The sequence below is a fragment of the Symphalangus syndactylus genome, chromosome 17 (genome assembly GCF_028878055.3).
Source record: "Symphalangus syndactylus isolate Jambi chromosome 17, NHGRI_mSymSyn1-v2.1_pri, whole genome shotgun sequence".
NCBI lineage: Eukaryota > Metazoa > Chordata > Mammalia > Primates > Hylobatidae > Symphalangus > Symphalangus syndactylus.
The window spans coordinates 10,873,575-11,007,096 of record NC_072439.2 but is presented as its reverse complement, the minus strand read 5'-3'; the positions used below and the strand labels follow the sequence as shown (position 1 = coordinate 11,007,096).

At 61.8% G+C, this 133,522-nt stretch overlaps 8 protein-coding genes, 1 long non-coding RNA gene and 1 pseudogene across 24 annotated transcripts; 2 read left to right on the top strand and 8 right to left on the bottom strand.

The window, feature by feature from the left end:
* Nucleotides 1-23,450: 23,450 nt before the first annotated feature.
* On the bottom strand, nt 23,451-39,784 carry EFNA2 (ephrin A2). Of its 2 annotated transcripts, XM_055248157.2 has the most exons (4): nt 39,165-39,765; nt 29,517-29,830; nt 26,120-26,185; nt 23,451-24,909 (listed from the first exon to the last, which is right to left on the bottom strand). In XM_055248157.2, the coding sequence occupies exons 1-4, from the start codon at nt 39,722-39,724 to the stop codon at nt 24,788-24,790; spliced, it is 1,062 nt and encodes a 353-aa protein (XP_055104132.1). In that variant the 5' UTR covers nt 39,725-39,765; the 3' UTR covers nt 23,451-24,787. The 2 variants fall into 2 exon arrangements, with proteins under 2 accessions (XP_055104132.1, XP_063476097.1); XM_063620027.1 differs by lacking the exons at nt 23,451-24,909; nt 26,120-26,185 and adding an exon at nt 27,462-27,771 and having other exon boundaries at nt 39,165-39,784.
* A 648-nt stretch (nt 39,785-40,432) lies between these two features.
* Nucleotides 40,433-43,872, top strand: LOC134733280 (uncharacterized). The gene is made up of 5 exons (XM_063622292.1): nt 40,433-41,515; nt 41,645-41,736; nt 42,216-42,504; nt 43,222-43,351; nt 43,745-43,872. Exons 1-5 carry the CDS (start codon nt 41,324-41,326, stop codon nt 43,870-43,872), a joined length of 831 nt encoding a protein of 276 aa, XP_063478362.1. The 5' UTR covers nt 40,433-41,323.
* Nucleotides 43,873-45,965: 2,093 nt separating this feature from the next.
* On the bottom strand, nt 45,966-49,916 carry FAM174C (family with sequence similarity 174 member C). The gene is made up of 3 exons (XM_055248174.2): nt 49,582-49,916; nt 48,168-48,284; nt 45,966-46,416 (listed from the first exon to the last, which is right to left on the bottom strand). Coding segments are annotated over exons 1-3 (408 nt in total). The 5' UTR covers nt 49,872-49,916; the 3' UTR covers nt 45,966-46,415.
* Nucleotides 49,917-50,587: 671 nt separating this feature from the next.
* CIRBP (cold inducible RNA binding protein) lies at nt 50,588-64,112 on the bottom strand. 6 transcript variants are annotated; one of them, XR_010116392.1, is made up of 8 exons: nt 63,773-64,030; nt 54,360-54,468; nt 54,149-54,255; nt 53,917-54,055; nt 53,752-53,833; nt 53,357-53,427; nt 50,956-51,089; nt 50,588-50,748 (listed from the first exon to the last, which is right to left on the bottom strand). XR_010116392.1 is itself a non-coding variant. In XM_063620025.1 (7 exons), the coding sequence occupies exons 1-7, from the start codon at nt 63,800-63,802 to the stop codon at nt 52,971-52,973; spliced, it is 555 nt and encodes a 184-aa protein (XP_063476095.1). In that variant the 5' UTR covers nt 63,803-64,112; the 3' UTR covers nt 52,239-52,970. The 6 variants fall into 6 exon arrangements, 4 of the variants coding, with proteins under 4 accessions (XP_063476095.1, XP_063476096.1, XP_055104141.1 ...); XR_010116393.1 differs by lacking the exon at nt 63,773-64,030 and adding an exon at nt 55,979-56,059 and having other exon boundaries at nt 54,360-54,529; XM_063620025.1 differs by lacking the exons at nt 50,588-50,748; nt 50,956-51,089 and adding an exon at nt 52,239-52,987 and having other exon boundaries at nt 63,773-64,112.
* Nucleotides 60,979-63,765, bottom strand: LOC134732870 (uncharacterized). The gene is made up of 2 exons (XR_010116395.1): nt 63,266-63,765; nt 60,979-61,144 (listed from the first exon to the last, which is right to left on the bottom strand). It is a non-coding gene; the product is annotated as an uncharacterized lncRNA (long non-coding RNA).
* Nucleotides 64,113-66,250: 2,138 nt separating the features above from the next.
* Nucleotides 66,251-79,299, bottom strand: MIDN (midnolin). 5 transcript variants are annotated; one of them, XM_055248275.2, is made up of 9 exons: nt 76,743-79,299; nt 74,873-75,512; nt 73,764-73,851; nt 73,512-73,574; nt 71,341-71,469; nt 70,942-71,256; nt 70,257-70,413; nt 69,632-69,904; nt 66,251-68,394 (listed from the first exon to the last, which is right to left on the bottom strand). In XM_055248275.2, the coding sequence occupies exons 2-9, from the start codon at nt 75,103-75,105 to the stop codon at nt 68,117-68,119; spliced, it is 1,536 nt and encodes a 511-aa protein (XP_055104250.1). In that variant the 5' UTR covers nt 75,106-75,512; nt 76,743-79,299; the 3' UTR covers nt 66,251-68,116. The 5 variants fall into 5 exon arrangements, with proteins under 5 accessions (XP_055104250.1, XP_055104249.1, XP_055104252.1 ...); XM_055248274.2 differs by having other exon boundaries at nt 70,257-70,416; nt 76,743-79,296; XM_055248277.2 differs by lacking the exon at nt 71,341-71,469 and having other exon boundaries at nt 76,743-79,291.
* Nucleotides 79,300-80,687: 1,388 nt separating this feature from the next.
* Nucleotides 80,688-87,287, bottom strand: ATP5F1D (ATP synthase F1 subunit delta). Of its 2 annotated transcripts, none has more exons than XM_063620032.1 (6): nt 87,176-87,287; nt 83,372-83,781; nt 82,754-82,907; nt 81,328-81,416; nt 81,073-81,198; nt 80,688-80,822 (listed from the first exon to the last, which is right to left on the bottom strand). In XM_063620032.1, exons 2-5 carry the CDS (start codon nt 83,510-83,512, stop codon nt 81,076-81,078), a joined length of 507 nt encoding a protein of 168 aa, XP_063476102.1. In that variant the 5' UTR covers nt 83,513-83,781; nt 87,176-87,287; the 3' UTR covers nt 80,688-80,822; nt 81,073-81,075. The 2 variants fall into 2 exon arrangements, with proteins under 2 accessions (XP_063476102.1, XP_063476101.1); XM_063620031.1 differs by lacking the exon at nt 87,176-87,287 and adding an exon at nt 86,046-86,162.
* Nucleotides 87,288-87,380: 93 nt separating this feature from the next.
* On the top strand, nt 87,381-97,714 carry CBARP (CACN subunit beta associated regulatory protein). 3 transcript variants are annotated; one of them, XM_063620029.1, is made up of 10 exons: nt 87,381-87,640; nt 89,275-89,400; nt 89,475-89,617; nt 89,830-89,894; nt 90,250-90,394; nt 90,653-90,824; nt 91,064-91,204; nt 91,758-91,968; nt 95,482-95,656; nt 96,619-97,714. In XM_063620029.1, exons 2-10 carry the CDS (start codon nt 89,296-89,298, stop codon nt 97,580-97,582), a joined length of 2,121 nt encoding a protein of 706 aa, XP_063476099.1. In that variant the 5' UTR covers nt 87,381-87,640; nt 89,275-89,295; the 3' UTR covers nt 97,583-97,714. The 3 variants fall into 3 exon arrangements, with proteins under 3 accessions (XP_063476099.1, XP_063476098.1, XP_055104248.2); XM_063620028.1 differs by lacking the exon at nt 87,381-87,640 and adding an exon at nt 88,561-88,808; XM_055248273.2 differs by lacking the exon at nt 87,381-87,640 and adding an exon at nt 88,562-88,808 and having other exon boundaries at nt 89,478-89,617.
* A 619-nt stretch (nt 97,715-98,333) lies between these two features.
* On the bottom strand, nt 98,334-121,195 carry STK11 (serine/threonine kinase 11). Of its 3 annotated transcripts, XM_055248143.2 has the most exons (10): nt 119,893-120,865; nt 108,211-108,294; nt 107,298-107,387; nt 106,203-106,335; nt 105,991-106,127; nt 105,370-105,497; nt 104,707-104,764; nt 103,517-103,704; nt 100,064-100,268; nt 98,334-99,161 (listed from the first exon to the last, which is right to left on the bottom strand). In XM_055248143.2, the coding sequence occupies exons 1-10, from the start codon at nt 120,180-120,182 to the stop codon at nt 98,963-98,965; spliced, it is 1,512 nt and encodes a 503-aa protein (XP_055104118.1). In that variant the 5' UTR covers nt 120,183-120,865; the 3' UTR covers nt 98,334-98,962. The 3 variants fall into 3 exon arrangements, with proteins under 3 accessions (XP_055104118.1, XP_055104119.1, XP_055104120.1); XM_055248144.2 differs by lacking the exon at nt 98,334-99,161 and having other exon boundaries at nt 100,067-100,273; nt 119,893-120,858; XM_055248145.2 differs by lacking the exons at nt 98,334-99,161; nt 100,064-100,268 and adding an exon at nt 102,817-103,054 and having other exon boundaries at nt 119,893-121,195.
* A 2,937-nt stretch (nt 121,196-124,132) lies between these two features.
* LOC129465767 (high mobility group protein B2-like) lies at nt 124,133-124,856 on the bottom strand (annotated as a pseudogene).
* Between the last annotated feature and the right edge of the window lie 8,666 nt (nt 124,857-133,522).

The following is a 133,522-nucleotide window of genomic DNA, read 5'->3' as shown; positions in this document are numbered from 1 at the left end:
CCTCGTCCTAACTAGGTCACATCTGCAAAGGTCCTGTTTTTTTTTTTTTTGAGACGGAGTCTTGCTCTGTCACCCAGGCTGGAGTGCAGTGGCGCAATCTCGGCTCACTGCAAGCTCTGCCTCCCGGGTTCACGCCATTCTCCTGCCTCAGCCTCCCGAGTAGCTGGGACTACAGGCGTCTGCCACCATGCTTGGCTAATTTTTTTTTGTATTTTTAGTAGAGACGGGGTTTCACTGTGTTAGCCAGGATGGTCTCGATCTCCTGACCTCGTGATCCGCCTGCCTCGGCCTCCCAAAGTGCTGGGATTACAGGCGTGAGCCACCGCGCCTGGCCGCAAAGCCTCTATTTCTAAATAAAGTCGCATTCACAGGTTTCGGGGGCCAGGATGTGAACAGATCTTCCAGGAGACACCAAGCAGCCTCAGTGTCCATTGATGGATCCGGGCCCTCTCCTCAAGCCTTTTCCCATCCCCCCTCCACCTCCTGCACCGAGATCCCAGCATGAAGCTTCCTCGGGCCTCACCGACCTCTGCTAGGTCAGGAGACGCTGTGAGCACCCGAGGGCAGGGCCTGAGGCTCCCCGCCCCCACCTGGGCTGGCACCTGGGAGAGGCGGGTTCCCCTCAGCATTTAGCTGTGGGCTGGCTGTGGGCCCCTTGCCAAACTCCTGGAACGCTTGGGCTGAGCAGAGCCCAGGGTACCCCAGCCCCTTCCCGAGTCCCTGCTGGGCACGTGTCGCCCACTGATGGGGAGATGCCTGAGTACTGTGACCCGGGGGGCAGGATGGTGAGGCGGCCCCTGGGAACCCAGAGTCCTGTCCTGCCAGGGCCTCCTGCACCCTCAAACCCAAACCCAGAAAAGTCAGGCGGAACCAGAGGCCACAGCAGGCCAGTCACAGCCGGGAGGCGGGGGGCCTGGGGGCCAGGAAGGCCGGAATGGAGCACTCGGCCCGTCGCCCAGCACAGCCGCCCCGCACAGCCGCCCCTGCGCTGCCTCTGTCTCCCCGTGTCTCTCTGTCTCTCTCCGACTCGCTCTATCTCTGTCTCCCTCTGTCTCTCTGTGTCTGTCTCTGTCTCTCTCCCTCTCTGTCTCTGTTTATCTCTGTCTCTCTCTGTCTCTCTCTCCCTCCTATCTCTGTCTCCCTCTGTCTCTATCTCTCTCTGTCTCTGTCTCTTTCTGTCTCCCTCTGTCTCTCTCTCTATCACTGTCTCTCTCTCCGTCTCTTCCTCCCTCCATCTCTGTCTCTCTCTCTCTGTCTCTTCCTTCCTCCATCTCTGCCTCTGTCTGTCTCTGTCTCTCTCTGTCTCTGTCCCTCTGATGTCTGACCCGGGTGGGCAGTACCTGCGGTGGTTCCGCTGTCCCTGAAGGAACAACATGTTTTCGCTCTGCCTGAGAGACCTCCTTCGCCTCCTCTGGAAGGCCTGAGAAGACAGGAGGGCACTGGGCCCACCGCAGGGGCGGGTGACCTACGTATCACCCTGCCCACCACAGGGCACAGCTGCCACCAAAGGGCTAGGGGGCCGCCGGCCGCCATGCTCTGGCAGGGACAGGTCTTCCCCTGGCACCCCCAGGGAAGAGCAGGCAGCCCCTCCACCCGCCTCCTGCCTCCCACCCCTTCCAGCCAGCGGGCAAGGGGGCTTCCTGTGCTGCTGGGCGAGCTGCAGGCATCCATGGGGGCCACCCAAGCTCAGCCAGATTCCAGGAACCCCCTCCCGCCCCCTACACCCCTCCTTTCCCCAGGGTTTCCCGCAGCGGGGACGGGGCCACACGTCCCTCCACACAGACCACCCCTCTGGATGCCGGAGCCCACAGCGGGAAAGTCGCCTCCCCACGGGTCTGAACAGAAAACTGGGGAGCCCTGGACACAGATTCACCCTCTCCTCATGCCCAACCTGCCCTCCAATGCCAGCGGTACGGGGGTGAGACGGCCGTCTGCAGGAGCATACGAACAGGGGCAGGGACCGCCTGCGGAAAGCCTCCCTCCCGTGGGTGAGCCCCCCTGTGTGCAGCTGCCGTGCTGCCTGACAACAGCCACCACCGTAAAGCCCCCATCACCGCCGCCTTTGCCGACGGAGAAACAGTCACAGGGCGGCCGGGTCACCTCCGGAAGTGGCAGGGCCAGCTGGGAGACACAGGGCCATGCCTGGGAGCTGTTTCCATGTGTCATCCCCCACAACACCAGGCCCTGCTGGGGAACGCGCCCTCTGCTTCTGGCCTTGGTGGGATCTGCCCGGCCTCTGCTTGGCCTGCTGTGAGGGTCAAAGGCCTAAATCCAGGGCCATTGGAAGAGTTTGCAAGAGCAGCATTTCCTGCACACTCAGAAACGTCTGCAACAGCCCAAACGTCCATCAACACAAGAATGGGCAAATACGGCATGGCCCTCCGCCCAGCGGAACCCGACTGAGCCGTGAAAAGGAGCGAGGCTCTGACCCAGGCCACAGCGCAGATGCACCTTGAGGACGCCACGCTCAGTGAGAGATGCCAGACACAGAAGGCCACAGGTGTGCAATCCCATTTCTATGATATGTCCAGGGCAGGCAGATCCACAGAGACAGGGAGGGGAAGCCTGGGTGCTGGGGCTGGGGAGGGAACGGGGTTTCCTTTTGGGGTGATGGAACTGTTTTAAAGTTGATTGGGTTGATGGACACACAGCTCTGCGAAGACAATAAGAGAAATCAAGGCAGGGCGCGGTGGCTCACGCCTGTAATCCTAGCACTTTGGGAGGCTGAGGCGGACGGATCACGAGGTCAGGAGATGGAGACCATCCTGGCTAACACAGTGAAACTCTGTCTCTACTAAAAATACAACAACAAAAAAAAAATTAGCCCAGGCGTGGTGGTGGGCACCTGTAGTCCCAGCTACTCGGGAGGCTGAGGCAGGAGAATGGTGTGAACCCAGGAGGCGGAGCTTGCAGTGAGCCGAGATCGTGCCATTGCACTCCCGCCTGGGAGACAGAGCAAGACTTCGTCTCAAAAAAAAAAAAAAAAAAAAAAAAAAAGAAGCCTTGTCTAGGAGCCTTGCTAGGTGGTGAGCCTGCCGTCTCTGGAGGTGTGTAAGTAGAGAAGACCGAGCCTTGGGTGGGGCTGTCTGCCCTGAGCGATGAATGGCCTCTCTCAGGCCCATCATCCAAAACCCCAAACTCAGCTGGGTGCCGTGGCTCCAGCCTATAATCCCAGCATTTTGGGAGGCCAAGGTGGGTGGATCACTTGAGGTCAGGAGTTTGGGACCAGCCTGGCCCACATGGCAAAACCCTGTCTCTACTAAAACACACACACACACACAAAATTAGCTGGGCATGGTGGCAGGTGCCTGTAATCCCAGCTACTCTACTCAGGAGGCTGAGGCAGGAGAATCGCCTGAACCTGGGAGGCAGAGGTGGCAGTGAGCAGGGATCGTGCCACTACATTCCAGCCTGGGTGACAGAGCAAGACTCCATCTCAAAAAAAACAGGCCGGGCGCAGTGGCTCACGCCTGTAATCCCAGCTCTTTGGGAGGCCGAGGCAGGCGGATCATCTGAGGTCGGGAGTTCAAGACCAGCCTAACTAACATGGAGAAACCCCATCTCTGCTAAAAATACAAAATTAGCCGGGCATGGTGGTGCATGCCTATAATCCCAGCTACTCAGGAAGGCTGAGGCAGGAGAATAGCTTGAACCTGGGAGGCGGAGGTTGCGGTGAGCCGAGATTGTGCCACTGCACTCCAGCCTGGGCAACAAGAGCAAAACTCTGTCTCAAAAAAAAAAAACAAAACCCAAACTGCTGGCTGCTGGAATGATCCCCAACCCTCCTCGCTGAGCCAGGCCCCGCGTGGGCGCTGTGCAGACAGTGTCCCAGCGGCCGGCCAGGCCAGAGCGCTGCATACACACACATGTGTGTTCATATGGACATGTACAACTGCTGGGGGATTTTCCCCCCTTCTTTTCTAAGAGGCCTGTCATGGTCAAGGGGCGTCCTGCCACTGTATATTTCACGGTGCTTTCATCATGGCCGGCCAGCGGGGGAAGCCGCCCGGCTGGGCCCACAAAGGGCCCTCTAAGCCCTCCGCGTCCGCATTCTCTACGTGGGAGCCTGCCTCATTTCCTATTAACTTCAAAAGTCTCAATCCTATTACGGCGGGGGGCGGAGAAACAGCGGAATGGAAGAGGAGGCCTTTATTCCCCGGCCTGAACTGGGCAGCGGCCCCAGGGACCCTCATTAGGCAGGCAGTGTTCCCGAGGGTCTCAGGGGGTCTCTGACAACGGCCCTCCCCACCCCACCAAGAGCCCGGAAACAGCGGTGGGGGCCCTGAGCCGCCCACAGCGGCCCTTCCCTCCCCGGCAGGAATGGCAGGCGGGAGGCGGGTCTGGGGGGCGCAGCTTCACACTGCCATGAGCCTCACTCACCGGAGCGTCTGGGCAGCGAAACCCCTGGCCCTGACTTGGGTGTTAGCCCCGAGCCCCAGCCTTGGTTTCCTGCCCTGGAAAATCAGGGCAACCCCACTTCCCACTCTCCCAGGCTCCTGTCTGGGTAGAAGGAAGCACCTCCCATTCCTCGCTGAGCCAGGACCCTCTGGCCTTTTCAGGTTCTTCTGGCCTCGCCCTGTGCCCAGCAAAGTGTGCCGCCAGGCCTGGGAGCATGCGTTAATCCTGGGGCACACGGAGCCACCGCAGGGCTGAGGCAGGGGAGGGTCATCGTCCCAGTTTGTTTTTTTTTTTTCTTTTTTTGAGATGGAGTCTTGCTCTGTTGCCCATGCTGGACTGCAGCTGCACAATCTTGTCTCACTGAAACCTCTGCCTCCCAGGTTCAAGCAATTCTCCCTGCCTCAGCCTCAGCCTCAGCCTCCTGAGTAGTTGGGATTACAGACGCCCACCACCACACCCGGCTAATTTATTTGTATTTATAGTAGAGACGGGGTTTCACTATGTTGGCCAGGCTGGTCTTGAACTCCTGACCTCAGGTGATCCATCTGCCTCGGCCTGCCGAAGTGCTGGGAGTACAGGCATGTGAGCCACCGCACCCAGTCTGTGATCCCATTTCTATGAAATGTCCAGGACAGGCCAACCCACAGAGGCAGAGAGAGGATGCGTGGGTGCTGGGGCTGGGGTGGGGACGGGAACAACGACTAATGGGGATGGGGTTTCCTTCTGGGGTGATGAGAACGTTCTGGAACTAGATAGAGGTGATGTTTGCACAACTCTGCAAATACGCTAAAAGCCACTGGATTACACCTTTAAGCAGGTGAACCTCATGGTCCACAAATTGTAGCTCAATGCTTTAAGCAGGTGAACCTCATGGTCTGTGAATTATAGCTCAATGATCAAAAGCTGAGAGCCACTCACTGTTGCAGAGCTGGTTCCTTTATCCCATCGCTATGCGCTGCAAGCCTTCTGCCTTCTGTGCGCGACTGTGACTTTCTAGAGGGAAGGGGACGTGTCTTCTTCCCCTTGCTGTATCGTCTCTGACTTACTTGTCACAAATATGGTCAAACTGAACATAAAAATAGGTGTGAAAGCCGGGCGCGGTGGCTCAAGCCTGTAATCCCAGCACTTTGGGAGGCCGAGGTGGGCGGATCACAAGGTCAGGAGATCGAGACCATCCTGGCTAACACGGTGAAACCCCATCTCTACTAAAAATACAAAAAAAAATTAGCCGGGCGTGTTGGCAGGCGCCTGTAGTCCCAGTTACTTGGGAGGCTGAGGCAGGAGAATGGCGTGAACCCGGGAGGTGGAGCTTGCAGTGAGCCGAGATCGCGCCACTGCACTCCAGCCAGGGGGACAGAGAAAGACTCCGTCTCAAAAAAAAAAAAAAAAAAAAAAAAAAAAAAAAAAAAAAAAAAAAAAATAGGTGTGAAGGCCAGGCGAGGTGGCTCATGCCTGTGATCCCAGCACTTTGGGAGGCCGAGGTGGGAGGATCACTTGAGCTCAGGAGTTGGAGACCACCCCCACCAGCTCAAAAAAAATAAAACAGAAAAGAAAAATAAAACAAAAATGGATGTCTGAAGATTGGAGGGATGCGGCCGGCCAGAGGTGGGCAGCGAGGGAGCTGCTGGGCTGGCCACATGCAGGGATGGAGCAACCTGTGCAAAGGCCCTGGGGCAGAGACAAAAGCAGCTTGTTCTAAAGACAGAACTGGGAGGTTGGGTCGGAGTAAGCCGGAAGGGGATGAAAGAGGGCTGGGCTGATCCCTCCCACTTTATCCCCCACGCTAAAGTGCAGTGGCACGATATCTCGGCTCAATGCAACCTCCATCTCTCAGGTTCAAGCAATTCTCCTACCTCAGCCTCCTGAGTAGCTGAGATTACAGGCCCATACCACCACACCTGGCTAATTTTTGCATTTTCAGTAGAGATGAGGTTTCATTACGTTGGCCAGGCTGGTCTTGAACTCCTAACCTCAGGTGATCCACCCTCCTCGGCCTCCCAAAGTGCTGGGATTACAGGCGTGAGCCACCGTGTCTGCATCCAGCCCAGAGGACTGGATTCTTTTTTTTTTTTTTTTTTTTTGAGACGGAGTCTTGCTCTGTCACCCAGGCTGGAGTGCAGTGGCACAATCTCGGCTCACTACAAACTCCGCCTCCCGGGTTCATGCCATTCTCCTGCCTCAGCCTCTCCGAGTAGCTGGGACTACAGGCGCCCGCCACCACGCCCGGCTAATTTTTTGTATTTTTAGTAGAGACGGGGTTTCACCGTGGTCTCGATCTCCTGACCTCGTGATCCGCCCGCCTCGGCCTCCCAAAGTGCTGGGATTACAAGCGTGAGCCACCGCGCCCGGCCAAGGACTGGATTCTTGATTCTTGGTGCCTTGAACCCATATGGGGCAAGTGGACAGAGTCGTGGGTCAGGCGTAGAGCAGCAGAGCTCACGGGCGCGGGTCCAGATGGAGCAGCAGGGTGTCCCCTCACCTCCCAAAGCCTTGGGGTTGTATCTGGCACCCCTCCCCCACCTGGAAACCCAAGCCTGCCCGCTCCCAGGTGTTCAAGCTCATTTCTCGAAGGATTTGCACGTTCCAGAGGAGGCAACTGAGGCACGGAAGTTTCCGTGACCCCAGAGAGCTACCCAAGAGCACCACACCCAGCGGGAATGACAGTGGCGAGGCCAGGAGTACCAGAAATCAAGCAGGACCCCGTGGCAGGGGACGGCTGAACCCACCAGGGGCACCTGTGGGTAGGATCCTCTCCTCAGCCGCGGTGTGGGAAGGTGCAGCCACACATGAAACGGCCCCTAGGGTGCAAACGGATCACTAGCCCTGCCTTGCAGGGGCAGTAGGGGGGGGAAACCCAGACGGTATCCCTACCTGAGTAGAAAGGACCGTCTCATGGCCAAGGAAACCACCCACAGCACCCAAGAGAGGGTATTTGGGGCGGTGATGCTCTGCAGCCCAGGACCCAGAAAGTGGACACGGGTGTGGTCACGACACAGGAGGACCCAGAGGTGCTCATCACACAGGAGGGATCCAGCTGTTCTGTGACCGACAAAACGCTCTGTGCCTCAGTTTCCTCCTATGAAAAAGGGGTCTCCCAAGAGCGTTATGGCAGAAGCCACTGGTCGGGGCAGTGGAAGGGCAGCAGAGGTGAGGAAGGGTGGTGGGCAGGGCTTGGGGTTCCCGTTGGGGCATCAGACCGAGACCTGAGGCTCCAGGAGGTGAACGTGAAGCTGGGACCCTAGGTCCAGCCAGGGGGGGCTCCCCAGCACCTGAGACCGCCCTGACCGTGCAGACCTCAGCCTGCCTGCTCCGGGATCCAGGTCCCGACGACCCAAACCACGCGCCGGGGACACCGCCCCGCCTGCGCCCGGAGCGCGCCCCTCGCAAACTGTCCGGCTGGGCCTCCTAGGGACGCTGTCTGCGGGGCGGGAGCTCCAAGCGCCGAGGGGCCGCGGGCGTCCACGCAGCCCCGCCCGCGCGCCACGCCGGCTCCCCGGCCTCTGCAGCTCCCGAGCGCGCGTCTGCCCGCACCGCGTCTCCACTGGCCTCCTCGCTCCACCTAGCGGCGGCCTGAGCCCAGAGCCGCGGGGGGCCCAGAGAGGGCGCGGGGCTGCGGGGGGTCGGGGGCTCACAGTCCGGTAGGTGCGGCTGGGGAAACTGAGGCACGGGAGGGCCAGGCACGCCCCCAAGGTCACGCGGAATGAGCGGGAAGGTTCAGATCGAACTCCCGCACCCAGGAGCCGATGTAGGATCCTCCACCAGCACCCCAGAAAAGGAGGGAAGCCTGGGGGCCTGCAATGAAGCGGCAGGGAAATGGAGGGCGCAGAGGAAGGGGCCAGCCGCACCACAGTCCTGCTGGGGACCCGGACAGGTCTGAGCTAGACCAGCGCTGCCAACGCCAGCATGGCCGTGGCCTCCTTCCCTCACCTCCCAGCGGCCTCTGTCTGTACAGGCCTCAGTCTCCTCATTTGTAAAACAGGTATTAGAGGATTCTTGGGAGGCTGCAGGGAGATGAGGTAGGGAAAGCCTGTCGGCTGACGTGTGGTACACAGTAAGCACTCAATGTTGGCTATTGGCCGGGTGATGGTGGCTCATACCCGTAATCCCAGCACTTTGGGAGGCCGAGGTGGGTGGATCACTTGAGCTCAGGAGTTCCAGACCAGTCTGGGCAATATGGTGAAACCCCGTCTCTACTAAAATTACAAAATTTAGCCGGGCGTGGTGACAGGTGCCTGTAATCCCAGCTCCTTGGGAGGCTGAGGCAGGAGAATCGCTTGAACCCAGGAAGTGGAGGTTGCAGTGAGCCGAGATTGCACCACTGCACTCCAGCCTGGGCGACAGAACAAGACTGTGTCTCTAAATAAATAAATTAGCTGGGCATGGTGGTGCACACCTGTGGTCTCAGTTACTTGGGAGGCTGAGATGGGAGGCTCACTTGAGCCAGGGAGGTCGAGGTTGCAGTGAGCTGAGATCACATTACTGCACTGCAGCCCGACTGACAGAGCAAGACTGTCTCAAAAATAAATAAACAAATAAGCCAGGCATGGTGGGGTGCACCTGTAATCCCAGCTACTCAGGAGGCTGAGGCAGGAGAAGCACTTGAACCTGGGAGGTGGAGGTTACAGTGAGCCGAGATTGCACCCCTGCACTCCAGCCTGGGCGACAGAGCGATTCTGTCTCTAAATAAATAAATACATACATTAGCTGGGTGTGGTGGCACACAACTGTGGTCCCAGTTACCTGGGAGGCTGAGATGGGAGGATTGCTTGAGCCAGGGAGATTGAGGCTGCAGTGAGCTGAGATCGCGCCTCAGCTCACTGCACTCCAGCCTGAGTGACAAAGTGAGACTGTCTCAAAAAACAAATACACGAACTTTGGCTGTTGAGGAATATTGTTGCCTGGGCTTGTCCACCCTCCTCTGCGGCCCCACCTTAACTGTTTCCTCCAGGGCTGGAGGCTCCCTCCTGCCTCCCTCCCTCTACCCCTCTGCACACAGCCTCCCCCCTGCAGGAACGCCCTTCCTCTGCCTCCGACTCAAGTTTGCCTGCCATGGCCCCCACGGTGCCCCAGGGTTCAGCCCAGGGTCAGGCCCACGGCGAGCGTTCCGTGACTTCGTGAGGTTAGATGAAAACCAGGCTGGGTCCACACTGCGCTGCCCTGAGCCCTCATTCCAAACCCAGAGAAACAGGCCCGGAAAAAGAGGCGGCCCAGCAGAGCTCTCTCATCACCAGGCGAGGGTCCCAGGGACCTGGGGGGAGGGCTGCGGAAGCCAGCAACTCCTTCCCCACCGCCAGCCCCCAAGGAGGGTCGTGCTGCACAAGCAGAGACCAGGCCGAATTGAAATTGATCGTGGGGAACAGCTCGGCAGGGTGGAACAGACACTCGGCCACTGGGGAGCACAGGGGCGCCCGAGCGTGTGAACGCATCCCAGCCTGCGACGGAGAATCTTTTAATCTGCAGTGGATGCTGCCAGCTGAGGCCTCTAAGTGGCCACAAGGCACGGGGGCTAAATTGCGGCAGCTGGCAGGCATGAGGACACCTCCTTCGACACCTCCCTCCACTTCATTCATTCATTCATTTCATCCTCCGGAAGACACTGGGTAAGCCTAGAGCAGCAGAGGGCGGCCAGAAAAGCCCCTCCCCCTATCCAGACAAGGGGCTCCTGGGGCCTCCCCGGGGAACACACAGGGGCCAGGTACCCAGAGAGGTTCCTGAAGACTAGGGGTTTATAAGCTAGCCGCGCCTTCCAGGGCCAGCCAGACGTCCCGGAATTCCTGTTTGGTGACTCAGAGAGGGGCAGTTGCCGGCCCTGTCTCTCTCCCTGCAGGTGGCTAGGCCTGGCTCCCACCCCAGAGCTGTGGGGCTTAGGAGGGCTCCTCCACGCCTCAGTTTCCCGTGCGGGCCTCCGAGAGGTGATGACCGGGCACGTGGCCAACGGGGCAGCCGCGTCCTCCCGAAGCCCCTCCGACCCTGACCCGGAAGCCCCCCTCGGTGCCCGGGGCGGGGGTCGTGCCCCAGCTCATCTCCCAGGGCCCCTCTCCAATGAGAGCCTCAACCCTGGGATTAGGGGGCCGGGGTCAGGGGTCAACAGCATTTGCTGCGGCTCCATTCAGGCCGAGAGCGGATCTGTTCTCCCTGCCACCTCGAATTTCCTGGACAAAGGCTCAGTGGAGGGACCGGGCAGAGGGACCCCCAAGCACCCTGGGAAAGCCCTGGGAGAGCCTCTGCCCCTCCAGGCGCCTCTGCCCACACAGCCCTCATTCAGCCGCCAATGAGAGGAACCCTGTATGCCCATGCTGCAGACAGGGAAACTGAGGCAGCCGGCGGAGCCGGCCGAGAAGCTGCAGGGCTTTGGTCAGGCGGGGGCCACGCGAGGCAGCCCGGTCCCCAGAGAAACGGGGCTCAGGCACGGGAGGCGGGGTCTGACGGCAGGCGGGTGGGGGGCTGGCGGCGGACAAAGGCGGGCGGGCTGGGTCCGCGGGGGCGCGTTCCGCTCGTCAGCCTTGGTTCCACTTCAGTCCACCCTGGACAGGCTGGAATAATCCCTCCCGTGGCCACTGCTGGGCCGTGACGACTTGAAGGGGGCCCGGCCAGCCTGACTGACTGCCGGGCGGGGTCAGGGGCGCCTGGAGCTCCCCCCAACCCACACCCCTCAGGCCCTCCGCCCCCATCCAGTGCTGGGAACGGCATCTGGCCGTTGCTGATGACACGGACGAGGAAACTGAGTCACGGACAGGCACACACCCCCTCCCAGGTCACAGAGCAGGCCCACCCTGCTGCAGCTTCGCACAACCCCTCGCCTGGGACTTGGAGGCATTTGGAACCTGGGCCTGAAGGAGTCAGAGAAATCCCTCGCCTCCTTTTCATTCCCCAGCACCTGGGAGGAAGGGACAAGCTGGTGGCTGGACCGGGGCCAGGCCAGGGGCCCTGGCCCGAGGCCTGCAGAAACAGCTGTCAGCTCATGCCTCAATTTTTTCTTTTTTGAGACGGAGTTTCACTCTTGTCACCCACACTGGAGTGCAATGGCACAATCTCGGCTCACTGCAACCTCCACCTCCCGGGTTCAAACGATTCTCCTGCCTCAGCCTCCCAAGTAGCTGAGATTACAGGTGCCCCCCCGCCACTACGCCTGGCTAATTTTTGTATTTTTAGTAGAGACGGGGTTCCACCATGTTAGCCAGGCTGGTCTCAAACTCCTGACCTCAGGTGATCCACTAGCCTCGTCCTCCCAAAGTGCTGGGATTACGGGCGTGAGCCACTGCGCCCAGCCTCATGCCTCAGTTTCTCCAGCTGCCAGCCGATCTGCAGAGCTGCCTGTGAACTCCACTAGGTGGGGGGAGGAGGGGCATTGCCCCCCCACTGCATGCACCTGGGCTCCTGAGGACTTCGGCAGGTGGGGACAGTGTGCAGGAGAGGAAACCGCTGGACCAAGGGCCCTGTGGGCAGGAGGGTGAGCAGGCCCTATGCGAGGCGGCTGGGTGAGTCTGGGAGAGTGTGGGGCCACGCTGAGGAAGCTGTGCTCCCGAGGGAGGCGGGCTTGGGGATCCACGGTCCCGCCACAGATGCTGCAGGGGCCACTTAGGTTCAAGCCCTCCAAGGGCTCCCTGCCACCCTCAGGAGCAGCCCAGCCACGGGGCTTCTCAGCTCACACCCCCTTCGGCCACCAGGCCTTCCCTCAGGCCTGCAGTGGCCTCACTGCACTTCTGTGGGGTGACCTCCTCCTCCCCACCTCCCAGCGGAAGCAGGAGTCCTTGGGGAAGGCCTCTTCCAGTCGCCTTCGTCTTCCGCGAGTGCCCTGAGCTGCCAGGGCACTGGGCTCCCCTCTCCTGTTACCTTTGCCGCCTCTGGCTTGGCAAACAGTAGGTGATTAATAAAGACATTTCAAAAGCACCAAAGGATGGGGCAGCTTCAAAGGGCCTGGGACGCCAGCAGAAGATGCGGGCCGGGCCACGGAGCCTTAAGCCGGGTCCAGGGGTCCCACGATCGTAGCCCTGGGGTCCCCAGTTCCCCATCTTTCCAACCCACCAAGGCCATCTTGTGGGAAAATCCCCCTGGGTTTGTGACAAAAGAAGGAGCAGCTGGCAAAAGTGCCCTTGACCCTGAGAGGGGACCCTTGGGGGGGGCCCTTCCCCAGCCTCAGTTTCCCCAGCTATAAAATGGGTGCTGGCTTCTTCAGAGGACCCCTCTCCCTCTGCCCTGGACCTCCAGGGACTGCTCCCCCCAACCCTCCAGGGGCCCCTCTGCGCTAATCCGCCAGGCGGCCTGCGCCTCGGTTTCCCCTCCCGGCGGCCTAATCCCCGGATTGTCGGAGGCCGGTTTTACATACATTTAGAGGCTTTTCATAATAGATTTACTGGGCCCCAGAACGGCCCTCACTGGGAGATTAGCTGCTCTGTAATTGAAAACTGCCCCCCGCCCCCTCCGCCTCTCTCCCCTGGGCTTGGGTCGGAGGGAAGGGCCCAGGGAGGACCCTGCAGCTGTGCGGGCCCCACGGGGGCCTCCCTGTGAGCTAGAACGGGGTCTCCCTGGTACCCGACCCAACGGAGGCTGCTCCCAGCCCTTGAGTGCTCAGCTGGGACTTGAACCAGGTCCGCCCCACGCCCACTGCTAAGGGCGGCCTCTGTGCTGGGAGGGGGGACCACGGTCTCCCGGTTTCAGACGAAGACACTGACTCACCCAGGGCACCCCGTGGGCAGCTAGTCTCTCTCTAAGCCGGGCCAGATCCTGGGTGCCCAAGTTGGGTCTCAGAATTTGGGTCCTTACTCCCTGACCCCCTCAGCACTTCCCAGGGACCTGGCAGGACAGGGGTCTCCGGAATGTTCGTGGGATACAATGTGGGAGAGGATGGGGCTGAGTCACCGCCCTTGGTAATCCGGCCCCATCCCCTTCCACCCCCGGCCTTCGCTGCCCGGTCCCCAACTGGGCAACTTAATTCTGCCTGTCACCAGGATGTGGGCCGAGTTTATTTATCTGGTGTATGTATGTATTTTAATTTAAAGATCTGCCAGCCAGCACGGCTGACTCCCGCAGTTCCCCCGCCGCACCCCTCTCCTGCGAGAGGCCGTTCCCCACCACCACCCCTGCCCCCAGGCCTTCCCAGAGGAGTGAATGACGGAGAATGAGCCCTTTGCCTCCAGTCTTGCCCAGTTGGCAAGAAAGAGCACTTGACTCAGAGTCCACGCACAACACGCTCATTCAGTCATTCAACAAACATCCATGGAGGGCTTGCTGGCATTGCGCCAGACAATGGGATCCCAGGGAAGGCGGGGGGATCAGGCAACAAAGGGCCTGCCTCCATGGGGCTGGCGATTCTGCTCATCAAGAACCCCCAGGATGTGAGACCCCACCCTGTGTCACTGTAGCCTGTTTTCCAGATGAGCAAACTGAGGCTCAGAGAACAGGGGCCTCATCCACAGCAGGTGGTGGAGAGGGCACTGGAACCTGGGCTTATCCGATGTCTGCAGCTGTGCCCTCACGAAGGGGTCAAGGGGAAACTGCTCCGTGCCTCAGTTTCCCCTCCTAGCCACAGAGCTTCTAGAGCCGCAGCCACAAGCGTGATGGACGATGTTAATAACAGCGCCGGGTGCTCGGGGACTTGGATACCACCGTCATTAATGCTCAGGCTGGGAGGGGCACGGGATATTGCAAACCATAACTCTAGTGCCTGGTGGGCAGGCGGAGGGGGCCGACAGCGGTCCCTGTGAGGGGCGGGCCCCCTCCCCATCACAAAATCATAACAAGCTCTGGTTTTCGACGCCTAGGGGGCCACGAGGGCCGCCCAGCGCCGAGACCACCCACTCAGGTACCCCCAGCTCCTCCTCATTTGGGGAATAAACATCCAGATTCGTTGCTTCTCTGGGCACCTGTGCTGCTCTCCCCGGAGGCTGGGGCGGGAGGCCAGGCTGGGGCTACTGGCTGGAGTCGGTAGTGGTCAGGCCGCCTCCCCTCCGCCATCCACTGGACCCTAAAGGGGTCCCGGCTGCAGAGCCCAGGGCCTGGGCACTCCCCTTCTGTGACCTAGTCTTCCTTATCTACAAAATGGGTCTCGGACCGGGCTCACGCCTGTAATCCCGGCACTTTGGGAGGTTGAGGCGGGAGGATCCCTTGAGCTCAGGAGCTGGGAAACCAGTCTGGGCAACATGGGGAAACCCCATCTCTACAAAAATAAATAAATAAATAAACACAAAAATTAGCCACGTGTGGTGGCTCATGCCTGCAGTCTCAGCTACTCAAGAGGCTGAGGTGGAAGGATCACCAGAGGCCAGGAGTTCAAGACCAGTCTGGGCAACACGGTGAGACCTCATCTCTACAAAAGATAAAAATGAGCTAGCATGGAGCCACATGCCTGTGGTCCCAGCCACTCCAGAGAGGCTGACTTGGGAGGATTGCGTGAGCCTAGGAGGTGGAGGCTGCAGTGAGCCACAATCACACCATTGCACTCCAGCCTGGGGGGCAGAAAAACCCTGCCTCAAAAAAAAAAGAATCACAGACGCCCCAGGGGAGGCCAGGTGGGGGCGGAGAAAGCCCATGAGAGATAAACTTGCCCCACGCCTCCCTCCTCTTTCCTGCCATCCACGCTCCCTTCGGAGCTTGAGCTGGGGAGAGGCAGGGATGGGGGATGCTGTTGAAAGATGCTCACGATTGTCTCTAGAAGCTTCTCTCACACCTGGAGACAGGCACTGTGAACCCCAGACCCAGAGGGGATGCTGTTGAAAGATGCTCACAGATTGTCTCTAGAAGCTTCTCTCACACCTGGAGACAGGCACTGTGAACCCCAGACCCAGAAGGGATGCCCCACAGGCCCTGGTGGGAGCCAGGACTTGAGCCCAGGGCAGAACTGTAAGCCCCAAAACCCAGCAGGGCGGTCGGAGCTGGGGAAGAGACCAGCCTGGGTGGACACAGCCTGGTGGGGCGTCCCTAATGACCACCGTAATGAAGGGTCCCCAGCCTCATTCTCCCTGGGCTGCTCCAGACGCAACTCCTGACCCGGCAGGGCTCACACTGCTTCAGGCCAGTGACCCGTGGGGCCTGGGAGTGGCCTCAGTTTCCCCCTCTGCACAGGGAAGGGTGTCGCCTGCGACTCAGCGCCCCTCCGCCCCGGACACATGTCCATTAGGGCGCATTGATCGCTCCAGGGCCGAAGCCCTCCATTTCTGGATCAATGAGGGTGGGGGAGTCAGGAGCTGTCGGGTGGGCAGGCCCCTGGGAGGCCTGGGCAGGGTCTCTCCCTCTCTCAGGCTGTAAAGGGTGGGGTCTGGTCTGAGACGTTCCAGACTCAAGCGCGGAGCAGGTGACTCTGCAGTTCTGGCCTCGGAAGCCACCGTCTGAGCCCAGGAATGTGCACAGACAAATGGACGGGGAGCCGCTGGCTGTGGTTTCTGCTCCACCAGGTGACCATGCAGGAGGGCCCAGAGCTTGGGCCCAGAGCTTCCCGGGCACGGTCGCCCACGCCTGTGATCCCAGCATTTCGGAGGGCCGAGGCAAGAGGATCCCTTGGGCCCAAGAGTTTGAGATCAGCCCGGGCAATGTAGCAAGACCCCATCTCTACAAATAATCAAAAATTAACCAGGTATGGTGGTGTGCACCTGTGGCTCTAGCTACTCAGGAAGCTGAGGCAGGAGGATCGCTTAAGCCCAAGAAGTCAAGACTGCAGTGAGCTATGATCACACCACTGCATTCCAGCCTGGGCAACAAGGGCCTGGAGAGCTATTCTGAGGATGCAGCAAGCTGGCAGACGTACAGCAGCAGAAGAAACAGACCTTCCGCAACTTCACCTACCGCGGCGTGGACCTGGACCAGCTAGCTACTGGACATGTCCTCCCAGCAGCTGATGCAGCTGTACAGCGTGCGCCAGCGACGGCTGAACCCGGGCCTGTGGTGGAAGCCGCACTCGCTGCTGCAGCGCCTGCGCAAGGCCAAGAAGGAGGCACCGCCCACGGAGAAGCCGGAAGTGGTGAAGACACATCTGTGGGACCTGCTTTTCCTGCCCACGGTGGTGGGTAGCACGCTGGGCGTCTACAACGGAAAGACCTTCAACCAGGTGGAGATGGCCGGGCGCGGCGGCTCATGCCTGTAATCACAGCACTTTGGGAGGCCGAGACGGGAGGATCACCTGAGGTCGGGAGTTCAAGACCAGCCTGACCAACATGGAGAAACCTGGTCTCTACTAAAAATACAAAAAAAAAAAAAAAAAAAAAAATAGCAGGGCGTGGTGGTGCATGCCTGTAGTCCCAGCTACTCGGGAGGCTGACGCAGGAGAATCGCTTGAACCCGGGAGGCAGAGGTCGCAGTGAGCTGAGATCACGCCACGGTACTCCTGGGCGACACAGCGAGACTGTGTCTAAAAAAAAAAAACGGCCAGTCATGGTGGCTCACGCCTGTAATCCCAGCACTTTGGGAGGCCAAGGCGGGCAGATCACGAGGTCAGGAGATTGAGACCATCCTGGCTAACATGGTGAAACCCCGTCTCTACTAAAAATACAAAAAAATTAGCCGGGCGTGGTGGTGGGCGCCTGTAGTCCCAGCTACTCGGGAGGCTGTGGCAGGAGAATGGCGTGAACCCCCGAGGTGGAGCTTGCAGTGAGCTGAGATCGCGCCACTGCACTCCAGCCTGGGCAACAGAGTGAGACTCCATCTCAAAAAAATAAATAAAATAAAATAAATAAAGGCACACATGTCTCCAAAAAGAAAAGGGCCTGGAACTCCTGGATGCCTCCCAAGCAGCCTCAGGCTCTGCAGCACCCCCAACCCAGAGTGCACCCCTCATTCCCAGCCTCCAGTCCCCCCCCAAAGCCTCCTGCGGCTACCCCGCACACCTCCTTGGCCCAACCTCGAGGATGCCCCCCACTTAGGCCTCTGACCACCCCCCACCCCACTCTCAATAAAGGCTGGGTGGACAAATGCCTGAATTGCCCACAAGCCCAGCTTCTGAGAGTTTGCCTAGGCTGGTGCTGCCGCCTGGCTTCCCCTTCCTGTTCCCCAACTCAGCTCCCTGCGGGGCCCCACCCTGACCACGGCTCTCCCTCTCCAGGCTCGGCTAGCGTCTCCCAGGGAGCAGCTGTCAGGGCAACAGGGTCCAGGAGGGCTACAATGCCTCCTGCCCAGCCCGTGCACCGAGTCTGTGGCTGCCCCTTCCCTCCTGGTGCACCCCAGCCCCAGCCCCAGTGACCGTCACAAATATTGCTACGATCGTGGTGATCACCTCCAGCCCAGCAGCTCCAGAGGGGAGACTGAGAACGCCAGGGGCTACACCGCCTCCTCTGGGGTGCCTCTCCGCCAGCCACGACAGCCTGCCTGCGGCCACTTAATTTCCAGCTTGGGCGTCATCTCAGTGGTGATGTCCGGCTGTAGGGTCCCCTGAACTGGGAACTTGCTTTTGTCTGTGTCTGGGCCACCTGCAGCCTGGAACAGAGTCCCCGACACCACGGCCTCCTCCCAGAAATCCCCCAGACCTGGGGCCCGGAGGCCACTGGGACAGCCCCACCATCCTGACCCCGAAGCCACAGATGAGGGAGGGCCCAGCCCTGGCTGCACACAGTAGGTGCTCACTAAGTGCTCACTGGGGATGCTGACATTGATGTGCGAGATGCAATTTTTATGTAATTTTCTCTTTTCTGATCGTGTTTCTGCATGCATATATATGTATAACATTTATTCATTCATTCAATCAACAAGCATTTATTGAGCACCTACTGTGTGCCAGGCATGCTCTGGACATTGGGGATCAGGAAGGACCAAGACAAATATCCCTGCCCTCGGGGAGCTGACAGATAAACGAGGAAAATAAAGACAGGGTGCGACTGGAGTGATAGATAAACACTGAAAGGCCAGACGCGGTGGCTCACACCAGTAATCTCAGCAGTTTGGGAGGCCAAGGCGGGCAGATTACTTGAGGTCAGGAGTTTGAGACCAGCTTGGCCAACATGGTGAAACCTCGTCTCTACTAAAAATACAAAAACTAGCCAGGGCGTGGTGGCGCGCATCTGTAATCTCGCTCAGGAGGGATGAGACACAAGAATCGCTTGAACCTGGGGTGTGCAGAGGTTGCAGTGAGCTGAGATCGCACCACTGCACTCCAGCCTGGGTGACAGAGCGAGACTCTGTCTCAAAATAGGTACATACATACATAAAATAAACGCTGAAAAGAAAAGAAGAAAAAGCAAGGAGAAAGGTGTGGGTGCAGCCTTACGTCAGGGAGTCGGGAGGCCTCTCTGAGGAGGCAAGGCTGGAGGAAGGCCCTATAAAGAGGCAGGGAGAGGCCGGGCGCGGTGGCTCATGCCTGTAATCCCAGCACTTTGGGAGGCGAGGCAGGCGGATCACCTGAGGTCGGGAGATGGAGACCATCCTGGCTAACACAGTGAAACCCCGTCTCTACTAAAAATACAAAAAATTAGCCGGGCGTGGTGGCGGGCGCCTGTAGTCCCAGCTAGTCAGGAGACTGAGGCAGGAGAATGGCATGAACCCGGGAGGCGGAGCTTGCAGTGAGCCATGATCGCACCACTGCACTCCAGCCTGGGCAACAAGAGCAAAACTTCATCTCAAAAAAAAAAAAAAAAAGAGGTGGGGAGAGCCCGGAGGAGACTCGGGAAGGGTGTGCCAGCCAGGGCAAAGAGGGAGCCCCCATGATCGAGAGGGGCCCTGGGGAAGAAGCAGGTGTCAGGGCTGGGTTGGGGGACCGGAGGACAGAGTGCTGTGGCCCCTGGGGACGAAGGGGGGAGGGCTTCTTTTTTTTCCTTCTTCTTTTTAATTTTGTTTTTCTTTTTTTTTTTTTAATTTTCTTTTCTGGAGCCTCTTATTCCTGCCATGTGGCTGTTGGATCCCTGCAAGGCGATTCTCCTGCCTCAGCCTCTCCAAGTAGCTGGGACTACAGGCGCCCGCCACCACGCCCGGCTAATTTTTTGTATTTTTAGTAGAGACGGGGTTTCACCGTGGTCTCGATCTCCTGACCTCGTGATCCGCCCGCCTCAGCCTCCCAAAGTGCTGAGATTACAAGCGTGAGCCACCGCGCCCGGCCATCCTGGTTAATTTTTTAGTTTTTATTTTGCCATGATGGTGGGGGGGGTCTCACTGTGTTGCCCAGGCTGGTCTTGAACCCCTGGCCTCCAGCAATCCGCCTGCCTCAGTCTCCAAAAGTACTGGGATTACAGGCAGGAGCCACCGTGCCCAGCCTCTGTTCAGTCTTGAAGGTGAAGAATGAGACACCCTTTCTAAAAAACAACAAAAAAGTGAGCCCCCCTCCACCATGGCTATTTGGACCAGAGGGTGAGGACCAAGGGGTTTTCTCCTCAAACACAGGTGTAGACAGGGACACTGAGGCTCAGTGGTGAGGGCTGGGGGCTGCGCCTCCTCCAAACTGAGATGGCCAAGGTCTGGGGGGAGACAGAGCCCTGCCCTGGGCCACCGGGGCTGTGGGGGGCAGCATGGCTCCACCCCAAGCCGCACTCAAGAGTTTTGGGCGCCTCAGGCCTCCTTTCCCCCAGCAGCCTCCCGCCACCCCCTGCCCGCGGTGGGCACCGAGGCGGCAGTAACTGGCCGGCAGGAGGGAGATGACTTCCCTCAGGATCCTCCGGGTGGAAAAGACTGCGCGGGACCAGCGTACCAATGGCTGTCCAGGGCTGGCAGGAGCCGGCGTTGGGGTCTCCCTGGGGCTGGGGTCGGGGGTCACCAGGTTCCCCAAGGAGCGCCCACACTTGGCGGGGACATCCCAGCACAGCCCCTGGAGTGAGTGGCCACTCGACATGTTGATGCAGCCACTGGGACAGGCACCAGGGTCTCATCAGGGGCTGGCGCGGGAGTGGAGGTCAGTTCCTGAGAGGCTCGGGCCCAAAACTCGTGTCTGGTGACACAGGGGTACACAGGCATGCAGATGCAAGCGCAGGGCTATGCGTGTGTGTGTGTGTACACGTGTCTGCGTGTGGCCAACGACACGGTCCCAGGAGATTCCCTGCTCTGGACCCAGCACTGGTCCCGGTGATAACCAGGACAGACCCAGCCCTGCCCTTAGGGGCTGCAGCCTGGTGAGGAGTCAGGTAAGGAAAGAGTCACAAAGGGCACCACAGCCTCCTGGCCAGGAGCTCAGGTGACATCTGAGCTGAGTTGGAAGGGGCTGAGTTGGGGAGCCTGGCTGCAATCTGCAGCAAAGTTTCATCGGGGCAGTCGGGGGGTGGGGGGCACAGTGCGTGCAAAGGTCCAGAGGCAGGAGCTCAGCCATTCTTTGGGTATTTACCCAAAGTCACCTTTTAGGCTGGGCGCAGTGGCTCACGTCTCTATTCTCGGCACTTTCGGAGGCCAAGGCAGGTGATTACTTCAGGTCAGGAGTTCGAGACCAGCCTGGCAAACATGGTGAAACCCATCTCTACTAAAAATACAAAAATTAGCCGGGCGAGTTGGCACACACCTGTAATCCCAGCTACTCGGGAATCTGAGGCAGGAGAATTGCTTGAACCCGGGAGGCGGAGGTTGCAGTGAGCCGAGTTCGTGCCACTGCACTCCAGCCTGGGTGACAGAGTGAGACTCCGTCTCAAAAAAAAACACAAAAACAAAAACGAAAAAGCAAAGTCACCTTTTGCATTGAAACTTTGTCTCAAAAATAATAAGATTGTCACAATATGCCTGTAGCGCCAGCTACTCAGAGGCTGCGGGAGGCAAATCGCTACAGCCCAGGAGCCAGAGGCTTCGGTGAGCCGTGATCGCACCACTGCACTCCAGCCTGGGAGACAGAGTGAGACCCCATGTCTAATAAATAATACAGAGTTAAATAATAAACCCAACAAAAGTGTCTTGGCTGGGCGTGGTGGATCACTTCTGTAATCACAAGAACTTTGGCTTGTAAGTTTTTGTTCTTTGTTTTTTAGAGACAATCTCCGAAAATGGTGAGATGACGGGGTGAGCAACCATGCCTGGCCCCCCCAGCACTCTGGGAGGCCAGGGCGGGAGGATTGCTTGAGCCCAGGAGTTCGAGAGCAGCCAGGTAATATAGCAAGACCCCACCTCTACAAAACAAAATAGTAATAATAATAAATTGTATTTTTAAAAATGGTCATAATAGCTAAAAGGTGGAAAGTACCCAAGTGTCCGTGGATAGATGATTGGATAAACACAGCGTGGTCCTTCCACACACCGGAACATGCTCAGCTGTGAAAAGCAGTGAGGCTTGGACATAGGCCACAGCGCGGATGCACCTTGAGGATGTCACGCTCGGTGAGAGATGCCAGACACGAAAGGCCACACAGTGTGTGACCCATTTCTATGAAATGTCCAGGACAGGCCCATCCACAGAGACAGGGAAGGAGGGGATACATTGGTGCCGGGGGAGGGGATGAGGAGTGACGGCTGATGGGGACGAGGCTTCCTTTTTGGGTGATGGAATGTTCTGGAATCAGAGCTGACGGCTGCACGAGTCTCTGAATGCACTAAAATCCATGCAATTGTACTTAAAATGGAGGGAAGGACACTATTGTGTTTTTGTAACAGCATGACAGTCAGTGCTGGGATGCCTCCCGTGATCCCTGATCTCATTCTGTCCCTGGTCCCCTCTGTCCCTGTGGTCACGTTGCAGTTTGGGTTGGGGGTCGCGGGGTGAATGGGCTGTGGGGGTCGCCTCCCTCTCTGAGCCTCGGGGTCCTCTGTGGAGTGGGGCATGGTGGGGCCTCCCCTGCGGTGTTCAGCACGGTGGCCGGCCGGCCCTCTGTGCCTCCGTGCGTCCACCCTGCGCTGGGCAGGGGCGGGGCGGGGTACACACAGGGGCCTTTGTGCCTGGGCTGCCTCATTAGGAGGCGGCCCCCGTCACCAGGCCCAGCGCAGCTGAATTAATTAGCTGGGAGCGTTCCCGCTTGGCTAATTGTGCCGGAGACGCCGTCGTCACGGCGGGTGGGATGCAGGCGACCATCGTCCAGCCGTAAAGACCTCAGTCCCCTGGGCCAGGTCACCTGCTGCGTCACCCCCAGCCTCTCTGTGCCTCAGTTTCTTCAATCGGGGCGTGCCTGGCATGAAGGCCCCCGGGACCCCAGAACTTACAGACGTGCCTTTTGCAAGGGGAAGAGGTTAGGAGATGACAGAGCCCCTGCCCTGGCTTGGGGCAGGTGGGGAAACTGAGTCGCCTACACGGAGGCAGAGCTTGCCAGCGGAGGTTTCACAACATTTGATTGGAGCCTGAGGCCCAGGAATTCCACCATGTTCAGGTGTGTGCCGGCCAGCCGTGTCCTGGGGGCCAGCCGTGTCCCGGGGGCCAGCCATGCACAAGCCCCGTCTCCTCCCTCCATCCTCCCAGCCGCCCCCTCCCAGCCCTAGGTGGGCTGTTGCTACTTCCCAGAGAGGGAAACTGAGGCCCATGGATGGCTATGAAGGATACGGGCCCTATGAAATGCTTATCCCAAGGCCTGACCCCAAAACGATGCACGAGAACCAATGAATCAGTCAGGTTCGCAGCTCTGGGGATCCCCAGAGGTTCCTCAAAGCCGCACCCCTCTCCCCAGCAGACTCCAGACCCACCTCTAAATTATTATTATTACTATTACTATTACTTGAGGCAGAGTCTTGCTTTGTTGCCCAAGCTGGAGTGCAGTGGTGTGATCATAGCTCCCTGTAGCCTCCACCTGCTGGGCTCAAGCCATCCTCTTACCTCAGCCTCCCGAGTAGCTGGGTCTACAGTTGCGCACCACCACGCCGAGCTAATTTTTTTTTTTTTCCTTTTTGAGACAGAGTTTCGCTCTGTCGCCCAGGCTGGAGGGCAAAGGCACGATCTCAGCTCACTGCAACCTCCACCTCCCGGGTTCAAGAGGTTCTCCTGCCTCAGCCTCCCGAGTAGCTGGGACGACAGGTGTGCACTACCTCACCTGGCTTTTATTTTATTTTTCGTATTTTTAGTAGAGACGGGGTTTCACCGTGTTGGCCAGACTGGTTTTGAACTCCTGACCTCAAGCGATCTGCCCGCCTCGGCCTCCCAAAGTGCTGGAATCACAGGAGTGAACCACCACGCCCAGCATCCACCACCAAATTAGGAATGCACAACTCTCCTTCAAGTAGGGGAAGGCCCCCACATACAGACACACGCGTTTGAGGCTTATGCTCATTTTATTATAAAAAAATACAGAATCCAAAGTTGATTGTGACGGGAAGAGGGGAGGCCCGGTCGCCAGCTCCAGGCCTGGCAACGCGGCCCGCCCTGCCGACCCCCTACAAAAGCCCTCTGCCCACCCCCCACCACCGGGCGTGCCTCGAGCCGCCGGCCGGCGGCCGTACACAATATATATTTATATATAATATATATAAAACACAGAGTCAGGAAAGGCGGGTAGAAATATGAAATCCGTATAAATGTGTGTGTTTCCTTCATTGAAGTATCTTCGGGGAGGAGTTTATTTTATTTTTTTGGTAGTGGTTCCCTCCCTTTTGTCCTTTTTTCTTTTTCTTAGAAACATTATCAGGTCACAGAGTTGAGAGAGGGGCTCTGACAGACGAAAGGAGCTTATTGCAAAGTGCAGCTTCTACTCTAAAAGTCCACCCCCCCCCCCACCAAAATAAAAGACCCCCATGAAGGGCTGAAAAAACATAAACGGTCCAGTCCGTCCTCAGGAATAGCTGGAAAATGAAATCACAGTTTGCACTTGCTGGCTCTATTTACAGGAATAGAAGGGTCTTCTCGGCCTCGGAGGGGACCGTGTGAGGCGGGTGAGATGGGTAGTGGGCTGTTTGCATCAGCCAAAGCAGTCTCTAAGACACGGGGGGACTGTGATTCCGAAGGGCGCTGGGGCAAAACAGTGTCTGGGAGGAAATAACCAGGAGGACGGGGGTGGGCGATGGGGTATGAGGTCCCCCCAGTCACAATTAGGGGTGCTCACCACGTACCCCTTTCTGGCTCAGACTCACCCAACCTGGAGCACCAGGGGGGTCCGTGGTGGGCTGCAGCCAGAACCCCACAAGTGGGGTGCAGAGCAGAGGGGAGCAGCTGTGATCCCGACCCCATGTAACGCATTCCCCTCTCCCAAGCCAGGGCACAGGGACCCCGCCCCGCTGCAATGGCAGGGAATAAATTAAATTAAAAACTCAAGTCTTTTTGATCCAACCACGAAAAATACACTAAAAAAAAACAAAAAAAAATCGCCAAGAGGTTCCAGGGTTCTCCGACGCCCCAGAGATGGCTTGGCCAGGGGCTGCATCGACACCCCAGCCCCTCGGGCCTCGGGCTGGGGGGCTCTCGGCCGTCCTCTCCCTGAGGGCTGGTCCCGGGGCGGGTGGATGGCCCCTGCCCGGCGTGGGCGGCACCAGGCGAGGGAGAAGCAGCGTCTCTATTTGGTTTCGGAGGCGGGGGCCGCAGCCGGGTCCGGAGGGCCGAGGTCAGGCGGTCCAGGAGGGGCTGTCCAGGCAGGGCCGGCGTCCTGCGGGGCTGGGACTAGGAACCCAGGAGGGTCCAGAGCACGGGGATGGTGCTGAGGAAGAGGCGGCAGTCGCCCGGGCTGCTACCCGAGTTATTGCTGGTGAAGATGGGCTCAGGAGCCTCGTACAGGGTCTCGTCTGCGGGTGGCAGAGACAGAACGCTCAGCGGCGGCCTGAACCCCACTCGGCTCCCCACGTGCCGCCAGCCCTCAGGGTGCACATCTGCCCAACGGGCTCATCACCCCACCGGGCAGGCCCTCAGCTCCCTCTTGGTGCCATCCCCGATGCCCACTCTCCGGGCAAAGTCACTTGGCCTCAAGTGGGGGACCTGGCTGTTGAATTCAACCTTCACTCTTTAATCTTTTTTTTTGCTTTATTTTTCTTTTCTTTTCTTTTCTTTTTTTTTTTTTTTTTTTGAGACGGAGTCTCACTGTCACCAGGATGGAGTGCAGTGGCACAATCTGGGCTCACTGCAACCTCCACCTCCCGGGTTCAAGCGATTCTCCTGCCTCAGCCTCCTGAGTAGCTGCGACTACATGCATGTGCCACCACGCCTGGCTAATTTTGCATTTTTAGTAGAGACGGGGTTTCACCATGTTGGCCAGGATGGTCTCCATCTCTTGACCTTGGGGTCTGCCCGCCTCAGCCTCCCAAAGTGCTGGGATTACAGGTGTGAGCCACCGTTCCCAGCCACTCTGCTTTTATTTTTATTTTTATTTTATTTTTTAGACGCAGTCTTGCTGTATCACCCAGGCTGGAGTGCAGTGGTACAATCTGGGCTCACTGCAACCTCTACTTCCCGGGTTCAAGTGATTCTCCTGCCTCAGTCTCCTGAGTAGGTGGGATTACAGGAGCCCGCCACCAGGCCCAGCTAAATTTTGTATTTTTAGTAGAGACGGGGTTTCGCCATGTTAACCAGGCTGGTCTCAAACTCCTGACCTCAGGTGATCCACGTGCCTCAGGCTCCCAAAGTTGGGATTACAGGCGTGAGCCACCACACCCGGCCTGCTTTGTTTTTTAGAGACAGAGTCTTGCTCTGTCACCCAGGCTGGAGTGCAGTGGTGTGATCTCAGCTCACTGCAGCCTCGGCCTCCTGGGCTCAAACGATTCTCCCACCTCAGCATCCCAGTGTGCTGGGATTATAGGCGTGAGCCACTGCGCTCAGCTAACCTTCACTCTCGAAGGTCTGACATGTTCGTCAGATGGGGAAATTGAGGCTGGGGCAAGGCAGGGCAAGATAGGGAAACCCGAGGCCCCCTGTCCTGGCTCTTCTGAACACTCACTGGTTCTGTGGGTTTAGGACACAGGGGTGGGGGCCTGGATCCTGCCCGTCCCCCTGAGCACTTACTGGTTGGCCGCACATACACCTTCAGTCGTAGGCAGGGCCGGTCCACAGCATTGGGAGGCGTGGCAGCTAGAAGAGAGGGGATGGGGATGAGTGGGGAAGTGGCTCTTGGTGCCTGAGACCTCCTGGGGCTGTACTCCCTTCCCCACCTTGGTGAATCAACCCTGACCCCAATTGGAGAGCCACCCATAAAACTCCTAATCGTACATCAAAGCCCCAGACACAATGCCCCCTATTTCCCAGCAGTCTCCTGCACATTCCCCCCTGCTCCTCCGTCTGTCCAATCCTTACCCCAGAACCTGGGGATGTCTGTGTTTTTGTTCTGCTCTGCCTCACCCCAGGGCAGCACAGGGTGAGCTCGGAAAATGATGTATTTGTTTTCAAGCAATCAGCAAAGAGGTGATATAATAATAGTGAAATGATTGACCTGGGTTCAAATCTCTGCCTCTGAGAGCCTGTGGACAAGCCGCTCCCCCTCTGGGCCCCGCCTGGCAACACAGTAGAGTCTCTGGGAAAGATTCTTTTTTTTTTTTTTGTGATGGAGCTTTGCTCTTGTTGCCCAGGCTGGAGTGCAATGGTACGATCTCGGCTCACTGCAACCTCCGCCTCCCGGGTTCAAGCGATTCTCCTGCCTCAGCCTCCCAAGTAAGCAGGATTACAAATGTATGCCACCATGCCTGGCTAATTTTTCTATTTTTAGTAGAGACGGGGTTTCACCATGTTGGCCTGGCTGGTCTTGAACTCCTGACCTCAGGTGATCCACCCGCCTCGGCCTCCCAAAGTGCTGGGATTACAGGCGTGAGCCACCGCCGCGCCTGGCCAGGAAAGATTATTTCCATCTGGTTCTTACGCCCCAAATTCCAGCATCACTGCCCCTGCTTTTGGGCCCCCAGAAGTGTCCTGGAGTGCAGTGGGGGCATCTGCAAGGGTCAAGAGAGGAGGAAAAGGATGCCTGAAGCCGGGGCCGCTGGGGTGTGCACACGTGTGGACAATTGAACAGGGGTGGGTCCACGTGTACGCACACATGGATGTGGTCTTGCTGTCTCTGCCGGGCCCAGGGCCCCTGATGGCCTGGCTCTCATGGCCACCACCTCTGCCCGCCCCCTAGAAACCCCTCACACTGGAAGATGAAGATAAAAAGCACATAATAAAATAACATTCATCACAGAGATAGGACGAATAATTACAATAATTATCTTTATGAAACTGCCATCTCAGAAAGAAAAATGTAATTTTTCTCATATTATGGGGACCTTAATTTAAACACCTTCCCCCCTCCCCCACCCACTTCTTCCCTGAATTAAAAGAGAAAATACAACTAGAGCAGAGACAGGAGGCAATGGGGCCTTGTAAAGTTTAATTTCACACAGCAAGAGCTGGGTGTCCAGGCACTGGCCCCCCTGCAGCCTGGGGGCACAGACCCCAGATCCTCGACTCCCCATCCCTTGGGCACTGAAATGCTGAGAAGCCGAGGTCCCCACTCCACGAGAATCCCTCAGTCTCAGCGCCACGGTGGAAGCCACGAGTGTGATGCCATCATCCCCATCTCAGGTGGGCAGTGCCTGGACCCCACATTCCCCGCCAAGGTCACAGATATGGCCAAGCAGGACCGGGACTCCGGCCGGCGCTGCTGTGTTCCCCCACCTGCCGTGGGCCTTTCTTTTTTTTTTTTTTTTTTTTTTTTTTTTGAGACGGAGTCTCGCTCTGTCACCCAGGCTGGAGTGCAGTGGCGCAATCTCGGCTCACTGCAAGCTCCGCCTCCCGGGTTCACGCCATTCTCCTGCCTCAGCCTCTCCGAGTAGCTGGGACTACAGGCGCCCGCCACCACGCCCGGCTAATTTTTTGTATTTTTAGTAGAGACGGGGTTTCACCGTGGTCTCGATCTCCTGACCTCGTGATCCGCCCGCCTCGGCCTCCCAAAGTGCTGGGATTACAAGCGTGAGCCACCGCGCCCGGCCCGTGGGCCTTTCATGGGGACAAAAAGGACAGTTTCAGACCTCCCATAAACAGCAGGGACTGGCAGCCTCCCTTAGCCTGGCCCACCCAGCCTGGCCCACCATGGGGTCCTGCAGATGTGAATATCCCCAAGGCTGCCGACACCCAACCTTCAGATGAAGACCCCACGGTCCTCAGGGAGTCTCCGAGCCTGGCATGGGTCCCGGGGAGATGCGGGGGTGGATGTGGGGGTGGGTGCGGGGCAGGGAGGACCTGGAGACCCCTACCCGGTCTGGGTGCAGCTGGTGTGGCAGGGGCCCTGTGGGGTTTTTTCTTCTTTTATTTTTATTTTTTTTTTATTTTTATTTTTATTTATTTTTTTTTTTTTGAGACGGAGTCTTTCTCTGTCGCCCAGGCTGGAGTGCAGTGGCGCGATCTCGGCTCACTGCAAGCTCCGCCTCCCGGGTTCACGCCATTCTCCTGCCTCAGCCTCTCCGAGTAGCTGGGACTACAGGCGCCCGCCACCACGCCCGGCTAATTTTTTGTATTTTTAGTAGAGACGGGGTTTCACCATGGTCTCGATCTCCTGACCTCGTGATCCGCCCGCCTCGGCCTCCCAAAGTGCTGGGATTACAGGCTTGAGCCACCGCGCCCGGCTTTTTCTTCTTTTAAAGACAGGGTCTCGCTCTGCCACCCAGGCTGGAGTGCAGTAGAGCGACCAGAGCTCATGCACTCCAAGCAGCTCTCCCACCTCAGCTCCCGGCACAGCTGAGACCACAGGCCCATGCCACCACACCCGGCTAATTGTTTTTATGTTTTTGTAGAGAGAAGGTCTCCCTACGTTGTCCACGCTGGCCTCAAGTGATCCTCCCACCTCGGCCTCCCAAAGTGCTGGGATTGCAGGACTAAGCCCCAGCACCCAGCCTAGCTGTGGCTTCCACCAAGCTCCCCTCCCCTGCTGGGCTCCGGATGCCTCAGTTTCCCTCCTCGGTGTGCTGGGGCTCGGGCACCCTGGTCTTGCTATTGGGGGGCTGAGCCAGGTCTATTGGCCCAACCGCCAAGTGGTCTGAGCTGGAGGCCCGAGATCACAATAGTGCAGCCTCAGTCCCCCTCCAAGCCTCAGTTTCCCCATATGCAACGAAGGACGAGGAAAGTCCTGGCCCCATATGCAACGAAGGACGAGGAAAGTCCTGGCCCCATATGCAACGAAGGACGAGGAAAGTCCTGGCCTCCGGGGATGGTTGGGAGGATGGCACGTCCATCATGCACTTCACGTCTGGGGGGGTCAGTGACCTGGGTGGGTCAGTGGCCAGCGCCAGCCCTGGCCCCACTCCAAGACCCCGAACCCACTCCGCGGCCCCGCCCACTCCCCCTGGCCCCACCCCGCGGCCCCGCCCACTTCCTGGCCCCGCCCCCGCGCCCCTGCCCACTCGGGCCCCGACAGCCCCGGCCGGACCCCACTCACAGATGTAGTAATACTCGTGGCCGGGCCGGAACTCGAAGCCCAGGGAGAAGGGCGTGAAGAGCTGGAACTTCTCCGAGAACTTGAGCGGCCCCCCGGGCGCGGCGGGCCGGTTGCACTCCCAGCGCTTGAAGCCGCGCTGGCGGTGGTCGCAGGAGGCGTGGCCCTCGCCGTTGACCATGTATAGCACGTAGTGCTCCATGCGCTCGGCCGGCGGCAGCGGCGCCCCATAGTGCGGGCAGTAGATGTCCAGGTAGTCATTGATGCTCACCTCCACCGTGTAGCCCCCGCCGTCGTCCCCCGCGCCTGCGTGGAACCTGCGGGGACAAGGCGGCCAGAGGTCAGCGCCGGGAGCGAGGAACGGGGCACGGGGTCAGGGTGCGCGGGGAGGGCCAGGGTCAGGGGACAGGAGCACGAGGGACGCGTCAGGGTGCGCGGGGAGGGCCGGGGTCAGGAACACGGGGGACGGGTCAGGGTGCGCCAGGGGGGACAGGGTCAGGGGACAGGTGCATGGGGCACGGGTCAGGGTGCGCGGGGAGAGATGGCTCAGGGGACAGGTGCACGGGGAAGTCAGGCCGGGGAATGGGGGAGGGGTCAGTTCGCAAGGTGGACTCCGCCTGGGTCCTGAATGGTGATAGCGGTCAGCAGGTGGGGTTGCACACCCCGATCACCGCGGGCTCCAAGGTTGGGAGCCCACGGTCTCTTGCCTGGCACTGCTCCCCACCTCCTGCCTCAGTGTCCCCAACAGCCCCACGGCAGGGCCAGCAGCGAGGTGGGTGTCCAGGTGGGTGACATCTGGACCCCTGTGTGCAAAAGGCCGGCGGGGGGTTCCTGACTCCAGGCCTCTGCACAAGCTGTCCCTCCACCAAAAATTCCCTCTCCAGAAACTTGGCATCTACCTAACATGCTTTAACATCTGTGCCGCCTCCTCCAGGCAGCCCCCAGCCCTGCTTTCCTTCTGCACTCCCGCCTGTTGAGAAGGACCGAGGCAGCGTGGGGGACACAGGTCGGGCATTCCAGCTCGCTCTCGGGCAAGTTCTGCCCCCACCCTGGCCTCAGTTTCCCCAAAGAGAACGGAGCTTAGCGTGAAGAATCCCTCCACCCTCCTCTCTCTCAGCACCCCCAGAGTTCCACCCACCGCCCCCTCTCTCTCAGCCCCCCCGAGTTCCACCTGCCGCCCAGCTCGGAGGCATCAGCGCCCCCGAGTTCCACCCGCACCCGCCGCCCAGCTCGGAGACATCCTGGGCTCCACTCCCAGCCCCTACTGAGTTTCACCTGCCGCCCCCCCCAGCCCCGCCCACAGAGTTCCACCCACTGCCCAATTTGGAGGCATCCTGGGCTCCACTCCCAGCCCCACCCCTGCCCTCCTGTGTGACCCTGTGAGCCCCACACCACCCTCTCACATCAGGAACCCAGAAACCTCCCGAGCCCTGAGCCCCGGAATCCGGAGGCCTCCTGGTCTCCCTCCTGGGTGCCTGCACTCCTGACACCTCAGCCCCCTAGCCCAGCCTCCAGGCCTTTGCCCTGAGGTTCCCCAGATGCAACCCGCAAGCCCCTTCCTCCAGGGAGCCCCCTGACCCAGCCTCGTCTGTGAGGATAGAGGTCAGCCGAGGGAGGGACCGGCGGCTCCCCTTCCCTCACCGCCTCGGGCGATGGCGGCAGGAGCCCTTAGATCTCCCGGCTGTGGCCCCCGGGGCCCCTGTCACGTAACCGGCGGCCTGGGCCAAGCGGGGCACCAGGGGGGCCCTGAGAGGGGCTTATTAGCACATAAAAGACCTGAACAGGGAGGAATGGGGGGTCCCCCACACCGCTGCTGCCTCCTGCCTCCATGCACAGGCAGGGGAAACTGAGGCCCCACCAGTGTTGGCAGCACGTGGGTGCAGGCTGCTCCGATCCCAGCCCTGGCACTGCCTCTAGGCCCGGCACAGCCACCGCCACCCCGGCCTGCAGGGGTAAGCCCACCGCAGGCCCCACACCGGGGGCACTAATTGGCACAGCAGCTCGAGAGAGAGGGTGGTGGGATTATCAGATGGCATCGGCCCGGTCCCCCGCCACCCCGAGATTCCACGCCAGGTGGGGCCGGGGGTTCCTGGGTCTCCAGGGGTGAGAAGTGGCAGGGAGGCATGCTCACTTGTGCCTCAGTTTCCCACTAGGGATCCGGCATGAAGATCTCCAGAGCAAAGAATTTCAAGGCAGGAGGGCGGAGGCAGTGAAGTCACCCTCCAGCCCCTCCCTACCTGGTTGGATTCGTCCAGGGACGGAGAGCTTCCCAGGCCTCCTTCATCACCCCTGTGAGCCCAGCACAGGGGACAGTGGGAGGGCGTGTTACAGGGAAATCTCCCCCGGGCACCAGGCCTGGGGGGCAGGGGCCTGTCCGGGGCTTCGGAACCTTGCAGTTCTGGGCTTAGGTCTGGTTTGGTCTCGAGGTCCGTCCTCCTCTCAGAGGCTCCCTTTCCCCTCCGTGCAGGGGGATGGTCCTCCTGGCTGTTGGACACTCGGGGTGCGTCCCCACAGACACGGGGGCAGCCCCCATACAGGCTCAGACGGAGACAGGCTCGGCCTCAGCCCACCCCTCAGGCTGCCCCATTGGCCGGCCGGGCACAGGCGTCTCATTGACCCGCTGGCCCCTTGGGCGGGATCGATGCAGAAGCTGCTCCAGCCTTTTTGAAAAGTCATTTTCCTTCCTGCCCAGCCCAAGTGAAAGCCCATTGATCAGGCGGTCGATGGCAGCCAAGGCCCAGCTCCCACCTGGGACTGCCCACACCCAGGTCGCCCTGTAGGGGAGGCCTCCGTGGAGGGACCACAGGGGCATCTGGGCTCCCCACAGCCCTCTGGCCTCAGTTTCCCCTCCTGTCCCGGCAGTGATCCCCAGGGAGCCACATTCAACCCAAAAAAAAGAACCTGGCTCCTAGCAGGACGCTTCTTGAGACAGAGCGGCCTCTGAAGCTGGGCCCACAGCACCAGCCCTATCGGTCCCCCTCTGGCCTCTTGGTCCCCCGGTGGTGCCTCCTTCCCCCACGCCTGACACCACTGTGTTGTCTCCTCCCGTTCTGCCTTCGGTCAAACGTCAGAGACCGAGGCTTCTGTGTGGCTGAGCGGCCAGGTGCCCGGGCCCCTGCAGGCTGCAGCGAGGGTCCGCCAGGGTCCAGCCTCCCCATATCCCAAGCCTCGCTCTTTTGCAAAGCAGACCCTGGAACACGTTGGCAGTGGCTCAGACCCCTCCATCCATTCCTGATCCTCAGAATAAAATCCACACCCCTCCAGGCCTGTGTGGCACATCCACTCCACCCTCCTCATCCTCCTCTCTTCAAGACTCCTCCCTTCCAGCCACACCAGCCTCCCGGCTGTCCCTGTTCCCACCAAGGGCCTCTGCAGGTGCTGTTCCCACTGCCTGCAATGCTGTTCCCTGTGCCCCACCCCATATCACATCTGCTCTTTACAGGGTTTGCTGTCTGAATCCCGGATCCCGAGGTTGGCCTCCTCTGTCCCTTCCCCACGGCCCTACACAGGCCCTGCATACAGTGGTGCTCAATAACGAGTGAATTAAAAAGGTCAAGAGGTGAGGACTTTGCAATGCCAGAGTTGTGGGGAGCAGCCCGCAGGTGTGTGTGTTGGGGGGCAGGTCCCAGAGGAACCCCCACCCCCGGCTCTGCTGCCGGAGTGGAGCCATATTTTTCCCTTTGCGTCTCTAAAATAGCGGCGGCCTTGCTGTGTTGGCATTCCCGGTTCCAAGTTGGCGGGCGAGCCCGAGGAGGGTGCGTTGCCCCTGTTGAGGGTGGCGCCTGCAGGGGGGAGGGGGCCCCCACCCCCACCCCAAAACCGCACCTGGGGAGAGGCAGACAAAGCCTTCGCTTCCTCCATTAATGATGAAGCCTCAATATGCAAATCCTCCCCGGAGCGGCAGAGAGACTGAAATTCTCACTAAGGGGTTAATGACTGATTTGGGATTTTTCCCAGACAGAGCGGCGGTGGCAGCTTTTACTCCTCTGGGTTCCCTCTGCCGGGCCACACCTTCCTCCCAACGCTCACTCAACCTGTGGGTGCCAAAGTCCACGCCTCCAGGCAGCCCTCCAGGCCCCAGGCAGAGCCTCACCCAGCAGGGCTCCCCTCCTGCCCACCCGGGCCTCCCGGCTGTCACCGCCTTCCAGCAAGCGGCCTGGAGCTAATTAGCTCCAATCGGGCAATTGTCAAGTTATTAGACACTAATAGCTAAGCGACTAATTAGGAATCTCACCCAAAACTGGGGTGGGGGTGGGCTGGGCTGCCTTCCAGGACTGGAAACTGAGGCAGCGGTGTGGCCAGCAGCCAGGACCCCGTGGGTGGGCAGGTACGCCTGCGCCCGTGCCCATCTCTCTTCCAGGGTGGAGAAGCTCCCGGGGAGGCCCAGGCTGGCCGGATGAGCAGGCAGCCCAGGTCCTGAAGCCCAGCGTGGGGCTGAGGCCGCCCGTCCCCCTCCTGCCACCCCCAGCAAGACCTGCTGGGAGGACAGCACCCACGCCAGCACCCACATCTGGCTTTTCCAGGGACAGAAGAGATGTCCCCCCTGACTGAGGACTGGAGCTGTTTCTCCTGCTCCGGACCTGGGTGGGACCTGAAGGGAAATCAGTCCCCGGGATGGTGCAGGGTCTGCCCGAGAAAGGACAAGTACGGCCTTGTGGTGCAGGAGGGTAAACTGAGGCAGGGCCCTAGAAATGAAGCAAAATAGGAAAAAGATGGGCCGGGCAGGGTCAGCCCCGCCTAGGCCTCTGTCACCGTGGGCGTGGGTGGCCCTCGTACAGAGTGCAGCAGGCGCAGCTGCCGTCGGCCACCCACCTTCCTGCCCCTCCCAGGGCTGTCCCTGCCTCCCCCCGGGCCGGCCCCAGGTGGGACACCCTGGACTGTGCCCAACTTCCGGGTGGCCTTGGGTGAGTCACTGTCTCTCAGGGCCTCGGCTGCTCTGTCCCTGAAGTGGGGGCCCCCGACCCACAGGGCAGGCGGACAAGGGGTGCACAGAGCTCGGGGGGCACACCGCTGTGTCTCTCAGCCAGACCCCACACCAGCCTGGTCTGGGAGCAGGTGTGGCGTGAGCCCCCCACCAGGACCGGCTCGGCCACAGAGTTCAAACGCCTGCTTGAGGTTAAAGCAAAAACCCCGCCGGCTCGTCTGCTCCTCCGCGGCCTCCAGCCGTGTGTCTGGGGCGACGGGACGGTGGGCACAGGGACGGGAGCGGCTCAGCCCTTCCCCCAGCAAGGTATAAAGCCCAGCTCTCCCTGAGGACCCATCCGCAGAAGAGGCCGGTCCCACACACAGGACCGAGGGGCAAGGCCTGGCTGCATCCCGGTTCCCGAGGAGGAGAGAAGCCGTGTCCCGGGGAACACACGGCCACCGGGGCAGGACCCTCATGGATGACAAGGAAACCACCAGCTCCACAGAAATGCTGCCACCCGGACCCCCATGAACGCACAACCTGCTGCCTCCACTGTGACCCCGAGGGACCCAGGTAGGGCCGGTCCCCTGCAGACCTGCGGAGACGTCAGCCCAGAGACGGGGGAAGGTCAAATCCCACTGCATTCACGGCCCCCCGCCACGGAGCCTCTGTTCCCTTATCTGCAAACTGAGGCCGCCCAGGGAGGCCTGTGGTGGAGGCGGAAGGCCTGGGCCACCCATGGCACCCCAGGAGGCCCAGAGATGGGGAAGACAGAGACCCAAAGAGACCATGGTGCCTCGGCGGAAGCATCCTCCCCACCACAGGAGCTGCCTCGGTTTCCCCTCTGGGGAGGGGACACTAAACCCCTGGGACCACCCTCAGGCCTTTGCCGGTCCACACGAGGCCCCATCGGCCGAGCCGCACCCACTGCAGGGCTCCGTCACCCCCACTTCACGGAGCAGGCCTGGGGGTTCCAGGCTGCTAAGCCACCTGCCCAACGTCACGCCCAGGTCTCCCAGACTCCTGAGTCTGAGCCCAGGTACCCCACGGCCTCCAGGACCCCACCCTCAGGCCCCGAATCCCCCAGGCCCACCGCCAGCTCTCCTAGCCCCCAGGGCCGAGTGGACCAGCTTCTCTCAAACAAAATAAAAAACTCTCATGCAGCAGAACACAGCATCACCCCCTTCAAAGCCGTCTCCCCCGGAGTCCGGGGGACGCTGGCGGAGCCACGGGGAGTGGGACACCCCATTCACCTCTGCCCTCTGCCGGGGGACGGCTCCTCCCTCGGGGACTGAGCCCTTACCCAGGTCACCATTTTCCATCTGGAGTTTGAGGGGAGCCCGGCTGCTGCCCACACCCAAGGGCCACTGGGTCCGTGGGGAACCCCGGGAGGGTGGCTGAAGCCAGAGATGACCAGTGTGGGCAGGCGCCTACCCAATGCCCCCAACCCAGGTCCACATGGCTGCAGATTTCCAATCAGAAGGTGGGGACTCCAGGGGACCGCCCCTGCGTCCACCCTCCTCTGAGGCTCGATGGCCGTCTGCACACGGGCCCTGGTCCCGTCCCCAGGGGAGGAGGAGAGGGAGGGCCAACAGCGGGGTTGCCATTGTGGACCGTGCTGGGGCCACCACTGCCCCCACATTGCAGGCCCTCAGCCAGCCAGCACTGCCCCCAGGCAGACACACTTACATGCACCCCCACGCAGACACGCACACACACCTGCACTCCACACACAGACAAAACGCATGCATGCCACAGGCAGACACGCACAGGGACCTCAGACACTGCAGACATTCTGTGCACGGGCGTGCACATGCAAACGCGGGTGCCACGCACAGGCACACTCATGCAAACACACACGCACCTCATATGCAATCACGCAGACACATGTGCAAACACGCCAGAGCTGTGCCCTGTGGATTCACGCAGCCTCCTGCCACACACAGACACATGTAACCTACAGCCAGATGTGACTCCAGGCACACCTGCATGCCACCCCTCCCCACTGATGCACGCAAACACACATGAGCAGCCGTGGGAATGCACACGCAGTGTCGTGGCCAGGACAGGTGAGGGCAGCCGGCCAGGTCCAACAGGATAGGTGAGGGCAGCCGGCCAGGTCCAAGCCCTGGACGCCCCAGCCCAATGCGGCCCAGCTGGGAACAGGCCCAGAGACTCCTGGCAGCCAGCTCAGGGGTACCCAGCCCAGGTTGGGGGGTGGGTCGGACAGACGCTGTGCAGTCACTGGTAGGGGTGGCGGGGCCAGCCAGCCAGACCACTCAATGGGGCCCCACCTTATAGCGGCCCAAGAAGGTGGGTGCGGGGCCCCCTGGGTGCAGGCAATGCATCTCACAGCAGAGAGGTGTGATGTGGAGACAGACCACACAGTCATCGCGTGGGCACAGGTGCCAGGCCAATGGGCGGAAGGGGCAGCCAGCGATGTTGCGGCACTGCCTGGGCCTGCGGACCCCATCGAGCACACGGTCTCCTGGTGCCCACGCTGCTGTCTGCCCCCCATCGCGGCTGTCCCCATCTCCCAGTGCCTTTCTGTATGCCCCTCTCAAAGACTTGGGGTCCCCGCATCCCCCACACACCTGCCCAACCCCATCATCCCTCCCTAGCCAGCCCAGCCTCACACTTTAGGCCTGCTGGCTGACGCCACTCCTCTCCCCAAGCCAATGTCCCCTCCACAGGGTCCCCTTGGATACGGAGGCCCAGCACCACCCCCTGCCGTGCCTGACACCCCTGCCACCCAGGCACAAGTCCCGGGCAGGTGCCCCTGGACACCAAATCTGAGAACTGCAGAGACTCCCGATGTCGGCGACAAAGCCCTGATTCTGGCTGGATCCCGGCTTCCTGGGAAGGTGCTCACCCAGCCCTGGGCTCAACTGCAGGGTGTCGGCTCCGTCCCCAGCAACCCTGGATACCGCAGGCAGGAGAGGAAGGAGGAGGCAGCCCCGGTGCTGCCCAGGTCGGCTCTGCAGACAGGCAAGGCCATTCCCTCAGGCAGCGGTCTGAGCTGGGCAACCAGGTCAGACCCGGAGCAACAGGAGGTGGCTGGGCCAAGCCAGGCACTGGGGAGGCCACTTCCTTCCCCTGGCCGGGGGTCCGGCCTGCAGCCCTGTGGCAGGTGGGGCAGCAGGGCGGCCCTGGCGACCCCCTTCCTCCCCCGGTTGCCAGGTCCTCCTGTGTTTGGCGTTTGCTAGAACAAAGGACAGGCCACGCTGGGGACGGGAGATTCCGCAGCTGAAACCAAAAACTTGGGCCGGGGAAGCGCTGCCCGCTGGACTCCCCGCACGGCCAGCGACAGCCTTAATCAAACCCACATGTGACCAGCACAGCAGGCCGCTCGGGGACCCACTCTGAGGCGGGCCAGCCATCCCCCAGCAGCCCGGGGTCCCTGCCCTCAGCCCCCAGGGGCCTGACCCAAGGCTGTCCACCAGGGTGGGGGGTAGGCCTGTGCGTGTTCCCCACCCCCACGGTGGAACACGGGCCGCCCTTGTCCCCGAGCCCGCCTCAAAGAGACCCCTTCATGCAACTTTCCTCCCGGGGACCGAGGACAGCAGGAGACAGTGGGGACAAGGAGGGATAGCGGGCTCCGGAGGGCGGCTCGGTCGGCACAGGAAGCGGCTGGAAAACGGAGAGAAAGTGACCAGTGGCAGAAGAGTGTGGGGGGCCGCCTCAGCCCCCGATGAGCAGCTCTGTGTGCCTTGGGAAGACGGTGACACCCTGAGCGCTGGGGCTGACTCCCTCCCGAGCCCCAGGACCCCCAAAGCCCCGGCTCCCACGGGACCCCCAGGGAAGCTGCAGCCTGCTTCGGCCGTGGAGACCCTGGGATGGCTCGGAGGGTTCTGCCGACGTCCAGGCCATGGCCAGGCCCCGGCAAACTTTTCTCGCTCTGACCAACGGGGGCTTCTCCTGTCCCCCACATTGTGCCTGGCCCGGACCTGGTTCAAAACAAGGGGACCTGCGGCAGGCGGGTGCGGCATCTCGGCCGGGCGTGGCAGGCAGGGCACTGGGCCACCTGGGTCCCGCCCCAAGTCCCCCCCTTGCATGACCTTGAGCCAGCCCCTCATCCCCTCTGCACCTCAGTTTCCCGGTCAGCGCCCAGAGGACAGGGGAGGACTCCATCCCACTTCCCCTCCCGGGGCTGACCCCCAGCTCCCCGGCCCCTCAGTCTCCTTTCAAAGCTGGGCCCTTGGCCCCCTGGAGTGAAGCAGATGCTGGGTCGAGAGGGAGGGACACTCCAACTTCCCCAAGTTCATCTGGGGACCTGCGGGCAGGACGCACCCAGAGATCCCTCGAGGGCCACAGTCCCCCACCTCCGGTGCCAAGGTCCCCGGGGATCCCCACCGAATGCGAAACCGAGGGGGCTCCCCAGAGAGGCGGGTGGATCAGGGGTCCCCCAAGTCCAGGCAGGCTACTCAGGGGCTACCCGGCATCGGAGGGTGCCAGAGGGGTTCCCCAAACTCCAGGAGACGTCGGCGCTCTGGGGGATGTGGGGCGCGAGTCCCCACAGTCCGTAGGGCAATGGGGTGCCCCGGGGGAGGCAGGCGCGGAAAGGGAGAGTCCCCCAAACTCTGGGGGGCCAGAACTCCCTGGGGGGCTCCCGCGGGAAACGGGCGCCCGCATCCCGGCGGCGGCGCGCGCGTGGGGGGCGTCCGGAGCTCGGGGGGCGCGAGGCCGGGCGCGGCGTGGGGGGCGTTGGGGGGTCCCCGGGCGCCCCCGCGCGCGGCCGCGCTCACCTGGGGTTGCTGCGGTTCCAGTAGACGGCGTAGCGGTCCGAGTTGGCGCGGGCGGCGTCCTCGGCGCGCGCGAAGGGCGGCGGCGGCAGCGGTAACAGCAGGAGCAGCAGCGGGAGCAGCGGGCGCTGCGCGGGCGCCATGGCCCCGGTCCGGCCGCCGCGCTCGCTCTCCCGGCCGCCGCCTGCCAGCCGTCTCCGCCTCCTCCGCCGCCGCCGAGCGGGCGGGCGGAGGGCGGGCGGGAGGAGGGCGCGGCGGCGCTTGGAGATCCCGGGCCGCCCCCGCCTCCGCGCGCGCGACCTCGGGCGCCGAGAAGTCAGGCGGCGGCGGGGCGGGGCGCCTGGGTCGCCCCGGGCGCGGGACCCGGCCGCGCGGACTGTCGGAGCGCGGGCCGCCGCCGCCGCACCCGCCGGGGAGGGGCCCGGGCTCCGGCCTTTGTCCCGCCCGAGCGCCGGGAGGGCCGCGGGCGCCCCCTCCCGCCGTGCCCCTGCCGCGCGGGGACTGGGCAGGGGTCTCCAGCCTGCGCCCGCCCCCTGCCCCGGATCACCCCGGCGCAGGCTCATCCCCCGGGGCCTGCCCCAGCGACCCAGATTCTACGCGCCCCCCGCGGGCATCCGCGTGGCCCGGCCCGGGGTCTCCGAGGGGCGGGGGCGCACCCTGCCTTCCGCGCCCCCACGCGCTCCACCCGGCCCGGCCCTGGGTCCCCGGCCTGTCACCTGCCCGGTTCCAGCGCTATCCGCAGCCTCACCAACCGCGACGCACGCGTCCCAAATCGGGCTCGGCCAACTCCAGCCTGCCTGCGGGGGCCGGGGCAGAGTTTCAGAGGGGCGCTGGCCAAAGTCCAAAGCTGCTCGGGCTGCGACCTCCCTGGGGCCCTCCTGGGAGTCGCCTCTCCGGACCCGCGCTGTTCCCTGGGGATGGAGTAAGTCTCTACCTCAGCCCTAAGGGTGCCAGGCGCATAGTAGGTGGACCGATGTGGAGTGTGAGCAGCTGGGGATGGGATCCAAGAAGCCCAGAGTGAAGCCCCGGCCGACAGCAAATCAGTCTCCACGCGGGAATCCTGCAGGCAGGGGAGGGTCGCTGCCCGGGGTCACAGCTTGTGCAAAGGCCCGGGGTCTGATCTGTTCCGGGAACGCCGAGTGATTTCTCCTCCCGGTAGGCTGACACAGGCGGGGAACTGGGGGCCTGGTCTCTATTTTGTCTTTTTTCCAATCTATAGAGACAGGGTCTGGCCATGTTGGCCACGCTGGTGTTGAACTCCTGGGCTCAGGCGATCTTCCCACCGGGGCTTCCCAAAGTGCTAGGATTACAGGCATGAGCCACTGCACCTGGCCTGCCCTCTGTTTTTGCCCTTATTCATGCCACAGCCTCCCTCACCAGACTCTGAGCTTGTGGAGGGTAGGCTGTCATCAAGTGCTGGCTGGACTTTGCTGGCGATGCCCAGATCGTGTTGTACCTCTCTGAATTAGTTTCATTCACCAGACCCAGTGCAGGAGAGGGAACTGCAGTGCAAACACCAACAGCCCTTGGACCTGAAGGTCCCTGTGTGAGGCATTACCCAAACTCCTAGCAGGGACCATGAACCCAGAGATGGGCAAGCTAACCTGTGCCCCAGCAAACTGGGGTGGGGACGGGACCCACCACCGCCCCACAGCTCTGAGACGTGGTGAGCTCTGTCCTGTGTCTCCTGCGTGCCCTCCTCCCCCCACTCCCCAGCAGGCCACACCACCCGACCTTTGTTCAGGCTGGGTCCTGCTGGGAAGTCCTTCCACTTTTTCTTCCTGTTAAAATCCTGCTCTTCCAGGAAGGTCTGTCCCACCCAGTGCTCTAGCGTCCCTGCCAGGACAAGGTTCTCAGTTCTCTCCCCTCCAGGGAGCTCAGCCCATCTGTTCTGAGCTCCAGGTCTCATCCCCTGACCCCACTACAGACATCCAGGTTGAAGGCCCAGGGCTGGCCGGGTGTCTCTTCAGTGGAGGGTGGGAACCTGTCCCAGGTGGTGGCTGAGGCAGGCCCTAAGTCATCAGCCAGGCCCTCTAGACAGACTCTCTCAGCGCCCCTTGAGTGAGGGCCTGGGGTTCTAGCCACACAAGGCTCTGCAGCCCAGGCAGGCTGGAGAAGCATCCCGGGCGGCTAGGTCTGGTCGGGCTCTTTTAGGGAGAGGGATGGCCACTCCCGGAGGTGAGCACCTTCAGAGCAGAGGTGCGGCGGCTGCACCCAAGCACAGGACAAGGGGCCGTGATCCTGGGGTCTTGGCGTGCCCAGCCCCAGCATGCCACCTGGAAAAGGTGGGAGTTCTGGAAGCTTCCTTCTGCCCTGGGACCAGAAGCCCCCTCCTGCTTCAAGGGATCTCATGGGTGAGGAGGGGTGGGCCTGGGTCGGGAGGAGGGGGTCTCTTCTCAAACCAGGACTGGGACCTGCACAGGTGGGAGCTGGAAGGGCACCACCTCCGCCCAGGCATGGCAGGGCCACTCATTTGCATGCAGGGGCCACCAAGGCGAGAGCCGCCGCCACCGCCACCGCTGAGCGGATTTGAGCAGAAGCTCCGTTTTCCTTCTGTTCTTGTCTCTCTCTCAAGGTCAGAGCCCAAGCAGGGACGGGAACAAAGGCGGTGCGTCCCCCATTCAACCTCCCCGAGCCCGCTGGCCGCTCCTAGAGGAAGGACCCGGGGAGGGGAGGAGAGGGCAGGGCGTCTCTGAGGCCTGGCCCTGGGCAAGGCTGCCCCGGCAAACCCGTGTCGCAGGGGGACCACTGTGGGGGCCCAAGAAGCCCTGTTCCCTCCTGGGGCTGGGAGCTGTCCCAGCTTTGGGACGCGGCCGCGGCCGGAGGTCAGAGTCAGCTTCTTGTGGAGCCAAGGGTCAGAGATCAGGCTCACTCTGGGAACAGGGGTCAGCCAAGGTCAGGGTTATCCAGGGTCGCCGGCAGCCCCTGGCCATGAGCCAGTAAAGGGCGTCATGGGGTCTGGCCCCGCCCCCTGCTGTGCACTCCTGGGCCTGGGCTCTACCCAGACTCAGGAAGGGGCTTGTCCAGCCTGCGCCCAGCACCCACTGCCCACAGGGCCAGGCCACAGGGCTTGGGATCAGTGCCCCGCAGCCCCTCAGCCTTCAAAGGCCGCGACGCCAGGAGGAAGCTAAAAATATGCGGGGAGAATTTCTCATTACAGAATAAATTGGACCCAATCCGCTGCCTGCCCTGCTGCCAGCAGCCTTCAGAAGCCCCATCTCAGCTAGGCAAGGATCAGGCGGCAGGGGTCACGGGGCGCTGGGGCCTGGGCAGGTCACAGGCTCCACTCTGGGTGGGAGCCCGACCGCTGTCCATCGGCCCACCTGCGAAGCACGGAGCTGGGGTCTGCACTTAGCCCAGGGGTCGGGGCAGTTCCCCTGGGCTGGGTCACTGTCCCTGAAAATAAAAATGTATCCCTTTCTCCAGCGGATAACATGAAAATCCCCACCCCCTGACCCAAGATTCCTGCAATCCCTGCAGCCAGTGGTGGAAAAGAACAGGCACAGCCCCGTTCCCAGCTCACCCTCCTCCCTCCTCCCCAGTTCCCATCCTTCCCACTCTCCTCCCTCCCTCCTCCCCTCCCTCCTCCCTTCACACCCTCCTCCCCTCCCTCCTTCCCTTCACACCTTTCCCCTCCCTCATCCCCTCTCCTTCCTTCACACCTTCCCCTCCCTCTTCTCTCCCTCTCTCCTTCCTCCCCTTCCCACCCTCCTCCCCTCCCTCCTCCTTCCTTCCCCCTTCATACTACCCTCCCCTCCCTCCTCCCCCTTCCCACTCTCTTCCCCCTTAATACCCCCTCCCTTCCTTCCTCTCTCCCTCTCTTCTTTTACACCATCCTCCCCTTCCCAACTCTCCCCTCCCTCCTCCCTCCTTCCCCTTCACACCCTCCTGCCCCCTTCCCCCATCCTCTGCACCCTCCTCTCCCTCCTCCCCTTCCCTCCTTCCTCCCTCTCTCCTCCCATCTTTCCTCTCCATTCACATCCTTCTCCTTCACACTCTGTTCCCTCCCTCCCCCCCCTTCCCTTCCTCCTCCTTCCTCTCTCCCTCATCCCACCTTCAGGTCCGGGGCCTGAACACAGACCCGTTCTCCAGTGTACAGACACCACCAGCGTCCAGAACTTCCCAAGACAAAGGAAATGTCCCTGCCTCCACCAATCGCTGTCCAGAGCAGGAGCCTCTGGCTCCCCACAGTGACTGAGACCCCAGACCTCTCCCCACGGCGACTGAGGACCTGGACCTTCAGTTTGATGTAACTTAATGAAGTAACGTGAACAGCCACGTGTGGTTTTGTGTCCCACAACAAAGCACTGGGTGCTTCTCAGGGGCTGGCCTGGGACGGGGACATCAGTGGCCTTAATGTGGGGGCAGTGGTGGCTCAGGCCCCCCACAGAGGAGATGGGCACCTGGGGGTGAGATCCCTGGAGGTGGGGAATCGAGGGTACAGGGGTCTCAGCACCCCTAGAAGAGGCACAGAGCCCTCCGTCGCCTGCCAACCCGAGTGACTGTGATTTGGCACATGGGGCCGCATCCTTGGGACACCCTGGCACCAGCGCGGCAGAGGAGCTCTGTCTCTATCTCCCCAGGACGAACGTCGTGCCTCAAGCTGCGGACACAAGCCGGCGCTGCAAAGAACCCAACACATCCCGCCTTTGAGGCCACATCCCCAGCGCCCACCCGTCCCTATTTCACAAGCAGAGAAGCCGCGCAGTGAGTCCACTGGACTCCAGCGTGGGCCGGACCCGCTGCTGAAGCAGAGACCCCCCACCCAGAGGCAGGGACCTGATATGCTGCTTGTCCAGTGGGCACACCAAGGGGCAAGGGTGGGGGTTTAGGACCTGAGCAGGTCACACCCATGTGTGTGATTGCGTGTCCCGCGGGGCTGCGGCCGTCCCATCCATGGAACTGTCCGCGTTGCTTAGCATGTGTCTACAAGGCTGTATTTTGTTAGTGCCTGTGCCTGCGTGTCTGCATGGGAGAGGTGGAGGAAGCCACTGCCCGCTCCCCCAGGCTCCCAGGCACCCGCACACACACGCACTCCCACGGGCACACACACGCGCGCACACACACAGGCTGAGCACCAGCCGGGACCTGGGGCCTTTCATTTCTCGCTGACAGGCCCCTCTCCGGCTCTGAGCCCGGGAGCACCCCCAGCTAACAGTGCATTAACCTTGGGGGGCTGCCAATTACTTTGCACCAACGCGGGGCGCAGCGCGGCTGACGGGCCCTCACAGGCAGAGGGGACGGAGGCAGCAGAGCCCCTCTCCCTGCTCGAGGGGGCGGCGGCTGGGCTGGGGGCTGCGGCATGTTCCGACTCCGGATGGCAGAGCGTGGGTCTCTCCTGACCTCATTAGAGTAATTAATGTGCCTTTTGAAGCTGGTGAAAGCGCTCAGAGCTGTGGGACGGGGGGGCGCAGATCACAGGGTGGGGGCCGGGGCCGGTGTCTCCGCGCCTGTTAAAAGCGCATCCCAGAGGGTCAGACATGGAGATAGAGATGGACAGAGACAAAGGAGGCAGATGGAGAGATGCAAACGGGAGAGTTTGGAGACAGACGCAACAGCCAGACAGATGGGGAACAGCAGAGCCCGGGGCATAGGTATGACCTGCTTGTCCCCAGTCCCACACACAGCCAGCTGAGCCAAGCTGCCCTCCCCACCTGCAGTCTCGGGGGCCTCCCTCGGGCTCTGCCCTCACTTTGAGGGTTGCTTCCACAACTTTCCCTGCAGGATTCCCCTAAGAACAGGCTGGGGTGGGCAATCAGGGAGGACTTCCTGGAAGCGGCAGCTGAGGCTGGGGCAGAGAAGGACCCGGGGCACTGGAGGGGGAAGGAGAAATGTGAGCAAGTCTTGGCAGGCCTGGTCAGACGGACACGCCCAAGGGAACAGACAGTACCAGGACAGGGGACCCTGGTCTGAGGGGGGCGATAGCCTGGCCCCCAGTGGAGACAGCCCCTCCCAACCCTGGCGGCAGACAGGGAGGGTCGGCAGGTATGCAAGACGCAAACCTGGGGGACTGCCCATCCCCTGGTGGATGTGAGGACACCGTGGGCTCAGGAAGTGGAGTGACAAATGGGCTGGACTCGCTTTCCCACACGAAGGGTTAGGACCGGGGAGACAGCCAGGGGACTGGGCGGCCCAAGGCTGCCACCTGGTGGCAGCTCCTCCTCATGACAGGGTAGTGGCGGCTCAGACAGGTTGCCTGTGGGAGACCTCAGGCTGTGGGTACCCACGCACCACGGTCTCTCCAAGGCTAACCTCATGGGGGACAGGATGACAGGCCAGAGCTGGACTCCACCCAGACACAGTCCCCTGCAGGAAGAACAAGGCCCCAGGGAAGCTGATTAAGCACCTTGCCCGGGATGGGGTCTCAGGCTCCAAGTTCCACAGGAGGCAGATGCGGAAGGAGTGTCAGGCACGGGGGCCCAGGCCGCAGGGAACTCCAGCCTCCTACAGCAGAGCTCTGGGGCTCCCTGGAATCATTGCCAGAGATCTCCATGAGGGTGATGTGGGGATCCTCTAGGGCAGGGCCCATGAGACCCAGGCTGAAGAGATGGCATAGAGGAGGGGGCCCTGGAGCAGGGGCTTTGATGGATGAATAGGAGTTCTCTCTAGGAAGAGAGATGCTGACAGGCAAGGCCTCATCCCAGGCAGCTGGAGATGGGTTCCTCACTTGGGAGCAAGCTGGAGAACCCAAGCATGGTCGCGGATGGGGAACCGAGGCTGGCTTGAGCCCTGCTCCGTCACCCACCCCCACACTGGCTGCACCGGTACGCACGGGTCTAGAGGTGGCATGGGGTCAGCACCAGCTGCAGAGACATGGCTGCATTTATTGTTCCCAGCCCAGCGAGAAGGTGTTCCCAGAAAGGTTCCTCGGGTCACCTGCCCACCCAGCCTTGGCTCTGGGCTGCCATTCCCCGCGGGGGCAGGAGAGAGGCACAAGTCACAGTCAGGCAAGGGAGCCTCGGCGTCCTGGGCAGTGGCTCTTGGGGCCCCTCCGGTCTTCACCTGGGACCCTCAGCCAGGCTGGGGCAGCATCCAGGAGGCGAGGCTGCATGGTCCGGCGGTGGGCTCAGGTGGCAGCAGGCAGGCGGGTTGCGCAGGTTCCAAAAGGAGCTCTCGGGTTGGCACTGGGTGAGACCAGCCCTGGGGCCAGCAGAGGAATGAGCGGTGGAGCAGGGGGTTGCTGGGCACTGGGGTGGGCCCCATCTCCTGTCCTTCCCTCGTGGCTGCTGGAAAGGCCGCCTCCCTGGCTCAGCATCTGAAAGCAGGGGGTCAAGGGTGAGAGGTGAGGCGTGAAGGGCCCACCCTGCCGGGCAGAGGCTCACCCAGGTCAGGCAGGGACAGGCAGCCTGTCCAGGCCCCTCAGTCCACCAGGGCCTAGCCTCCCTCCCCTGGCCTCCTGGGTCCTGCTCAACTGCCCACCCTGGGTGAAGGGGTCCCCAGCCAGGAGGCAGAAGAAACCTGGGAGGGGTTCCCAGGATGGAGTCAGACCATGGGGAGGGATCCCAATGCCTCCTTCCCTGGGGGCTCAAAAAATCAGCTGTCCCCAGAGGCTGCCCTGTCTCCTGGTCTCCCAGCCTCCATGCCTGCCACCCCCCAACAGGCCAAGGTTCCCCCAGCAGCCACACTGCAGCGCAACATACCCATCATTCCCTGCCCAGAACCCTGCTAACCCCTGACACCTGCCTTGATGCCCAGGCCTACCCCAGTCCCGCCCGGCATCTGCCCAACCCGGTCTCTGTCCCTGCTGTTCCCTCGGCCTGAGACACTCTTCCAGAAGCCAGTCCCATTACACACCAGGAAGAGGCCCTCCCTGACCCTGCCCGCTCAGAAGCATCCTGCAGTCAATTCTCCACCTGACTTACACCTCATCCCTCAGGGAGGGGCCCAGATCGAGCACCCACTACCCTAAGCCCTGCAGCCGCTTTCCTGTCTTAAAGAAGCAAGAAGGCTGACCACGGTGGCTCACGCCTGTAATCCCAGCACTTTGGGAGGCCGAGGCGGGCAGATCACCTGAGGTCAGGAGTTCGAGACCAGCCTGGCCAACATGGTGAAACCCTGTCTCTACTAAAACTACAAAACTTAGCCGGGTGTAGTGGTGAGCACCTGTAATCCCAGCTACTCAGGAGGTTGAGATGGGAGAATTGCTTGAACCTGGGAGGCAGAGGTTGCAGTGAGCAGAGATCGCGCCATTTCACTCCAGCCTGGGCAACAAGAGCGAAACTCCATAACAAAACAAAACAAAACTTAGGTCAGGTGCGGTGGCTCACACCTGTAATCCCAGCTCTTTGGGAGGCCCAGGCAGGCGGATCACCTGAGGTAAGGAGTTGGCAACCAGCCTGGCCAACGTGGTGAAACCCCATCTCTACTAAATACAAAAAGGCAGGCGTGGTGGTGGATGCCTGTAATCCCAGCTACTCGGGAAGCTGTGGCAGGAAAATTGCCTCAACCCCGGAAGCGGAGGTTGCAGTGAGTTGGGATCGCGCCACTCCACCTCAAAAATAAATAAATAAGGCTGGGCGCGGTGGCTCACGCTTGTAATCCCAGCGCTTTGGGAGGCCGAGGCGAGCGGATCACGAGATCAGGAGATCCAGACCACGGTGAAACCCCGTTTCTACTAAAAATACAAAAAAAATTAGCCGGGCGTGGTGGCGGGCGCCTGTAGTCCCAACTACTCAGGCTGAGGCAGGAGAATGGCGTGAACCCGGGAGGCGGAGCTTGCAGTGAGCCGAGATCGCGCCACTGCACTCCGGCCTGGGCGACAGAGCGAGACTCTGTCTCAAAAATAAATAAATAAATAAATAAACAAACAAACATTTAAATAAAAAAAAAAGTTGTAAATGGAGGCTGGGAGAAGGGATGAGCCCTGCCCAGGGGCGCCGGGGCCTGACTACCGCTGTCAGCTGTGATTGCAGGGACCACTCCATCGCTTCGCCAAGTCCCCAGGTCCTGCTGAGTCTCCAGCCCAGCCTGCCCACCCAGGCCCCAGAGCTGGGGAAGGGTGCACACCATCTCAGATTCCGGGACTCAAAGACCGTCTCCTCGTCGCTGTCCAGCGAGGCCATCTCGGTGGGGTCCTCAGTGTTGGCAAGGAGGCCGTATCGCCTCCGCTGAGGCTTCTTCAACCTGGAAGTAGGTCCAGGCATAGTCAATGGCCCTTCCCCGCCAACCCTACCTCCTCCTTCCCTCAGGACCCTCATTGCCGTCCTCTACTGGACCCCCGAGCCCTGCTGCAGACCTCCCTGGTTCTGCTGTGCCTGTTTCTTTCATGTCCTAATCGCCAAGTGATTACCATTCACTCCCATGGCGATGACAGTAAGAAGACACGTGCCCTAGCAGGCCCTCCCATCTCCCCTGCGCCAGGACCCCAGGAGAGGCACGCTGATGTCACTCCCATTACATTGATGAAAAGACTGAGGCTCACACAGAGGTGAGACTTTGCCAAAGACAACAGAATGGAAAGCTGTCTCAGGGCCAAGCCCCTGGTGGCCCCAGCAGCCAGGGAGGCAGAGGAGAGCGCGCAGCAGGTGCTTCCACAGGAAGAGGTGTGGAGCACAGAGGAGACTCTGCACAGGGCCCATAAAAAGCAGCATGGCGGGGCGCAGGTGCTCACATCTATAATGCTAGCACTTTGGGAGGCCGACGACGAAGGATCACTTGAGCCCAGGAGTTCAGACCAGCGCGGGTAACACGGCGAGACCCCATCGCTACAATAAAAACTTATATAAAAAATAAAAAGCGGCTTGACTTTGCCAGGGTGGTGATGGGGAGGGATAAGATCCTCGCTGTGTCGCTCCCACCCGGGACAAGCAGCCACAGTGGGTAGTCAGGAGCCCAGAAGAGATTGGACCCACAGGCCAGGGAAGCCGGGGTGGCCTCAAGAGGCAAGAGCCCCTCCTGCCCAGGGCCTGCCTATAGCTGGAGGCCCCCGCGAGGGTCTGGGGACGCAGCTGTACCTCCCGGGCTGTGGGAGCACCCAAGGCGGCACGCAGCCGACCCTGGCGACGGCCCAGCTTCAGTGGGTAGAAGCACAAGGGACAATAATCGGGACCCCACGGAAAGGCCGTGGCGGCAGGCGGAAAGATGAGAGCGAGGACCGGCATCCGGCGACAAGGAGACAAGGAGGACCCCTCGCCCCGCCAGGGCCTGACCCCTGCCCGGCATGCTCCGGCTTCAGTGGCTCCACCTGGGAAACGGACAGCGTCACCCCCGAGTTAGGAGGCGGCGGCGCTGGACACCTCAAACCCCAGGCGCAGTGAGTCCCGTGGCCCCTGCACCGCCCACACCACGTGACGACCCCGCACAGCGCCGCCCACGCCCACTCCAGCAGTGAGGGGAGGACCCCGCGGCCCGGCACATGACGCACTAGGCGCGCGCTAATTGGCTACGGCTGGGAGACGTCGCCCGCGTGCGCCCGACGCACCTGAACGCCCGGATCAGGAAGTAGAGCGCGGTCAGGCCGCAGAAGCCCAGGATCACGTAGAAGGAGCGCGTCAGCGCCGAGCCCGACGCCCCCGGCGGACGCGCGTGCGTGCTGTTGTGTGGCGCGCCCGGCTGGCTCCCGTTCGTCACGGCCAGCGGCGGCGACAGCGTGACCTGCGCGGGGCGCGGCGGCGAGGCCTCTTCGGCACCGCACGGCAGCGCCGCTAGCAGCAGCGCCAGCAGGAGCAGCAGCAGCAGCAGCGACTGCGGCTGCAGCACGCGCGGCCCCATGGCCCGGCGGAAGCGGTGGCGGCGCCCCGCCCCTATGCGCGCTGTCAGTCAGGCGCGCGGAGGCGATGCTGTCCAATGGGATGCGGAGGCGGAGCTTGATGCCGGGCCCCGCCTCGTGAGCCTCGGCGCTACCCACAGTGCCCCGCGCGCCCGCCGCTGAGCTTGCTTGGCCGACCCGCTCCAAGGGGTCAGGACGGAGCCCCGGGCAAGGCGCAGCAGGGGGAGCCCAGGATTGCCAGCCCGGTGTGTGTGGGGGTGCGGCTTCCGAGGAAATCGGGCTGGCAGCGGGGGGACGGGGCGGACGCCGACCCCAGGACCTCGGGCCGCTCATTCCCACCCGCTTCGGGGCGGCCCCCACCACTCCTGCCCCGGCCTCACGGACACTGAGGACACCTCGGCCGTGTCCAGGGCCCAGGAAGGAGGCGCCCCGGTCCCCAGCCTGCTGCAGGGGACCCGGGGCCCGGCACAAGACGGGGCCTGAAAGTGTCTGCGCGACCGCCGCTCCCCTGAAGCCGAGTGCGCCTCAGATCCCGTGGGACTGGAGTCTCCGCGCTGCGAACCCCTTCAGTGACGAGCCCCCCGCGGTCACTGCTTGGACAATGACCCTTGCAGTTTTCCCTGTCGGGTCCCGCTCGTGCGCTGAACCGAGGTCCGCAGGCTTTTCTCCCGGTGGCCCCGCTCCGCCGACAGACCCCCCCCTAAACCACAGACTCGGCTTTCTGGGTGCACACGTGGCCCTTTATTCGAATCCGACTTTCACAGGGCTCCACATCGTTGTGGGAAGGACTGGCCGCCCCGTAAGCCGCCAGCGCACCGCAGCCCGTGCTCCAGGAGAGACTCGAGGCCCTGAGCCCGCACCTCACTGGCGAAGCGCCTCCTGGAAGGAGGAGGGAGGGAGGGAGAACAGGCCCGGGTTCCAGGTGGGGTACCCGGCGCTTCCGAGAGGCGCTGCCCTACACCCAGCACACACCGAAAGGCGCCCGCCGCGGGGCCACAGGTGCGGGAGAGCAGGACTCACTGGAACGCCCAGGTGCCCCCGGGACAGGGCTCAGCGCCACATGCCACTCTTACCGAAAGCACTTACAGGGGACAAGCCTCCGGGGCAAGCGGCTGCCTCCAGCTCTTGTTCCAGGTGAAGTCCCTCCTGGGACACTGACCCCAGAGGTCATCGCTGCTCTCAGGCCACCCTTCCCCGAGTCCTGGCCGGGCCCCTTCAACCTGCCAAAGCAAAGGAGCGTTACTCCCGACGTTCTCCACGGGGCTCACAGCTGCCCCTCCCGGCCTCCCCGGAAACAGCCACAGCCCCTAGGAAGGTCTCAGGCTAGTCAGGGGGCTGTGACCTCAGGCTCCATCACAGGCCAGTGTGCCCAGGGCGGGTCTGCACCTTGGGGGCGCAGCCGGAGCCAGCTACCCGCATGGGATGGAGCTACGTGGGCCAGTGTGGGCTCTAGAAAAAAACTAATGGCTGTAACAGACATCAGAGAAAGCTAAGTTAAGAGTCTGACTTAAGAGGTCTGGAAAAGACGGTCAATTGATAAGCAAAAAATCCAAAAGGCGGGGGCGTTCACTGGTCTCCAATCCTAAGCTTAAGGGACCTCATCTATGAGCCAGGCATGACTGGGCCCAGGCTGCACCTGGCTGCACGTGGGGAGCATAATGGCCGGGCCTGACTTTAGTTCCAGCTTAATTGAAGAAAAAAAAAAAAAAAAAAAAGTTTAAAAAAAAAAAAAGTTAAAACAAAAAACAGTCACAGGAACATTCCCCGGGCACATGACTCAATGAGCTCTCGACAAGAGGGATGTGGACACGAGCGGAAGGAGTTACCTCGAATTACAGGGCTATTTCCACATATGAGCTAGCCAAGGGAGCAGCTTGCGTCTCAGAGGGTTCTGTTGGGCGCACAACACTTCTGTCCTCCGAGGGCTGCAGCTTCCATAGGCTAGCAGAGAACGCTCAGAACTCGTGAAGCAACAGCAGAACTAGCTAACCGGCTGGCCGTCTGAGGTCGCCCTGGGATGCCACGTGCCTCCGCTCTCTGGCCTGCTTCTAGACTGAGGCAGTCCAGGTCAGCATCGGGTGCACGTCCACTGTCCCTGCTAAGCTGCCCGCACAGTCCAGCCCTCTGGCCACCACTGCCAGAAGCCTCCCAGGGCTGCCCTGAGCCCTGAGCTGCCCGCTCCCATCCCCCGCCTGGCTCCCCTACCCTGACCAGCGCCAGTCTGCTGGGCCTCCCTTTCTAGCTCTCTGCAGGCCCCAGGGAAGGCTTGCAGACCCGCTGCTTCTCCGCCTTCTTTCTGCTCAGGTCTGGCTGCAGGAGCCCGCAACAAGGAGTGTGTGGTGCAATGCAAGGGAATTGTCAGAGCAAGGTTCATTTCACACGGTCTTTTAATCGGCTTCGTAAAGCCAAAGAAAACTGTGTACAAGAATTCCTCAGCCACTGCAAATACAACATCGATGGAGTATGCATACGTCTTCCAGTAAAAAAGGACAATATAAATAAACATCTTCAAGAACCTCTCAGGGACGTCTGCACGTCTACTGTGGGGCGCACAGCACAGATGGGCGCAGGGGCTGGGGCTCCAGGGCAGTTGCTGCCACACCCGCCAGGGTCCTACCACACTAAGGTCAGAAACGCCCCACGGAGTTGGAAAAAAGCCACAGCTTGCTCAGTTTCCGACAAAGAGCGGATTCACAGTCCGTTCGATCTCAGAGAAGTGAATGGGGCACCCACTTCATGGGGCCAACCCCACTAAGAAAAAAAAAAAGGCAACGCAACCAAAAACTAGAACAAAAACCAAAAACCCACACAACCCCCGATTTTTTTGAAAACTCATGGCTCGTGGTCAAAAAAGTAAATGCTTTTCAAAATGTTTTGAAAACCCTTAAAAAAAGACAGCACTTCCTTAAAAAGAAAAGTCTAGTAACGAGGCCATCCTGGCGTCAGAAGCGGTCAGGCTGGGTTTGACAAGCTCAGAACCGAAATGACTACGAAAGTGGGAATACAAGGAGGTGCGTTTACTACACATTAACGTTCAGCGAAGCTCCCACAATCTGTAAACACACAGCCATTGGAAGGACGATCTTGAGCAGGAAGGGTTTTTACTCGTTGTGTGTAGCTGAGGACAAGAAGCAGGCACAGTGTAAAGGCACCGAAGCAACGAGAGGCAGCTTCACCCCAGAGGCCAGACCAGGGTGCGGCCGGGGAGCAACCACCCCCCACAGCCGAGGGAGGCTGGCCTTCGGCCGCACATGCACCTATGCTGACTGCCCAGCGGGCCCTCGCTCTCCCTTGCCTTTTTGGTCAGTCTCATTTGGCTTTTGCGTCCTGCGATAGAAATGGCTCTGAGAGGACAGATGCGCCTCTTATGGGCAAGCACAGTGACAAGGTCTGAGTGTCCAGCCTAAAGTGCTTGGAGAGGGCGCCAAGGTGAACCGAGCTCCCACCGCAGGCCACAGCAGCGTGGCGCCCTCAGAGTGTGACTTACCGTAACTGTCGTAACTGTCTCTATAGGACCCGCCCGAGCTCCGCTCACTGTAGCCACCGCTCTGACTCCGGCTGCAAGACAAACCGAACGTGAGTACGGGAAGGTACCAGTCTACTGCTCTGCCACAGCAGGCTGAGCTGCCAGCCCCCAGGCCAGCAAGGACCCCAGCAGGGCAGAATCTTGGAAATCGTCCAAAACCTCCACCAGCCTGCCCCCCAGGCCCTCCCACTTCTGCGACTGTCCTGAGCAGTCTCCTCTCCTCTTGGCCTGGGCCCCCACCTGCCTCTGCTCCTTGCCCAGCCAGTCTCATCTCAGTTCCCCCAGGGACCTGGGACGCGGGACCGAAGCTGGCCATCCCACAACCACCCCGTTGCTCGGGCTGGCCTCCCCCTCACCTGCTATAGTAGTCTCTGGAGCCTCCGTAGCCCCCACTCCTGGACTCGAACCGGCTCCCCCCATAGCCTCGGTCCCCTCCTCCTGCACATACATGAAGAAGTGAGTACCGGCTCCCACCAGCAGTACCTCACAGCATCCCCAAGGGACCCACTCATGGCACTCACCTCTAGAGAACCCACGGCCCCGTCCTCGGCCCCCGCGGAAGAAGCCCCGGCCCCCGGCGGAGCCACCACGGTACCCACGGGATCGGTTGTCTGACGACTTGCCTGCCTGGTCTACTCGGATCTGCCGTCCATCTACAGACTGGAGACCAGAGGGCGGGACGGGTTAGCGGGTGGGTGTCCCATCCTCGCCCATCCTCGGGACGGGACTCCCGCTCAGCACCCTGATCCTCACCTTCCCATTCATGGCCATCATGGCATCCTTAGCGTCGTCAATGTTCTCAAAGGTGACAAACCCAAATCCCCGAGATCTCTGGGTCTCCCTGTCTTTCACAACCACCACTGTGCAGGGGAGAGAGGTCTGCAGTCAGCACCCAGTTGTACCTACAGGCAGGAGGAGCACAAGCCACCCCCACCAAGGGCCACCGGCCCAGCACCAGCCTCACCTTCAGAGATCTGTCCATATTTTGAGAAGACCTGCTCCAGCGACTGCTCATTGGTGTCAAAACTCAGCCCTCCAACAAAAAGCTTGCCTTCATCTGATGCCATGGCGGCCTGTGGCAGACACCAATGAAATCCTCAACAGGGGTCATCTCTCACCACCTCTCCCTGCTTCCTATTTTATGTAAATGACATGTCCTTTTTAGGGGAAATATTAGAAAATCAGGTTTTTATTTTTCATTGTCCCAAACTCATACCTAGGACTTTTTTTTTTGGGTCAGGGGCAGTGTGTCTAGCTGTCACCCAGGCTAGAGTGCAGGGGTCACTGCAGCCTCCACCTCCTGGGCTCAAGCAATCCTCCTACCTCAGCCTCCCAAGAAACTGGGACTGTAGGTGTACACCACCACGCCCGGCTATTTTTTTTTTTAATTTGTTTTAGTAGAGATGGGGTCTTGCTCTGTTGCCCAGGCTGGTCTGAAACTCCTGGGCTCAAGCAATCCTCCCACCTTGGCCACCCAAAGTTTTGGGATTACGGGCGTGGGCCACGGCACCCAGCCACCTAGGACTTAATTCAAATAATTTACTCCATCCACCCCCAAGCCTGAAGGCAGGCCGCACCCATTTCCACAATGGGTGTCTCCCTTCCCCCACAGCCTTCCAGCTGTGCCCTGGGCAGGATTGCACCCTCAGCCTCTCCCATATCCGAACTGGTGCCAACTCCTACCCTAACCAGCTGACATCTACTTGTTGCTGGACTAGAACGTGCTTCTGTTCACCGTAAAACGCCTCCTGAGACTGGGGGGCTGGCTGTCAGGGAGGCCGCCCCGTCCTGGGGGACACCTCGGGGCAGGTAGTGACTTTCATAGACAGCACCTCGACCGGGAATCGGGAAGGGATGGCCCCGGAAGTGATAAGGCAGGACTTCCAGGCAGGGGAAGTGGCATTTAGGAGAACTGGCTATTTAAGGGGGCGGTCAGTGCTGACACAGACAAAGCATTCATTGGCTGGGAATGGCCGCCACCCAGTGGCTCTGAGAACTAGACTTGGAAGTCTGGCACTGGGAGTTGTGCCAACTTGGACCAAACTTTGGGCGCAAAGCACGACGTGGCAGACGAGGAACCACACTAGAACGGGCCACGCCTACCCAAGATTGCGAGGTCGTCCTTTCCCTCATGCAATCGCAATGGGAAAAGGAGGAAACTAAGGCTCGGGAAGCAAAAGCGTTGGTGTGTGGATACCTCCAGCCCCAAGGTTGGGAAACGGGCCCTGGAGACCGGGCGCGCCACGTGGCCCCGCCCCCGCCGCGTGCGCATGCGCCCCGCGCGCGCCCTGCGCCACTCCATCCGGGCACTCGGCGCTCCCGCCATTTCGCTGGGCACAGCCTCTAGCTCGCGGCCGCCATTTTGCGGCGGCAACCGGGTCGCCGGCGGCCCGGACCGGCGGGGAGAGGCCCTCTGGCCGCTACTCGGCCCAATCTCCCGCTGCCCCTCGCCGCCGGCGGGGCGGACTCCACCCCGGGCCCGCCCCCTCCCAGGGGCGTGCCGCTGCGGCCCCGCCTCGCCTGGACGCCGCAGGCCGCCCGCCGCCCCGAGCTCCTCGGAGCCGGTGCAGCCAGGGCCCTCACCACTGAGTCGGGCAGGTCCCTGACGCAAGCGGGAAGACGGCGCACCACAACGACCCGAGCCTCCTAACGCGCGAGTGAGGGGGGGGCGTCCCGGAGCCCGGCCTTATATACGCCTCCGCCGGGCCCCGCCCCCTGCACCTCCTGGACCAATCAGAGGCCGCGCCTGCGTCTCATATTCATGAGTTGGGGGCCGAGTCTATCTCGGTTCCGCCCCCTCCCGCGCGCTGGTGTCGGGCTCCACTATTGGCCGAGACGTTTGCAGTCCGCAATCCCCCACCCGCGCTCGGGGGGGGCGGGGGGGGCGTGACCAGCGAGCGGCGGGGCGGGGCTGACCCAGTTACGCGTACCCGGTCCCTGGCCTGCGGCGGGGAACAAATGGGCCTCTAGCCCTGGTTCCCAGGCCTCCGGCCTCATGGGGACCTCTGGGTGTCACCGGGACCCCGACTTCGCCTGTGCTCCAGCAGTCCTGACATAACAACCTAGCCCAGATCCCCTACCCAACCAAGCCCCGGCTGCCAGACATCTCAACTTCATCTGAACCCCGACACCTGTCGTGATATTCTTGCCAATACAACCGACGTCCCAGGTTTCCCAGCACCCCAGCACTCCATTCCTGCCATCAACCCCATGCCCACCCAAACCCCAACGGAGACAACCCCGTTCATGCAAACCCCAATATTCGCAACCCCAGTTCTTCCTACATCGCCACACTTTGGTGCACCCCAACTTTACGCAACCCAGTTTGCCTACAAACTCCAACCTGCACCCAAGCCTAACTCCCACTGGAACCGCGATTTCACGGCTAGGTGCGTCGCCCACACCCCCACACTCGCCTGGCCGGGTAGTGTTGTGCGTCCCTGCTGTCGGGTGCAGGCGGACACCCCGAGTCCCCACTGCACCCCAGCACTCAGCCCGGCCCTCGGCCTCCCCTCCCACCGTGCTGCCACCGTGCTGCACACCCACGGCGCACTCGCTCCACACGCGGGGCCAGGCCCACTCTGCTCCTCCACCCAGGCCTTTTCTCTCCTTCCACAGGCCTCCCCTACTGTGCCTCGTTGGCAGAGGGGAGTCTCAAAGCCGCCGCTATCTGGAGAACCAGCTTTGCAAGGACCCTCACTCACTACTTTTCGGCGGCCCCAACGCCTCTGGGGGGCCCTCTGTGGCCACCACTTGCTGCTCGCCCAGGCATCATCTCATGCCGCGCCCTCCCCCGGCCCTGGTGGAAGAAGCCAGCGCAGACCCCTGCCTCTCTGCCCCAGAAAGTCTTCAAAGGGATGACCCTCTGCTGACAAGCTGGGGAAAGTTGCGGTACAGAGACCCCCCCGTTTTGCTGCTCATCCCAGGGAAATCCCGGCCCCACTCCTGACCTCAGACTCACTCCCACCCTCAAGTGGATCGAGGTGGGGGTAGCCAGGGGCGCTGTCTCCAGTGACAAGGTCTCTGGGACCCCTCATGGGCCCAAGACCCCCTCCCCCAGGCAGCAGCTGTGTGACTCATCGCCACCCCCTCTGCACCTCAGGTCCCCCCACTACAGCCGCCCCACTCCCCGTCAGCAGCAGCCGGCTGCTGCGTCAGCCACTCACGCAGGGTGGTTATTAAAGGAGCGGGGAGAGACATCAGCACCGAGCTCCCCTGCGCCCGCCGTCCATGCGGGAGGGGCCACCCACCCACTGGAGCCCCAGACGTGGGCCTTGCATGCCCAGCCTGGGAGCAATTCAGGCCCATTCTTTCTGATCTGCCCCCCAGCCCCCAGCCGCAGCAGTCAGCGCGGGGGACGTTCTCTGCCCCATAGCAGCCCTCGTAGGGGGGGAGTTGGAGGGGGTGCCTGGTAGTCACAGTAGCCCCTGCATAATTGCATAATTCTTGCCGCTCCCACCAACCCATCGTTCTCTGGTTCTGTGAGCCTCTGCCTTTTCCTGGTTTTGTGAAGCGCCGTGTTCATTCATTCATTCATTCATTCTGCAGCGCCTAGTTATTAAGCGCTTACTACGAGCCGGTTCCTGGGTGCGGGCTCCGTGAGTGCCCGCAGCCATCCTGGGTTCCCAGGGTGGCGTTGACACGCACCTCCGCACACCTGCTGCTTTGCATCTGCGCCGAGCACTGCGCACCGGCTTCCAGGTGTGGACCTGTGTCGGTACCTGTGCCTCTGGGGTCACCTGCGTCTGCGAGCACCTGTGACTCCCAGGTGCCTCACCGCGACCCTGTGTTCCCACCGGCAGTCTCAGGAGGCTGGGACCCCGTCATCCACCCTTGCTGGCCACTGACCACGCGGGACCCGACCGGGGCGCGCGGCCCGTTGCGGACACCAGGGGGCGCTGCAGCCTCGCTCCGTCCGCGGCGTTTGGGTCGAGCGCCCAGACTCCCGGTGCCGCCCCTCCGCGCAGACGCCTCGCGTGGGAGAGGGGGCCCCGCCGCCCAGCCCTGCGCGGCCACAGCGCACAGTCCTCGAGGGGCCCAATCTCGCGGGGCGAGGACGCAGCCCGCGTGTCGACCCCGAGCCTCCCGTCGCCCCCGCGCCTCGGCCCCAGCGGAGGAGCTCAAAATAGCCGTGCCGGGCGGGGGCGAGGCTGCTATTCCGGGCCCGACGCGCGGGGCGCGCCCCTGCCCGGCGAGGCGCGGGTATCAGCCAGAGTCCCCGAACCTGCTCCCCGCGCGTCTGTCTTGGGCCCCGTGGGCCCATTCACAAATCCGCCCCCTTTCCAGCCTGCCGTCTCGGAGGGGGCGCGCGCCTCCTGCGCCCTGATACTCCTACCGACCCCGCCCCTGCATGGCGTCGCCATGGAGACGAGGGCGGAGCCCCCTCGCTCCCGCACCGCCCACTCCGCCCTCCCCGCGGGGCCCCGCCCGCCGGACGCCGGGTCCTCCCCCGACCCCGACTAATGACCGGGCGGGAGGCGGTAGAGAGCGTCTAGGCCTGGGACGGGCGTGGCCGAGGATGAAAGGCGCGTGGGGGGGACCCCGGGGCCGCATAATTACCACCCCCTCCTAGCCAGGCGGGGGCCGGGACGGTGCACCTGGCGGCCGCCCCGCGGGGGCGCAGAAATAGGACCGTCCTGGCAGAGGCTGCAGCCGGCCCAGCTGGCCCCAGTACGCAGGGCCCAGAGCCAAGGTGGGGGATGCAGAGACCGGGCGTGCGGGTTGCCAGGTGTGGCGCACATGTGTGCCCGTGGGCAGAGTACAGAGACACAAGCTTGTGTGGACACGAATGTGTAGCTATGTGCGAGTGCACACGGCGTGGTGTGTGCAGGGACCCGAGGCCGGCCTGTGTCGGTGCGCAGGGCATATAGGGGCGTGCACGCAGTCTTGGAGGTGTGTGCACTGAGCCCCGGGCACCCGCGTGTGTGCAGAGACACAGGAACCCGTCTGCGTGGCGCTGTGTGTGCAACACAAGGTGGTGGGCGCTTGGACTCCAAAGTGTGCGCTTATCCGGATGTGGATGTGGGGGCCGCCGGGGACAGGGCTGGGTGTGCGTGACTCGGGTGTGCTGGGACCCACAGAGCATATGTGTCCATGCCTGGTGCTGTGACTCATGTCCCTGGGGTGGGCACGCGTGCTGTGTGTCAGCGGGAGCCGCGCCTCCCAGGGCAGCCCAGAGTTCCAGAAGCCCAGAGGAGGAAGGGTTAAACCTGCCCCTCCCCCTAGCTCCTACCTGAGTCCAGGGGTGGGATCTCAGGTCCCCTGGGAGGCGCCGCCCCACCCCACCCACCCCCGGGCCTGAGATTCAGGGCCTGCTATACAGGAAAGCCGGACTGAGCTGCTCCCCAGCCTCAGTTTCCCTCCTGTTCCTCGGATGCGGTCGCAGGGTGGGTCGGCTTCCCTTCCCTGTGACTCACCCCCTCCCCACAGGCCTGAGTCACAGTTCAGGAATGTGGAGGCTGGGAGGCCCTGTCTACTCCTGCCCCCGCCAGGCCATCCCAGCAGCCCAAAGGCCAAGCCTGGGCCACAGAGGGACATCCCCGGCACACACACCCCGCCACAGGCCACACACAGGTGCACACCCACACCCCTGCTTCCTACCCACTGGACACAAAGTCATACACCATGCACTCGGCATCTGGAGACCCTGCCGGCCACAGGCACACGCAGTAGACAGGCTGAGGACGGGATGGACCGCGACCTGCCCTGGGGTCACACACCTGTTTGCTCTTTCAGTACACCGGATACTGCAGAGACATAGGTGACCCCTTCTGCTGGGGCACAGACCAGCCAGCACATGTGGCGGACCTGCAGTGACGTGCACCCATGCGTGTCTGTGACATGCAGATCAGGTGTCTGTGAAAGGCCCAAGACCCTGCATGGCCCACGGACACCCTAAAGCTGACCGAGGCTTACGCTCGCCTGCGTGGAGGCTGGGGATGCAGCCACCTGGTTTCTGAAACTGGGAAAAGGTCCGGGGGCTCCGGAGCCCCCACCTCCATGCAGCCTCAGATGTTGCTTAGCAACAGGTGCCCCGCCCTGGGGTAGGTGGAGGGATCTCCACCTGGGTCCAGTTCCCTCTCATGGGACTACAGGTCCTGTGCCTAACAGAGGCCAAAGAGTGGGGATTTCCTGCAAAAACAACCGGGCTCAGGGTGGTCCTGCCTGGGGTGGGAGGTATCTCCATGGCCAACAGTGGAGTGGAACAAGTGGAGAGTGTTTCCCCACTCGCCCAGGCGGCTGCAGGGGCTCAGGACCTACGGAGTGCGGGTGACGACACACCTGTGTTGCATGTTGCTGGAGAGGCACCTGGCACCTGCCCGCCCCTGCGTGCCTGGAGGCTTCCCACATCCAGGCGGACAGACGGGCCGGGGGACACCTGTCCAGGCACCCATGGCTGCTCAGCCACAGTCCCTGGAGGGTCAGGGGCCCAGCTGTGAGGCAGGCGGTGCCCAAGACGCTCTCTGGACCTCACTGCTTCATCTGAGAGGTGGGCATGCCAGCAGCACCTCCTGGGGTTAGAGGAGCCCGGGGAGGACCTGGTAGGAAGTCGGTCAAGGGCAGTTAGCAGCAAAAGACAACTCTACGCAGCGCCAGGCTTTCCTTGTTGTTTGCTTCCTTGATGTGGCAGTCCACACGGAATCATCCCGTATGCAGGCCGGGAGCGCTGGCTTATGCCTGGAATCTCAGCACTTTCGTTTGAGTCCAGGAGTTTGATACCAGCCGGGGCAACATAGCTAGACCCTGTCTCTAAAAAAAAAAATAAGCAAAATTAGCTGGGCGTGGTGGTGCTCACCTGTAATCCCAGCTACTCAAGAGGCTGAGGCAGGAGGATTGCTTGAGCCCAGGAGTTCCAGCGAGGCTGCAGTGAGCTGTGATGGAGCCCCTGCGCTCCAGCCTGGAAAGAGTGAGACCCTGTCTCGAAAATACTAATAATTGGGGCCAGGCGTGGTGGCTCACACCTGTAATCCCAGCAATTTGGGAGGCCAATTCGGGTGGATCATTTGAGGGCAGGAGTTTGAAACCAGCCTGACCAACATGGTGAAACCCCTTCTCTACTAAAAATAATTAAAATTGGGCCGGGCGCTGTCGCTCATGCCTGTAATCCCAGCACTTTAAGAGGCCAAGACAGGCAGATCACTTGAGATCAGGAGTTCGAGACCAGCCTGGCCAACATGGGGAAAGCCCGTTTCTACTAAAAAATACAAAAATTAGCCAGGCTTGGTGGCGGGCGCCTGTAATCCCAGCTACTCTGGAGGCTGAGGCAGGAGAATCACTTGAACCCGGGAGGCAGAGGTTGCAGTCAGCCGAGATCGCGCCATTGCACTCCAGCCTGGGTGACAGAGCGAAACTCCGTCTCAAAACAAAAACAAACAAAAATAATAATTGTCCCTTATGCTAACTCTCCTGTTTCATTTGTATTTCCAACATGAACAGAAAGACTTTTGAAAGGCATAGGTTGGGGCTCGCCTGGGAACCCCTCTCCATCCCCCACCCAGACTCCAGCAGCCTGGAGTCACGCTTGCCTGGGCAGTGGAGGACCACTGGTGCATAGAGGGGTGAGTGGGTGAGTGTCTGTGGCTGGAGGCCCTGGGGGTGTTCCTGCCCCCGCCCAGGCGTGTGTTGGTTGTGGGGGAAGGCTGCTGCCCTCTCTGTATCTGGTCAGGGCCCTCTTTGTATCTGGTGACAGCTGCGGGGTGTGGTGTGACTCTGCAGGCTGGAGTTTTGTTCGGGGAGGCCTTGGCCCGGGCTGAGCAAGGAGGTTCCGTTTGTTTTAGGGTCAGACAATGGATTGAGGTTGGGGGCAGGTGTATGGGGTGTGTCGGGCGTGGGGGGGTATTGTGTATCTGGGAGCCTGGCACACCAGCCGCACCCATAAATGCGTGGCCTGTGGAGGGCTGTCCCGGGCGTGCTGGTCGGGGCTGTGGGATGGCTGTGCAGGCCCTGCGTGGGATGGCACCCGTTGGTTTTGCTTGCTCTCCCCCAGGGCTGAGTGTGGGTAGCGTCCTGGGTATGGGGCGTGTGCCCTCCGTGGCAGCCAGCTGTCTCCCTCGCCCTGCTCCGCCCACATTCCAGAGGGGTTGGGGGTGCCCTCCCAGGCTCCGCCCGCTCCTCGACCTCTGACCTCGGCCCAAGCCCACTCCCTCAGCTCTGGCACCCGAGGAGGCAGCTGGCTCCAGGGAGGGACTGCAAGGCGGGGGAGGAGGCTGGAATGTGCCCCGGGGTGGGGGGGGCCACCAGAGAGGGGGCGGAAGCAGGGGAGGGACGGAGGGGCGGAGATGGTGGGGTTGGGGAGAGCGCCAGAGATTGGGACAGAAATAGAGAAAGGCAAAAGAAAGAGAAGCGGAGGGAGTGAGAACCAGACAGAGGGTGGAGGCAAGGCCAGGAGGGCCCCGCGGAGGCAGGGCCCAGGTGACAGCCTCCCCTCCCCCACCCGCTGGGCTGGGCTGCTCACCTGTCCCAAGTGACCCCAGAGGCAGCCAGTTCTCTGCCCTTCCAGGGCTGGGCGGCCCGTGGGTGGGGCTGCACCGGGCTCCTGGGTTGGGCCCCAACGCCCTTGGCCACAGGGTAGTGGCGTCCCCAGCCTCCAGCCCGGTAACTCCCATTCCCATGGTGCTGGGAGAGGAGGGCGGGTGGGGCCAGGCCCTGTGGGGGCGGCTGTGCCCGGGCACCGGCTCAATCCCTCCAACCCAGTGGCTCCAAGCCAAGGGCCTGGCTTCCACTGCTGTCCACCCTAGCCACCTCCCAAGGCAGCTCCAAGGGCCCATTCGGCCACCCCCAGAGGACTCCAGCCTCAAGCCAAAAGCCATGACCTCCACTGACCTTCTACTGCCCGCCCACAGCTGCCGCGTCTCCCCAAGCACCGCTCACCTGTGAGATCACCGCCTGGCAGGGACGCCAGCACGGGCACCCAGCCACAGGGCAGCTCTCACCCTGCGAACTCCAGCTCTCTTCCCAGGCCACGCCAGAGGCCAGGCTGCACAAACACCTTGGCTACTCTCCCCACCTGGCACAGGCCCTGTTCACTCCAACCACTGCCTTCTCTGAGCACACACCAAGTTGGAGCCCACAGCCAAGCAGCGGGCGGCCACGGGGGATTCCTGCCTCCAGAGTCCTCAACTCTCTTGGCGCGGAGCTCACACCGGCATTTCAGATTTCCTCCTCCATCCCCCTGTTACCCCCGGCTTGCCAACCACCTCCCTGTGGACCTAAAGCCACCACCTTCCGGGCACAGCGTAGTTCCTTTTTCGTCTCTACGTCCCCCAGGGTAAGGCCGCCAGGGTCCCCATCGATCATCGATCCAACTCGACCGCCCCCCAAAGTCCAGGCCACGGGTCCAGCCACCTCCCAGATGTCCTGGCCGCCGCTCCCCCTCACCTGCTCTTCCTCCCTGGTCCCCCAAGTCATCCCTCCAGTGGCCGACTTGGGGAATCACCGTTTAGCGTCCTTGCCAGCCTCGCCTTTCCTCCCATCTTTGATTTTTCTCCACCAACTGACTTCCCGGTTGTCCCCGAAAAGCACTCGGTTTCACGTTTCCGGGCCTTGGCACACGCCGTGCCCCCTACCTGGCGCACCCTTCCCGCTTCCTACAACACTTGGCAAACTCCTGCTCCTTTGGCAAGGCCTCAGCCCCAAAGTCCCCTCCTCCTGGCCTCCTGTCTGAGCTCCCCCAGCCTAGGGACCGCGGGGGAGGCTGGGCCGGGGTCTGGGACGTGCAGTGGTGCGGGGGTGGGGGCAGCAGGAAACGCGTTGGCGTGAAAGGACGGGTGCACGTGAGCGTGCCCGTGCCGGGGGTCCACGTGCGGCGCCCCGGGGCTCGCCCCCTCTTCCGTCCAGGCCCCGCCGCAGCCGTCAGACCCTCGGCTGCGCCTCCCGCCCCCAAGTTTGCAGACGCGCGGGGAGAGAGGCGGGGCTGCAGCGCCTCCAGGCTTGCGCCTGCGCACTCGGCCCTGCCGGGCTGAAGTCCCGCCTTCTGGAGGCTGCGTCGCGCTGCTACTGGGGCACGCAGATGAGCGAGCGGTGCGATCACCAATGAGGCTTCCCCGCTGGTGGGCGGGGCCTGGGCCGCCGGACGCGCGGACGGGGGCGGGCAGGGCGCCCTACCCGGGGTGACGTCAGGCTCCTTTCGCGGCGCGTTGCCCTGGAAACCGCGTTTCCATCCCGGCGGGTTTCCGGGGGCCGCCCCCTCCCATTCAGCTTTTTCCTCAATGGTGGGGGGAAGGGAGCGATCCAGGGCCGACCCCGCCCCCCGCGATCCCAGCCGTCCCTGCCCTCTTTGTGCCTCAGTTTACCTCTCCGTGCCTCCCTACGCACACTTGGCCTCCGCCTGCCGCCCCTCCGCCCGCTGCACCCCTGGTTGGGCTGACCCTACCAGGCCAGGGCTCTGAGCCTGGAGCTCCACACCCCACCCTACGCCCCCAGGGCACAGCCTTGACCCCCGGGATCCCCAGGCTGGGGTGGGGGTCAGCATCCCGAGGGGCGGGTCCTAGAGTGCAGGGGACGCGCCCCCCACCCTGCAGGCTACAGACACAGCCCCTGTGATTCAGCAGGTGCTTCCGACAACATCCTCTTTCCTCCTTCCCACCCCGCCCAGCGAGGGGGCGGTGGCGCCCTTGGGCCCTCGCCCTGACCCCAGGCCGGGCGTCGGTGACCCGCACCCCCACCCTGCGCCCCAAGGGGACATCCGCACCAGGGACGGGGGCGGGGGGGGTGCCGCCTGACTGGGCATCCGCCTTCCTGCCGTGGGCGTGGGATGATTTGGGGTTGACTGGGCGTTGGGAGGGGCAGAGGGGTCTCAGGAAGGTGCTCCCAGGACACTCCCTGGACCTGTGCCCCTTCCCCTGGGGGTTCCCGGTGCTGGGGCCCCTAGAGATGGGATAAGGGGTGGAGGTCACATCATTGAACAAACACCCCAAATCCTCTAGGCCAAGTGATGTTCCTCTTTGGGCCTCTGTTCTCCCATCTATAAAATGGGGGACCAATTACTTCTCTTAGGCAACTTTTATTACCTGAGGAAATACAGGTTAAAAAATTTAAAAAAGGACATGAAAGAGTATTATTGCCCCATCTCTGCCCAGCCCGGACATGGATGGAGGTGGGACCCCAGAGAGGACTCAGTCCTGGTGAGGCTCTTGGGAGCTCTAGGCTAGGGGTAGAGAGAGGGAAGGTGGGGGTCTGGGGGACGGGGTGGACAGGGGTGGAAGGCGCAGGCTGGGCAAGTTCCCAGACAGCAAGGGACAGCCGGACGAGGGGTGTTCCTAGACAGGGGCAAAGGCCGGAAGGTTTGGAGCTGAAGGCCAGGTCTGGGAAGGGCTGGAATGTCAGGAGGTGTGGCCAGAGAGGCCCCCCAGGGCTGGGTCAAGCCAGGCCTCTATCACCAGCCAGCCCAAGGTATCCTGCGGAGTCCTGGGTCCTCCCAGTTGGCCTGGTGATCTCCCTGCAGCAAGCCACACAGATGTGAGACTCCAGGAAGGGGAGCGGGTGGGTGTGGCAGAGTGGGAGTCCCCGACTCCTGTGGCTAGGGAGAGCTGGTGGTCGTGTCTCCCCCATACTGTCAGGTCCTGAGAGGGGGCCAGGGTCCTGCCCAGGCCACGAAGCAGGCAGGCAGGCCCTCGCCCCACACCCTAAGGGACTTCCGGCCTTGGGTACCAGGAAGTGGCTGGGCTCCTCCCTCCCACACCCTGGCTGCTTCCTGCCCACCCGGCAGCCAGGGAAGGAGCGTGGGAACTTCTCAGGGCCCTGACCACTGCCCCACCCCCTCCTTGGGCCATTGGACCCAGATCCGCCCTCTTGACTCCCTGAGCTGACATCCCACTCCAACCAAGGCCAAATTCCCCCACTAGGCAGGAGTCAATGTGTTTCATTTTCTGTTTATTACTTGAAATCACGGTGCTCGTGTAGGTTTTTCTTTTTTTTTCAATTTTATGTTTTCATACATGAAACTCACGCCAGGTGCCGGGAGCCCCACAGCCCGACCCCCCGAGGGCGGGTAATGCTTTCTTGGGCAGCCCTTACCGGGCAGAGGGTGGAGAGCCGGTTCCTGCCTGGAGGTTCCACCCTCAACCCGCGGAGGCACAGACGTTATTTAAAAATCGTTAAAAAACAAAACAGAACACACATTTAAATAGGTATCCAAGACAGTTCTTCAAAAAACAAACCCGCCCCTTTTTCTCCTTTTTTTTTCTTTTTTTTTCTTCTTTTTTTTGGAAAAACGAAAACAAAACAAAACCCAAAATCCGTGAGCTCTACCCTCTGGGACCCCTCCCTGCCCACCCTCCCACAAAAAAATTTACAGAGCTACAGTTATAACACGTGATGTTCACATCTGAAACCATTAACTTTTCAACACATGAACGGGGGGAGTTGAGGACCTGGGGTTCACCTACGAGAACAAAGGGGGGAACAGGCAGGGCCAGGACAAGACCGACAGGAGGGGTGAGGAAGGGTCCAGACATCTCCATTATCATTAAAAAATAAAAAGTGAGTGGGGAAAAAAATCCAAAAACTACCCCACTGAAATGGCCCCAGTAGGGGATTTGTCCCTCCCCTCTGGAGCCAGACACCCCCAGGGCAGGGGCACTGAGGGGCGGGGGGTCCAAATTAGACCAGCAGCGGACCCCGCCACGGGGGTTAATGCTACACGGAGTTGTTGCCCCCTGCCCAGGGGATTCACAGCTCAGCACCCCCTCCCATCCTGGCTGCAGGAGGGGCCCCCAGACAGTCCCAAATCCACATCCCTCAGGTTGGGCCGGGAAGGAGGGCTTGGAGGGGGGAACTCCCCAGCACCCAGCCATTCTCTCCCCTTTTTCAAGAGTTCCCCAACCACTATTGGCTCAGTCAGAAAATTAATAGTCTATAAATACCCCAAACTCAGGCAGGAGGTCAGAAAACACGGGGGTGGGGGCGGAGGAAACAGCACAGTCCGCCGGCTGGGGCGGGGCGGAGGGCAGGCTGAGGGGGTAGTTCCCCTCTCCCTTCCGGGCAGGAAAGGGTGCCACGCCCCTGCACCCAAACCCCCGTGTGGACCCCAGCCCCAGCCTCTCTGCTAAAACGGCTTTGCTCTCCTTGTTAAAGAAATGAAGGAAAATGCAAAAAGAGACCAAGAAAAGAGGATAGGAGTGGAAGAGAAACAGTCCCCTCGTGGGCTTCCGTGACCTGTTGGCTTGCTGTAGCCCAGTGGGTGCTGCTGGCCTGGGGCGGAGACCCCGAAATCTGCACTGGGGGGTGGGATGGGTTCTGCGCGCTGCGGCCCCCTCCCCTCATCTGTAAAGTGCATAATGATACATCGACATTTTTGACTTAAAACCTGAATAGGGCCGGGGAGAAAGGAGGTGGCGGAAGGGATGGGGCAGGTTTCTCCGTCTCCTTCACTCTCCACCATCCAGAGAGACTGCTACATATTGGAGCTGGGGAAGGTTGGCAGGGAGGAAGGACCGACCCGGCGCAGAGGTGAAAGGAGAGAGAGGAGGAGGAGGAGGAAGACGAGGGCAGGAGTGAAGGGTGAAGGAGGTAGGAAGCAAAGCCCATGAAGAGTCCAGGAAACCACGGTCAGAACTTTTTTAAAAAAGAAAAAAATAATAAAAAAGAAAAGAAAAAAAGGCTTCTGGCTGGGGGGAGTGGCCACCTGCCCTCCAGGGCTGGCCCACGCTCTCTCCGGGGCTCTCGGAGTCCCCGCCGCCCTGGGCTGGGGTGCGAGGGGCTAGGGTGGCCGATCCGAAGATCCTAAGCCACCACGAACTCTGACTTGATGTCAGGGTTGACTTCTGGCTTCCACACGGAGTCCTCAAAGTCGAGGCCCAGGCCGGAGGCCTCGCTGGGGCTACCGCCACCCCCGCTGCTACTGCTGTCGCTGCGGCCAGCCTTGCGGCTGGGTGACCAGTGGTACGGACCCCGCGCATCCCGCCGGGCCTTTCTACGGAGCCGTTTCTGCTGCAGGAGCAGCTGCAGCCGTTCCACCTTGCAGCGCGTGGCGCGGTTTTCTGTCTGCCGAAGGCGGTCCCCTGCAAAGGAGGTAGTGGCCTGTGACTCCCAAAGCCTCCACCTGCTGAACACAGGGGGACCACCCCAGACCCCAGCAAATGCCCCTGAGGTCAGACACAGTCCTGCCCTCCCTGGAGGGAGGTCAGCAAAGGAAACGGTCAAGGACGCCCACCATGCCGGGCACAGTGGTTCACACCTGTAATCCCAGCACTTTGGGAGGCCAAGACAGGAGAATCGCTTGAGCTCAGGAGTTCGAGACAGGCCTGGGCAACCTCAGGAGTTCGAGACAGGCCTGGGCCACAGAGCGAGACCCCTCCTCTACAAAAATTACAAAATTAGCTGGGCATGGTGGTGTTTGCCTGGAGTCCCACCTTCGCAGCTGGCATCTAATTCTCCGGCTCAACCCCATGAGCTGGAGAGGTCAGGACTGTCCTGCCTCATCCTTCCTGGAGTCCTACATGGAGGGGGCTTGGTCGCTTCTGTGATCCGAGGGGAGATACTTGGGGGTTGTACCCACTCCAGTCTGGCTCTGTCACCCAGGCTGGAGTGCACTGGTGTGACCTCGGCTCACTGCAAGCTCCGCCTCCGGGTTCACGCCATTCTCCTGCCTCAGCCTCCCATGTAGCTGGGACTACAGGCGCCCGCCACCACGCCCGGCTAATTTTTTGTATTTTTAGTAGAGACGGGGTTTCACCGTGTTAGCCAGGATGGTCTCAATCTTCTGACCTCGTGATCCGCCCGCCTTGGCCTCCCAAAGCGCTGGGATTACAAGCGTGAGTCACCGCGCCCGGCCAGTTTCCCACTTTTAAACTGAGCTGGGAGGAGTCCCCCCGGTGAGACTCTGGAGGGAGTAACCCGCCGTTTGGGAGTAGCTGGGGCCAGGTTGGTGGGGGGGTTGTGTTCCTTGCTTTTCCAAGTCACTTAAATGCTTAGGGGTGGGCTCTGGCCCCGCCTCGGCCTGCCAGGCCTGACTTGGCCATTCACAGAGGCTCCAAATGCCATCTGGAGATGGTGCCCCAGCGGGGGGCCAGGAGGAAGTGGGCTTGGGGCCCCCCGGGAGCACACAAGGACACTTTGTGCCCTGACACACATGCTGCCTTCTCTCCGGGCTGGAGCAGAGCAGTGGCCACGGCAGCTGCCATCCCCCCCCAGGCCCCTGGGCAGGTCAGCTGCTCCTGTGCCCACCAGCTCACACAGAGGAGCCTTGACAAGCCCGGGCGGGCGGGGAAGGCAGGACCCCCAAGGGCGGCCACTCACCCGGGGGCTTGCACATGCGGATCTGGCTCTGGCCCTGCAGCAGGGAGGCTGGGGGGGCAGCCGCGAGCTTCTCGCAGGAGGTAGTTCTGGGGGCCAGGTCGGGGGCCGGCGAGGCCGGGGAGCACTGGGCGTGGCAGCGGAGCTGGGCCAGCGAAGGGGGCATGCCCTGGTAGTGCCGGGTGGCGCTCAGGAGGTCGTTCAGGATCTGCAGGATGGTGCCGATGTCACGCCGCGGCCGCCCGCTGCTGTCTTGGCAGTTGGGGTGTAGCGTGCCTGCGGGCAGAGGTCGCCGTGAGTGCCCGGCATGTGTACAGTCCCGCATGTCCAGGATGGGCGTCCACGGGTGTGAGCTCATGACCTCAGACAGCAGGGTGGGCATGTGAGCTGACGTGCACGAGGGAAAACGGCGGGAGCTGTACACGTCCCAGTACATAGGCGCCTGGTGACCCGTGGCCTCCGGGGCAGGGCCAGGCGTGTGTGGGGGGGATTCCAGGGGGACAAGTGAGCAGAAGGACACAGCCTGCGTATGCCCAGAATATGTGGAGTCGCCTGTGGGTGGACGTGGACCCCAAATGCACAGGGTCACGGGACACACGTGAGCTCACGCCTGTGCTGTGACACCTACCAGAGAAGGTCCCTGAGAAGACCCCCGGGGCGTGATTCACAAAGCTCTCAATGACGGCGCCGGGTTTTCGGGAGCGGGGGGCAGGGCTGGCCCCTGGGGTAGACGCGGTGCTGGCACCAGGACTGGCACTGCTGCTGGCCGTGGGGGAGCAGTTCATCTGCTGACGGGAGGAAGGGGCATGTGAGCACAGGGTCCAGGCTCAGGGGATCACCAGCAACCCAGGGTCTAGAGATAGCCCCCCAGTCTAGGCTCAGGGGATCACCAGCAACCCAGGGTCTAGAGATAGCCCCCCAGTCTAGGCTCAGGGGATCACCAGCAACCCAGGGACCAGAGATCACCCACCAGCCCAGGTCAGGAGATGATCTGTCAACACAGGATTTAGAGATAAACTACCCCAGAGTCACAAGGTCACAACCAACCCAGGACACAGAAATGACCCATGAATCAAAGGTCAGGAGACCATCTACTGGTCCAGGTCAGGTCAGGAGATGACCATCAACTCAGGATCTAGAGACACCCCACCAATCTAGGCTGGGGGATCACCCACCAGCCCGAAGTCACAGGATAGCCCTTAATACAAGGGACTCACCTGGGACTAAGAGTCCTTGTCCTCCCCAAGCCCTCCCCAGGACGGCTCACCCTTTGGATTCCAACTGAGGGTCACCCTTCCCTTCCCCAGGCTCACCTCCGGGCAGGTGGTGGAGGCTGCGTGGGACCGGAAGGAGCCGGCTGTGATGGGCGAGGGAGATGCAGGGGACGGGCTGGTGGGCACCGGGGGGACTCGGGCAGCACTGGACACCGGCCGGCAGGGCGAGGACACAGGGGAGGCTATGCTGGGGTCCCCCCGCGCAGCGGCGGCGGCGGCGGCCGCGGCGGCCAGCACATGGCGGTGTTGCAGTGGAGCGTGCTGGGCCGCAAGCTGCAGCTGCACGAACATCATGTGATCGCCCACACGCAAGGCCAGTGTCAGTGGCGAGCGGCCCGACAGGAAGTCACTGACCTGCAAGGAGAGCGGTCCGTCAGCTGGGAGCCCCAGCTTGCGGCGCCCCCAGCCCAGCCCGGCCCAGTCCCCCCGCGCTGTGACCTGGGGCCTCTCGCCGCCCCTCTCTGGGCTCTGGGGTCCCTGTCGGTGCCACGGACGCTTAAATAAAATGAATCTGTATTTCCGGAAGCCTCCTCCGCCAGCCCGGCCCGGCCCGGGCGCCGCTGGGGGCTGTGGGGACAGAGGCGGGTCAGACGGGGGCCTGCCCCTCCCTGGCCAACTTGGTCGGTTCTTACAAGGGGAAACTGAGGCCAGAGGGGACAGGGCCCAGCTGGCAGTCACTGACCTCAAACAACCTTCACTTTGCCTTTCCCCCACCCTCATGGGCCCCTAGATCCTCTCTGCCTGTGGATACGGGAGGGGCTCTATCTCAGGCCCCCTCCCAGCTAAGTCACCAGGGCCAGCAAGTGGGTGGAATTCCTGGACGAGTTCTTCTGTCCTAACCTTTGCTTTCTCAAGATAAATATTTATCTGTCCTGGGCGGGGCCGAGGCCGAGAGGGCTGCGGCAAGGCTGCAGGAAGGGGCCCTGAGCGCCCTGGGGCTGCAGTCCCGGAGGGCACAACCTGCTTCCGGCATAGAAACCCTCAATCGCCCCCCCCCCCCCCCCCCCCGTTCAGGGTGGGTGTGGGTTGGATCTGACCCTGTCCTCGCCAAGCCCCCTGCTCTGGGTCCGGACCAGAGCCCTGCTCTCCCCAGGGGCCGAGATGGGGCGGGGGGCGGAGGTTTCTGAGAAGTGACATAGGCTGGGATGACTCAGAACCGACCGCCTCCCAGCTCTCTCTCCCAGCTCTCCTCTCTGCTGGCAGTGGCTGGCGTAACCTTCTCTGCTTGGGGCCCGTGGGGAGGGAGGCAGGGAAGAGGGCAGGGTGAAGCCCCCACCCTGCGGCCCAGCCTCCCGCCCCCCTGCCCCAAGACAGCCTTTGCAGGAAGGGCCCGGGGTGGCTTCCCGAGGGCAGCTGGAGTCCCCACCACCACCCGCCCTGCAACTTCCTCCCTGGGGAGGGCTAATGGGCGGGCATGACTTGGTGCCAGGCAGGGAAGCAACCCTGGGGAGCCCAGTGTCTCCGCCCAGCACCCCCACCCCAGCTCCTTCCTGACACAGGCGCCCGGGGAGGAGGGTGTGAAGCCAACACGCCCTGGGCCCCCTGCCAACCGCAGCCCCCCAGCGGCGGGGAGCTCTGCTCACACTCGCCCCAGGAAATCACCTGCAACCCCCACCCTGGCTCGGGACCCCGGCTCTGCCCCCACGCCGCTGCCGCTGCTGCTGTGGCCACCCCCATGGCAGACCACCCAGCTCCCGGCCCCCGCCCTGCCCCCGCGACGCAGGGAGAGGGCAGGACTCTACATGCCGCTGGAAAAGAGGAAGGGGGCGCGGGCCTTGGGGCCAGGGAGGCCCGGGAAGCTGGCCACCCATTGCTGGGGCGGGTGGCAGCCTGTGTCCCCCACCCTGGCAGAGGACGGATTGCTGAGGCCTGTGTCACCCTCCTGGGAGGTGGCCAGGGCCGTTGTCTGAGGGAGGCTTGGCCGCAGCCAAGAAAATGAGGAAAGGAGGAGGAAAAAAAAAAAGTCCGCAGCAAAACCGGGAACCGGGTGAGGGCCAGCCCCAGCCTCCCTCCTGGCCGCTTACTAAATATTTTCCTAACATCCTGTCTAGGCCTCCCTGGCCCCAGGGCTGGGCGCCCCCGCCCCCTCCCCTTTCGGGGTAGAGAACAAAGGCCAGAGAGGAGGAGGAGGGGGGGTGACGAGATCCCCACCCTCTCACGACGGGGTCACGGAAGGCGGAAGGAGAGTCACCCAGGCCGCCGCCCCCAGCCCCCAACAGAAATGTAAAAAAGGAGAAACTCGCTCAGGGGAAGCCACAGTGGCTGGGGGGGGCCTCCACGGTGGGGGCCGAGGGGGCTGGGGATGCAGGCCGGGGTGTGAGCGGGGATGAGGCCCCATGTGCCAAGGTCACCCTGCAGGCAGTCTTGTGAAAGCCAGGTCCCCTTCCCCCAGGGCAGCCACCGTGGGAGAGAAAGCCCTCTGGGTCAGGTGGTGAATCTTGGGGGAGAGGAGGTGGGGAGGCCAGGCCAGGCTGGCACCCAGGCGGGGTGGCGCGTCCCCTCCCCTCCCCCGGCCTCCTGGGAGCACAGACAACCCCCAGGCCCCATGGGTGGCCGAGGCACCCTGCCCCTGGGGCTGCCCTGTTAGGAAAGGGCTGGCGAGGTCTTACCTGCGTCTCCGTGAGACTCTCGAGGGCTTGCATCACAGACTGCTCCGGCCTTGAGGCCTGAGACTACAAAAAGAGGCAGGAGAGGGGCCTGAGTGTGGGGTCGGAATCGTGAGCTGGAACATGGGGTGGGGAGGGCCCTGCTGGCTGGCGGGGTGGGGGCCCCAGGTGGTGTGTGTGCGGACAGGTGCCGAGGGATGAGCTACTGCCTGTGTCCGGGGGCCTCGGGGGGCACGCAGCCCCATGGCCATTTACCATGAGGCCCGCTTCCACGGTGGGTACCAAGGTCAGCTTGCTGCCATCACCCACGCCGAACTCCTGCAGCTTCCCCGAACTGAGCCGGCTGGGGGGAGGAAGGAAGAGCATGAGACTCCGCGGAGACGACACAGGGACGCGGAAGCAGAGGCCGCGGGGGAGGGCTGTGCTCGTGTGGGGAGAGACGGATAAGTTCCCACCCCCACCCCTTCCCGGCTTCCAGATCCAGGACCCTAAGCGCGTGCAGAGAGATCTCCGTCTGGTGCTGGGAGCCCCATCCTGGTGATTCAGCCCCCTTTCCTCCAGTGGAAACCCCGCCCTGGACTCTGGCACCCCAACCAGGCACTTTCTCCTCGTCTGGGCCCCCAGTGTGCTCTATGCCACCTTCCTCCGCGCCCCCCGGGCAGCCCCTGCCTCCAATTCCCTAATTCTAGTCCTGGCTCGTCTTTGTGGGCACCACGGGCTTCGGCCCGAAGAGAGGCCCTGGGGGTTGCGCCGGGCCAGGCTTCCCCTCCTCCTCCCTCCCCGGCGCAGGCGGCCGCCGCCGCGCAGACAAAGGAGACCCTCCCCCTCCGCCCCTCCCCCGATGGGCCCCTCCGCTGGGATGGACACTGCGTGTCCCCGGAGGCCCGCGGGGGGAGGGCTCCGGGCCTGCAGGCGATTTAAATACCAGGGGGGAGGGGAGGCTGCGGGGAGCGCTCGGAGGCGAGAACAAAGGGGGGAGAGAGACGCAAGTGGGGGGAGACAGCCAGACGCAGACGAAGCCGCCGAGCAGATGCGGAAGCCAGCGCGGACGCAGGCGGGAGGGGGCGGCGGCGGCCCCCACACCCGCAGCCGGGACCTCCGCAACGCCCTGGGATTCCTGCCCGCCCCCAAGGGGGGCCGCCGAAGCCCGGCCCGGGACGCCCTCGCAGCCGCCTTTGTGCGGCGACCCCGGACGGGGGAGGGGGCCGAGGCAGGCGAGGCCGAGCAGAGGGCGCCCGAGAGCGCGCGGCGCGCCCCCGCCCCCCGTCTGGCCGCCCCCTGCCTTCCCCGCGCGGCGCGCTCTTTGTTCCCGCCCGGGGGCCGGGGCCCGAGGGGGCGGCCGGCCGGGGGCGCGCGGTACCTACGTGTCTTTGTGGAGAAGCGCCAGGCGCTCCTTGGGCACTTTGAGGCGCTGAGACAACCGCTTGCGCAGCCCCTCCACCGTCTCGTCGGGCGGCACAGCCAGGTCGTAGCGGGTGCCGGTGGTGCTGTGGATGGCCAGGCTCATGGGCGCCGCCTCGGCCGCCGGGCCCAGCTCGCAGGCGCCGCCGGGGGCCCCGCGCCGGCAGCTCCGGGCGCCGCCGGGCTGCGGCTCCATCCCCGGCGCGCGCTGGGGGGCTGGGGGCGGCGGGCGCCGCCAATCCTCGCCGCGCCTCCGGGACAGGGGCGAGGGGCTCCCCGGTTGCCGGGTCCTCCGGGCACTCGGGGGCGCGGAGCAGCGCGCGTCCTCCTCGAGAAAGTCCTGGCCGCGGAATGCGAGACCGAAATCCAAAATCCGAGTGGCGCTCCGAGGTCGCTACGGCTCCTGGGGGCGCCTTCCGGGAGTGGGGACGGCACTTGCTTCTCCTTTAAAGGGCGGCGGGCGCGACCGAGGCGCGGCGCGGGGAAGGGTCCTGGGGAGGGGGCGCCGTTCGGCCGGTGGCGCTGGGTGCCGTCTGCCGCCCGGGTCGCGCTTCCTCGCGCGTCCCCTCCCTTAGCAACAGCCGCCGCCGCCGCTCGGAGGATCTGGGGGTGAAAGTAACAAGAAAAAAAAGTTATAATGTATCAACGTTCCAGGGGGCGGGGCGGCCGCCCCCTCCCATTCACTACTTACTCCGCCGGCCCCGCGCCGGCCAATCGCCGCGCGCCGAGCGCCCAGTCGGCCGCGAGCCCGGGCCTATGAGAGCCGCCCCGGCACCGCCCCACGTGGCAGCCGGGCCCGCCCCCCTCGCCCCGCCCCCAGCGCCAAGGCGACCAAGGGGAGCGCGGCGGGGGCGGGGCTGGCGCCTCTCCGCGCCCGCCCCCGCCCCGCCCGCGCCCGCAGCCATTCATAAGCGCCCGGAGCCCGCAACAAAGGGCGGGCGCGCCCTGGGGGTCGCGGGACCCCGATCTGGAGACGGGTTTTGTACCCCTTGCGATCCCCGGGGAACGGCCTAGGACCGGGAGGGGGCGCGGGCCATTGTTCCCGGCGCCGGGAGGGGCAGGAAGTCGTGGGGCCACCCCGCCGCGTCCGTCCGGGAAGAGCCGCGAGCGGAAGCGGGAGCGCGAAGTCCGCGCCTCGTGGCCGGGGTCCCGGGGCGGGCGGGCGACGATGAGGCTAGGGCCGCGGCCCCGGGGAGGGCGTGGTGCGTGGGGGCGGAGTTGGGCCCGGGCGGGGCGCCCGCACCTCGGTGACGTGGCCGAGTGGCTGCTGCCGGGGGCCCCGCGCGCCCACCCGCCGGCCCCGGGCACAACCCGTTTCCCCGAGGCGCGCCCGCTCGAGCCGTGACGTGACGCGGCGTCCCCGGCTGCGCCCGCGCGCGCTCGGGGGATGCGGTGAGTCAGCAGCTCGGGCGCGCCCTCTGCCGGGCCCGACTGGGAGCGCCGCCCGGAGTCCCGGGGAGGGGGCGCCGCCGCGTTGCCCCTGGCAGGGGAGGAAGACGACGGGGCTGCGCGCGGGGGAGGAACGCCGATCGGGGACGAAAGACTCTAGTCGGGAGACTGGGACCGTGTGGCTGGGAAACGGAGGGCGGAACGGCAACCAGTTCAAGGTCACTCGCGGTGAAGGGGGAGTGCCCCGGGGGGCGGGGCGGGGGCTGAGGTCCGGCCAGGGCGGCGCTGGCTGCGCGGAGCCCCTCCCACCCCGCACCCCGGGGGGCTTCCCAGGACCGGAGGCACCAGGATCCGTCTTGTCCCAAGAACAAAGAAAAGTGAGGGCATCCTGAGCCATCTAGAGTGGGGACCCTTCCTCGGCCGGCAGGTCCCCCCAACACTCACCGGGCGCGACAGGTTCTGCGCTCCAAGTGCTGCGAGTACCCTCGTCCGGGGCTGAATGCGCGCTGGCCGGGCCGGTCTGGGCCAAGCGGGCGGCCCCCAGCCTTTATCCGCGCCGCCTTCCCTCGGGGTGGAGTTTGGGCGGGCAGGGGGGCGGGGGGCCGGGCGGGCGGTGACGCAGACTGGCCCCCGCCCCTGCCTGCCGGCCCGGGCCCTGGGGCGCCTTGACGGCTGGGCCACCCCGTACCCAGGCTTGGCGCAGTTCATGGGGGGATTCTCCTTGAATGCCACGAGCCAAGGGTCTCGGCCTGCCTCGCCGCCGGCTGGGATGCACCCCGAATCGTCACCGGGACAGGGTTTCGGGGTGTACAGCGCGACTCGCTGCCCCGCCCCCTTCCTGCCGCCCCAGGCCCGGTGCTTCCGCCTGGGGGCGCCCGCGTGGTGGGGACGGGAAGAGGGGCCTGAGTCAGCGGCCGTCGTCCAGGAAAACAGGCTGGAGTCACCTGCCGTAGAGTGGGGGTGCCCTGGCCAGCCCCGGTCTCCTGCATCTGTCAGTGGTGACCTCAGAGGGCATTTATGGAGCGATTAGCCAGTGCCAGGCCTGCCTTGTGCCCAGCCAGTCACCAGCCAGCTATGCTGTGACCCTGGGAGGTAACTGGCCTCTCCCAGCCTGTTTCTCCAGGGTGGGTGGGAGTGTGGTGAGGGGACGCAGCAGGATCACTCTGGGACCATCGCCCCCCATTAATGCAGGACACGCACTGGTTCCCAGCCTTTGGGGTGGGAATTACCCCATTTTATAGATGAAACTGAGGCCACAGCCAATGAGACACGAATGTGGTGTGCATCTTACCTTTCCCAGTCGACTTTTTGAGGACAGTCCTGGTTGAGGTGGGCCCCGTCCTGCTCCTCTATCCAGAGAAGGGGACCCCATCCCTACTGGAGCACCTCCTGTCCACTTATCTGGCTCCTCCCTTTATCTGGCCTGACCACCTCCACCCCCACCCTGGCCATGGGCACCCCTCCCAGGGCTGCGCTCCTCCCCAGCTCTCCTTCCGGCTGCCACCCATGCTCCCAGCAGCTGTGGCCCCCACCTTGACAGGCACACCCAGCCCCGAAGGGTCAGGGCTAGGCCAGAGAGGGAGAGGCTGGGATAACCCGTGGAAGGGGGTCACGGGGGCTGCGGTTTGAGGAATGACTAGGAGTTTGTCATATAAAAAAGATGATGCGGCCGGGCGCGGTGGCTCACGCCTGTAATCCCAGCACTTTGGGAGGCCGAGGCAGATCACAAGGTCAAGAGATTGAGACCAGCCTGGCCAACATGGTGAAACCCTGTCTCTACTAAAAATACAAAAATTAGCTGGGCATGGTGGCACGTGTCTGTAGTCACAGCTACTCAGGAGGCCAAGGCAGGAGACTCGCTTGAACCTGGGAGGCGGAGGTGGCAATAAACCCAGATCGTGCCACTGCACTCCAGCCTAAGTGACAAAACGAGATTCCATCTCAAAAAAAAAAAAAAGAGAAAAAAAAAAAAAGGCCGGGCGCGGTGGCTCACGCCTGTAATCCTAGCACTCTGGGAGGCTGAGGCGCGCGGATCATGAGGTCAGGAGTTCAAGACCAGCCTGACCAACATGGTGAAACCCTGTCTCTACTAAAAATACAAAAATTAGCCAGGCATGGTGGTGTGCGCCTGTAATCTCAGCTACTTGGGAGGCTGAGGGGGGAGCATTGCTTGAACCCAGGAGGCGGAGGTTGTGGTGAGCTGAGATTGTGCCACTGCCCTCCAGCCTGGGCAATAAGAGTGAAACTCCGTCTCAAAAAAAAAAAAAAAAGATGATGGTCCAGGAAGTGGGAATGGCTCGAGCAGTTCTGGGAGCTTAGTGAACTGGACCCAGTTGGAGGGAGGAGGGGCAGGGTCGATGAATGGGGCCTGGGTGACAGGCTGGGGCCCCAGGTGGGACCTACAGGGCCAGGCTCATTCTGCTTCCAGTGAGAACAAAGGTGGCGGAGGGAGCTGTGGGCTGGTGCCAAATGGGCAGCCCGGGCAGGATATTGGGGTCCCCTGTGAGTGGCCAGCAGCTGCCACCTCCCTCCTTGCCTTTTGCTTCTCGTGTGGCTTTGCCACCTGGACACCATCACCTCAGTCCCTCAGTCTGATTAGGAGTGGAATGGGAGACAGGTTGTGGGAGAGCCCCGAACACCGTCACCTCGGTCTGGTCGGGAGTGGAATGGACACCGTCACCTCGGTCTGGTCGGGAGTGGGATGGACACGGTCACCTCGGTCTGGTCGGGAGTGGGATGGACACCGTCACCTCGGTCTGGTCGGGAGTGGGATGGGACACGGTCACCTCGGTCTGATCGGGAGTGGGATGGGACACGAGTTGTAGGGACATGCTGGGCTTCACAGGAGCCACTGTGTGGCCCTTTGGGGACCAGATGCCCAGAGCCAGAGTCTAAATGAATAAACGTGCTACAGCGCTTCCTCACCATTTCCCATACTCAGCGTCCCCATGGTTGAGCGGGTTGTTCCTGGGTGTGATGGGGACAAATGCTGTGCTCTGTCCTGCCCCACTGAACCCGGGGCTGCCCTCACGGAAGGGCCTTGACCGCCTGGTTCCCGGCCCCACCCTGGCTGCCTCCTGCTCCAGGACGCATCCAGCCAGCACGGGCTGTGCCCTCCGGGTGTCAGGTGTCTCGGGTGTCCTGAGGCCTGGCTCCAAGGCTCACACCCTCCCTGGTGGTGGGGGCAGGGGGGTCCCCGAAGTGAGCAGCTCCTCCCACTGGGCCCCTGCTAAGTCCCAGCTGTGCCCTTGGTCTTATTTATAGGGTCCTGGTGACCTGGCAGGAACTTGAAGACCTGGGGCTGGAGCTGGGGGTGCGGGGGGGGGAGGGTGGGGCCTGGGCAGAGGCTGCTCCTGTGACCTGGTGGCTGGCACAACCTTCCCTGGGCTGCAGATTCCTGGAGAAGTGGGGGCCTGGTCACTCGTGCCCCGAGGCCCAAGCAGAGGGGGAGCCAGGCAGGGGACCCTGGGCTGTTCCAGAATACCTGACCTGCTGACTGGCGGCCTCAGAGTCGCAAGGCCCCCAACGGCACCTCACCAAGTGCAGCCGTGGCAAGTCACCCGCATGGGGCCATGACGTAGGAGTGAGCTGCCCGTCGTGCTGACAGGCCTGGGGCGGCCTCTCTGTCACCATCCCAGCTCCAGTGACACAGGCAGGCCCACCCTCCCCACTCACCCCCCTGGAATTCCTTGCCTACCCCACTCCACAGGTCCCTGTTCCAAGGAGGGGAGGAGGTCAGGAGACCCCAGCCCCCGCTGTCCGCACACCACCTGGAGCCAGTGTTGCCCGCCCCCAGGGTTACGGAAAGGAGAAGAGGCAGGCCCAGCAGGGCAGTGCCAGGGAGCCGCCCTCTCCTGGGCCCACCCCACTCCATCTGGGGCCAACCCAGAAGCCTAGGTGCCCACGGAGGTGCCAAAAACACTGCAGATTCGGCACCCGGCCAGGCAGGGCCACCCACAGGACGGGCTGGCACAGGGCGGGGCCAGTGTGGGAGTGGGTGGGGCCCGCCTCTTCCCAGAGGCTGGTGGGTGGGGCCAAGGGCCGGCAGGGCTCAGAGTCAAGGCCTGGAGACCAGGAACTCGGCAGAGGCGCCAGGAGCGGCGGGGACACCCCTCCCTGGGGACACCCCTCCCTGACGGATGTCCCCATCACTGGCGACCTTCACCCTCCCCACCGTCGTAGGGTGAAGGTCAGCAGCCTGCCCTCCTGGCTGCACCCCACCCACCCCCTTGAGCCTGCTTCCCACGGACCTCCAGGTGCCCTAAGGGACATTTAGTCCAGGGGAGCTCAAAGGCCCTGTTCGCAGGGGGACACGGACGACGTGAGCAGAGGCCCAGGATGCTCCCGGCTTCACCGGGCCAGGTGGAGTAACAAGAGCTGAGCACACAGTCAGGCTTCCCGGTCTTTAATGGGGCGGGTGCTGGGGCCAGTTCATCCAGAGGTGGCTCCGAAGCTGAGGTCAACCTTGGCGGCTGGCTCCGCAGGGCAGAGGGGATGGTATGTGGCCCGGCAGGCTGGGGGGATCTTGAGAGGCAGAAGGAGAGCCCCATGGGTGGCAGCCACAGCTCAAAGCTGAGGAGGAGGGTCCCTGTCCCAGTCCCCAGGGCTTTCAACACAGGCAGGGCCTGGGGCCCAAGCAGAAGCCTGCACTGCCCTCTGGTGGCCTCCTTGGCAGGCGCGGCTTCCCCAGGTAGCCGGGACCCCAGGAGCTGGCTGGGCCCACCTAGCACCCCTGCCCAGCCCCTAGCCGGGCTTCGGGACACCGGGTACGCACCGCCTACTCCAGGGCCTTCACCAGGGCCTCGTTGGCCTCGATTCGGATCTGGATCTCTGCTCGTGTGGCCTCATCAGCTGCCCCCAACAGCTCCGCCTGGGCCTTCTCCAAGTTCGCCTTGGCTGCCTGCAAGGGGTTGAGGGGTGGTGAGGGGCCAGCAGGGACCCCAGCTCGGCTCCTGGTCCCGCAGTGCTCCCTCCCCCGCAGCCTGGACAGCTCCCACCTGCTGAGCCTCAGGTCCCCTCTGACACTCACCCCCAGGTCCAACATGTCCAGTGTCACGGCCTCTTCAGCCAACAACTGCACTGAAGAGTCGGCGTTCACTGCGATGGAACCGCTGCTCACTGGGGGAATGGGGCGGGGGGAAGGCGTGAGACCCCAAAGGGCCGGACAGCCTCAGGGACTCCCCTGATCAAGTCCACAGCCCCCTGTGAACCAGGAGCTCCACAAACATCCAAGTCTGTGTCCTGAGTGTGCGAACAGACCCACAGGACTGGCCCTGGGCCCAACATGGCGGGCAACTGCTAGAGAACAAAACAGAGACCCCAAGAAAGGACTAAAGCTGGAGGGACCCCCAAAAGCACTGCCTGGGGACAGAGGCCCTCACTCTGACCCACCACCCATGGGCTGAGCTGGGGTCAGGGCCAAAGACAAGCCAAGTTCAAATCTGGCCACCACTGGAAACCAGTGAGGCTTAGAACTGCTTTTTTTCTGCACAAATGACCTTCCTCCCCTAATCTGATCAGCCCTCCCAACATGGTTTTTTGAGGGGTTTTTCTGGCACAGGGTCTCACTCTTGTTGCCCAGGCTGAAGTGCAGTGGCATGATCTTGGCTCACTGCAGCCTTGACTTCCCCGGCTGAAGCGGTCCTCTTGGTTCAGCCTCCCAAGTAGCTGGGACTACAGGTGTGCACCACTACAACCAGCTAATTTTTTGTAGATATGGGATTTCACTATGTTGCCCAGGCTGGTCTCAAACTCCTGGGCTCAAGAGACCCTCCCAGCCCGGGCTTCCAAAGTGCTAGGATTACAGGTGTGAGCCACCACACCCAGCCTCGCCTGGTTAGTCTCTTTTTATTTTTTGTAGAGACGGGTCTCACTACGTTGCCAAGGCTAGTCTCAAACTCCTGGGCTTAAGCGATTCTCCCACTTCAGTCTCCCAAAGTGCTGAGATTACAGGCATGAGCCACTGGGCCTGGGTGGTTTTACATCTCTTGCTTCGACCATCACACGTTGGTTGGTCCAGAGCCAGTCATAAACCGGCTGAGAGCAGAGTCCCCTCTGGTTCGCTTTCATCACCACCCAGCCCAGGCTCCTCAGTGGACAAACCTGCTAAAATTGTATTTTTCTTTTTTGAGATGGAGTTTCACTCTTGTTGCCCAGGCTGGAGTGCAGTGGTGCGATCTCCTCAGCCTCCCGAGTAGCTGGGACTACAGGCGCCCACCACCATGCCTGGCTAATTTTTTGTATTTTTAGTAGAGACGGGGTTTCACTGTGTTAGCCAGGATGGTCTCGATCTCCTGACCTCGTGATCCCCCCGCCTCGGCCTCCCAAAGTGCTGGGATTACAGGCGTGAGCCACCGTGCCCGGCCTAAAACTATTTTTTTCTCGCAGCCTCAACTGAGAGGGAGACATGTGGAGCCCCAGCCTGGCCTGGCCCTGCAGCCCTCCACCGGACTCACCAAAGTATTTGGAGGTGGTGCCGTCCTCTGCGTGCACCACGACCAGCCCCGGCCGCAAGACCTGCAGCGTGGGCACGTGGGCCGCCAGGATGCCGAAGGCTCCGGTCAGCGTGGGCACATCCACCTGCCGGACGTTGGCACCGTTGAAGAACACCTGCAGACAACAGCGTGGGGAATGATGGCGGGGCAGGCTGGCCCCACGTCCACCGGGGACTCGGCCTGTCCTGCTAAGAAATGGGGCAGGGCAGGACCTGGCGCTGATGTCAGGCACTGAGACAACCCAGCGCAGGGATCCGAGGTTGCAGCTTTGGTCCTCAACAGTTGCGCCTCATTCTACTGATCCGCGAAATGGGAATGCAACGATCCGGCGACACCCAGGATTTGGCCAGGGAGATCGGGGAGGGCACCCAGGAGACGCTTATCTCGGGAAGGTGCCCGGGACGAGGGTAGCGCAGGGGTGGGGCAGCAGAGGCAGGGCCGAGGATCCAGGGCTGAGTGGCCTCGGCTTCCGGGGCGCGCGGGTCCGGGGGCCCGGAAGCGGGGGTCACGCCCTGGGGGTGGGGACCCTGGACTCCGGGGGCGGCGGCCACGGAGAGTCCCAACCCGCAGCGCCCGAACCTGCGTGGGAGAGGCGAAGGTGAAGGACATCTGGTTGGGGCCAGAGGCGGCAGCCGGGGCGGCGGCGGCCTCGGCATAGGCACGGACGTGGCGGACGAGGCGGCTAAGTCCCGGGCGGCGGAGCAGCGCGGCGGGCAGCATGGCAGCGGCGGGCGGCAGGAAGCGGGTAGCTGGCGGACAGCGGACTCCGGGGCGGCGCGGGCGGCCTGGAGGGCGAGGAGGACAACGCGCAGGGACGTCTGGGAGGCGGAGTCCGGCGAGAGCGCAAGCGCGAACTACGACTCCCGGCAGGGCGCACGCGACGTTGACGACACAACGCCCCGTCGTGAAGTATTCTGGGGGTTGCAGTTTTGTTCCGGCCCAGGCTGCGGCAGAACCAGCGGGAGTCAGATAAGGGCAGTGAAACGGTCCTGGGAGGTGGAGGGAGTAAAACGAGCTTCAGTGAAATTCAAGATTCGGCTGCGTGGTGGCTCATGCCTGTAATACCAGCGCTTTGGGAGGCTGAGGCCAGAGGATCACTTGAGGCCAGGAGCTGGAAACCAGCTTGGGCAACAGTGTAGATCGCTCCCAACCCCGACCCGTCTGTACAAAAAAAAAAAAAAAAGATTTTTGGGGCGCTCGTTGGATGCAGGGCCCTGGATAGACATCAAGAAAACATCAAGTTTCCTGCTCTGGGCCAGGTGTGGTGGCTCCAACCTGTAATCCCAGCACCTTGGGAGGCCGAGGCAGGAGAATCACTTGACCCCAGGAGATCGAGACCAGCCTGGGCAACAGAGGGAGACCCCGTCTCTACAAATAATCAAAAAATTAGCCGGGCGTGGTGATGCACGCCTGTGGTCCCAGCTACTGGGGAGGCTGAGGCGGGAGCATCGCTTGGGCCTAAGGAGGTTGAGGCTGCAGTGAGCTATGATTGCACCACTGCACTCCAGCCTGGGCAACAGAGTGAGAATCCTGCTCTGGGGCCGGGGGTTGTTTAGCAGACATTTGAGATCATTAATAAGCAGGTCAGGCTGAGCGCGGTGGCTCACGCCTGTAATCCCAGCACCTTATCCGATCCGGAGGGCGAGGCGGGCATATCATCTGGGGTCAGGGGTTTGAAACCAGGCTGGTCAACATGGCGAAACCTCGTCTCTACTAAATATACAAAAATTAGCCGAGCATGGTGGTGGGCGCCTGTAATCCCAGCTACTCAGGAGGCTGAGGCAGGAGAGTAGCTCGAACCCGGGGGGCGGAGGTTGCAGTGAGCCGCTGCACTCCAGCCTGGGCAACTGAGCAAGACTCTGTCTCAAAAAAAAAATTTTTTTTTAATTAAAAAATAAGCAGGTCGTAGTGTTAGGTGGTGGCAAGTGCCAAAAATAAATAATAGTAAAAGCCGAGACAGAGTGCAGGACGGGACAGGGTGGAAGGCTGCAGGTGCAGCTGTTCTAGGAAACGGCGACCACCGCGAGGGGCACAGCGCGGGTGACGTGGGAGGGCTCGCTGGGGACCCCGAACCCCTTCGCGCTGCTCCCCGCCGCCGGCAGAGGGCGCTCCGCGCCCAGAGATGCGCTCACCGCCCCCCACCTCCTGCCTGGCCCTCGCCCCCGTGCGCCTCTGACGCAGGAGCGCGTGCGCGGGCGGCTCGGGGCTCCGCTGCCGTCAGCCAGCGGCCCGCGCAGCCTCGCTCGCGGCTATGACGTCACTGCCCCGCCCCCGCGCTCACGCAGGTCCGCGGCACCCGGCCGGGCCCCCAGCCCCGCTCCCTAGGCTCCGGGAAAATGCGGAATCGGGGATGGCGGGGGTTCGGGCTCGGGCTCCCTGGAAAGGGCCTTGAACCTGGCGCGATGGGCTGGACCCCAGGGGTGCAGGGAGCAGGGGAGGGCCTGGGGCTGTGGCTTTACAAGGCTGCAGCCAGGGAGATCCAGTGCTTCCTGCTGTGGGCGAATCCCACACCATCCGTGGCTCCCTACACCCGGAGGCTGCACCCTCGCCCCCTGCCCGTGTTCAGGCCAGTGCAATGGCGGGCGCCACTGTCCCCTGGAACCCGGGCACCTGAAGAAGGCCCTGCTGGTCCGACTCAGGATGAAGGCGTGGGCCTGGCTCCTCCCCCTGGGCCAGCGCTGTGACGGTCACTTGGAGCCTGGTCATTCTGGCCCTGGCTCGGGGGGTGCAGAGGGGGAGGCCTGCTCACTTTTCCAGGCGTGACCTGTGCACCACATCCTCTCCTGGCTCTCAGGACCCCATATCCAGCTGCCACTCCAGGAACCCGGGAGGCCTAATAGACTCAGTCTCACTCGTGGAACCACTTCACTCCAGTCCCCACTCCAGGGTCGCCCACGGGTGAGGGCGCCATTACTCCAGCCCCAAACCTGGGGTTCCTCTGGAATTCCGCCCTGTCCTGGCCTGTGCACCCAGCATGGCCACCGCGGCTACCATCTCTTGCCTAACAGGCCCCAGCCTCCGCCCGTTTAGTACAGGTACCTTTTCTTCACACAGCCATAGGGAGTCTTTATTAAAAATCGGAAACCTGGCGGGGTGTGGGGGCTCACACCTCTAGTCCCAACACTTTAGGAGACTGAGACAGAAGGATCTCTTGAGCCCAGGAGTTCGAGACCAGCCTGGACAACATAGCAAGATTCCATCTCTACAAAAAAAGAATACGAAAATTAGCTGGGCATACATACATGGCGCGCACCTGTAGTCCCAAATACCTTCCGGGCTGAGGCTGGAAAATTGCTTGAATCCGGGAGGTGGAGGTTGCAGTGAGCCGTGATCACACCACTGCACTCCAGCCTGGGCGACGGTGCGAAACTCTGTCTCTCCAAAAAGGAAAAACAAAATACAAAAAAAACTCTGAAGCCTGCCCATGTCATAGCCCTGCTGTGAACAAGGCGATTTCTCTGCTTCCTCCACAGGCATTGACTTGCAAACTTTTTTGCCTCAAAACCTTTGCCCATGCAATTCCCATTTGCCTGGCACCAGGTTCCCTGGGGCTGCCCCTCTGCCTGGAGGGCCAGCCATAAGAGAGGGGCTGCCCTTGGAGTTCACAGCTAGCGGAGTGGTGGCCCCATAGCACACAGGAACAGGCAAGGAGCAAGGCATAGGGCCTCAGAGAGACATAGCAGAGGAGGGGATCCAGGCATGAGCTGGGAGCCAAGAGCAGAAGCGCCGAGACTGTGAAGCTGGGGAAGGAGTTGAAGGAAACCGGGGTGAATCTCTGGCTGAATGGACAGAGGCCTGGGTACGGGGCACCTGCAAGGGCAGAGGCAAGGGAGGCTGAGCTGGGCCAGCCACGTCCCGGAGAGCGGTGTCAGCCTTTTTTTGGGATGAGAAAGAGGAGGCGCTGTGGGGTGTTGGGCGTGGGCTCAGAGGGGTTCGGGTGGCGCTCGGGCCAGGCTGGTGGTAGGTGTGTGGCCTGAGTATCTGAAGGGTGAGGTTCGATGGCCTAAGAGGGAGAAGCGGGGGCAGCTTTGGGCTTTGGGTTTCTGCGGGTGTCGTTCTGATGTCACCCCACGAGGAGCAGGCCTCTGTGAGAGCACGTTTGGGCCCCGATGGGCTCTGCTCAGCTTTGTGCCGGTCTGTGATCTCTGTCACACAGGGGAGGGGCCAGGAGAGGCATGGCGAGCCCTCCACAGTGCCAGAGGGGACCTGCGTGGGGAAGCAGGCGGGGCGCCTGTGTCCAGAGACCCTGGGCTGTGCAGCTTAAAGGGGAATTGTGCTCGAGGGGCCCTGGCTGTGCCGCCCCAGAACCCCCACGGACCAAGCAACGTGAGAGGGGAGTCCGTGCCCCCCCAGACCCCACCCCCTCCTGCGCACGCGGCGCACCTCGGGCTGCAGAGTCGTGAATTCCAGGACACCCCGAGCTGCGTCCCTGGGACCTCAGGACCGGGCGAGGTGAATCGTGCCGATGGGCCGGGGGCGGCGCTCGGCCGCCGCGGCGGGTGCGGGGGGCGGCTCCGCGTGCGGAGTGGGCGCCCGGGAGCGCAGGCTCCGCCCCCCGCCCCCGCCGGAAGGGAAGGGGAGGCGGCGGCCGGCGCGGAGCCAGCCAGACCCAGCCGAGAGCGCAGCGGGGGCGGCGGGCCGCGGACCGGGCAGCACCGGGCGCTCGGAGCGGGCGCGCCGCCAACGCGGTCACGTGCGCGGCCCCTCCTCTCGCGCCGGCCTCCCCCGCGCCGCACTCTCCATTCATAAATTCTCCGCCTGTTCCGCGGCCACCGGGCGCCGGAGCCAGCCGGGAGCACCACGCAGCCGCCCGCCCGCCGCCCATGGGCCGCGCGTCCCGGCGCTGAGGTAGGCGCGGCGGGCTCGGGGCTGCGGGGGGCGGACGGGGGGCAGGCGGGGGATCGCAGCCGGCTGTGGGCTGAGCGGCCGGAGGGAGGGCGCGGAGGAGTCCGGCGGGCGTGGAGACCGAGATCCCGGCCTTGCGCCCCCCACCCGGCTGCCTGGAGAGGGACCCCCGCCCAGGCCCCGCCCCAGCCTCAGTTTCTCCCTGTGAGGTCGGGCGAGGACGATGGCGTCTCGGCTCAGCCCTGGCGTCGGGTCCCTGCCTCCCCTCGCTCGCCATCCCCACCGTTGGCCGGCTCGAGGGCGCGGTGCTGCCCCGTGGGGAACCTCCGCCCTCGGCTCCCGCAGCCGCCTCCCCCAGGAGCCCCCCTTTTCCCCTCGGCCTCCTGCCATCTTCCCCGGTCTCCGGTCACCATCCTGCGCCTGTGCCCCACCCCCTCCAGCCTGAACTCATTTCCCGACCTACATATGCGGCCCCTTCCCCCAGTACCAGGGCCCGGGCAGCCTGTGACCGGGAGCAGTGAGAATACCAGTCCCCGCTGGGACCCTGCCAGGCTTTAGGCCTCAGTTTCCCGCTGTCGCGTGTGGGCGGAAGTCCGGGAGGGGCAGGAGCGGCTGCCGCCTGTGCGCTCCTCTCGCTCCGGGAGAGGCCTCGCGCGTGCGGTGCTGACCTGGGGCCGCCGAGCACCCCGGCGCCAGCCCCGACCCCCTGCGATTCCCGGGTCTCCCCGCCCGGCTGCGCTGCGCAATGTCCAGGCGGCTCCTTTCCCTGGTGCTGCGCCCCGCCTCAGTTTCCCCCGAGCGTAAGGCGGCCGGGGATGCTCCGGGCGCCCGGGCTGGGCACGGCGGGGAGGCGGCCGCGGCCATCTTGCGGCTCCGCGCCCGCCCCCCCGAGGCCGCTGCCCCCCCCCAGGCCGACGCCCCCGCGCCCCCTCCCCGCCGCTCCCTGGCAACCCGCCCCCCCAGCCGCGGCCTGCTCCGCGGTCGCCATGGGAACCAGCTTCTCCGGGGCTGGGAACAGATGCGCCTCCTTTGTCCCTTGCACTCCCACCAGCGCTCAGCACCGGAGAGACCTCCACCTCCCGGAGTCGTGACCCGGGGGCACACGCCCAGCCCCTGCGCCCTCCCCCGCGCGCAGGCAGTGGGAGGTCTCCCTCTACCCAACCATGGCCGGGTGGGCCCTGCCAGGGTGTAGCTGAACTTCTTGGGGTGGGGATAGCCCCCCACCCCTGTGATGGGGCGGACAGGGCGTCTGGAGTCCCTCTCGAGCCGGCTGCACGTCTTGGCGTCCCCATTCCTCCGAGTGCTTGCCCTGCCTGGCGCCGAGCTCCAGGGCCTGGCGCTACCTTGCAGGACAGGCCGCACCGGCTGTGTGCAGTTGTGATTGGCACAGGCGCACCCTCAGAGGGCCAGGCCTCCTACCCCGCCATGGGGATGGGAGATGGAGGTCCAGAGAGAGCCCCCAGGGCCTGCTGGGCAGAGCCAAGCCTGGTGGAGGCTGCCTCCGGCTCTGCTGCCTCTCCATGAGTCACTGCCCCCTGTGTGGGCTGCTGCTCCCGCAGGGAAGACCCAGCTTGTCTGCAGTGGCTCCTGGAGGAGAAATAGGTCTAGCTGGAGCTGACCAGGTCTCCTCCCCACAGGGCCCTCCTCCCCAGTTCAGAATGCAGCCCACAGCCACCATGGCCACAGCTGCCACCACCACCACCACCACCACTGCCACAGTAGCCCTGACGACGTCGTGGGACAATGCCACTGGACGCCCCACGGTGGGTGCAGGGGACAGGTGGGAGGGGCAGGAGGTCGTCCAGGCCAGCAACACCTGACCCCCTCTGCACGCCAGCAGGCAGAGCCAGACCCCATCCTGGACAACTACGTGCTGCTGGTGGTGGTGATGTCGCTGTTCGTGGGCGGCACGCTGGTGGTGTTGTCCGGCGTCCTGCTCCTCTGCAAGCGCTGCTGGGACGTCCACCAGCGCCTCAACAGGTGCGAGGCCCCCACCTCGGCTGGGCAGGTGCATGGTGGTTGTGGGTGCCGTCGGGTGGTGGGGGGTCACCTCACTGGCTTCTGAGTCACAGGGTGGGCTGTGCCTCTGGAGACTGGGTGATGCGCAGGGCTTGGCTTGGGGCAGAGAGCGGAGACCCACTGTGGCTATCTGGGCCTTCTGTGCCACTGGGCTGTCCCGATGTCTCTCCTAGGGCCATGGAGGAAACGGAGAAGACCACCACCACCTACCTGGACAACGGCACCCACCCGGCCCAAGGTGAGGTGCTGGCCAGCCTGGCTGCGCGCTCGCCTGTCCATCTGCCCCTTGGCCACCCGCCGCCCCCTCGGGCTGCCTGACCGTCTGTGTCTGTCTGTCTCCCCCACCAGACTGGGCGCAGCTCGATTCCGACACATCTCTGTTTCCTTAACGCCCAGGCGTAGGTGGGCCCAGGCGCGTGCTGAGCGAGTGAGTGTGTGAGCGGATGGACGAGTGTCCCTCGCCCCGCCCACCCGGCCGCCCGCGCCGCGGCCCCAGCCCTCCCCTCCCCGGCCGCCCTGAGGAGCAGCCCTCCTGGGACCAGGCGCCTGGCGTGGCCCGCCCGGGGCCCACCCTCTCCTGCCTCTCCACGCAGACCCCGACTTCCGGGGGGAGGACCCCGAGTGCCAGGATGCGGAGACCGAACGCTTCCTGTCCACCAGCTCCACGGGCCGCCGGGTCTCCTTCAACGAGGCGGCGCTGTTCGAGCAGAGCCGCAAGACGCAGGACCAGGGCCGCCGGTAAGCGGGGCGGCGTCGGGAGGCACCCCCGGGCCTGTCTGAGGTCCTGGCCGCCGCGACGGGGGAGGAGCTGGGTGCGGAGGCTGCAGGGACCAAGGTAGAGGCCCTTGGACTGGGACCGTGGGGTGGGGTGGCCTTGGCCAGTTGACCCCCTTTCGTCTGCCCCTGCCCAGGCCGGCAGGGTGGATCGCAGAGCACGGCAGCTGGGGCATCAGGCATGGGAGGTGGGCGGGCTCTGATGGCCAGATGCTGTCGCAGATACACACTGACGGAGGGGGACTTCCACCACCTGAAGAATGCCCGGCTCACGCACCTGCACCTGCCGCCCCTCAAGATCGTCACCATCCACGAGTGTGACTCAGGCGAGGCCAGCTCAGCCGCCACACCCCACCCGGCCACCTCTCCCAAGGCCACTCTGGCCATCTTCCAGGTGAGCCTATGGGCAGCAGCCCCGGTTCCTTGGGGGACAGGGGGCAGCCCCGGGGACTCCCGGACCCCCACGCCCTCACCCACTCTCTTTCTGGGTGGCCCTCGTCTTGGGATGGGCGGGGTGGGGTGGAGCAGGGCAGGGGGCCGAGCCCAGCATGCTCTTCACTCGCCCGTGCCCCTCACCCACCCATGCTCTTTGACCTGTCACTGCTTCCTCCCCCACCTGGCTCTGTCCCACAGCCCCCGGGGAAGGCCCTCACGGGCCGCTCCGTGGGCCCCAGCTCCGCCCTGCCAGGTGACCCCTACAACCCAGCCGCGGGTGCCACTGACTTCGCGGAGATCAGCCCCTCGGCATCTAGCGACTCTGGGGAAGGCACCTCGGTGAGAGCCCCTGCGTGTCCCCCATGGTGTCCACAGCCAAGGAGGCTCCTTCCCTCCCTGTCCCCAATCCAGGACCAAGGTCAACCTGTGACCTGCCACCCACCAGAGCCCTCCTTGGCCCGCCGGGTCATTGCACACGGGAGAAAGAGGGAGCCGGCCGCACACCGGACACAGGCGTGTGCTCACACATGCAGGGGGCACCCCGGGCTCCCACCTCATTTGACATTCCCTAGGGGCTGGAGAGGGTGCACCACCCCTGCCCTCCCTCACCTGCAGCCCACGCCATGGGTGAGAGAGCTCCTGGACATGCACCTCCTCTTCTCTCCAAACCCCATATCCAGAGACCTTCCCCAGAGGGCAGAGCACCCTAGTGTAGCCCACACAGCCACCGAGCGCCCCTCCTCCCGCCTCTGCCCCTCTCCGAGCAGGTACCCCTCTCTGTGCCAGTGACGGGGGGCCCTTTGGACTGTCTCCCAGGCCTAGGGCCATCTGGGGCCGGCACGCGGGCCCAGGAAGAGGTCTCAGCCTGAGTGCCATCTCTGTTTCCTGCCAGCTGGATGCCGGTACCAGGAGCACCAAGGCTGGAGTGCCCGGGGCTGCAGCAGGGCCTGGGGAGGTGGGCCCGGGATCTGGGGCAGGTACCGTTCTGCAGTTCCTCACCCGCCTGCGCCGCCATGCCAGCCTGGACGGGGCCAGCCCCTATTTCAAGGTCAAGAAGTGGAAGCTGGAGCCCAGCCAGCGGGCAGCCAGTCTGGACACGAGAGGTGAGCTGTAGCACCTGGTGGAGAGTGGTCCCTGTGGGCTTGGTGGTGGCTGCCAGGGGCTGCCCTGGACATCCAGGAGCAGGAGGTTGTGGGCTGGGTGAGGAGGCAATGCTCTGGGGCCTGGCCCTGCCCGGTCTGCCAGCAGGCGTGATGCCTGAGGTTCTGCAGGCAGCTGGGAGGGCTGAGTGTGCAGGCGGCCTGAGCCAGACCCACCCAGCTCTAGGCAGGAAGGCTTTGCGTGCCCTGACTGCCCTCGGGCCATTGGGGCATCCAGGATGAGGTGGTAAAGGAGGGTGTCGGGGGCCACCGGTCACTGTGGAGCGCAGAGGGTGGGGCCTGTGGCCTGCATCCTCTCCCAGCCATGCTCGGCTGTCATCCCTGGGAATGTGAGTGGAAGGCGGGTTCCCCAGGGGCCCCTCCCTCGCCCGCTGGCCAGAGCATCCGCTGCTGTGTGACCTTGGCCAAGGCCCTCTGCCTGTCTGAGCTCTGGATTCCTCTAACATGAAGTAAGTGTTGGACTGGGCCAGGGGTCAGCAAACATTTCCCGTCAGGCCCCAGATGGTAGTATTCGTGGGGTTATGGTCAGAGAAGCTGTCTCTCCACGACTCTGCTGCTGTTGAGGCGAGGAAGCAGCCAGAGGCACTGCATGACGAATGCACGTGGCTGTGTGCCAGTAAAACTTACAGAAGCTGGGGGGTGGGGGGTGCTTTTGCCCTCTGGGCTGTAGCACATAGATCCCCCGACCATTCAACAGTAGCCCTTCAATTCTGCAGGCCTTGGGTCAGGCAAGATCCTGGAGACAGGACTGCCTTATCTGGGCTCGAGGCAGGAGTTTGTGTGGGGTCCCATCTGTAGCACTGGCAGCAGGCACCAGCCCTGCTCAGCCAGCTCAGTGGGGCTAGGGCCCGCTCTGCCTTGTGGAGGGGATGGCAGGTCCTGTCGTCAGGTGAGGCCGGGACAGGGAACAAGTGCAGAGAGAAGGTGCTGTCAGCATGACAGAGGACACGTCATCAGACTGTGGGAGATCCCGTGTTGGGGCCTGGCTCCAGCCAGCGGGGTGGGGTGAGTTCTCCCAGCCCCCACCCCCAAGGTAGCTAGGGGCCAGGGAGGGGAAGGCCTCCTCTGGCTGCCCCAGTCCAGCTGAGAGAATCCAGATCTTGAGATGAATGGGGCCCGGTGGCAACTAGAGACATTGAGAGTCCAGTGTGGTTTGCAGCGCAGCCCAGAACCTGTTTGCTGGGTACCTGCCTCCCTGCCCCTGGGGCCTGCCCACTCAAGCTTTGCTGGGGAGGCTGCTGGGAGAAGGGGGCTGAGGCAGGGGTGGGGCAGTCCCCCAGTGCTCTCCAGACCAGGGTGGAACTGGCAGGAGAGGGCACCTCTCTCCCTCTCCTCGTTGGCCCCCACCAACCAGCTTGTATGTGACTCTTTTGTGCCTTCCGTAGTTTCAGCCAGGCTGTGCAGGCCACCAGGTGTCCAGGACACATCTTTATGAGTGGCCACATGTTGGCCAGGGCTGCCCCAAGGCACTACCAGTGCCTGAGGCCCTTCTACTCACTCGCTTCCTGGCCCTGCCCCGTTCAGGCTTTCTGGTCCTAGCACCTCTGCCCTCAGTGCCTCAGTTTCCTCACCTGTACTCCAGGGTGTACATACAGCCACTGTCCCCACCCACCTGACCTGGGGAGATGCCAGGCAGGGTCTTGCCCAAGCCAGGGCCCACTCCTCTGTGTGTGTGAGATAGGGCACACGCGTTCTGTGTCTGGGGGGCCCACAGGCATGTGTGACACACGCATTCTGTGTGTGTGGGGGGCCACAGGTGTTCTGTGTGTAGGAGGGTGCAGGCGTTCTGTGGGGGGGCCCACAGGTGTTCTGTGTGGGGGGGGTACAGGCATTCTGTATGGGGGGGCACAGGCATTCTGTGGGGGGGGCACAGGTGTTCTGTGTGGGGGTCCACAGGTTCTGTGGGGGGGGGCACAGGCGTTCTGTGTGTGTAGGAGGGCACAGGCGTGTGTGTGAGGGGGCCACAGGCGTTGTGTGTGTGTGGTGGTGAGGGGGCCACAGGCGTGCTATGTATGGGGGGGGTCACAGGCGTTGTGTGTGTGTGGGGGGCCACAGGCGTTGTGTGAGGGGGCCACAGGCATTCTGTGTGTGGGGGGGCCCACAGGCATTCTATGTGTGTGTGGGGGAGCCCACAGGCATTGTGTGTGTGTAGGGGGGCCACAGGCATTCTGTGTGGGGGGGCCACAGGCGTTCTGTGTGTGTGGTGGGGGGGCACAGGCGTTCCGAGTGAGGGGGCCACAGGCATTCTGTGTGGGAGGGGCCACAGGTGTTGTGTGTGAGGGGGCCACAGGCGTTCTGTGTGAGGGGGCCACAGGCGTTGTGTGTGTGGGGGGCCGCAGGCGTTCTGTGGGGGGGGCCACAGGCGTTCTGTGTGTGTGTGGGGGGCCACAGGCATTCTGTGTATGGGGGGCCACAGGCGTTCTGTGTTGGGGGGCCACAGGCATTGTGTGTGTGTGAGGGGGCCACAGGCGTTCTATGTGTGTATGGGGGGCCACAGGCGTTGTGTGTGTGTATGGGGGGGCCACAGGCGTTGTGTGTGTGTAGTGGGGGGGCACAGGCGTTCTGTGTGAGGGGGCCACAGGCGTTCTGTGTGTGGGGGGGGCCACAGGCGTTCTGTGTATGAGGGGACCATAGGCATGTGTGTGTGGGGGCCACAGCCATTGTGTGTGTGTAGTGGGGGGGCACAGGCGTTCTGTGTGTGTGGGGGCCACAGCCATTGTGTGTGTGTAGTGGGGGGGCACAGGCGTTCTGTGTGTGTGTATGGGGGGCCACGGGCGTTCTGTGTATGGGGGGGGCCACAGGCGTGTGTATGTGGGGGCCACAGCCATTCTGTGTGTGTGGGGGGCCACAGGTTGTGTGGTGGGGCCACAGGCGTTGTGTGTGTGGGGGGGGGCACAGGCGTTCTGTGTGTGTAGGGGGGCACAGGCGTGTGTGGGGGGCCACTGGCGTTCCGTGTGTGTGGGGGGCACAGGCGTGTGGGGGGGCCACAGGCTTTCTGTGTGTGTGGGGGCCACAGGCGTGTGTGGGGGGCCACAGGCCTTCTGTGTGTGTATGGGTGGGCCCCAGGCGTTGTGTGTGTGGGCCCACAGGCGTTCTGTGTGTGTATGGGGGGGCCACAGGCGTTGTGTGTGTGGTGGGGGGCACAGGCGTTGTGTGTGTGTATGGGGGGGCCACAGGCGTTGTGTGTGTGGTGGGGGGCACAGGCGTTGTGTGTGTGGAGGGCACAGGCGTTCTGTGTGTGGGGGGGCACAGGCGTTGTGTGTGTGGGGAGGGCACAGGCGTTCTGTGTGTGTGGGGGGCACAGGCATTGTGTATGGGGGGGCATAGGTGTTTGTGGGGGGCACAGGTGTGTGTGGGGGGGCACAGGTGTGTGTGGGAGGGGCCACAGGCGTTGTGTGTGTGTGGAGGAGGTGGAGGCACATGCCGGCTGACGCTGACGGCACATCCCCTGCGCAGGTTCCCCCAAGCGGCACCACTTCCAGCGGCAGCGGGCAGCCAGCGAGAGCACGGAGCAGGAGGAGGGGGGCGCCCCCCAGGAGGACTTCATCCAGTACATCGCCGGGGCCGGCGACGCCGTGGCCTTCCCGCATCCCCGCCCCTTTCTGGCCAGCCCGCCCCCTGCTCTCGGCAGGTATTTTTCAGTAGATGGAGGTGCTAGGGGTGGACCTGTGGGCCCTTGCCCCGCTTCGCCCCCCCCCCAGGCGGCCCAGGGAGCGCTCTCCAGGCCCCGTGGACACGCGCTCGCCCGCCTCCAGCGGCAAGGCCCCTCCCAGAGGCGGACTCACTGGGGCCACCTCTCCAGCATGGACCAGAGGAGGGAAGCAGGGAGAGACTGGGTAAGGGTAGGGGGGTGGGTGGGGAGGGCCCCCCGAGGATGGCACTGGTACTGCTGCTTGCTGGTGGAGTCCGAGGCCTGAACGGTTCTGCTGTGGTCCCAGGCCCTCTCCCACCCCCGCCCCGCCCATGCTCCCGAAGGCTGGGCAGACTCTTCTCAGAAGCTGCTGTGACCACTCTGGCCAGCAGCACCCCTCCCCCAACCCAAGGGCAACTTTCCTGAAGCCCAGGGCCCACATCGGTGGGATGGGAATGGGGCGTGGGGCTGGGGCAGAGCAGGGTTCCTGGGGCAGCCCTGGTCTGGCGGGTGACCCTCACGTCTGTGCACTGTCCTCCTGCTGGTTGTCTAGCATGGGTGGGCAGAGAGCCCTATAGCCTGGAGCAGGGGCTGAGCTGGACTCAACCGCGTCCAGTCTATCCCCTGCGGCTCCCACGTCCACTGGGAGGCTGGGAAAACGTGACTCCCGGGAAGAAGCATGTTGACTTTTCCTGGGGGCTTCCAAGGGAGGGGGCCCCGCCGTCTGCAGTCCAGCATGGAGGCACCCTGCTTAAGAAGCAGGCGCCACAGCTCAGGGTCAATGCAAGACCCATCCATCCCCTGCAAAACACACTGGTCCATTTTAAAGCTCTCTCCTTCCACGGCCTGCCCGAGTCCCAAGTCCCACCCGCGCCCACCCTCCCTGATCCAGAGGCGGGATGGCCGGCCGGGTAGGGGGCGCGGGGCTCGGCGGGGCTCTGACGGCGCGGCCTGGCTTGCAGGCTAGAGGCCGCGGAGGCAGCGGGAGGAGCGAGCCCCGATTCCCCCCCGGAGCGCGGCGCGGGCGGCGCGGGGCTTGAGCAGCAGCAGCCGCCACTGGAGCCGGACGCCGAGCGGGACGCGGGCCCTGAGCAGGCCCAGACCAGCTACCGCGACCTGTGGAGCCTGCGCGCCTCGCTCGAGCTGCATGCGGCCGCCTCGGACCACAGCAGCAGCGGCAACGACCGCGACTCGGTGCGCAGCGGCGACAGCTCGGGCTCAGGCTCCGGGGGCGCGGCGCCCGCCTTCCCGCCGCCCTCCCCGCCCGCGCCGCGGCCCAAGGACAGCGAGGCGCGCCGGCTGCTGCAGATGGACAGCGGCTACGCCAGCATCGAGGGCCGCGGCGCCGGCGACGACACCGAGCCGCCTGCCGCGCCCACCCGGCCCCGCAGCCCGCGCGCCTGGCCCCGCCGCCCGCGCCGTGACTACAGCATCGACGAGAAGACGGACGCGCTGTTCCACGAGTTCCTGCGCCACGACCCGCACTTCGACGACACGCCGGCTGCCGCGCGACACCGCGCCCGCGCGCACCCGCACGCCCGCAAGCAGTGGCAGCGTGGCCGGCAGCACAGCGACCCCGGCGCCCGCGCGGCCCCGGCCCCGGCCGGAACCCCGGCACCGCCTGCCGGCGCGGCCCGACCCGTGCGTGCGCCCTTGCGGCGCGGCGACAGCGTGGACGGCCCGCCCGACGTCCGCACCCTGGGCGGCGCCGGCGACGATCCCGCCATCCCCGTCATCGAGGAGGAGCCGGGCGGCGGGGGGTGCCCCGGCTCGGGCCTGTGCGTCGTACCCCCCGGGTCGCTGCTGGACAAGCTGGCGGCTGGCCTCGACGAGAGACTCTTTCCGCCGCGCCTCGCCGAGCCCGTCGTGGCGACTCCCGCGTTGGTCGCCGCCGCCCCCACGTCCCCCGACCACAGCCCGGCCTAAGTCCCGCGTCCTGGGCCCATCTCTCTGGCAGCTTCTCCGGCGCCGCGCGGGGCCTCGGCGGCGGGAGAGACGTGGGGGCGCGACACCCCGACGCGAATGTGCGGGGACCGCGGGCCCTTCGCGCACGCGCGGGGCGACTGAGGCGCGCTCGCCGTTTCAGGGCGCACGCGCAGAGCCCCGGCCGCCCTCGCGCCGCCGAAGTGCGCACTGCTCTCCCCGGTGCTTGCCGGGTGCTGGGCGTCGTGAGGCGTGGGGCGCGGAGACCCCGGCTAGGAGGGAAGGAAGGGGCGTGAACGGCTCTCAGCTTCGGGCTCCTGAGGACAACGACCAATCGCCCTCAGTCCCGAACGGGGCGGCCGCTCAGACACTCGCAGGGCCCGCCACCCGAGGGACGCGCAGCCCACCGGGCCCGATGGAGCCGCCGTGTGCCGGGCGCGTGCGCGAGCTCGCCCGGGCTGGGGCCGCGGGGCGCTAATGGTCGCAGACGAGTTCGCCGCCCTGGGCCGGGAGGCGGCTCAACGCCGTGACTGCCGACCTCCGAGACCGTTTACCTCAGTGCGGCGTGTGCTGGCGGCAGCCCGCGCCGCCTCCGAGCAATAACCGCGCCGCCACCGCTGCTGCCGCCGGCCCTGAGGGAGCCGGTCCCGGCCCTCCCGCGCCCCGAGTCCCCGCTGCCCTCCGCATGTGAATGGCGCCCGCCCCGCTGCCGCCCCATCCATGTTGAGGCGCGAACAAAACCCAGACGGCCAGGTCCAAGCTTCCCAAGCTTTATTTATTGCCAAATTTGGGCGGCCTCGCCCGCACGGCACCCTCCGAGCCCCCGCCGCGTCTGCACCATCCCGCGATGGCGTTTCTCGTGTTTTTCTTTTCTGGATGATATAAATATTGACTGCACACTCCTGCTTGCTCCAGGTTTTCTCTGGGGTCCCAAGAGCGCAGTGGCCTTGGGGGAGAGGTGAGGGTCCTGCCCTCCGGCCGGGCCGCCAAAGCGGGGTGACCCGAGAGCGCAAAGGCGGCTGCGACGTGAGCCCGACCCCATAGCCCCCCTGCCACCCAGCAGCTCCCAAACACCCCTCACAGCCACAGCTCAAATCCACCTTTTATTTTTTCTTAAAAAAAAAAAAAAAAAAGGAAAATGGAACCAACCAAACTAAAAACCAAAGCTGCCGCGCGGCTTCCAGGTGGTGCTGCATGCATGGCGGGGTCAGGAGCCTGGTCTCCACACCCGCCAGCTGGTGTGCCGCGGGGCCACCGGATGGCGCTGGGCGCCCTGCGGAGCACGAGGCCACGGGCGGGGCCAGTAGTCTCCACGTAAAGTGCATCGAGGCGGCCTCCCTCCTCCCTCGCCCGCCCGGGAAGGCTCCGCCCGGGGCTGCAAAGTCAACAAGCCGCGTGCACTGCCGGGCGGCCGAGGGGAGGGCTGCGCCCGGTCCCTGCTGTCCCCCTGCCCGGCCCTGCAGGGTGCTCCGGAGGTCCTGGGGCGTGGTCGGCACAGAAGCATGGCGGCCACCTCTCCGGGAGGGCGGGTGGGACCAGCAGGAAGACTGAGGAGGGCCTGGCACGGGCACCTGGACACGGGCTGCAGGGTGGAAGGAGGACGGAAGAAGTCAGCCTGGGCACCGGTTCTCGGCTTCCCGTGGGCCCCTGGGAGGATGGAGAAGCTGAGGTGCAGTCATGGGGCTACCGGACTCCTGGGGGGCAGCAGGGAAGGCCACCCTTGAGTCACTCCCGGGGTACATTAAGTGTGGCCTCTTGCAGTGGGGCCTGGCGGACTCTGACGCTGGTGGATGGGCTGTGGGCGCCCATTTGGGGACAGACATGTAACTCAGGCGGTGGCCCCCAAAACCTGGGAGAGGGACTGTGGCAAGGCAGGGGCTTCAGCCTCAGGCCCCCATCCACCCCACATCCTCGGCAGGTGACAAGGGTCTCTGACACCTCTGGGGCTCCGTCTCCCACCCAGGGCTGGGGCTGCGGCTGGGAGAGGAGGCAGGCACACAGGGAGACAAAGGGCAGCGTCCCGCGCGACTCAGCCTCATCCAGACTTGGCAGCTGGCTCAGAGCCTGGGGCACCCCGGCAGGGTCATGGAGGCCGCGGCCCCTCCCCACCACCCACCACCCACCACCCACCGGTGCTCAAAAGCCTCTGGGCTGAGCCCAGCGTAAGCCTTTCCTGGGAGCAGCCCGGGCCTGCGGAGGGGGCGCCAGGCCCAGGGCAGGGTCCTCAGAATGCACCCACTCTGAGAGGTGGCTGTGAGGATGGCACGCCCCCCCAGAGCCCCGCCACACGTAGGCCTCCGTGACCAGGCCCCGAGATCGCACCCTCAATGGCGATTGCTACGTGGCCAAGCCACCCAAAGGCCACATGGCAACTACGCGCAGCCGTGTGACAGTCACCATGACTGGCGCGGGCTATGCTCAGGGCTGGCTGTGGCATCCATGCGTTCTCCCCACATGCCCCACCCGGGCCCCGCCGCGTCCCACCTGCAGGTGGCCACCCTCACTGCTGCTTGCAGGCCGACAGTCGGCGGATCTTGCTGCTGGCGGAGCAGGCCTTGCGGGCAGGGTTGGGGGCCCGGCCCTCCGCCTTTGATTTGGTGCTCAGCTGCGCCGCCTCTGTGCCGTTCATACACACGGCCTTGGGGAGGCCCCGGCTCTGTCCATTCTGACTGGCCTCCTCTTCTGGGACCTGTCCTGGGAGGGAGACGGCAAGTGTGGTCTGAGCTGAGGGGTGCACTCCCAGAGCCGCAGGGACCTGGCTGGCCCCCACCACAGGGAGGCACTTACAGCTGCGGCCCAGGCCATGCCCACCCCCGGGTTGGGCCCAGGTGTCTCCAGCCTGAAATGCTACCCCCCAGCAGCTCTGGGAAGCACCTCCCGGGGCTGAGCCTCCCACAGATGGCCTGGGCAGGAGTGTCCCCTCCACCCCATCTGTTGCACCTGCCATGGCCCCAGGTGGGACCCCACCCAGGTACTGACTGCAGGGACCTCCTGAGTAGGAGGCAAGCTGACAGGGCAGGACCCTCCAGTGCTTCCCTGGGGCACCCTGGCCCATGGTTGGTTCTAGAGGCGCAGGAGCCGCCACATGCTCACCTGTGAGGACACAGGAGGGCCACGCTCAGGCCAGGCACGCAAAATGCCAGCACAGAACCATGCGGGGAGTAGAGCTCAGCCTGCCAGGGCCCCCAGCTGCCCCCAGTCCCTGCCAGCCACCAACCATCACCAGCACCCTGGTGAAACCCACAGGCCTGGGGCTGCCCACCCTGCTGTCCCTGCCAGGAGCCGTGGTGGCCGGCGAGGACCCCGCGAACACACTGGCTGCCGAGCCATCCCCGAGGCCCCTCCTGGGCGAAGTCAGTGGGAGGCTGCCCCGGGCTGCCCCAGAGCTCATGTGCCCAGTGCAGAGCCCCAGCTCTGAGAAGGGACCAGTGGCTGACTCAGCAGCTTCCAGAACTTGCCACACACCCGCCCCCATGTGCACAGGAAGTCATTGGCTTTAAAAAAGCACCTTGGGCCGGGTGCGGTGGTTCATGCCTATAATCCCAGCACTTTGGGAGGCCGAGGTGGGCGGATCATGAGGTTAGGAGTTTGAGACCAGCCTGACCAACATGGTGAAACCCCATCTATACTAAAAATACAAAAATTAGCCAGGTGTGGTGGCGCGTACCTGTAATCCCAGCTACTCAGGAGGCTGAGGCAGAACTGCTTGAATTCGGGAGGTGGAGGTTGCAGTGAGCCAAGATGGCACCACAGCACTCCAGCCTGGGTGACAGAGAGAGACTCTGTCTTCAAAACAAAACAAAAAACAAAACAAAACAAAAAACTTTGGTGAGGAGGCACCAACTGCACCCATAGGTCTGAGCTTGCGCCCAGCCCGTCTCTGGTGGGGCAGACCCCATGGACAAGGTGCCCCAAGCTCTGCATCAGTGGGCACAGCTGCCACCGGGCCCTTATCCCACCCCACACTCCTGTCTGCACTGGTGCCCAGGAACTAGCCCAAGCCCCTTCCCTGGGCTCTGGGTGTTGGCAGCAGGACCCCCATCCTGGGTAGGGACAGGTGGGGCCAAAGTGGAGGCACGCAGGGGTCGATGCAGCAGACCAGGCCGAGTGTGGAGGACGGCCTGACCCAAGGGCGCCAGGCTGTCCAGCCCCAATGCAAAGGGGCTGTGCAGGTCAGGGATGGGGCTCACACTGAAGCCTCAAGTTGAGCCTGTCCCCAGCATCTGAGCAGTGGGAGGGGCGTCCACCTGAGTACCCAGTACTGAGTACTGAGGACTCAGCCATGCTGAGTGGTCCGGCGGCCCTTCCCCCTGCTGGGCACTCCTTCCCGCCACCCACAGTGGGCTCAGCAGGGTCATGAAGCATCATAAAAAAGGTGGCCCAGCCCCTGCCCTCCTCCCAGGCACCTCACCCCAGGGCACCCCAGGTCTCACACAGGCCTGAGGGTCCCCAGGAGGGAAGCCAGTGCCGGGTCCTGGCTCAGGGATCCTGGCCTGCAAGGGTGGCCGTGGGGGGTCAGCGTGTGGTCCATGTCCCAGTAGAGACTCTGGCGACCTGCCCGGGCTGGCCCTGCCCAGGATTTGCCTGGCTGCCCATCTCAGGGCACCAGGGCTCTGAAAGGCAGAAGACCCTGGGCCTGGGGACAAATTGCAGCCAGGCCCCAAGGATGGGCGCCATGAGGGGCCCCCACCTCCCAGCACACCCTGTTGACCAGGGTGCCCAGCAGCGCCTCCCACCCCAACAGACCAGACGCAATGGCCGCAGTGCTGCAAATCCAAGAGCCCAGGAGTCGAGACCCTGTGACCCTGGGGGCCTCACACACGCTGTACCCTCCTGGGGGGCCCCTACATGCTGCATCCTCCTGGGGGGCCCCCCACACTGTACCCTCCCAGGGGCCCCCCAACACACTGCACCCCCCCGGGACCCCCATACAGTGTGCTTTCTCGGGAGCCCCCACACTGTACCCTCCCAGGGACCAGCTACTGAGCTCAGCCTAGGGGTTTGCTGAGGGACCCAGGAGTGCTGAGGGACCTAATGGGGGGGCTCTCTGCAGGGCCCCCACTATTCTGGGACCCTTGGGTCCGGGGGTGGACCCTGTGCAGTGAGTCCTCACATCCCAACCTGCCTGGCGTACCCCCCTTCTCAGGCCGGCCCCTGCCCACCACTTCCCGATGAAATAGTAAAACAGAAAGCCCCCTCAGGCTCCAGCCCGAGCGCAGCAAGCATCCACCTGCAGATACACTGCAAAACTCTTTATGACACGGCCCAGCCCCGGGCCGAACACAGCCAAGATGGGAGCCTGGTGGGGAGGGGCTGGCTGCCAATGCAGGCCGCCCCTACGCTAAGGCCCTGAGCTCCTCCTCAGGCACTACTGCGGCGCCGGCCGCGAGACTTCCTCTCCTGAAAGGTCTGAGCCCTCGCTCTTCTGTGAGCCGCGCTCCGCTCTAAGCCCTGCCTCAGACGCCTCCTCGCCACCTAGGGAAGAAGGGCGGCCAGCATCAGGGCCAGCGGGCAGGCCTCAGGGACGACAGAAGGGAGGGCCGCTGGACCCTCTCATGCCGGCTGTCTGAGGGGCCACCCTGCACCCTGACTCTCACCTACCCTCCCCTGACCCTGGGGCTCCCCCGCCTGCTCCCGCTGGGACTCAGGCCAAGGCTGGTGGGCAGTGCCTGGCTGGGCAGCACCCAGATCGATGCCTGAGTAACCCTCCTGGCCAGACATGCCTGGGCTGGTGCCCCCATGACCCCAGGCCTTTCAGCCGTGTCCCAGCAGTCCCCAGGGCGGAGGCAGCCTGCAGGTGGGCTGGAGGCTCTGGGGACGTGGAATTGGCCACCAGAGGGCAGAAGCTGTCCTCGTTGCAGACAAGCAGGCACCCTGCTCCCGTGGGACGTCCCGGCCGAGTCAGCAGAGCCGGGCAGGGGCCCCCGCCGGACTCACCGGGCACCGTGAAGTCCTGAGTGTAGATGATGTCATCCTCGATGTCGAAGAGGTCCTCGTCCTCGTCTGCGCCATGCAGGTCCTCCAAGTACGGCACCACAGTCATGCTGCGCCACCGGTCCTTGGTGTCTGGGCTCGGGGGAATGGGCACCGGTGCCTCAGCTGGAGGATGTTTCTTCCGGAACCAGCTGCAAACGCCCAGAAGCAGTGGCGCCCATCAGGCTGGCACCAGGGCAGTCCAGCTGCCCGACCCGGTTCCTCCGTGCCCAGTGTACCTGCCACATACTGAGGAGCTGGGACCAGGCCGTGCAAGGGGTAGCTGTGACCACAGAAACTCAGCCATGCCCTCCAGGAGCAGGCAGGCTGCCAGGACCTCAGTCTGTAGCCCTGACCTCACTCTAGGCCTGACAAATGACCCCTCGACCCTGAGGCCTGACCCCCTGGCCCAGCCCCAGGCCTGTCTCCCAGGTGGCACTCAGAAGCCAGCACCCACCAGATGGATGTCAGCAAAGGCCAGAAGGGGGTCTGGGGGGCCACGAGCACATCCCAGCCCAGGAGGCTATCGGGGGGCAGCCCCAGTCCCCGCCAGGCTCCCAGCTGCCCCTGAGCTGTGCAGAGACCCCCAAGGCACAATCAGCACCAGCAACTCAGGAGTCCGGACACTCCCACTCCCACAGCCAGTCTCGGTGGGTGGCCTCGGGGCTCCAGCAGAGGGCTCAAGGGCCTCCAGGGGCTGGTGCAGAGGAGCAGAGCCCACGAGGTGAGGGAGGCAGCACTGTGGGGCCTACTGACCCCACCCACCACTCTGTCTTCCCTGTCACGGAGCTGGGGGTCCTGGGCTGGATCCCAGCCAGATCCTGCTGCTGGGAGCCCCAGGAGGAGGAAAAAAGTGAGGCTCTCGCCAGTGTTCAGGACGGCTGTGCCCTTCCCGGTGCGTCTCCACGCCTAGGGCAGGGACGGATGCACATCCTCACTCAGACGCCAGCTTGGACAAGGCCTGGGTCTGGCCAGTAACAGGGCACTGCCCAGAGACCCCACTCGGGCCCTGAGAACTGCGGGCGCTGCACGGGGTCTGGCCCCAGCCCAGCCTGGCACCCCCACCACGCCCTGCTCTGGCGCCCACTCAACCAGCTGCCCACATGGCCGGCCTCCCTGCAGCCTCGGCCCCACTGTCCCCAGGGTCCGCTCACCTGTGCTGCCGGATCTGCCGGATGGAGAACCTCTTGGCCGGCTCGTACTCAAGCATCCCTGAGGAGAAGCCAGCGAGGAGCCAGTCAGCTGGGCACAGGCCCGAGACCCCACCAACCGTCCCCGCCAGCCCAGCCTCCGTTGTCAGGCCCTGGGTGATACCTGGATGCTCCTAAGGGGGGCCCCGTGCATAGGTGGTCTCCCTGACAGAGGCCACTCCATGGGACATGCCGGGGACAGCCTGTGCGCGGCTGGCAGGGAGACAGGGCTGGGCTGGACGGCCAGGGCGGTTCCCTTCTCCCAAGGCCACTGGGCAGATGGACAGACAGCCAGTGCCACCTGCTGCCACGTGCAGAAAGTGCAGCAGGACAAGCCTGACAGACCCTGCAAGCCAGGGAGCCCCCGAGAGCGGGGCTGGGAGAGGCTCAGGGCAGCACTGCCCTCTGGGGTGGGAATTCAGAGGGCGAACAGGGCCCAGAAGCAGGGTGGAGCTGAGGGACCTGGCAAACCAGGCCCTGGGGGGAGGCCGGCCTCTCCACTCCGTCCTCTCAATGCCTGCTGGGGTCTCGGGGCCAATAGCCCCCCCACCTGACACCCCCAACCCTACATTTCGGCACAAAAGCCCCGCCTCCCTGGGGCTGTGGGCAGAGGGACGAGGCTCCCACCTTTCAGCAGGTCAGAGAGCGGGGGGCCACAGTCGCCTGGGATGGCGTAGCTCCCCTTCCCGATGTTCTCAAACAACTTGTAGATGTTGTCCCCTTCGAAGGGGTACAGACCCGTGGTGATGTTGTAGCTTCATTTCGAGGAGAAGTAAGAAAAGCGTGGTCAGTCAAGGTGGTTGACATGCTAAGAGCCCCAGCTCTGCCCCGGGGACGGAGCCCTCCTGTGGCTGCTGGACCACAGGCCCTGCGGACTCAAGGACACCTCTGTCTTCACCACCTCCCACTAGTGGAGGCTACGGGTAGGAGGGGTGTGTCCTCTGGACCCACCCGGGGAAGGGGCCTGGAGCTGCCGTCACCCGCCCGGCTTCCCCGTGGGGCTCTGGGAGGAGGGTCGGCTGTGCCACTCTGTGAAGATCCCTGACGGGCCAGGCTGCACTTCACACGGGTGAACCACCATCTGCCATGTGAGTTACATTTCCACAAAGTAAGCACCCCCCAGCGGCTGTGGCCAGAGAGGGTCTGGGCTGGTGGCCACGCCCTGCGCCCACAGGCCGGCAGCTGCCCAAGACACAGAGGCCCCTCGGAGTGTGCGTGCGGTGAGTGTCGGGGGGCCGGGGCACTTACAGGGTGACCCCAGCCGACCAGATGTCCACCTTGAAGCCGGAGAAGGTATCCAGGCCGTTGGCAATCTCGGGCGGCTGGAAAGCCGGGGAGCCCTGGCTGGTCCGGCAGGTGTCATCCGCCGCGAACGGGTGCAGTGCCTGTGGCGGTGCCGTGCAGCCCTCAGGGAGTGCCCGGGAGGGGGCGCCCCAGGGCCCCCCCTAGCACGTGCCTACCTCGGCCACGCCCAGGTCGGAGATTTTGAGGGTGCCACCGGTGGTGAGCAGCAGGTTCCCGGGCTTGATGTCCTTGTGCACGATGCCCTGGCTGTGCAGGTACTCCAGGCCGTCAATCAGCTGACAGAAGTACCTGCGGGCAGCACACACCTGTCTTGGGGCCGAGGCCTCCCTGTCCCTCACAGGGGTCCCCTTTGCAGCCGCCTGGGAGCCTCCCAAACACCACAGGCCCAGCTGGGAAGTCACAGAGGTCCAGGCACACAGGACAGAGGAAAGGCTGGGTCCAGCAGGGAGCCACACCTGCGCCTGCAGTGACCACCCTCGTCTCCAGCCGAGCCACATCTGGCAGGGCCCCGGATGTCCACAGGTCTCATTTTCCTGTGGGCCACAGGCTGGCTGCACCCCAAAGTCTTGCTGGAACAGCAGGCCCCTCCCTGCCCCTGCGGTCCTGCAGCAGCAAAGGGCCCTGACTCTGAGGCCACCAGACCTGCATCCAGGAGATCCGGTTGGGGCAGGCGGCTACCAGCGACGGGCTGGAAGCAGGTCGCTGGCCTCAGGCAGCAGGCCCAGCAAAGATGGAGGCGGGAGGTTGGCAGCAGCCCTGCCTGTGGATGCCACACACGGGGGACCCCAAAACTGTTTTTAAAAACTTGGGCCTTCACAAGGCCGGGCGCAGCGGCTCACGCCTGCAATCCCAGCACTTTGGGAGGCCGAGGCAGGCGGATCACGAGGTCAGGAGTTCGAGACCATCCTGGCTAACATGGTGAAACCCCGTCTCTACTAAAAATACAAAAAATTAGCTGGGCGCGGTGGTGGGCGCCTGTAGTCCCAGCTACTCGGGAGGCTGAGGCAGAAGAATGGCGTGAACCCGGGAGGCAGAGCTTGCAGTGAGCCGAGATCGCACCATTGCACTCCAGCCTGGGCGACACAGTGAGACTCCGTCTCAAAAAAAAAACAAAAAACAAAAAACAAAAAAACTTGGGCCTTCATGTCAATGAACATCAGACAAGCAAGCAGTGTGGCCACACGGAAAGGAGCCTGCCCTGCCTGGCCCCAGGCCCCCGCCCCACCCTGGCCCCTGCCCCGCACACGCACCCGTGGGCCTGGCACACTGGGAAACGCTTCTCCGGCACGCTGTCCAGCATTTCCTGCATGCCACACACGCAGTACTCCATCACCATATACGTGGGGCGCTAAGGACACACAGCTCAGGGGGCGGCCCCACTCACAGGCCTGGGGAGCACGGGGCCAGAGAAGGGGCTCTGGAGGGACCCTCTGCACCCACCCTGCCCCTCCTTGGGACCAAGGCCCGCCCTACCCTCAGCAACCCCTCTGAAAAGGCCCAAGGGGCCCCAGCATCCCAGGAGGAAGGAGCCTACGGGGAAGTGGAGGACAGGGCTGACTCTTGGGGCCGCGTTCCTGCGGGGCTCACGTCCCCCACCTCACCCGTGGGTTGGGGATGGTGCCTCCTGGACGTCCCCACAAGCAGGCTCAGGTCCACGCAGGACGGGCCCAGGGCCCCTGACCGCGCGGCTCAGGGAACACAGTCCCAGCCTCAGGACCACTTCTGGCTCTTGCTCTGGGCACGGGGCCTCAGGAAGCAAAGTCCCCGTAGGGAGGCTGTGCCCGTAAGACCCATGGGGGGCGTCCACAGATGACACGAGGACACGCCCAGCCACGACCAAAATGGCCCACAACGCTCAGCCTCCATGGCCTGTCTCGGGCAGACCCTGGCCACAACCCTTGTTAGCCTGGGAGAAGGCTATGAGGAAAAAGGGTCTTGACACCCCACGGGCCCAACACACAGGGGCCGGGGCTCAGGGCCCCTTTCAGCAAGCTGCCCAGCCACTGCCACCATGGCTGACTTCCGAGGAACCAGGGAGGGTTGCTGCCCTCATGTACCAGTCTCCTTCAAGGAGACAGGAAGGGGAGCAGGCCTCGGGGCAGGCGGACCCAGGGCCCCAGCCCTTCCCACGGAGGCCCACGGCCCCAACACCGGAAAGGATATATTTTCTGCTTCTCTTCGTTGTACAGCACATCCACCAGCTGGATGACATTTCTGTGCCGTAACCTCCTCAGCAGTTGAATCTCCCTGGGACAGAGAGGACAGGGGTGCATCAGCCAACCCGACGTCAGGATGATGATGGCCTGGATCCCTGGAGTCGGCCTCCCCATCTCCCCACGGAAGTGCATACCGCCTCCCTTCCCTAGAGAGAAGCTGTGAGTTCACAGTGCTGGGAAAGGGCCCTGCAGGGGCCACACGTCCAGGCTCAGGGCCGTAGGGGATGGGAGCACAGCACCCTCCAGTCTGTCATCAGCCGGAAAGGGCTTTGGAGGACACAGTTAGGACACTCTTTTTTTTTTTTTTTTTTTGAGATGGAGTCTTGCTCTGTTGCCCAGGCTGGAGCACAGTGGCCCAATCTCAGCTCACTGCAACCTCCGCCTCCCGGGTTCAAGTGATTTCCCTGCCTCAGCCTCCCGAGTAGCTGGGACTACAGGCGCGTGTCACCACAGCCAGCTAATTTTTTGTATTTTAGTAGAGACAGGGTTTCACCATGTTGGCCAGGATGGCCTCGATCTCCTGACCTTGTGATCCGCCCGCCTCGGCCTCCCAAAGGACACTCTTAATTAAGCTTTGTAACTCAGTAGCAGTTTTGCTTCCTAGAAACCAGACTATTGCAATGGTAGCACAGATGGAGCCCAGACTGTGGCAGGAGCCAGGGTGAGTTGGAGCCCTGGTGATGGCTCCGTCACACGGTACAGTCCCCCGCTGCCAAGGACTCCCAACTCCGAGGGTCCCACTCCTTGGAGGGTGGGCCGCGGGTGAGCTGGAAGGATGGCCCATAGGAAGGGGCACCCGGAGATGGAGACGCCACAGAAAGAGATATTGCGGGGTCCTGCCACACCCACCCGCCTGCACAAGGGTCGGGCCCAACAGGCCACAGAGCATGGCCCCCTCCGCAGGCCACAGAGCACGGCCCCCTCCGCAGGCCACAGAGCACGGCCCCCTCCACAGGCCACAGAGCACGGCCCCCTCTGCAGCTGCCGCCCTGTCGCAGACACTTCATTTCTCCCAGCACTACAGGAGGCCGAGGCGGATGGATCACCTGAGGTCAGGAGTTTGAGACCAGCCTGAGCAGCATGGCAAAACCCTGTCTCTACTAAAAATACAAAAGCCAGCCGGGCGTGGAGATGCGTGCCCGAAGTCCTAGCTACTCGGGAGGCTGAGGTGGGAGGATCACTTAAGCCTGTAGTTACCTGTGATCGTGCTACTGCACTCCAGCCTGGACAACAGAATAAGACCCTGTCTCATAAAAGAAAAAATAAAACAAAACAAAAAAATGACGAGCCAGGCCCTCACACCCAGTGGGTGGGCGTGGAAGTATCTGCAGCTTCTCCAAAGGTCCGTTACCCTGTGAGCCAGCAGCTCCACTCCCAGGTACACACCCTGAGGAACAGTACACGCCACGCAGAAACAGAGCACAAGATGCTCACAGCAGGACGCACAGCAGCCGAGATGTGGAACCACCCAGGGGCCCTTCCACAGATGAGGATCAGCACAGCCCATCCACGCACTTAACACGATTCAGCCACAAAAACCAGTGAGGCTCTGACTCGAGCCACAGCCTAGATGCACCTTGAGGATGTCACACTGAGAGATGCCAGACACTAAAGGACACACAGTGTGTGGCGCCTTTTCTTTTTTTTTTTTTTTGAGACAGGGTTTCCCTGTCGCCCAGGCTGGAGTGCACCTCCCAGGCTCAAGCGATCCTCCCATCTCAGCCCCGCAAGTAGCTGGGACTACAGACGTGTGCTACCATGCCCAGCTAATTTTTGTATTTTAGGAGAGACAGTTTCACCGTGCTGCCCAGGCTCGTCTCGTTCCAACTACTAGGCTCAAGTGATCTGCCCACCTCGGCCTCAGAAAGTGCTGGGATGACAGGATCTCATTTTTTTTGTTTCTTTTCTTTGAGATGGAGTCTCACTCTGTCGCCAGGCCAGAGTGCAATGGCATGATCTCAGCTCACTGCAACCTCCGCCTCCCAGGTTCAAGCGATTTCTCCTGCCTCGGCCTCCTGAGTCACTGGGACTATAGGTGCCCGCAACTACGCCCAGCTAATTTTTGTATTTTTAGTAGAGATGGGGGTTTCACCATGTTGGCCAAGATGGTCTGGATCTCTTGCCCTAGTGAGCCACCGCGCCCGGCCGAAAGGATCCCATTTCTATGCAATATCCAGGACAAGCCAATGCAGAGCCAGGAAGTGGATTCAGAGTGGCCAGGAGCTGGTGGAGGGGATGGAGAGTGACACAATGGGAATGGGGCTTGCTTTTGGGGTGACAGAATGTTCTGGAATTAGAAGTAGTGGTTGCACAGCCGTGTGAATGTACTTAATGCCACTGAATAGTACACTGTGAATGAGTGAGTTATACAGTATGCAAATTCCATCTCCACAGTTTTTTTTTTTTGTTTTTTTTTTTTTAATTCTTAACAGGAAGCCCAAGCATGGAACATAAAAAACAGCTGGGGGGCCGGGCACGGCGACTCACGCCTGTAATCCCAACACTTTGGGAGGCCGAGGCGGGAGGATCACCCGAGGTCAGGAGTTCGAAACCAGCCTGGCCAACATGGTGAAACCTCGTCTCTACTAAAAATACAAAAATTAGCCGGGCATGGTGATGGGCGCCTGTAATCCCAGCTATTCCGGAGGCTGAGGCAGGAGAATCACTTGAACCTGGGAGGCGGAGGTTGCAGTGAGCCAAGATCGCACCACTGCACTTCAGCCTGGGCAACAGAGCAAGACTCCATCTCAAAAAAAAAAAAAAAACTTGGAGTGTCGGGGGTGTCCCGTCACCCAGCCTTCCCCACCCCCAGCTCAGGGCTCCCGTCACCCAGCCTTCCCCACCCCCAGCTCAGGGCTGCCTCTTGCAGGAACCCTTGGCTCACCTCTCCCTCCCAGTGCACCAGGCCCAAGGCTCACTGCTCACTGCCCTCAGGGCAACCTCAGAAGGCCAAGGCCTGGGCTCTGCCACGGCTGCAGGCTGTGCTGGGGCTGGGCCTGGACAAGGGGCCGCCAGCTTGGGAAGGGGCTAGGAGAGCAGGATGAAGGGAAAGGAAGGTGGGTGATGGGGACAGGGGCACAGACGGACACAGTCCCCCAGAAGAGGAGCCAGTGAGCAACTGGTTCCGGCCCCCGGCTGTGCCTGGTACCCTGCCGGGCTGCCCAGCCCTGAGAAGCGTCCCCCACTTCCACTGGTCGCCGCGGGCCTGGTCTGCTCGCTAGGAAGCCCTGCGTTTCCGTTCTCTCTGGGCTATGTGGTGGTGGCACCAATTCCCAGCAGGGCCCAGCAAGGTTATTTATAGAGCTGGCCGGGGCCTGTGTCCACAGCCTGGCAGGCGCCCAGGGCATTGAGGGGGACGCTGAGGGCGAGGCTGGGCCCAGCAAAGGCCCCAGGGCCCAGCGCCTTCCTGCCTGCCAGGCTGCTCAGGAAAGCTCGGGGTGGGCCTGAGAGGCCTGGCTCAGCCCCAGATCCCCTTGTTCCCCAGGGCTCTGTGTGCCACTAACCTCCCCCGCTGATGAGGGTCACAGGCCATTCCTGGGAGGCAAGACTTGCCTTCTATTCAGAGGAGATGCGGTGGTGGGGGGCGGGGAAGGTGCTGTTTTCAGACACCAGACGCCAGATGCTCGGACGCACAGGCCCCAAGAGCCTGATGCTCCACCACAAGGCGAAAGCACCCCCTCCCTCGGCAGGAGCCGGCTACCGGCAGGGAAGGTGGCCCAGGACACTGTTCCAGCCTCCTCAGTGGGGCTGAGGGAGCCACGGGCCCTCAGGTCCAGCACCGCTCTTGCCCACCTCCTGCTGCCTGTGCAGGGACCACCCCACACCCACCCAGGCTCCAGCACAGTCCTAACCCTGAGGAGGGGCAGTGAGGCCAGGGGCTCAACCTGCATGCAGCCTCAGAGCCTCGTGGGGGCCGCTCGGGAGGCTGCACGGCCCTAAAAGCAAATGAGGGTGGAGGACTCCCTCCCGGAAACCTCCCTGCGCCGGCCACCACCTGCCAACACCACGTCTCCCCCACGAGCCCTCATTCTACAGATGGGGAAACGGGCACAGGAGGAACCCACCCTCACCGAAGGCGCCTTGCCCTGCCTCCACCTCAACGGCAACCCTTCACAGCAGCAGGATGCACGGCAGCTGAACGTGGAACAGCCCAGGCACTCCTGAACAGGTCAGCATAGACCGAGGGACACTGGGTTGTCTGTTTAATTAAAAGGGACCAAGGCATTCTGCGCAGGCACGTGCATTCCCTAATTTATGCCAGTGGAGGAGTAGGGGTGAAGCCGCCCCCCGCCTGGTGGCAGTCACCTCTGGGATGCTGGGGGCACATCAGCTTCTCTAGATTGCCAGGCTTCCTCTGACGTCTCCAGCCAGAAAAAGAGCAGAAGAGGAGACCCAGAGAAACCTAAGAGCTTGGCAAGGAACAGGAAGAGTGTCCAGAGGGGAAGCCCGGCTCTTGGGGCATCGCCAGCCGCTCCGAGGTGCCACGTTAGGGACCCACTGGGCTTGCCCAGGCAGCGTGGACTGTTTAGCTGACTTGTTGATTAACAGGACAGGAAATAGGAAGGAGACTCATAAATGCCACTCAAGCTCACAGAGAGGTGGGGGTAGGAGCCTCCGTCTGCCTAGAAACAGATCATACAGGGAAGAGATGGGCCCAGCCCTCGCCCCGGCCTCCCACGGCTCAGAGCAAGACTGGGAGGCACATGGAGACCCAGGAACTCCCAGCTCCAGATCCGCATGCCCTGGTCCCTGAATCCCTCCTGAGGCGGCTGAAACAAGGCCCTCGAGGATTCGAGAGGGACGCCGGCTAAGCACACGTGCACTGAAGTTAGGTGCCCTAACGTGGCACCTCGGAGCAGCCACGATTCACAGGCAGAGGCGGAAGCAGCCCAATTGTCCACCACAGATGAGCGGTCAAACGCAGCACGGCCCTCCACACACTGGAACGTGACACAGCTGTGAACAGCAGCGAGGCTCAGACCCAGGCCACGGCGCAGATGCACCTTGAGGACAGCACACTCCGTAAGACAAGCCAGACACAAAAGGCCACGCGGTGTGTCATGCCACTCATATGAAATGTTCAGGACAGGCCCAACCAGAGGCAGGAAGGGAATGCGTGGGTGCCGGGACTGGGGAGGGAATGGGGAGCGATGGCTGATGGAGACAGTGTTTCCTTCTTGGGTAACAACAATGTTCTGGAAGCTGATAGAGGTGACAGTTGTGCAACTCTGTCAACGTACTAGATGCCACTGAATTACACACTTTAAAAAGGTGAACTTGGCCGGGTGCGGTGGCTCAGGCCTATAACCCAGCACTTTGGGAGGCTGAGGCGGGCGGATCACGAGGTCAGGAGACTGAGACCATCCTGGCCAACACGGTGAAACCCCGTCTCTACTAAAAATACAAAAAAATTAGCCGGGCATGGTGGCGGGCACCTGTAGTCCCAGCTACTCCGGAGGCTGAGGCAGTAGAATTGCTTGAACCCAGGAGGCAGAGCTTGCAGTGAGCCGAGATCGTGCCACTGCACTCCAGTCTGAGCGAGAGCAAGACTCCGTCTCAAAAAAAAAAAAAAGGTGAACTTTAGGCCCAGTGCTATGGCTTACACCTGTAATCCCAGTACTTTGGGAGGCCAGGGAGGATTACTTAAGGTCAGGGGTTCAAGACCAGCCTGGGCAATACAGCGAGACCTTGTCTCTGTAAAACAAAAAATAAAAAGGTGGGCCAGGCGCGGTGACTCATGCCTGTAATCCCAGTACTTTGGGAGGCCGAGGTGGGTAGATCACAAGGTCAGGAGATCAAGACCATCCTGGCTAACACGGTGAAACCCTGTCTCTATTAAAAATACAAAAACAAAATTAGCCAGGCGTGGTGGCAGGCACCTGTAGTCCCAGCTTACTCGAGAGGCTGAGGTGGAGCTTGCAGTGAGCCAAGATTGTGCCACAGCACTCCAGCCTGGGGGACAGAGCGAGACTCCGTCTCAAAAATAAATAAGTAAATAAATAAATAAAAGTTGAACGTGGTGAAGCAGTGGCTCATGCCTGTAATCCCAGCAGTCTGGGAGGCCCAGGCAGGCGGATAGCTTGAATCTAGGAGTTTGAGACCAGCCTGGACAACATGGCGAAATCCCATCTCTACAAAAAACTAGCCGGGTGTGGTGGTGCACATCTGCAGTCCCAGCTACCTTGGGGGCAGGAGGGTCACCTGAGCCCAGAGCTATGATTGCGCCACTGCACTCCATTCTCGGCGATACAGTGAGACCCTGTCTCCAAAAAAAAAAAAAGCTGTTAAGAAAATTGAGTCTAGGCCGGGCGCGGTGGCTCACGCTGTAATCCCAGCACTTTGGGAGGCCGAGGCGGGCGGATCACGAGGTCAGGAGATCAAGACCATCCTGGCTAACACAGTGAAACCCCGTCTCTACTAAAAATACAAAAAATTAGCTGGGCGTGGTGGCGGGCACCTGTAGTCCCAGCTACACGGGAGGCTGAGGCAGGAGAATGGCGGGAACCCCGGGGGGCGGAGCTTGCAGTGAGCCGAGATCGCGCCTCTGCACTCCAGCCTGGGCGAAAGAGCGAGACTCCGTCTCAAAAATAAATAAATAAATAAATAAAAATAAAAATAAAAAAAGAAAATTGAGTCCAATTTGAGCAACACGGTGGCGTTTGTGGGACATACGGGCCGTCCAGCCGCCTCACTGATTCCTCGACAGCTACAGCAGCGCCGCAGATCCTGGGCGAGGAACCAACATTCCAGGCCCGCCCCAGCTGGCTGGGCACCGGAAGCCCACTGTGCGCGCAGCCCAGAACCCCCAGTGGACCCATCACCCCCGCTGTTCTGCGGCTGCCCAGCCCCTGAGCTCCCGCTGGGTCTCAGAGCTGTCCCTCCCGCTGCCCAGAGAGGGGCACAAACAGAGGCCTCGAGGACACCCAGGCCTCACATGGCTGGCGCAGGGGCCTGAGCAGATGCTGGGACCCCATAAAGGCCGCCTGGGATGTAAAGACCTACAAAGTCCAGGACTGACTCCCAACTCGCGAAAATCCTCTTTACTATAGGCAAGCATCTGCCAATCATCGCCGCAACCACGTACACTGAGTGCCGCCCACCTCCCACCTCCTGGCTGGACACCACGGGGGCGGTGCGGATGGGAGAGCCACAGCCGGGATCTGGCCCCGTTTCCTACGGCAGCGGTGATTTTCACATTTCCAAACAGGTAGAAAGAAAAGACACGAAAGCACAGTGTTTTGCAACAGGTGGAAGTGACAGGAAAGGGGAGGGCCGTGGGACGCTGCCAGGCTGTGTGCTCACGGCAGCCCTGGGTGCCTCTGTGGAGGCTCCACAAGGCGGGCACACTCCCTGCCTTCGAGCCCACTCTCACTGGGGTGGAAAGGGGAAGGGAGGCATGGCGGCCTTCTGCCCGCCCCCGTACAGCACCCCCCCGCACAGCCGCCCCCGCACAGCTGCACCGCACAGCGGCACCCGCAAAGCCGCACCCGCAAAGCCGCACCTGCACAGCCGCCCCCGCACAGTTGCCCCCACACAGAACCCCACTGTGGGCTCCACAGCAGCAGCCAGCCCTGCTGCCCCCCGAGAAGCACAGGGAGCGGGGCTGGATGCAGGCGACCCCTTCCAGCCCTTCTCTGCTCCACTCTAGGAACCCACTGTCTACCAACAGCCTATGGCACTGATTTATTTTAATTAATTGTTTTTTTTGAGACAGTTTCGCTCTTGTCTCCTAGGCTTGCCCAGCCTGGAATGCAATGGTGCGATCTCGGCTCACCGCAACCTCCGCCTCTCAGGTTCAAGCGATTCTCCTGCCTCAGCTTCCCGAGTAGCTGGGACTACAGGCGCACACCACCACACCAGGCTAATTTTTGTATTTTTAGTAGAGACGGAGTTTCGCCATATTGGCCAGGCTGGTCTTGAACTCCTGACCTCAGATGGAGTAGCTGGGATTATTGGCATACGCCACCACATCTGGCTAATTTTTCTATTTTTAGTAGAGACAGGGTTTCACCATGTTGGCCAGGCTGGTCTCGAACTTCTGACCTTGTGATCCACCCACCTCGGCCTCCCAAGTGCTGGGATTACAGGCGTGAGCCACCATGCCCAGCCCCCGGCCCGTTTTTTTTCTTTTTTTAGACGGAGTTTCACTCATTACCCAGGCTGGAGTGCAGTGGCGTGATCTTGGCTCACCGCAACCTCTGCTTCCCAGGTTCAAGTGATTCTCCTGCCTCAGCCTCCAGAGTAGCTGGGATTACAGGCGTGCACCACCACACTCAGCTAATTTTGTATTTTTAGTAGAGACAGGGTTTCACCATGTTGGTCAGGCTAACTCCCGACCTCAGGTGATCCACCCGCCTTGGCCTCCCAAAGTGCTGGGATCACAGGCGTGAGCCAACATGGCCAGCCCTCTTTTTAACTCATTGATGCTTTTTGGAACTTTCCTATTTCTAATAAGATTATACTTTTTGCGGGAGAGCGGGATAAGGCACGGACTCCAGGGCTGCCTTTCTGGGAAGGAAGGGAAGGGACGGGGACTCATGCCCGGCTCCATCTGCCCCAACCCACCCCCTTGGCGATCGCCCAAGCTTTCCACACCAACTGGAGGACCGGACGCCTGAGGCTTGTCTGGAAGGTTCCAGACACTCGCTGCGAGACACAATCTGAGCGGAGTTTATTAAGCTTCCCACACACAAAGGAGGCTTTTTCCCTGTAGCGCTGGCAGCAAGGCTAGCCAAGGCCTTGGGCCTCAGGGCTGGGCAGTGGACACCCCTTCTCCTTGACAGCACTCTGCACGTGGCAGCCTCCAGTCAGGACGCACAAGCTCCCAGAGTAGAGGGACCCCCTGGCAGCACCCAGGGGGCTGGAGGAAGTGCAGTGGCTCCTAAATCACAGCTGCAAGCGGGGCAGCTCCTGATGGTAGAGACCAGGAAGGGACAGGGCTCACCCCTCATCCCAGGGGGCCCTGCAAGGGCAAAGCCGTTACACACTCAGGGCCAGGATGAAATTGGACGCTGAACACTAGTGAGAGTGCATCACTCACTTCAAGGCCAGTGGGGTCAAGCTGTGGGTAGCTGCAACGCACAGTCCAGTCCAGGTCCTGCCAACCCCTCTGCCTCCCTGCCTCCGTGTTCCCTCCTGTTCTCCCAGGCACTGGGCGAGACCAGGTTCCTGCAACCCTCTGGCCTGTCTCCACCAAGACCCTCAGGCTCTGCACCCTACCATTCAGGTGCTCACCTGAGCTCCCAGGACCTCCTCCACTGACTGTTCAGGAAAGCAAGGGACTCACACTCACAGTCAGGCTTCCTCCCCCCAGCGTCTGTCTTCCCATTGACCCTGCATATACATTTGTCAAAACTCAAACCAGATTTTTTTTTTTTTTTTTTCAGGACAGAGTCTCGCTCTGTCGCCCAGGCTGGAGCGCAATGGTGCGATCTCGGGTCACTGCAAGCTCTGCCTCCCAGGTTCCAGCAATTTTCTGCCTCAGCCTCCTGAGGCAGAAACCACATCCAGCTAATTTTTGTATTTTTAGTAGAGATGGGGTTTCACCATGTTGGCCAGGCTGGTCTTGAACTCCTGACCTCAGGTGATCCGCCCACCTCAGCCTCCCAAAGTGCTGGGATTACAGGCGTGAGCCACCGCACCCAACCCCTAAGCGTGGGTTTCTGACTGCTGGGAGAGAGGCTGTCACTGGCTCCTTTAGAGGGCACCTGCTACCCCCAGCACAGGCTCTGCCCAGCCCCTGATCAACCCATCTCACAGAGACCAGGCACGGGCAACTGCTCCACTGACCCAAGGCACTGGCCACGCCTTCTACCCCTGTCCAGACTGGACACTGAGACATCAGAAAGGCCCCGTGGAGACATGCCCTTCCCAGCCGCTCCCATTTAACCCCGACTGCTCCAGCTCCAGAGTACAAACTTCAGAGCCTGTGTCCCTGGTTTCTGCATGTCACAGCCTGCATGCTGATTAAGACGTGTGTTGGCCGGGCGCGGTGGCTCACGCCTTTAATCCCAGCACTTTGGGAGGCTGAGGCGGGTGGATCACGAGGTCAGAAGTTCAAGACCAGCCTGGCCAAGATGGTGAAACCCCGTCTCTACTAAAAAAAAAAAAAAAATACAAAAATTAGCCGGCCGCGGTGGCAGGCGCCTGTAATCCCAGCTACTCAGGAGGCTGAGGCAGGAGAATCACTTAAACCCAGGGGGCGCAGACTGCAGTGAGCCAAGATCACTCCACTGCACTCCAGCCTGAGCAACAAGAGTGAAACTCTGTCTCAAAAAAAAAAAGGCTGCGCGCGTTGACTCACGCCTGTAGTACCAGCACTTTGGGAGGCCCAGGCGGGCAGATCACGAGGTCAGGAGATCGAGACCATCCTGGCTAACACGGTGAAACCCCGTCTCTACTAAAAAATACAAAAAATTAGCAGGGCGTGGTGGCGGGCGCCTGTAGTCCCAGCTACTGGGGAGGCTGAGGCAGGAGAATGGTGTGAACCCGGGAGGTGGAGCTTGCAGTGAGCAGAGATCACAGCACTGCGCTCCAGCCTGGGCGACAGAGCAAGACTCCGTCTCAAAAAAAAAAGAAAAAAAAAAGTATGTGAGCCCCAGGGCCCCTGAGCAGGAGGGAGGTGAGAGCAGACATGGCAGGAGCCCCTCCCCGGACCTCCGTCCAAGGTCATGGTGCCCTGCCCTGCGCAGGGTGTCCCTGCCAGTCCCTCGAGGCCCAGCCCAGTAGATAAGGTCCTTTCTTGGAAACAGGAGGCAAAGTTTTGAAAGTTAAGAGGGCTGGGAGAGGGGCAGGGCCCGCCAGGCGGCGGCAGGTGCAGCGTGTCTGGTTGCGATAAGGCAGGGACACCCCCCCCTCCCCCACCAGCCGGGAGAGGCTCAGGCCGGCCCGTGCTGCCCTGGGTAGGAGCTTCTCCGCGCACAGATGCAGAGGCGTCCGGGATGCCCAGCGGCAGCCCCGTGCCTGAAGAAGTCAGTTGGAAAAGTAAGGTCTTCCGGATGCAATTCGGGAGGGAGGCACAGTCTCCCTCCGGCAGGGCTGCCAGCGCCGGGGGCCAGGGATGCTTCCAGCGTCACATCCCTGGCAAATGAGGAAAGGCTACGTTTCCCTTCTGCTGACTGATAAGCCGGTGCAAACAGTTATTTTTGGCAGCCCAGGGTTCCCCTCTGACAGGATAAACAAATCACATTTCGCCTGGCCCCGGTAACGGCCACACACTGCGCAGAAAACCTGCTGGCGGCCGCACACAAACTCTCGGGGCCCAAACAAACACAGGCTGATTCCACTAGGCGTCTCTGCTCCTTGGACAGCTGGGGGAGCCACGGGGCTAGTCTTAGGGCGCTGGGGGCCGCTCCCTTCTCAGGAGGGTTTCGCTACCAGGGCATTTTAACTGGAGTCCAAGAGCCCACGCAAACGCACGCCCCGCTGCGACAACTGGCCCTGCCTGAGTGAAAGTCCGTAACGCAGGCCTCCAACCACGCTCTCCCTGGCACGGAGGACACAGGCGCCGGACGGGTCCAGCTCAGGGTGTTAAGAGGAAGTAAGGGAGGGAGGGAGGAGAGAAGGAAGACAGAACCATCCGCACAGTGACTGGCCCGGCCCGGCCCCGACCCCAGCAAGCCATACTTACTTCTTCACGTTGGCCTCCCCGTTGGGGATCCTTCTCAACTTCTTCTTCTTGAGGATCTTGACCGCCCTCCTGCACAGCGTCTCCGAGTCCAGCACCTCCTTCACCTTGCCGTAAGAGCCTTCCCCCAGCAGGTCCCCCATCAGGTACTTGCCGATGAGCTTGGCCCGCTTGCGGCGCGGCTGGTAGATGACCTCGGTGGAGTCGATGCGGTGGATGAACGTGTCCATACCCACCGACATCAGCTCGCCCTCCGTGAACATGCCCAGCTGCTGCGGGTCCACCACCTCCATGCTGGACCCAGGATCCCGGAGTCCCGCCGCCAGCCCTGAGTCCGCGGGTGAGCGGTCCTTCCTTGTGTTCCGACTTCCCTTCTCCAGAATTTTACAAACAAAAAAGAAAAAAAAGGCAACAAAAACCCCAAAAGGAAGGGGAAAACCCTTCTTCCAACAGAAACGATTGTCCTACACGTCAGTCCCGGCTGCGAGTCCGAGCCCGGTGCAGGGTCTGCGGACCGGCGGGCACCGGGCGTCCGGGACGGCGGCTCAGACGCGAGTTCCAGTGGGACCCGGGCCTCAGAACTGGGAGACGGCCCGGTCAGGGTCAACTTCGTCCTCGGGGGCGCTGGGGAGGCCGGCCGGGGCTTCTCAGTGCTAGGTCATCCTCCGGGGACCTCAGGCCCACGGACAAGCATGAACACGGCCGAGCGCGGTCTTCTCCGGGCTGCCCATCCCACAGGCCGGGTCTGCGACGTCGCTGCCCCCCGCGACCCCCACACCTGGAGAGCCCAACTTCGCTGGGGGCGTCTCCGGCGACGTCCCGGTCCCACCGCCTGTCCCAGGCGCAAATGCCCCGCCGCGGACGACCGAGCGGACCTCCCGGGGGACGCCGACTCCCGCCGGCCCGGGCGAGCGTTCGGGGGGCTGGGGGCGTCCAGGCGGCCTCCCGCCGCGGCCAACAGCTCCGCTCACGGCTAGTCGCTGCCCGGCGCCCGCGAGGGCCCGCACTGGGCGCCCCCCGAGCCGGCCCGCGACCCCCGCGGTGGTCGCCGGGGCCCGGCCGGCGCCCCCCTCTCCGCAAACGTCTGCCCGAGCGCCCGCCCCGCCCCGAGTGCCCTCAGCGTCCGGTCCGCGGGGCTGCGCGGCGGCGGGGGCTCCACGGGGCTCCGGGCGGCCGAGGCGGCGCAGGCCGCAGGCTGCGGGCCGGGGAGTTCCCGAAGGTGCGGGGCCCCGGGCGGCGCGTCCCCCTCGCCGCGGCCGCCGCGCGTCTGGAGGAGGCGGAGCGGCGAGGGGGGCCCAGCCCATCCAAGGCCGCAGCAGTAAGTGCCGCCACCCGCACTCCCTTCGCTGCCCCGCGCCTCACTCGCGGGCGCCCCGGGCCGCCTCCCCCTTCCGCGCCCGACACGCCACCGCCATCTTGTTTACCTCCCTCCCCCTCCCTGCGCCGCCGCGGACGCCGCACGCCCGGCCGCAGGGCACGCCTCCTCGCGCGGACGACGTGCCCACCCGTTGGCTGAACCTGCCATCCCCGGCCCTCTGCCCGCCCCGCCGCCGCCAACGATTGGAGCGTTTGGACCCGGCCGGGCGCCCGAGCGGGGATTGGTCGGCGCTTGGCCCCGCCCGGGGGGTGGATACAGCGCGGTCATTGGCCCGCGAAGACGTCCGTCATGGGCAGGGGGCGGGAAGCACGCATGGGGAGGCGAGGCCACGGATGTGACCTCGGAGGGGCTGGGGAAGGGGGTCGTAGGTCACAGGTGCCAACGGCCTCCCTGAACGGCCGGGGGGTGGGCTCAGCTCGGTGTGCGGGAGCCTGGGCTCGCGGACCTGGAAGAAGCGGGGCCACCCCTGCCAGAGCCCCTCCCCCGGATTCCCCTTTGGGGCGAGGTCAAGGGTCAAAAAGTAACCCAAAGTGGCCAATTCCAGTCAAAAATCCTTGTTTTGGGCCACTCTTGGGCCAGGGGAGAGAGAAACGCACAGGGCGGCCTCTGCCCTATCGGAACTCACGGGGGAAGCCTCAGGACAGCGCTGGGACGAGCCCAGCGGGGGCTTCTGGTGAAAAACAAGAGTTGCCAAAATATGGCTTGATAAGATTGAAAATATTGAACCCTCCTGTGCTAGCCCCGTGCTTTCCACCTTTTCCTGCACTAGGGCCAGGTTGTTCTGCTGGAACAAACTATCTTGCTACAACCTCCACCTCCTGGGTTCAAGCAATTCTCCTGCCTCAGCCTCCCCAGTAGCTGGGATTGCAGGCGTGGCCACCACGCCCGGCTGATTTTTGTATTTTTAGTAGAGATTACAGGTGCGTGTCTGTAATCCCAGCTACTCAGGAGGCTGAGGGAGGAGAATCGCTTGAACCCGGGAGGCAGAGGTTGCGGTGAGCCGAGATCGTGCCATTGCACTCCAGCCTGGGCAACAAGAGCGAAACTCCATCTCAAAAAAAAAAAAAAAAGGCCGGGCGCGGTGGCTCACGCTTGTAATCCCAGCACTTTGGGAGGCCGAGGCGGGCGGATCACGAGGTCAGGAGATCGAGACCACGGTGAAACCCCGTCTCTACTAAAAATACAAAAAATTAGCCGGGCGTGGTGGCGGGCGCCTGTAGTCCCAGCTACTCGGAGAGGCTGAGGCAGGAGAATGGCGTGAACCCGGGAGGCGGAGCTTGCAGTGAGCCGAGATTGCGCCACTGCACTCCAGCCTGGGCGACAGAGCGAGACTCCGTCTCAAAAAAAAAAAAAAGATCTCTCCCAGAAAACTGAAGATAAAGGAACACTCCCCAACTCAAACTTATTTTGGTATCTCTTTTCTGTACTGATTGCTGGCTCACACCCCAACTTCTTGGGATCTGGAGATACGCTGGATAACTGGCATCGGTAGGTCCCACACCCCTTCAGAGAATTGCAGGACACATGGAAGTGACTCAGGAAATACTTGGTGACCATTACAGAAAGAATCCTTGAAGATGGATTCTCGGCTCAAAGACCACCCCCTCTGGTTCACGCCTGTATTCCCAGCACTTTGGGAGTCCGAGGCGGGCGGATCACGAGGTCAGGAGATCGAGACCATCCTGGCTAACACAGTGAAACCCCGTCTCTACCAAAAATACAAAAAAGTACCCGGGCGAGGTGGCGGGCGCCTTTAGTCCCAGATACTCAGGAGGCTGAAGCAGGAGAATGGCGTGAACCCCGGGGGGCAGAGCCTGCAGTGAGCCGAAATCGTGCCACTGCACTCCAGCCTGGGCGACAGCGAGACTCTGTCTCAAAAAAAAAAAAAAAAAAAAAGCCACCTCCTCCAAGAACCCCTCCTAGTCATTCTCTCAAGTGCCTGGACGGAGATGTGCTGTGAGTGTGAACTACACACGGAATTTCTTTTTTTTTTTATATACATAATTTTATTACAAAATTTAAAAAAAATGCAACATCTTAAAAAACGCAAAATGTACTGTTGATATTGATTCCTACAAGTTTGCTGTGCTGCCATACACAATAAATTTTTTAAAAACCATTAAATATTTAGGGACATTAGGCAGGGCGCGGTGGCTCATGCCTGTAATCCCAGTACTTTGAGAGGCCAAGGTGGGCGGATCACGAGGTCAGGAGTTCGAAACCAGCCTTGCCAACATGGTGAAACCCCGTCTCCACTAAAAATACAAAAATTAGCTGGGCATGGTGGCACACGCCTGTAATCCCAGCTACTCAGGAGGTTGAGGCAGGAGAACTGCTTGAACCAGGACCCAGGAGGTGGAGGTTGCTATGGGCCGAGATCACGCCATTGCACTCTAGCCTGGGCAACAAGAGCAAAACTCTAGCCGGGCGCGGTGGCTCACGCTTGTAATCCCAGCACTTTGGGAGGCCGAGGCGGGCGGATCACGAGGTCAGGAGATCGAGACCACGGTGAAACCCCGTCTCTACTAAAAATACAAAAAATTAGCCGGGCGTGGTGGCGGGCGCCTGTAGTCCCAGCTACTCGGAGAGGCTGAGGCAGGAGAATGGCGTGAACCCGGGAGGCGGAGCTTGCAGTGAGCCGAGATCGCGCCACTGCACTCCAGCCTGGGTGACAGAGCGAGACTCCGTCTCAAAAAAAAAAAAAAAAAAAGCAAAACTCTGTCTCAAAAAAAAAAAAAAAAAAAGGAAAAAAAAAAATAGTATTTTCTGTACAGAGAATCTTATGAGCTATACAAAAATCTGTATAGTTTTATACTGAAGCTAATACTGAACTGCACTTGAATTCACATTCTTAGCAAAACAAGCACACTGCACAGGCATCATTAAACGATAGCAATTTATTCTTCATCTTCACCCTCTTCCTCCTCATCTTCATCTTCTTCCTCCTCCTCCTCCTCCTCATCTTCTGGTTTGTTCTTCTTTGAGCCCTTCTTTCCTGCTTCACTTTTGCCCTTGGCACGATGTGCAGCAATACCCTTTTCATATCTCTCCTCTAGCTTAACTGCTTTCTGTTCATATGTTTGTTTATCTTTGGCCGACTGCCCAAACCACATTTCACCCAGTTTCTTTGCAGTTTCCACGACAAATAGGCCTGGGTGTCCACTTTTGATCTTTGGGCGATGTTCAGAGCAAAACAGGAAGAAGGCAGATGGTGGCCTTTTAGGAGCATTGCGATCCTTTTTCTTTCCTTTCTTATCCTTTCTTACATTTCGGAGGAATGTAATTTTTAATCTCCCTGTCATAGCGAGCTTTGTCACTTTTTGCCTTATCTTCAAACTTCAACTTCTCATTTGCAGACGTGGTCTTCCATCTCTCCAAACACCTCTTGGAGAATTCCACGAAATTGATGGAAGAGTCCGGGTGTTTCTTCTTGTGCTCTTCCTGGCAGATCTGCACGAAGAGGGCATATGAGGACATTTTGCCCCTCGGTTTGTTGGGGTCTCCTTTACCCATGGTGACAGAACAGCGTCCACCTGGTGCGAGCTTTTCCTCAAAGTCCCGCAGAGCAGCCGGACCCAACAGAGACGCTTCCCTCCACACTGACTCTGTTTTTTTTTTTTTGAGACGGAGTCTCGCTCTGTTGCGCAGGCTGGAGTGCAATGGCATGATCTTGGCTCACTGCAACCTCTCCTTCCCAGATTCAAGCAATTCTCCTGTCTCAGCCTCTGGAGTAGCTGGGACTACAGGCATACACCACCATGCCTGGATAATTTTTGTATTTTCAATAGAGACAGGGTTTCACCATATTGTTCAGGCTGGTCTCGAACTCCTAACCTCAGGTGATCCACCTGCCTCGGCCTTCCAAAGTTCTGGGATTACAGGCATGAGGCACCATGCCTGGCCTACACACTGAATTTCCAAAGTTAGAAAAGAAAAAAATGGGCCTGCCAGACACAGTAGTTCACACCTGTAATCCCAGCACTTTGGGAGGCCAAGGCAGATGGATCACCTGAGGTCAGGAGTTCGAGACCAGTCTGGCCAACGTGGTAAAACCCTGCCTCTACTAAAAATACAAAAAGTAGCTGGGCGTGGTGGCGGGCACCTATAATCTCAGCTACTTGGGAGGCTAAGGCAGGAGAATTGCTGGAATCTGGGAGGCGGAGGTTGCAGGGAGCTGAGATCTTGCCATTGCACTCCAGCCTGGGCAACAGCGCGAGACTCCATCTCAAAAGAAAAAAAAAATGGGCCTGGTATGGCGGCTCCTGTCTGTAATCCCAGCACTTTGGGGGGCCAAGGCAGGCAATCACCTCAGGTCAAGAGTTCAAGACCAGCCTGGGCAACATGGTAAAACTCCCGTATCTACTAAAAATACAAAAACTGGCCAGGCATCGTGGCGCCCGCCTGTAATCCCAGCTACTCGGGAGGCTGAGGTAAGAGAATCGCTTGAACCTGGGAGGCAGAGGTTGCAGTGAGCCAAGATCGTGCCACTGTACTCCAGCCTGGGCGACACAGCGAGACTCTGTCTCAAAAAAAAAAAAAACAAAAGGCACAAATAAAATATCTCACTGGCCAGACACGGTGGCTCACGCCTGTAATCCCAACACTTTAGGAGGCCGAGGTGGGCTGATCACGAGGTCAGGAGTTCGAGACCATCCTGGCCAACGTGGTGAAACCTGGTCTCTACTAAAAATAAAAAAATTAGCTGGGCATGGTGGTGGGCACCTGTAGTCCCAGCTACTCGGGAGGCTGAGGCAGGAGAGTCGCCTGAACCCAGGAGGCAGAGGTTGCAGTGAGCTGAGATTGTGCCACTGACTCCAGCCTGGGCAACAGAGTGAGATTCTGTCTCAAAAATAAATAAAAATACAGTTTGGGAGGCCGAGGCGGGCGGATCACGAGGTTAGGAGATCCAGACCATCCTGGCTAACACGGTGAAACCCCGTCTCTACTAAAAATACAAAAAAAAAAAAATTAGCCAGGCATGGTGGCGGGCGCCTGTAGTCCCAGCTGCCCAGGAGGCTGAGGCAGGAGAATGGCGTGAACCCGGGAGGCGGAGCTTGCAGTGAGCCGAGATGGCGCCACTGCACTCCAGCCTGGGCGACAGAGCAAGACTCCGTCTCAAAAAAAATAAATAAAATAAATAAAATGTCTCACTAATAACTTTAATAATGAGTGCATATTGAAATTATGTAATTTTGGATATGTGAGGCTAAAGTAAATGTATTATTAAAATTAACCACTTCAGGGCCACACACAGTGGCTCACGCCTGTAATCCCAGCACTTTGGGAGGCCGAGGCAGGCGGATCTTGAGGTCAGGAAATCAAGACCATCCTGGCCAACATGGTGAAACCCTGTCTCTACTAAAAATACAAAAATTAGTTGGGCGTGGTGGCGCACGCTTCTAATCCCAGGTACTGGGGAGGCTGAGGCAGGAGAATTGCTTGAACCCGGGAGACAGAGGTTGCAGTGAGCCGAGATCACACCACTGCACTCCAACCTGGCAACAGAGCAAGACTCTGTCTCAAAAACATAAAAATAGGCCGGGCGTGGTGGCTCACGCTTGTAATCCCAGCACTTTGGGAGGCCGAGGCGGGCGGATCACGAGGTCAGGAGATCGAGACCACGGTGAAACCCCGTCTCTACTAAAAATACAAAAAAAATTAGCCGGGCGTGTTGGCGGGCGCCTGTAGTCCCAGCTACTCGGAGAGGCTGAGGCAGGAGAATGGCGTGAACCCGGGAGGCGGAGCTTGCAGTGAGCCGAGATCGCGCCACTGCACGCCAGCCTGGGCGACAGAGCGAGACTTCGTCTCAAAAAAATAAATAAATAAATAAATAAATAAAATAAAAAAATAAAAAAAAATAAAAATAGATGAAACAAATAAGTAACAAAAAAAGATGGACCATAACAAGTATTGGTGAGGATGTGGAGAAACCAGAGTTCTCATAAGTGGGGCAATCCCTTTGGAAAAGAGTCAAAAGTTCAAACATAGAGTTGCTATACGTCCTGGCAATTCCACCCCAAGACATATGCCCAAGAGAACTAGAAACCTGTTCACACAAACACGCATGAATTTTCGAAACAGCGTTATTCACAAGAGTCAAAAAGTGAAAATAGGGCCAGGCACGGTAGCTCATGCCTGTAATTCCATCACTTTGGGAGGCAGAGGTGGGCGGATCCCTTGAGGCCAAGAGTTCCAGACCAGCCTGGGCAACATGGTGAAAGCCTGTCTCTACTTAAAAAATACAAAAATTAGCCAGGCATAGTGGTGCATGCCTGTAGTCCCAGCTACTCGGAAGGCTGAGGTAGGAGAATTGCTTGAACCCAGGAAGTGGAGGTTGCAGTGAGCTGAGATCGTGCCTCTGCACTCCAGCCTGGGCGACAGAGTGAGACTCCATCTCAAAAAAAAAAACTGAAAATAGACCAGGAGCAGTGGCCCACGCTTGTAGTCCCAGCTACTCGGGAGGCTGAGGCAGTAGGATCAACAGAGGCTGGGAGTTTGAGGCTGCAGTGAGCTGGGATTATGCCACTACACTCCAGTGTGGGCAACAGAGCAACACCCTGGCTCTACTGAAAAGAAGAAAATAAGGCCGGGCGTGGTGGTTCACGCCTGTAATCCCAGCACTTTGGGAGGCCGAGGCGGGAGGATTGCTTGAGTTCAGGAGGCCAAGACCAGCCTGGGCAACATGGTGAAAACCCATCTCTACAAAAAATACAAAAACTAGGGGCCAGGCGCGGTAGCTCACAGCCTGTAATCCCAGCACTTTGGGAGGCCAAGGCAGGTGGATCACCTGAGGTCAGGAATTGGAGACCAGCCTGGCCAACATGGTGAAACCCTGTCTCTACTAAAAATACAAAATTATCCGGGTGTGGTGGCTGGCACCTGTAATCCCAGCTACTTGGGAGGCTGAGGCAGGAGAATTGCTTGAACCCAGGAGGCGGAGGTTGTGGTGAACCGAAGTTGTGCCGCTGCACTCCAGTCTGGGCCACAAGAGTGAAACTCTGTCTCAAAATAAATAAATAAATAAAACAATGACCCTGTCATCAAAGATAAGACATGGTTGGAAATGAGATGCACTATTGTATGAATCCCCACCGAACTCATAGATATATACACATTTTTATTTATGTATTTATTTTAGATGTAGTCTCCCTCTATTGTCCAGGCTGGAGTGCAGTGGCACAATCTCAGCTCACTACAACCTCCACCTCCTGGGTTCAAGCAATTCTTCTGCCTCAGCTTCCGGAGTAGCTGGGATTACAAGCATGTGCCACTATGCGTGGCTAGTTTTTTTGTATTTTTAGTAGAGATGGGGTTTCACCATATTGGCCAGGCTGGTCTTGAACTCCTGACCTGGTGATCCGCCCCCCTCGGCCTCCCAAAGTGCTGGGATTACAGGCATAAGCCACCGTGCCCCGCCTATGATTTTCTTTTTTTGAGACAGAGTCTTGCTCTGTCGCCCAGGCTGAAGGGCAGTGATGCAATCTTGGTTCACTGCAAACTCTGCCTCCCGGGTTCAAGCGATTCTCCTGCCTCAGCCTCCCAAGTAGCTGGGATTACAGGTGCCCACCACCATACCAGGCTAATTTTTGTATTTTTAGTAAAGACAGAGTTTCACCATGTTGCCCAGGCTGGTCTCAAACTCCTGACATCAAGTGATCCGCCTACCTCAGCCTCCCAAAGAGCTGAGATTACGGGCGTGAGCCACCAAACCTGGCATTGAATTCGTAAATTTGATGACACACTGGATATAGAGAGGCAGAGTGAGCCAGGCACGGTGGCTCACGCCTGTAATCCCAGCACTTCGGGAGGCCGAGGCGGGCGGATCACGAGGTCAGGAGATCGAGACCATCCTGGGTAACACAGTGAAACCCCGTCTCTACTAAAAATACAAAAAATTAGCCAGGCGTGGTGGCAGCGCCTGTAGTCCCAGTTACTCGGGAGGCTGAGGCAGGAGAATGGCATGAACCCGGGAGGCAGAGCTTGCAGTGAGCCAAGATCACGCCACTGCACTCCAGCCTGGGCAACAGAACGAGACTCCACCTCGAAAAAATAAAATTAAAAAAAAAAGTAAAAAAGAGACAGAGTGACCTCGGGTTGGTAAACTGTGAAAAATGGTAATGCTATAGTAATAGGAAAAAGTGATGCTTATGACTATTTATGGTAGTCCTGGGGAAAATGCTTTCTCTGCATTCTCTCATCCTCACCAAACTGCAGGTTCTGTTAAGGGAACAGGCTTATGGGTGGGGGCCCCGAGTTATAAGAGAGAGCCCCAGGTTACAAGTGTGGGCTTACGTTACAGGTGAGGGCCTTGATTATAGGTTGGGGAGGCCCAGGTTCCAGGCCGGGTGTAGGTTTACAGGTGCAGGACTGGGGTTTCAGGTGAAGGCCGGGGTTACAGTGAGTGCCACAGGTTACAGTTGCAGGGGCCCAGGTTCTAGGTGAAGGCCTGGGTTACAGATGGGAGAGGCCCAGGTACTAGGTGGGGGTCTCTGGTTACAAGTGGAGGGGCCCAGGTTTCAGGTCGGGGCCTGGGTTCTAGGTGGGGAAATGGGTTTTCTTTTTTTTTTTTTTTTTTTTTGAGACGGAGTCTAGTTTTGTTGCCCAGGCTGGGGTGCAGTGGCGCGATCTCGGCTCACTGCAGCTCCACCTCCCGGGTTCACGCCATTCTCCTGCCTCAGCCTCCCGAGTAGCTGGGACTACAGGCGCCCTCCACCACACCCGGCTAATTTTTTGTATTTTTTAGTAGAGGCGGGGTTTCACCGTGTTAGCCAGCATGGTCTTGATCTCCTGACCTCGTGATCCGCCTGCCTCGGCCTCCCAAAGTGCTGGGATTACAGGCGTGAGCCACCGTGCCCAGCCAGGAACTAGGTTTTCAGGTGAAGGCCAGGGTTCCAAAGAGGGGGCACAAGTTCCTGGTGGAGGCCCCAGGTCCCTGGTGGGGCTGGGTTCCAGGTTCAGAGGTCCCAGGTTCTAGGCGAGGGCCTGGGTTACAGATGGGAGAGGCCCAGGTCCCGGGGGGGGCTGAGTTTCAGGTTCAGAAGTCCCAAGTTATAGGTAGGGGCTTCTGCCAGCCCCGCCCAGGGCTCAGGCCTCCCCTCCATCTCTTCCTCCAGGCTGTCACCTGTCATCTTTCCTACCCACCCATGACTCCCCCCAAACACACAGATCCTCCCCTCCAGCCTGCAGGCCAGGAGCTCTCCTAGCATTTCCTCCCCTAGACCCCCTCGCCGACCCCACGATTCCCCCGGCTCTGATGCCCAGACCCCCGCTCACCCCCACCCTGCGGAGAAATGCCCACGAGTCCCCCCTCCTGGCCTCTCTCTGGCCGCAGACTCCAGTGTCCCAGACCTCCTCCACTAGTGGTCTAAAAGTCGGGGCCTTGATCCCAACCACCCGGCTTCACGGACCTAGCTCAGCCCCCCACGCAATGGAGTGGGGTCAAGCCTCGCACCCACTGGCCTCGCAGCAGCCAGAGGGGTCTTCCCTAGACCCCTGCCAGGAATCCGGTCGCGGATAGAAAAGAGGCCAGCGGTCTGTGTGGACCGCTATGGCCGCCAGGGGGCGGGCGCGGGCTGCGGCGGAGAGGCGCGCGAACGGGTTGAGTGCGCGTGCGCGAGGCTGCCCGCGTGGCCGAGCCCCCTGGCCCCGGACCCCGTCCCGCGGTGAGATCCTTCGGGTCCGGAGGCCCCTTCAGGAGCGCAGGGCAAGAGGCAGGAGGAAGGGGACGTATAGGATCCGCTGCAAATAATCCGAGAGCTGTCCTCGCCACATTCGGCTAAAAAAAAAAAAAAGGGAAAAATAGGCCGGGCGCAGTGGCTCACGCCTGTAATCCTAGCTAATTTTTTGTATTTTTAGTACAGACGGGGTTTCACCGTGTTAGCCAGGATGGTCTCGATCTCCTGACCTCGTGATCCGCCCGCCTCAGCCTCTCAAAGTGCTGGGATTACAGGCGTGAGCCACGGCGCCCGGCCATGCCCGGCTGATTTTTATATTTTTATTAGAGACGTGTTTTCACCATATTGGCCAGGCTAGTCTTGAACTCCTGGCCTTGTGATCCACCTCCCTCGGCCTCCCAAAGTGTTGGGATTACAGGCATGAGCCACCGCGCCCGGCGTTTTTTGTTTTTTTTTTTTTTTTTTTTTTGAGACAGGGTCTTGCTCTCTCACCCAAGCTGGATTACAGGTGGGGGACTGGGGTTTCAGGTGGAGGCCAGGTTTACACGTGAGTGCCACAGTTTCCACAGGGCCCCAGGTTCCAGGTGGGGGACTGGGTTCCAGGTGGGGGACTGGGGTTTCAGGTGAAGGCTAGCGTTACAGGTAAGTTCTACAAGTTCCAGGTGGAGGGGCTGACAGTGTAGGTGAGGGCCTGGGTTACAGACGAGAGAGGCCCAGGTTCCAGGTGCAGTGGTGTAATCATAGCTCACTGCTGCCTCAGACTCCATGGGTCAAACAGTCCTCCCACCTCAGCCTCACAAGTAGCTGGGAGTACAGGTGCATGCCGCCAGGCCTGGTTAATTTTTTTAACATTTCTTTTGTATAGAGAGGGTCTCGCTATGTTGAACTCCTGGGTAAGTTGATCCTTCTGACGCAGGAGGATCAGTTGAGGACAGGAGTTTGAAACCAGCCTGGGCAACATAGTAATAACCCATCTTGACAAAAATAGCAGTTAACCAGTTAACCGTGCCTAGCTAATTTTTTTTGTATTTTTTTGTGGAGATGGGGTCTTGCTATGTTAGTCAGGCTGGTCTCAAACTCCTGACCTCAAGTGATCCTCCTGCCTTGGCCTCCCAGCATGCTGGGGTTGCAGGCATCCACCCCTGTGCCTGGCCTCCATGCCCAGCCCCCGTACCCGGCTTCCGTTTAACTTCTTGCGGAGCTGCCACACTCTTTTCCCCAGCGGCTGCAGTCTGGGTATGCTTTTGACTCTTCAGTTTAACGACAAGGGAATGCATCACTATTCAAAAACTTAAATTATCGCAGAAAAATATCAGCAAATTCTAGACTGTGGGAAACTTAACAGGAAAAACAACTGGGTTTCATACAAAAGAAAAAAAGCAAAACAAAAACAAACCACAGAAAGAGAGAGGGAGGGTGAGCCTGCAGATTAAAAGGCACATAAGAGGCTGGTGGGCCGGGCGCGGTGGCTCACGCTTGTAATCCCAGTTTTGGGAGGCCGAGGCGGGCGGATCACGAGGTCAGGAGATCGAGACCACGGTGAAACCCCGTCTCTACTAAAAATACAAAAAAAAAATTAGCCGGGCGTGGTGGCGGGTGCCTGTAGTCCCAGCTACTCAGAGAGGCTGAGGCAGGGGAATGGCGTGAACCCAGGAGGCCGAGTTTGGAGTGAGCCGAGACTGCCCCACTGCACTCCAGCCTGGGTGACAGAGCAAGACTCCGTCTCAAAAAAAAAAAAAAAAAAAAAGAGGCCGGTAAGGTGGTTCAGCCTGTCCTCCCAGCACTGGTGTGCAAGGCCAGGAGGGAGGATCACTTGAGGCCAGGAGTTCGAGACCAGCCTGGCCAACATAGCAAAACCCCATCTCTACTAAAAATACAAAAAAATTAGCTAGACGTGTCCAGGCGGGGTGGCTCACGCCTGTAATCCCAGCACTTTGGGAGGCCAAGGTGGGTGGATCACGAGGTCAGGAGATTGAGACCATCCTGGCTAACAAGTGAAACCCCGTCTCTACTAAAAATACAAAAAATTAGCCTCACAGTGGCGCGCGCCTGTAATCCCAGCTACTCAGGAGGCTGAGGCAGGAGAATTGCTTCACCCCGGGAGGCAGAGCTTGCAGTGAGCCAAGATCGCACCACTGCACTCCAGCCTAGGTGACGGAGCAAGACTCTGTCTCAAAAAAAAAAAAAAAAAAAAAAAGAAGCATAAGAGAAGCATTTGCCACCATGAAATTTGTACACAGGCTTTTCCGTGGATGTTGATCCTTCCGTGGGTACTTAGGTATTACCTGGGACGGAATGACTCAGTTATATTATGCATCAGTTGTGTGTGGTGGTCTGGATCGTGGAACCCTGGGCCTATGGTCATTTTCTTCCAACTCTAATAAAGTCCTTCTTTTTTTTTTTTTTTTTCTTTTTTTGGACACATAGTCTCACTCTATTTCCTAGGTTAAAGCGCAGTGGAGCTATCTTGGCTCACTGCAACCTCCCTCTCCCCAGTTTAAGTGATTCTCCTGCCTCAGCCCCCCAATTAGCTGGGATGACAGGCACCTGCCACCACACCGGGCCTTTTTATTTTTTATTT

Excerpts from the sequence above, each read along its gene's own strand:
- STK11 (XM_055248143.2), bottom strand. The coding sequence starts at position 120,182 with ATGGAGGTGGTGGACCCGCAGCAGCTGGGCATGTTCACGGAGGGCGAG. Across the intron at positions 105,498-105,990 it reads TGGTCGGCTGGGGTCACCCT|CTACAACATCACCACGGGTC; the intron begins GTAAGTGCCCCG and ends CTCGAAATGAAG. Across the intron at positions 104,765-105,369 it reads GCTCTCTGACCTGCTGAAAG|GGATGCTTGAGTACGAGCCG; the intron begins GTGGGAGCCTCG and ends GCTTCTCCTCAG.
- CIRBP (XM_063620024.1), bottom strand. The coding sequence starts at position 63,802 with ATGACTTGGGGGACCAGGGAGGAAGAGCAG. Across the intron at positions 54,469-63,772 it reads GGACCAGGGAGGAAGAGCAG|GCCGCCATGGCATCAGATGA; the intron begins GTGAGGGGGAGC and ends TGTCTGCCACAG. Across the intron at positions 54,256-54,359 it reads ATATGGACAGATCTCTGAAG|TGGTGGTTGTGAAAGACAGG; the intron begins GTGAGGCTGGTG and ends TCCCCTGCACAG.
- MIDN (XM_055248274.2), bottom strand. The coding sequence starts at position 75,105 with ATGGAGCCGCAGCCCGGCGGCGCCCGGAGCTGCCGGCGCGGGGCCCCC. Across the intron at positions 71,470-73,511 it reads AGAGTCTCACGGAGACGCAG|CCCCCAGCGGCGCCCGGGCC; the intron begins GTAAGACCTCGC and ends CTGTCCCCACAG. Across the intron at positions 68,395-69,631 it reads CCGCATGTGCAAGCCCCCGG|GGGACCGCCTTCGGCAGACA; the intron begins GTGAGTGGCCGC and ends CCTCCTTTGCAG.
- ATP5F1D (XM_063620032.1), bottom strand. The coding sequence starts at position 83,512 with ATGCTGCCCGCCGCGCTGCTCCGCCGCCCGGGACTTAGCCGCCTCGTC. Across the intron at positions 82,908-83,371 it reads CCTTCGCCTCTCCCACGCAG|GTGTTCTTCAACGGTGCCAA; the intron begins GTTCGGGCGCTG and ends TGTTGTCTGCAG. Across the intron at positions 81,417-82,753 it reads CACCACCTCCAAATACTTTG|TGAGCAGCGGTTCCATCGCA; the intron begins GTGAGTCCGGTG and ends CCATTCCCCCAG.
- FAM174C (XM_055248174.2), bottom strand. The coding sequence starts at position 49,871 with ATGGGGCCGCGCGTGCTGCAGCCGCAGTCGCTGCTGCTGCTGCTGCTC. Across the intron at positions 48,285-49,581 it reads TTCCTGATCCGGGCGTTCAG|GTTGAAGAAGCCTCAGCGGA; the intron begins GTGCGTCGGGCG and ends ACCTACTTCCAG.
- EFNA2 (XM_055248157.2), bottom strand. The coding sequence starts at position 39,724 with ATGAGCCTGCGCCGGGGTGATCCGGGGCAGGGGGCGGGCGCAGGCTGG. Across the intron at positions 29,831-39,164 it reads TGGAACCGCAGCAACCCCAG|GTTCCACGCAGGCGCGGGGG; the intron begins GTGAGCGCGGCC and ends TTGTCCCCGCAG. Across the intron at positions 26,186-29,516 it reads CCACGAGTATTACTACATCT|CTGCCACGCCTCCCAATGCT; the intron begins GTGAGTGGGGTC and ends CCTCTCTTCTAG.
- LOC134733280 (XM_063622292.1), top strand. The coding sequence starts at position 41,324 with ATGGCCACTCCCGGAGGTGAGCACCTTCAGAGCAGAGGTGCGGCGGCT. Across the intron at positions 42,505-43,221 it reads CTGCGAAGCACGGAGCTGGG|GTCCGGGGCCTGAACACAGA; the intron begins GTCTGCACTTAG and ends TCCCACCTTCAG. Across the intron at positions 43,352-43,744 it reads GGAGCCTCTGGCTCCCCACA|GACGAACGTCGTGCCTCAAG; the intron begins GTGACTGAGACC and ends CTATCTCCCCAG.
- CBARP (XM_063620028.1), top strand. The coding sequence starts at position 88,656 with ATGCGCCTCCTTTGTCCCTTGCACTCCCACCAGCGCTCAGCACCGGAG. Across the intron at positions 89,895-90,249 it reads CGGCACCCACCCGGCCCAAG|ACCCCGACTTCCGGGGGGAG; the intron begins GTGAGGTGCTGG and ends CTCTCCACGCAG. Across the intron at positions 95,657-96,618 it reads CCGCCCCCTGCTCTCGGCAG|GCTAGAGGCCGCGGAGGCAG; the intron begins GTATTTTTCAGT and ends CCTGGCTTGCAG.